The sequence below is a fragment of the Ahaetulla prasina genome, chromosome 2 (genome assembly GCF_028640845.1).
Source record: "Ahaetulla prasina isolate Xishuangbanna chromosome 2, ASM2864084v1, whole genome shotgun sequence".
Classification (NCBI taxonomy): Eukaryota; Metazoa; Chordata; class Lepidosauria; order Squamata; family Colubridae; genus Ahaetulla; species Ahaetulla prasina.
Genome location: NC_080540.1, coordinates 21,861,069 through 21,978,717, shown reverse-complemented (window position 1 = coordinate 21,978,717; position 117,649 = coordinate 21,861,069). Strand labels below are relative to the sequence as shown.

The following is a 117,649-nucleotide window of genomic DNA, read 5'->3' as shown; positions in this document are numbered from 1 at the left end:
TGGGACGGGTTGGATCAAGATTGGGTAGATCCAGGGGAGAGGTCGGAGACTCGTCTTGTTGAGACTGTTTGGGATGAATTTGACCCTGTGACTCCTGAGGACATGGACTGGTTGTTGGGGAGGTTGAATGCCACCACGTGTTTGCTGGACCCGTGCCCCTCCTGGCTGGTGCTGGCCACGCAGGAGGTGACACGAGGCTGGCTCCGGGGGATTATCAATGCTTCTTTGTTGGAAGGGGTTTTCCCTGCTGCCTTGAAAGAGGCGGTGGTGAGACCCCTCCTCAAGAAGCCTTCCCTGGACCCAGCTGTTTTAGGAAACTATCGTCCGGTCTCCAACCTTCGTTTTGTGGCAAAGATTGTAGAGAGCGTGGTGGCACGTCAACTACCCCAATACCTGGATGAAACTGTCTATCTAGACCCGTTCCAGTCCAGCTTTCGGCCCGGATACAGTACGGAGACGGCTTTGGTCATGTTGGTTGATGATCTCTGGAGGGCCAGGGACAGGAGTTATTCCTCAGCCCTGGTCCTATTAGACATCTCAGCGGCTTTTGATACCATCGACCATGGTATCCTGCTGCACCGGCTGGGGAATTTGGGAGTGGGAGGCACCGTTTATTGGTGGTTCTCCTCCTATCTCTCTGACCGGTTGCAGACGGTGTTGGCAGGGGGCAGAGATCGACAGCGAGGCGCCTCATGTGTGGGGTGCCGCAGGGGTCGATTATCTCGCCTTCTCCTGTTCAACATCTATATGAAGCCGCTGGGTGAGATCATCAGTGGTTTTGGGGTGAGGTACCAACTGTACGCTGACGACACGCAGTTGTACTTTTCCACCCCAGGCCACCCCAACGAAGCAGTTGAAGTACTGTCCCGGTGTCTGGAAGCCGTACGGGTCTGGATGGGGAGAAACAGGCTCAAGCTTAATCCCTCCAAGACGGAGTGGCTGTGGATGCTGGCACCCCGGTACAGTCAGCTGCAGCCGCGGCTGACTGTTGGGAGCGAGTCATTGGCCCCGGTGGAAAGGGTGCACAACTTGGACGTTCTCCTGGATGGGCGGTTGTCTTTTGAAGATCACTTGACGACCGTCTCCAGGAGGGCATTTTATCAGGTTCGCCTGATTCGCCAGTTGCGCCCCTTCCTAGACCGGGATGCCCTATGCACGGTCACTCATGCTCTGGTTACCTCTCGCTTGGATTACTGCAATGTTCTCTACATGGGGCTCCCCTTGAAGAGCACCCGGAGGCTTCAGTTGGTTCAGAATGCAGCTGCGCGGGTGATAGAGGGAGCTGCTCGTAGCTCCCATGTAACACCGCTCCTGTGCAGACTGCACTGGCTACCTGTGGTCTTTCGGATGCACTTCAAGGTTTTGGTTACTACCTTTAAAGCGCTCCATGGCTTAGGACCGGGTTACTTACGGACCGCCTACTGCTACCGATTACCTCCCACCGACCCGTGTGCTCTCACAGAGAGGGACTCCTCAGGGTGCCGTCCGCCAAACAATGTCGGCTGGCGGCCCCCAGGGGAAGGGCCTTCTCTGTGGGGGCTCCCACCCTCTGGAACGAACTTCCCCCAGGACTACGACAACTACCTGACCTTCGGACCTTTCGCCGCGAGTTGAAGACCTACCTATTTATTTGCGCAGGACTGGCATAGAAATTTTAGAAATAAATTTTTAGTAGTTTTAATATTTTGATTTAATTTGGGGTTTTTATGTTTTTAATAGTTTTAATCTGGCCTGATGTTTAATAAGATTTTTATAATTGTTTTTACTGTGTATATTGTATTGTTTTTACTTAGGCTGTGAACCGCCCTGAGTCCTTCGGGAGAAGGGCGGTATAAAAATCTAAATAAACTAAACTAAACTAAACTAAATAAATATGCTGGGCATTGAAGCAGAAGCTGGAATTCATTCCATGGTATAACATTTGAATTCTGGATTCTTCTAAGTAATGCATTTTCTTTCAATTGCCCAAATTGATAAAATTAGTGGGAATATAATACACATTTAATTTTAAATAATTATTTTCATTATTAATCATCCAAATATACATTTTATTAAAAAATTACCCTATTTAAGATATTCATTTGATCTTTCAGTACAATAATTAACCATTTCCAAGGCCAGCTTTATACTATTTTATACTGTTGGAAGAAATATCCAACTAGGTTCAGTTCCAAATGGGGAGAAAGACACTTGAAACATGGAAGTTGCTTGGAAAGAAGGTTTATTGATGAACAGGATCACATGGCTTGAAATCCTTGGCAGAGATGCTGAGAGTGCCTGGGTTTTATGCCTTCTGTTGGGCTTTGAATTTGAGCTTGTGTTCTGATTGGTTGTCAGACTCTCATGGGGCCATGAAGGGTAACTTTGTAGGTTGTCTATGTCCCAGGCTTGGTTGAGCCTTGCTGGGTGATGATGTAATGAAGGAGCTTTGGGCAATTCCTACTATGGCTCTGCCTGAAGGAGATAGATCTTTGTTATGTAGAATAGACTGGCCCAGGCCTTAATGGCCCATTGACAAAGGGGGGTGGGGACTGAGTTTCTGCCTTTTTAGGGGAAATATTCTGCCTTTTAATATTTCCTAAAATATCTCATTTTCCTAGGAGAGGGATGGGTGCTAACTTCCTACAATACTAAAATAGTATGCAAATTGTGTGAAATCAGAGCTCTTGCTTAAGTTTTTTTTTAACCCTTTTTATGCTTGTGAGGATTCTTTGTTTTTCAAAGACTGGACACATCATAGAAGATAACTGTACAAACTGCTTTATTGTGGTACATGCTTTTCCTAATACTTGCCCTGGGTTAACTCCATCCTAGATTTTGTAAATTGTAGTCCTGTAAATAATGAGTTATTCCTTATAGCAAGTAGGTCTTAAAATTTGTATAGCAGCATACTGCTTTTGCCTGCTTCCAAAAGTTCTTGTGTGTCTTGGGATTAGGTGCTGCCTCAATTTGGTTTGTCCTTTTCTGGCTGCTACCAAATTCCAGCCCAAAGTCTAATATGCCAAGTGCCAAGCAGGAATCACCCCACAATGGGTTAAATGTCTATGGAGATTTTCAATCATCCAGGTCATGGTTATCCCAAAGGGGCTTTTGGGACAACTGGACCACTGTGGGTTGCTTACAAACACTTGTAATCCTGGCAGTTGATTGATTGTCCTTTCCCTTACCTCCTATAGCAATTGTACATTTCCAAACATCACTTCTTGCTTCATTGCCTGCTTGTTGTCTTCTTATCCTCCACCATTTCTCCACCCACACTTACTCTTTTGTAGGCTAAGAGCCTGGGTGGGGTGAAGCTGCCTATGGATGTTGGCAGGGTGCTAAAAATGCCAAGATATGGTTCAGTTCACCTGGAGTATCAGTGTGTATGCTTATGAGTAAACTTCGTAGGGAAATGAATAAGCTAATTCCCTCTGAAGTTTCTGGGGCTGTAAACTTTTGCTGCCTTTGGGAGAAAAAGCATGAGTTTAGCCCTGGTGAATTGGGGGTGGGGGTGGGGGGTGGGAAGTGTTTCTGCTGCTGTTGCTTTTTTTCAAATGCAGGCAACAATCCCAGTTTCATTCTCGCACAACGTTAGGACATATTTTTTATTTAAAATTAGATGAAATGATTCTCACGCAGTTTAGATCATCTTCTAAAAACTCTTCGGGAAAAAAAAATGGAAATTAAAACTTTTTTCTGAAATACAACTAATGAAGTGACTGCAGTAGAAGGAAGGGTAGGTGCAATATCTAAATATTGAATGAAATGAATAGATTTGACAACAATCCCTCCAAAATAATTAATTAGAAACTATTATTTTTTTTAAAATAAAAAAAAACCATATACATATTTAGCACTATTGGTCTAAAATGTGACAAGTTCTTCTGCTAAAATTTGCAAGGTCTAACTTTGTCATCTGTCTAGATCAGGGGTCTCCAACCTTGTCAGCAAAGCTGGCTGAGGAATTCTGAGAGTTGAAGTCCACAAGTCTTAAAGTTGACAAGATTGGAGACCCCTGGTCTAGATCTGAAAAGCTTTGAGAATAATTTGCTGATGCTCTGAGCCCTTTGAAGGAAAAATGAAGCTTCAGTGTTGTAAACTAAAATACAAGGAACGATGAAAACAATTCCTTATGCCATTTTTTTCCTATAAAGTCAATCGTTATCATTTCTAGATATGAAATCTTATGTTTACTGCTAGTGCTCAATAAACAACAGTAGTGGGGAATGCTAATCCTGATAACGGGATAGTAAAAATAGCTTGATGTTTACTTGAAGCCAAGAGTCAGCACATCTTCTCATGGAGACCAGAACAAGACCATAGATTCCCTTATCCTTTCTGCAAACAGAATTTTAAAAAAGGCAATGAGCCCACTTGGTTCCAAAAGAGCCATTTTATTTTCTAAGAATCAATAGAGATCTTCTTTCTCCAAAATAAATACAAGTACAAATGCCCACCCGGCTGCAGCAGAAAGAGCCAGGTTTCTACAAGGTGGGGGAGGGAGGGAGAGAGAGCTGAAGGGGGGGGGGTCAGGCAGATTCCAAAAAGCTATAGTATCAAAATGTGCAAGTGAGAAGACGGCGGCCCTGCTCTGCAGAGTGTCGGTAGGGCTGGGCCGAGGAAAGGCTGATGGATCTGGACAGGTGCTCTGATGCAGGGAAACGGGGCCAGACTCTGTATGTTGGGAGGGGTAGGTGTACGGAGCAGCCCAAATAATTTACATTCTCCCACTATTATACAGTATCTTACAAAAGTCTAGAGCCTTAAGACCCAGAGAGTTAGGGTACTGCCCATAGGAGCTATGCAGGCAGCTGGGTATTGCTCGTGCAGCTGGTCAGGGCAATTCCAGGCATGGAACAAGGAAGGGCAGGCTGGCACAAGAGGTAGGCTTTGCCCACGTGAAGGGCACAGTGCTCTGTGGGTGTGCCCAGCACACTGGAGGAGCTGTTGGGTGCTCTGTGCGTGTCCCTGCAGCAGCCAGGCTTCCCAAGGCTGGAGCTCCCTGCTCCCTTCTCCCGTACAGTCCAGCTGCACTGAGTGAGCACCCAGGGCGGGAGCCCCTCGGAGGGTCAGTCGCTCTCGCTGGAGTCACTGGTCTGCTCTCCTTGCACCTTGTTCCGGTGCTGCATGGCCCGGTGGTAGGCAATCTGGACAGACTTGCGGATGTTGGACTTGCGGCCTTCCAGCATCTTCTCCTTATCCAGGTCCTGGTTTACGCCGAGGGGTACGAGTTTGGTACGGGGCAGCCATTGCCTGCAGGGATGGAACGTATGAAAAGTCACCAGAGCTTGGTTCACTCCCAAAACAAGTGGGCTATTCCGTCCCCCTGTTCCCACAATTCTCTTCCTCTCAATTAATTCCCCCAGCCTTGAGCGAGCTCTCTCCCTTCCTTCCTTCCCTCCTTCCTTGTAGCTTTTGGTACCTGGGAAAGGGTGAGCTTCAGCCCTTACCAGGTGCGCTTGTTGTCAAAGAAGAGAACCAGGTAGAGATGCTCCCGTGCTTCCTGAGTCATTTGCTCTCCCAGCTTCAATACCTCCAAGGGAGGCACAGGAATGGGGACACCATGGTGGAACATCCCTTCCCGGGGCATCTTCGGATCAATGATCTGGCAAGAGCAGGAGGGAAACGATCAGGCATTGGGGGGAGCCATCTATACCAGGGGTCTCCAACCTTGGCAACTTTTAAGACTTGTCAGCTGAGGAACTCTGGGAGTTGGAAGTCCACAAGTCTTAAAGTTGCCAAGGTTGGAGACTCCTGATCTATACGATGTGTGGTAAGGAGGGGTTTGCAGAAAAGCAGATAAAAAGGAAACATCCAGGTTATATGTACCTGCAGCAAAGTGTTGAGAATGAATGTGGCATTGTAGATACAAAGTCATCGTGGAAACACTCAACTGTAAACTCCAATTTGACCAGAATTCACCAAATAGTCTTTTGCTGTTAGTTATAGAAAACATTATCCTAAAAGCTTAATTTTCAGATATTTCTTATTCCACACAAGCAAGTTTCTCATTTCTTATCACCTTTCCCCAGTCTAATCTCTTCAAATACACTAGTTCTCGTCTCCAGCTGTCATATCCAACTGTCAAGTCAGTAATGATGGGAACTGTAATTGTAGAAGAAGAGGAAAATCAAATCTTTAGACTCTCTGCTGTGTGTGGAAATGTGCCAAGAATTCTGCAGTACTGCAATGACAAACCTCAGATTTTGTGCGTAGGAAAAAATAATTGCCACCCTGCTATTTCCATTAGGATTGTCCTTAGGCTAGGAGGTTCTGACTATGCAAGTTTATATCGTTTAGAACACTGCAAAAACACTGTTCCGTAAGGATGGTATGGAATGGTAAATCAATAGAATAATGTTTCTCAACCTCGGCAACTTGAAGATATGTGGACTTCAACTCCAGAATTCCCAGCCAGTTGCCAAGTTTAAGTAAACCCTGCCATAAATGTCTGTAGAGATTCTCAGTCATCCAGGTCATGGTTATCCCAAAGGTGCTTTTTCAGGAGGCGACTGGACTTCCTTGGGTTTTTTTCTTTTGAAAAGCGAAACGCCTTGAAAAGATGAGAAGCAAAATGTCTTCAAAAGAAGAAAAAAAACAAGAAAGTCCAGTCGTCTCCTGAAAAAGCACCTTTGGGACCTGCCATAAATGGTACATTTGAGGTCTCAAATCTCTTTACCGTCTAGCCCTAACCTGCTCCCTTGAGATAGTGGTAGGGTACTTTCTATTGCTTCTGCCTATCTTCTAAGGAGGCAGCTCACTGGGGTCTTTCCCTCTAAACCTCTGGTACCTGAGTTCTCAGTCTACTGATTTTCTGGTGAAAGGTAAAAGCGACACAGTTGTTGTAATGCCATCTCCTGGCCATATTATTTGCCATCAAGTAATTTTCGACTCCTAAGCAACCGTATAGATCTAGCCATAAGGTGCCATATAATTTAGAATAATCAGCCTTGCTCTACCACCCTCTTAAGGAGACAGACCAATTTTAGAAGGGGTAAAGAAGAACCAAATTTTAGAAAGAAAAATACAGAAATCGTGTTGTTTTTTTCTACTTTTAACATTGTAAAAATGCAGTGATTCAGGATCCAGCCTACAGGGACAGACAATTTACAATATAAAACAGCAGCAGAAAAATGTATTAAACTGACCCCCCCCGCTCCCCCCCCCAAATGGCAGCGATCTGATGTAATTCCACAAGGCCCTGAGTATTACTGAGCTCAAAGAAAAACCCCTATGGTCTCAACATGTTTGAAAGATGCACAGTCACTGAGTATGTGCAAAAATAAAAAGACTACTGGATTTAAGCATACACAGTCAAAATAAATTCAACTTTAATGCAGATTCTGCCTCAAATATTTATCTACTTCTTAAAGATAACCAGTTTCTCACAGCAAAAGTGCTTCTTTTGCCTGGATCGTCTGTGGAAATAATTATTAGAGCTTTTCAGGAGACGGTGCACCCCAGTTCAGGTGCAGCAATTCCATTCCCCTCCCATTTCTGCCTCTGAATTTCAACAAAACTGCTCTTTTTCTCCATCTAGAAAGGAGGATATCCTTGGAGGGTACCCATGCCTAGCAGACGTTTATACTCAAACCCAGATGTTGACTAGCACTTAGAATGGCAGGAAGGCTGCAGGATTGTGAATACTAGCTGGCTTTTCACAACCAGACAAGTTCACTCTTTGGATCTATGCATCAAGTTGTAATGTATTTCTTTCTACTTTCTAGTCAAATGAAAACTCAGTGATGGGTGCTCCCATCACTGGAGGTTTTCAAGAAGTGATTGGACAGCCATTTGTCTGAAATAGGGTCTCCTGCTTGAACAGGGGGTAGGACTAGGAGATCTCCGAGGTCCCTTCCAATCCTGTTATTCTATTATTCTGATAATTCCCACTCTCTTTCTCTCTCACACACAGAGACATACAAATGTATACACCGGGTACATATTATAACCTACCAAAGCTGGATAAGATGGGTAACCCCGGCATTTGGCCCACACTAAGTCCAAGGCATCCAAAGGGGAATCTTCATCTTCAGAGAGCCAGCCAGCCGATCGACTGATACTCTTCCGGACCACTGCACAAAGAGGAAGGGGAAAAGGAGGGGGTCTGTGTCAACCTTTTGTCAACCCAGCCCTGATGGGGGAAATCAGAAGAAATCGGCTATCCTGTACTCACTGCCATGGCCCACACCTCGGCCGGTCCCCACCGAATAGGATTCGTTTTCTGTCCCTGACGTGTCTTCGCTGCTGTCCTCTGGGAAGTTTACCCGGGAGAAAGAAGGCTTCCCTCTACCTTGCTTGGAAGGAGTAGTGCTATAAGGGAGGAAGCGTTGTCTCAGAGGTGGGGCCCAGAGAAGCATTAAATCACAACAAAAGGAAGAACGGCTCTAGGAGGAGCGACAGCGGAGGATAAAGGAGCCCAGAAAGCCCTCCGCGAACTTGGCACAGGAACAACAACAAGGCCTCCCAAGCAACTGGCAGGAGGAAGCTGAATGAACAGGGTGAGTCCAAAAACCCTTTAACCCAGTACCTTGTTTCCCAGGTTGGTTGTGCAAGGAATCTAGGAAGTTTATATGCGAAGGGCAGAAGCTAAAGGCCACGGCCCGCTGCGTGCTTTCGCTCAACAATTTATATTTTGAGATGTCTTGCCTGTAGATACTAGAAATCATACACAGCTATCAAGACTCAAAGCCATTGAGTCTTGTCTAATTTTCCTCCGAAGGCGCATCTCATTGGAAAGATGCAACCATTACAGAGTGCCAGCAATCTGCCCCCTACCATTCCTTTGGCTTCCCTTGCTAGTAAGTGCCACTTGGTCTGTTCTGTGCCCTAACTAAGCCATGATATTCAAAGAGGATTCCCTATCAGAATAGACAGAATACCTTAAGAGTCACGGTGGCGCAGTGCTTAGAGTGCAGTACTGCAGGCTACTTCTGCTGACTGCCGGCTGCCTGCAATTTGACAGTTCAAATCTCACCAAACTCAAGGTTGACTCAGCCTTCCATCCTTCCAAGGTCGCTAACTGGGGGCAATACGCTGGCTCTGTAAACTGCTTGGGGGGCAATACGCTGGCTCTGTAAACCGCTTAGAGAGGGCTTTAGAGAACTGTGAAGCAGTATATAAGTGCTAGTGCTATTGCTCAGGGCTGCCGAGTGACACAAAGCAGGGTTTCCGCGGCAGGCTGGGTCTTCTGGTACCTGGTGCGATCTGAGGCTGCGCTGCTGGTGCTGGTGCTGCTTGACTCGGAATCGGAGCTGCTGCGTGGGAGGTTGTATCCGCTGCGGTAGACAAGGAAGCTCTTCTTGACCGGCTGGCTGCTGCTGCTGAAACCATTCGCTGGTAGGTCTGGAGGGAGAGACGGAGCCATCAGAGAAAAGCCCCGGTCTAATTGCTACAGTAAAGCTCCCGTCACGTCTACTGTCAGGCAACAATGGATGAAAGTTTAGGTCACGGTTCAGGAAGCAAAGGCAGTAGGTATTAAGGCATCTGTCTGTGCCTGGATTCTACCAGTCCTCAACTTACAACCGCAACCGAGACCAAAATTTCTGGGGCTAAACAAGGCAGTTGCTAAGTGGGTTTTTTCCCCATTTTACCTTTCTTGCCAGAATGGTTAAGTGAGCCACGCAGTGGTTAAAGTCAGTAGCACAGTTGTGAAATGAATCTGGTTTCCCCATTGAGTTTGCTTGTCAGAAAAATCACAAAAGGGAATCACATGATCCCGGGACACTGCCACCTTCGTAAATAGGGAGTCACTTGCCTACAATGGTCGTGTGAAAAACTGTCGTAAGTCCCTTTTTTCAGGGCTGTTGTTAACGTCAAATGATCACTACACGAACTGTTGTTAAGAAGAGGACTATCTGCACCGCCAAAGTGGAAAGCTTGGGGAGAAAGAGGCTAAGCTTCTGCTTTAAGAGGCTAACACTCTTGTCTGTCAATTATCCCCAACTCTCTTTAATAATTTATGTTTGAAATGTTTTATTTCCTCATTAAATATGTACCTTGCTTCCTGCTTATATAGGCACTCCCTTTCAACTCTGTTGAGCGCATATATAAGCTGAAAGGCGAGGTATATAATTAATAAGGATTTTTTTTCCTCCCCAAACCATCATCACTCCCATAAGTGATAATGTGTGCAAGCTGCTTCCAGATGGTCGGCTCCTAGTGGTACCAAGCTCTGGACTTCCATTGTGGGCTCAATATGGAACCCCCACAGACTGCCTCCAACTCAGGGAGGGAAGACTTGGCATTTTTAAGTGTGTTCCAACACTGCATGTACCTTTAAAAAAAAAAAGCATGAGTGCAATCAAGGCAAGTGGGCTGCAGCCTTACATCAGAATAACATGTTTGTCTACAGATGTATGTCCTATTATTGGGAAATATCATCACGTAACTAAGGAAGGTATTCATTAGTTTGTTAAATTCATCTCTAATTTATCGCTCGAATTATCTGGTTAATTTTAATAATGAGAGGCAAGAAAAAAGGTGGTATTTAATTACTCCCATTGAGAGTTCTGGCTGAGACTAAGAGAGCTGTAGTCCATCATGCCTGGAGGGGTGTCAGATTAGGGGAAGGTTTAGATTGTATAAGAATGTAGAAGTTATCCATAGAAGATGCTTCTCCTTGGTTCCCAATATGGATTTTTTAAAGGAAGAAACGAAGTTGAACTGTGGCAGGGTTCCCAAATCATGATCATTACTGTGATTTGGACCTAACAAGTTGTATAAGCACAGACATTTGGAGTTATTCAGTAAAACACGTAAAACACGATTCAATAAACTTTTGATCATTCAATCAAGATGATACACAAAGTAAGCATTTATCTAGTGGCCGTACACTGAGCTCTTTTATATGATGGCCCTTTTCCTTCACAGTGGCGTTATGAATTAAAACAATAAATATTTATCCAAGTGCCTGTATCAGTACTGCACCTTTAAAGTCAGATCCTCTGCAGATTTACTCTCATTAAAAGCCACTACATTCCCAGGGAAGATTTTACAGGAAACCAAACTCCTCTTCCATCGTAAGAGCCGTGATGGCACAGTGGTGAGAGTGCAGTACTGCAGGCTACTTCTGCTGTCTGCCGACTGCCTGCAATTTGACAGTTCGAATCTCACCAGACTCAAGGTTGACTCAGCCTTCCATCCTTCCCAGGTGGGTAAAATGAGGACCCAGATTGTTGGGGGCAATAGGATGATTCCGTAAACCACTTAGAGAAGGCTGTAAAGCCCTGTGAAGTGGTATATAAGTCTATTGCTATTGCTACAATGCACATACGGTAAAACCAAGGTCAGGCGCTCAAGGTTTCCCTGCAGCTTCACTCACCAATGGGAGCATCCTCAGCCGATTTGTCGCTGTCGCTGTCGGAGCTGGAGCTGGGGCGTGGGCTCCTCACCCGCTTGCGCTGCCGCTGGGATCCCATGATCGGGAGCTGAGGAGGCCCCACGGGGCTGTTCCCATGACCTGGAGCCAGCTGACTGTCCCGATTCTTGGGGGGGCGCCCAGGACGCTTTGGGGGTACAGCGGTTTTGGGATTCTTCTTGGAGAAGAGCACCGATGTTCTCCTGCCGACTTCGTGTGCTGGGGTGGAGGAGGAATTGGGGCCAAGGCCTGGAATGAGGCGGAGGCTTTGGTTTAGAGGAACAACTTGGGCACTTTGGGGCCAGGATCCTGTCTCCCAGAGACAAGGGCAGGCGGTCCTTGGTTAACCGTAGCAATTGGGACCAGAATGGTTGCTTTTAAGTAAATCAACAAGGGTCATTAAGCAGGAACATCACATGGTCACCATTTGCAACCTCCTTCCGGCTTTCCCACTGACCTGGCTTGTTGGAAGCGAGGAAAGAAAGTTGCAAATGGTAACCACATGACTGTGAGATGCTGCCATAACCAGAACTCTCAGGACTGGTCATAAGTACCACTCATTCAGTGCCGCCACAAGTGCAAATGGTCGCTGAATGAGTAGTCATTAACCAAGGACACCTGTAAGTTGAACAGCTGATTTTTAAGAGGGTGTTCAACCTTTCTGCTAAGGCCGGTCTCTTCCTCTCCCTACTGCAATCTCAAACAAGGCAACCCTTACTATTTTCTTTCAACGTGCCTTCTAACGCATCCACAGAATGTGCACGCACAAAAAAATCTATCTGTGAACAAGGGAATCCTGAGCCAAACTTAATGCAATATGCAAGGCAGGCTTCAGAACTGCTTTACACAACTTCCTAACTCCAAGTCAAGGATCTAAACTTCAGCACTTTTTCAAAACAAAACAAAAAAACAACAACCCAGATCCACCCACTGTAGTTCTCTAGATCAGGGGTGTGCAAACTTAAGATTTGTGGACTAAGCTGAGCTTTGCTGGCTGAGGAACTCTGGGAGTTGAAGTCCACAAGTCTTAAAAGAGCCAAGTTTGCAGACCCCTGCTATAGATCCATCAAATGCCCTTCTTAACAACACTGTGCTATAATGAATAGACTTGGTCTAGAGCAGGGGTGTTAAACTTGTGGCCCGAGGCCTGGATGTGTCACGTTCTGGCCACGCCCACCCCCAGTTTAATGAAGGGGAGGGAAGTTCCAATACATCACACAATGACAATGTGATGCTGCGAGTTTGATACCCCTGGTCTAAGGAAATCTCCACTCTGCTGTGATGCACCTGGCATAATATTAAGCTAAGCGTCATCTTTCAGATGATAGGACCGGGCTAAGTACAAATAACTTCCAGCTGCTCTGAACAAGCCAAGAGCTGAGAGGCAAAACTGAAAGACATCTTGAAGATGCCATTCTAACATCAGAGAAGCACTGGTGAGCAGCTTCTGCTGAAGTTGTTGTTTGCAGAAGGAAAACTTTCTGCAATTGCTGAGGCGGCCTTTTCCCAAGCATTGGTTCAGTGGCCCGGCCCTAACCTAAGAATATTGTCCCATCTTCTGGAAGGGGCACAAAGTCTTCTCTGCATCCAGGAAACACGTTAGGCTTTTTTTTTTTAAAAAAAATAACTTTCATAAATCAGTTGCATTTGTGAAAATAAGGTTACTGATTCCAAAAGGTATCTTTCAAAAATGGTGCAAGCTTTAGGGACGGCTGTCTTCCCATGTGTAACTCAGCAGAGTAATAAGGGCTGGAGGAGAGGAACTTCTGTGTAAGTTTAGGAATATGGGCCCGAGTACAGGGAAAAGCCAGGCAAAAGGCAGGAGCAATACTGAGTCCTCTTAAGAAAAAGGATCTCAGGATCGTCTAACGCATGGGTGTCGAACTCGCGACGTCACATTGTCGTCACGTGACGAATCGTGACATTCCCCCCTCCCCTTTGGTAGGGTGAGGTGGGTGTGGCCTTCACATGACGCATCCGGCCTGTGGGCCGCCAGTTTGACACCCCTGTTCTAACCCTTTCATTTTCTTTGTTATCTGGGGAATGACGGGAAATGTAGTTCCACGCGTTTAAGAAGAGAGTATCTGTAGCTCAGGGCTGAACTGTGAAGTTCTTGGAGCTCTCTCATTTTGATGGTTTGTTCACAGACATTTCACTGCTCGGCTAGCTAACCGTGTCAATACGCTGATGATGTGACACAGTGGGGTAATGAAGTGTCTGGAGGCTCAGAGAGCTCCAAGGACTTCACATGTGAAAGATGCCAAGTTGGAGGAAACCCAGCTAGGCTAATTGCCTATGGAGATTCTCAGTTATCCAGGGTCACGGTTGCTCCGAAGGCACTTTTTCAAAAGGCAACTTGGACTTCCTTTGTTTTTTTTCCCCTTGAAGACATTTCGCTTCTCATCCCAAGAAGTTTCTTCAGCACAGGGGTGTCAAACTCAATTTCATCGAGGGCCGCATCAGGGTTGTGGTTTGACCTCAGGGGGGCAGGGTGGGCGTGGCCAGCTTGATATCACTCATGTCGGGGCGCCTGTGGTGGCCTGAGCCCTCTGCCAGCTAAAACAGCCTCCTGCAGTTATGAGGGGAAACGGAGCCCGGGGGGGAAGGGCATGCACAGCCACCTGGGCCCTGTTTTCGGCCGCAATGGCCTCCTGCAGCCCTCTGCCAGTCAAAACGGAGCCCAGGGGAATCACGTGTGAGCCCCAAGCTCTGTTTTCACTGGCAGAGGGCTGCAGGAGGCCATCGTGGCCGAAAACAGAGCGTGGGAGGGCCACACGCAGCCCTCATGAGCTCCATTTTTGCTAGCGGAGGCAATGTGGGCCGTTCTTTCGCTGTTTCAGGACGGTCCCGCAGGCCACGTCTAAGCACCCCACGGGCCTTGAGTTTGACACCCCTGCTTCAGAAGAACTGAAGAAGCTTCTTGGGATGAGAAGCGAAACGCCTTCAAGGAAAAACAAAACAAAGGAAGTCCAGTTGCCTTTTGCAAAAGCACCTCCGGGAGAAGCTAGGCTAATGTGGCATGACTCTGGCATTCCCAAGAGATGCCCCTGCAAGCTTCTAGAGAGAAGGAGTGCCCCAATTCCGCACAGGGACAAGCAGTTCCAGGCTTTCTAGCCTCACCACCAACCTTTGCTGGTTTCTTGGCTGCTGCTCTCCTCAGCGGCGCTGTCAGTTTGAGGGTCCTTCTCGCAGGGGTTATGGGTCGGCAGAATGATGCGGGCCAAGGGGCCGTGCCCATCCCTCCCTGTCTCCCGCTGGTGTGCCAGCTTGCGCCGTAAGGCGGTGATCTCCTTCTTGATCATCTTGGTTTGCCGGCAGCGGCTCACGCTTTGCTTCCCGGCGCTCACCTCGGCCAGACGCTCGAGCAGGAGGTTCAGCTGGTCTTCCAGAGGCAGGTGCTTTTGGTTTTCCGACAGCAGCAGCCGCTCCTCATCTGGGAAAAAGGAAACATCTGCTTTTACGAAATCTTTGTGTCGTTTTGTCTTAAAGCCGCCCATAGTCACTTGACCGTGAGATGGGCAGCATATAAATTTGATGTGACTTCAATTAATGTTTTTTCTTTAAATGTATTAAATGTATAGATCAACCAAGTCACACATGGTGGCTTTCAGATTTTTAATACAGGTAATCCTTGACCTAACGACCGTTCTTTTAGTGACCGTTCAAAGTTATAAGGGCATTGAAAAAAATAACTTATGACCGTTTCTCACACTTACAAACATTGCAGCATCCCCATGGTCACGATTCACATTCGGACACTGGCTCGAATTTATGATGACTGCAGTGCCCCAGGATGACATGATCCCCTTTGGCAATCTTCTGACCAGCAAAGTCAATGAGGAAACCAGATTCATTTAACAACCCTGTTACTAACTTAACAACTGCAGTGATTCACTTAACAACTGGGGCAAGAAAGGTCGTAAAATGGGGCAACATTCATGTAACAAGACAGACACGGACTGCAGAGGATAATTAGAACTTCAGAAAAAACAACTGCTGCCATTCTGCCTTTCATTGAGGACCTGTGTACTGCACGAGTCAAAAAGAGGGCTGTGAAAATATTTACAGATCCCTCACATCCTGGACATAAACTGTTTCAACTCCTACCCTCAAAATGACGCTATAGAGCACTTCACACCTGAACAACTAGACACCAGAATAGTTTTTTCCCTGAAGGCCATCACTCTGCTAAACAAATAATTCCCTCAACATTGACAAACTATTTACTAAATCTGCACTACTATTAATCTTCTCATAGTTCCCAGCACCAATCTCCTTCCACTTATGACTGTAACTTTGTTGCTTGTATCCTCAGAATTTATATTGATATTGTTTCCTGATTGCTTATTTATCCCCTGTGACTATCACTAAGTGCTGTACCTTGATGAAGGTATTTTTTCTTTTATGTACACTGAGACCTTATGTACCAAGACAAACTCCTTGTGTGTCCAATCACACTTGGCCAATAAAAAAATTTATTCTATTCTATTCTATTCTATTCTGACAACTGTCTCGCTTAACAGCAGAAATTTTGATCTCAATTGTGGTCATAAATAGAGGACTATCTGTACGCTTAAAAGATCCTGAGCTCAGCTAAAGGACAAATCACTCCTTCTCCTGGTCCTTCTTATGACGAAACGGCATCTTGGAATCTCCACTCTGGAGGCACAGCTGAGGTGCAGAGCAACTGTGGCTGTCCAGAGACTGCTAAATCACAATTACCAGCCATCTCAGCCAACAAGTCTAGTGTTGAAGAATCCTGGAATTACAATTCAACCACATGTGGAAGAGGGTCGTATCACCCATTCTGACCTAAAGGTTTGAGGAAAAAAGGTTTTCTCTTTTTCTCTATTTCTTAGATTTTTATATAAACATGCAGAGGGGAGGAAAAGAGCTATGATAATCTATACTAAACTAAAATAGTTTGGCCATTTCTGGATTCAGAATTCAAAACAAGCCTGGGTTTACTCTACTGAGTTTGGATCGAGATTATTTGAACGATCATCATCCTAGCAAGAAAGCAAGCAAATGAACAAGCCCAGAAAATATCAGTTCAGAAGAACATTATTAGGTTCTCCATCTTTTGCGCTGGTTGGCCCAGGCAGATAAGGAAGCATTGGTTTAAGCTCACTTATAATGTATGCATCCCACAAGATGATAAACTGCCACACTAATTTTTTGCCTTGGCTAATTCTCTCTCCCAATGTTTTCTGCTCTTTCATCCCTAAATGTTTTTTTTCTCCCCTGCCATTTTGCTGGACCTGAATTTCAGGCAGAAGAGTTCTAAGCTTCCTTTTCATATATCCCCTTACACCAATACATGGGAGTATTACATGCTCTTCTGCTCAAATACGCCGGAGCAGGATTTTTGGCCCTACCGTTGCTCCAGGATGGCCCTGCCCATCTCTGAGAATGAATACTAACCATTCTCGGTGCTTCGCAGAGGGGCCTCCTCCCCAGCCATGGGGAAGTGCATGCCGGTCTCAAAGTCAATGCCCATCTTCTCAGCTTGCCGGCGTGCTTGTCGCAGCACGGCGCCCCCTTGTTCCCGCAACCGAACGGCTGCCCGATAGAAGATGGTGTCTTTGGCATTGTACTTCAAGCAGTTGCTGACTATCAGATTGAAGTCCTCCTCAAACTCATCCAGGTTCAGGTAGCGATAGGCCTCCAGCTTCTGCTTCATTGTGTAGAAGTCCATCGGTTTCTTGATGTGGTCCAGGTAGTCTGGGACCTGCGGTGGACAAAGAGCAGGGAGGCTAAGAGGCTGGGATCCCACTTCTGGGGCAGTCCTGCTCCAAGAAAAGAAGAGGTTAGAGCAGCCTTGAAAATGGCTTTAAAGCTCTTGCCCAATCTGGAGCAATGTCCCCATGTAGAAGGGGTACTGCCATTCCCTGTGGGCACATAAGACTCTACGCAACAGGCAGTCAAGAAATACAACCAAGAGCTAAGGCATCCCTAGTCTTTTAAAGAACTATCTGCAAAAAATCATTTAAAAAAAAAACACCCTGACAGGACTGCTTGCTTTTCATGGAATAATGCAGTAAGTCAGAGAGAAATTGTTGGGGGCAATAAGTTGACTTTGTATATAAATATACAAATAGAATGAAGACTATTGCTAACATAGTGTAAGCCGCCTGAGTCTTCGGAGAAGGGCGGGATATAAATGCAAATAAATAAATAAGGAGGCTCGTTTTGGATGTGTCTAAAGTTAGGATTTGCCATCCTTAATCCACTCGGAAACAGAAATTCTCAATTTTTTCCCCATTCTTCACACTATCTAGAGGCCCACCTATTCTCCTGGCTCTGATTCCTCAGCCTCAACCCCACAGCTCATTCAATTATTGGGTGCTCTCCAAATCTTATGCACCATACTGACTTTTTCCCAGCGAAAGGACAGAGAGGTAAACTGGACATTTAAAAATCAATGGTGGCTACAGCAAGGGGACCATCCTCTTAAAAAAAAAAAGACGTTACAGTGTGAGTTTCCTCACTCCAACCAACAGAAGGAATGATCTAACTGAACCAGTGGTTCATTTCGATGGATTCTGTAAAGAGATGGTGTCTTTTGAAATTTTATTGTAGTTTGATTTGCGGTTTTTTAATACATTGAAATAGGGGGATCGCTTTTTTTACTGTATTTTTAGACGAAAGAAAAAAGAGTCTTCTTAGTTCTTTACTGTAAATAGCAAAATGGTCCTTAAAATAAAAATTCTCTTAAATAAAGCAGGTGAAGGAGGTTATTACCAAATCCATGGGCTGTAACTAGATTCTCAGATATGACAAGGAAAAACACTGGTGTCAGCTAAAAGTTAATACTGTACAGACTTATTGCAACAAGTTGCTCAGAGATTCCCAGCCATGGGGAAAGCAATCCCCTTGACTTAATCATCTATAAATATGACCCAGCAATTAAAAGAGAGATAACTGATCCACCTAAAGCAATTTGATGATTAGCCTACCATCACCAACTACACAGGAGGAGCTTGCTTAGCTGGGCCTGGAGAATAGCTGTGGAAAGCCTGCTGCTCGAACTAAACAGCCACCTCCAACTCCCATTAAACAATGGTCGCAATGGTTAGGAATGGCAGGGGCTGAAGACACTTGAACTGGGGAAGGCTGGAGAACAGCCTCAGGATGACAAGAATGTAATATTTTTGTAATAGAGTAATACAGATCCCTCATATCCTGGACATAAACTGTTTCAACTCCTACTCTCAAAACGACGCTATAGAGCACTGCACACCAGAACAACTAGACACAAGAACAGTTTCTTCCCAAAGGCCATCACTCTGCTAAACAAATAATTCCCTCAACACTGTCAAAGTATTTACTAAATCTGCACTACTATTCTTATGGTTCCCATCACCCATCTCCTTCCACTTATGACTGTATGACTATAACCTTGTTGCTGGTATCCTTAAGATTTATATTGATATTGATTGTTTCCTGGTTGCTTATTTGTACCCTATGACTATCATTAAGTGTTGTAAGTGTTGTACCTTGATGAAGATATCTTTTTTTTTATGTACACTGAGAACATATGCACCAAGACAAATTCCTTGTGTGTCCAATCACACTTGGCCAATAAAAATTCTATTCTATTCTAATTGGGGAAGTTCTGAGAACTGATGGCATTCTGGGGTGTGTGTGTGTGTGTGTGTGTGTGTGTGTGTGTGTGTGTGTGTGTTCATTAGAGTATTAGGCAGCCATTCATTGGTTACTGCCTATGGTAGGCTGGAGACTATTGGCTGATCCCCAAAACCTAAACAGGAACAGACCTGGCTATCACTTGGATGGGAGACTAGTAGAAAATTTCCAGGCTCCAGGCTAGACTGGGAAGTCACATTTTGAAAGAAATCAAAGGTAAAACACATTGTGGTAGACAGATGTTTCCTGAGGATGGGCTCCAGCACAAGTCCAAAAGATCAGAAGACTAAACTTCTGGTCCCAGTGACTGACCCCGATTGGATCCTGCAACATTATCCTGGGACACAAATATTTGCTTTCATTTGTAAGCCACTTTTAAGCTGTTGTCAAGAAACCTGTCTGGATGGGACCATACAATCAGCAGGAGCTGAAGTTAACTTGGGGAAGCTTTTGCTTTGAACAGGGTCAGAACAGGAAGCAGAAGAGAAAGAATAATCTTACTAGGTCATATATAAATTCCACCTGAGGGAAACAGGAAAGTAGAACTAAACAGAAGAAAAGTTCTGGCTGGACTATACAGCACAGATTAGCAGATCTACCCTGCTCACAAGGAAGACTGGTTTCTAGAGCAACTTGAAGGTCAACAAAGCTTGGGACAACCAATGGCAGTCTACCCGAGTCACCCAATCTAGGGAGGCATGAATATCGGGACACTCAAGGAGGAGCCACAGCACTTATGCTTCTTCACAGAGCCTCACTTCTCCATTCTGAGCCTTCCACTGCGATTACTGATGACCCCAGAAACATCACCTCACACCTAAGCTCCAATTGAAATACCAGCTTCAGCTACCACCAGAACTGAAGCGATATCCAAACCAGTGTCTATGTGGCATGGTGATGGAAGTGCGGGAAATGGACCAAAAAGAACCTGGTTGAAAAAGCCCATCTTTAGTCCAGTTAGTTCTGGACTCCTGGCCCAGGCTACCTAACGGGGATGTTCTTGAAGGGCAAAACAGGGATGAGGGAACATTGCCTCCGCTGCCTTGAGCTCCTGGAGAAAAGTTAAAAAATATGAAACCAAGACAGGGAGTCCTGAATGGTGCTTTCGTTTTGAAAACGGGCCCCAAAATAGAATCAACGGTCATCCACTGGTACCAGGCTTGAGAACACGGGCCAAGAGTCGCAGGAAGAGCATTTGCAGGGACCCCCTGCTCATGCAAAATGCCATGTATAGATTCTGGGGCTCAATATACAACTTGGAATAGAAATGCATACTTAAAATAAACACTTGAACCCAAGCATTCTCTTCCAAGACCATGAGAAAATCCACATTAATTATTGCACACCGAACAAGGAGCAGCAACGTATGTTTATGCCAACGGGCCTGATTTTTCTAAGGTTTCTCACATTCCGGATTATGACCTGGACGCTACTAGTTGGCGTGGCACACGCAACTGCTTGGGCCTAGTTGTGAGGGTGTAAGCAGTTATCTCGGACAGAGGATAGGACCAGCAAGCCACCAGACCAGCCCCTCGGCCGGATGGGAACAGAGCAAAAGATAAATTGGGGGTGGAGGGGTTCTTACTTCGTAGAGTTCTGTTACCTCAGACAGCGGGACCGGCTGGCTGAAGATGTTGCCCGTGTCCTTTTCCTGGAGCTGCTCGAGGGTCCGGCGCAGGAGGATGAGGAAGGGAGTCAGCTGCACCTCCAGGGCCACTTGCTGGATTTTAATCTGGAAGAGAAGGGAAGGTGCTACTGAGCAAGTGGTGGCCAAACACCCTGCGGTTGTTACCCGGGGGCCTCTGAATCACCGTGGGGGTTAGAAAGCAAGGAGGGCCCAAAATGGAAGCTGAGCTCAAAGGGCAAAAAAAGCATCTTGTCTTATGTTAGCAAGCCTGCATCGGTTTCACTCTCAACTTCCATCCCTGAGATCTGTGCCCACAAACCTGATAAATGCCCGTGTTTCCCCGAAAATAAGACCGGGCCTTATATTAATTTTTGCTCCAAAAGACGCATTATGGGACTCGTTTTCAGATGATGTCTTATTTTCAGGGAAGTACAGTACTAAACGCATCTGTCTGGCTGATGATCTGAACTGGGACTTATTTTGGGGGTAGGGCTTGTATTACAAGCATCCTGAAAAATCATGCTGGGATTTGTTTTCCGGTTGGGTCTTATTTCGGGGAAACACGGTACAAGAGTGCAATCTCTAATATAAAACCAGGTTCAAACTTTCTAACCGCAGGGAGTGGGGTTTTTTTTCCATATCAACTGGCTGCTCTCTATTTATATAGGGAGGAAACATGCCCCTAAGCCTTTTTGTCATCCCTCATCACCTGAGTGCTTACAAGCCCCTCAAAGGTGCTCACGAGCACCTGAAATGATGAGCTGCAATGATATTATCAGTCTAATAAACAAGCTGTCTTTTGGGCAGCTTGCCTGATAGGACTGAACTTGTGTTTGTGAAACCCCAAGTGAACCTGCGCTGAGCCACAGGGACACTGGCTGAAAGCCACTCCCCAAGGAGAGGCAAAGTTGTCGTATGCACAGCCCAGAGCAGGCTTTGTTTGCATCATGGAAAACAGCCTGGGAGCAGGTAGAGGCTGATCTACGAAAACAAACACCTTACCTTCTAAATAGCAATAGCGCTCAGACTTATAGGCCACCCCATGGTGCCTTTCAGCCCTCTCTAAGCCGTTTACAGGGTCAGCATATTGTCCCCAACAGTCTGGGTCCTATTTTACTGACCTTGGAAGGTGGGAAGGCTGAGTCAACCTTGAGCCGGTCAGGACTGAACTCCTAGCTGTGGGGCAGAGTTTGCCTGCAATACTGCATTCTAACCACTGCACCACCACGGCTCTAAATGCAAATCAAATGGCCCCCTTTCACCCCCCTCCAAAAGCAAACCCTTCTTTGTGTTGGAATTCATTGGCTTCTGCTGTTTCCTGTGTTCTACCAGGGAAACATCCTGCCTTCCTCTTTCAGTGTCATTCTCCAATTAAAAAAGGCCTAGAGTGCAAAAATCCATCATCTCCTTTCCTTAAAAGCCCCCAAATCGCAGGTATTCTGGGAGCATCCTACTCGCCCTTCCCCACCACCACGCCATCCCCAAAGTTATTCAGAGGAAAACTCCCATGCCTTCCCCCCCCACCCCAACTCCCTTCCCTGGCACAGTTACCGTCTCTCTCTTGAGCTTCTCCCGCTTGCGAATTAACTCCACCAGCAAGCGCGCTCGTTCCAGGTCGTGGCGGAGGCGCTGCCAGGACTTCAGCTGCTCTTTCAGGGCCCAGTTCTTATCCTCTGTGTTATCTCGCTGCAGGAACATCAGAGTCTATGAGAGGAAGGGGCATCCCTGCCAAATGCCAGGCTGCCGTTGCTTATAGAACAGCAGCAAATCAGCTCCTGCCAGAATTGCTGCCAGGAGCCAAAAAGGAAGTGGAGCGTGGCAAATGTGGCAGACCCACTTTCGGGAAACTGTTCGCTTTCTCCCTCCCTCCCTTGTCACAGAGGAAGGAAGGAAAGTGCAAGGCACTAACAACTTGGTATCAAGTTACCCTGCCGGTTCACTAACTACCATTGAGCAGCAACTACCGTACGGTATTCAGGATCTCAGAGGAAGTGGGCCTCCCGTTCCATGATTCTCTAGGAGGAGATGCCAAGACTGAACATGGGGCTTCCTACCTGCAAAATACAAGTCCTTGGCAGCTAATCCCCCAGCTCAGCTTGCTTTGAAAGCTGAAAGTTTCCTCCCTCCATATGAACTGGGAAGCCTTGTCAAACAAGACAGCCTCGTGACTCATAACAGTTCCCAAGCCAGCCCACGTGGCTGCAACCCATCCAGCAAGGAGAAACCGATGGATAAACGGAGCCCTCGGGCAGGGCTGCTGGATGCGCCTCTTGGGAATGGCTGAAGGAAAACTGAAGGCGAGTCGGGCCTCGGTCACGCTATGCTCTTCCTTTGTTACTGTTTATCTCGTGGATACGTTTTAGCTGCAGTTGTGAGTTGGGGAGCCATACGAGTTGTTTAAGTAAATAAACAAAGGCCTTGCTCTTGGCTATGTGCACCCAGTGGTAGCAAGGGCTCTTTCACAGCAGGGACATACACCCATGCCCTTCGCATCCACCCGTGCCCAAAAACTCAAGGGAAAGCCGTACCTGCTCAGTCTTGGCCACTGGAGGAGGAGGAGCTGGCCTTCCTTGTTCACAGTTCCTATGTGACTGTAAGTGCGTTTGGAGCCGCCGCAACAAGGGGACTCCATTGCGGGATTGCCTCTTCAGAGTCCAATAACTGTGCAACCTCTGCATGAACTGACTCTTTCGCTGAAGGGTCAAGCGGTTGGTGATCTTACTAAGCCTGCAGGGGAAGAAGAGTGGGGTCAGGTAGGAGATACCATAAATGCCAGAGCGGTCAGAACCCCCCAGACTGCTGAGAAAGGATGCTGCAGCGCTGCTGGTCAGGGACAGTAGATAAAACAGAAGGATTCAAATTCTGCATTCAACCAGAATAATCTTAGTGTCAGGTCTGCCATCTTCAGCATTCTTCGCTTCGCTGGCATCCTGCCATAAAACGCAGGAAGGGGCAGAGGTAGGAGGGGGGAATGACTGGGTGACAGGAAGAAGAGCTGCCAATCCATAACAGACTGGCCGATCAAGGATGAAGCTGTGAGAACTCCCCCGAAGAGGTGCCAAACCTCAAAGCTATTCCCAAAACACCCGATTCACATTTCCTTGGACTCTGATGGGATTGGTAAAGGGGGGAGGACCAGGGCTAAGAGGGGAAAATGCAGGCTTTGTGTGGGAACATTCAGATCCAGCTTTGCTTATGCTGTAACCCAGGGGTGTCAAACTCGTGGCCCGTGGGCCAGATTTGTCATGCGCTGGCAATGCCCACCCCCGGTTTAGCAAAGGGAGGAAGTTGCGATATGTCACGTGACGACGTGACAATGCCCCTGCTGTAACCACTTGATTTTTAATAAAAGTAAACCTTTCACTTCCAATAAATGGATTTGAGCAGTGGTGGGTTGCTACCTTTTTGTACCGGAACAGGCGAACCGGTAACAGCAGCAGCGGGAGGCTCCGCCCACCCGGCCAGATGCTTCTGCACATGTACAGAAGCATAGCGTGTGCTCGTGAGCACACGTGCACGAGCAAACCGGTAGTGACGGAATTTGGAACTCGCCCCTGGACTCGAGGGTCTTTCTTTGCTAAATGTTCAAGTTGGGACAAGCCTGACACTTAAAGTTGCTACAAAGGCAACTTTCAGCACTCAGCTTGATGGACCAAACAAGAGCAAAAAAACTAACGTGTAATTCCAGAATCTGTTGGGTGAAAACTGAAGGAATTGTCAACTATATCATACCCTGGATCGCAACAGGTTGGAAAAGTTTGCACAGTAACACATCTAAGCAAGAGCTTAAAATATAATTTCTGCTAAACTTTCACATGTCCTGCTTCATAATGACCCTCTTTAGGTACTATCAGAGTCAAAAATCTACTGACGATTTCAGTGAAACCAAATTTTTAATTGTTCTATATTTATATTTTTTTAAGATAAGACTCCCAGAGTCATTTAATAGTGAGATAGGCAGCATACAAATACAATAATTAATTAATTAATTAATCAATCAATCTATGTTCTTAAGTAAGGGTTCGTCTGGAATTAGAAGGCAGGACAAAACCTGTCCAACAAGTTTATCTCACATGTAATTTCCTAAGTAAGGTATAACTAATCGCATCCAAGATTCCAACATTAAAATTCGGTTGCAGAGACTAAGAAGGATGAGAGGAAAATAAAATAATTGGGTGCTGATGGTGGCAGCTACAAAGAGTCAACTGACACTCAATTTGACATAGTTTCAAATATCACCTCGGTTTCGTTTCAGCAAGTTACCAACCCTCAGATTAATTCCACTTGCAGCAGCTGCTGCTTCCTTCCTCTCCTGGAACAAGCCACAAATCCCTTCCAGTGAACAATGACAACAGCTGCTAGTCACAGCAACACAACCATTTGCCCAAGAAAAAGCATTATTATAGCAGTATGAAATGCTGTATGTGCTGATTGCCTAACCTTTGTAAGCTACAGAGGAAAAAGCACTTAGTGAAAACCTGGTTTTATTAACCCTGGAGGGATTAATTTAAACAGAGCGACAGTACATGGGTTATGAGGAATACAGTGGGAAAAAGAATTCATCCGCAAAGGTATTCGATCAACAAATCAGAACAAAAAGGAGCAGAAATTGTAACCAACTGTTGCCACCTAGTGCTTGTTTGGGTTTTTACAACTTAGCTACAGAAAGCCCTATTTTAAAGCACTTTTAAAGCAGAGCCACAAACCTAAAACAGCCAGGAGTTTAAAGTATAGTTAGTCCTCAACTTACGACCCCAAAAATGTGCAGCTCACAGCATTCTCAATCTATGCAAAACAGCTCTACAAAGAAGAGGAAGCCTGAGTGGCGCAGTGGTTAGAGTGCAGTACTGAAGGCCACTTCTGCTGGCTATCGTCCTCCTGAAATTTGGCACTTCAAATCCCACCAGGTTCAAGGTTGACTCAGCCTTCCATTCTTCCGAGAAGGGTAAAATGAGGACCCAGATTGTTGGGGGCCATAGGCTGACTCTGTAAACCGCTTAGAGAGGGCTGTAGAGCACTGTGAAGCAGTATATAAGTCTAAGTGCTGCAGTCTAACTCTGCCTACTGCTAGGAGTTCGATCTTGACTGACTCAAGGTTGACTCAGCCTTCCATTCTTCCGAGAAGGGTAAAATGAGGACCCAGATTGTTGGAGGCCATAGGCTGACTGTAAACTGCTTAGAGAGGGCTGTAAAGCACTATAAAGTGGTATATAATTCTAAGTAGTATTGCTATTCTTCTGGAAAATGAGGCGCCACTGGTACAGGCAATATCCATTCACCTCACTTTCAGTCCTTCTGCCCAACACCAGCCAGGATGATAAGAGTGGAAGGAAAACATGTAGACAGGAGAAGAGGCCAAACCAAATACATCTAAGCTGCTTTCTTCTAAGAATTTCATGGGGAGAGAGGAGCCAAATTAAAGAATAAGGTCAAGAGATTCCAGAAAGCAACTCTGCTTAGCACTGCTGCCAAACCGATTATGCAAGCAGAGGCTTCGGGTTCTCAGTCCATTAATACGTTTCTCAAGAGATCTGAAAGCAACTCCAATGCTGCTTTAAAGGGGACGGCGGATCCTCAAGTTACAACCGTTCGCTTAATGACTATTTAAAGTCGCAACAGTGCTGAAAAACAGTGACTTATAATTGGTCCTCACACTTATGACCATTGCTGCGTCCCTATAGTCACATGATCAAAATTCAGGTGCTTGGCAACCAGCGTATATTCTACAAACTTTGCAGCATCCCACAGACACATAATTGCCATTTCCGACCTTCCAGACCATCTTCTGACAACCACAGTCAATGGAGAAGCCAGAATCACTTAACAAGTGCAGGTTTACAATTTACAACGGTTCATTTAGTGACCGTTCAAAGTGACAACAGCACTGAAAAAAGTGACTTATGACTGTTTCTCACACTTACGACCACTGCAGCACCCCAATGGTTAGCTGAACAAAATTCAGGCAGTTTGGCAACTGACTCACATTTATGACGGTTGCAGTGTCCCAAGGTCATGTGATCCTCTTTTGCGACCTTCCGATGAGCAAAGTCAAAGTCACTTAACAACTGCATAACTAACTTCACAGCTACACTCATTCACTTAACAACTGTGGCAAGGAAGGTCGTAAAATGGTGCAAAACTCACTTAACAATTGTCTTGCTTGACAACAGACATTTGGATCTCAATTGTGGTCGTAAGTCAAGGACTACCTGTATATGATTCACTTAAGAAGAGGAGCAAAAAAGCTTGCAAAATCAGGTTGCAGAACTCAGCCACCGCCTCACTTAATGATGGCAATTGCAATCCCAATTGTGGTTGTAAGTCAAGGACTATCTGTATATTTCTTCCATCGGAAACGATTGCTCAGGAGAAGAATGAACAAATCCTTCCAAATGCTATTCCACACTAACAAAACAAAAAATATGTTATCTTACTGGAAAGCCAAAGCAGGGAAGAAATCCGAAATATTCTACCGAACGGATTTTACCAAACACAGCCCCTAAGGAGCGTAGCTGCTGTACCTTCACACAGATATACGGGTGTATTCATAGATTATAAGGGAAGAAAGGAACAGTTCAAATTCATGCTTAGCTGCAACAGTTTCTGAGCAATGCTGGACAATCTCTTTTATTGTAACTAAATATGTACAAATGTTATTGCTATTTAAAATGCTACCAAATGTATCTGTACTTGGAAGGGGCTATTTTATCTGTTTATAAAATGTGCATCTTACTTTATTTTAAGGAACACTGCTGGTGTAAAGCAACCGCAGCCAAAGACAGTTCCTACATACGTTTCTCATTAACTGACCAAAAAGTAAGATCCATCTGAATCTAGTTCTTCTCAGTTTAGGCTAACCATTCAGAAAATTCCCGATGGTAACCTCATTGTTACAAACAAAGCAGCACTCCAACGTCTCTATTTACATTGTGACATACATCAGATAAAGAAGCTGGGAATGAAGGCTGCCATACCTGTGGGGAGGTATGCATGGCACTGACACCACTGGGGCAGCTGCTCTCTTTTCAGCCAGAATTTTCCTTGCCTTCTTCATTTTGATCCGGGATTTAGCCTTGGCTCTTTTCACTTTCTCCGAGCTCCAGCTTTTCCCATCCTCTTCTTCCTCCTCTTCTTCTTCCTCCCCTTCGCTATGGGATAGGGCAGGCAAGCGTCGCATTGAGCCGGGTGGCGTGTGGATATCACAGTAAGCTGTTTTCCGGACACTAAACGAAGTGCCATTGGCCCCCGTTTCTCGGACAGGCTCCATTTTCATGTAGAGCCCAGCCTGCTGAGCACAGGTAACGTGGAAGGCTGTGTAGCAGTTAGCTTTGTGACACTGTATGCAGGCCCCAGAACCTCGCTGCTTGCAGATGTAACAGGTCAGCTTCCAGCGGGCTGGTGGGATGTGTTCTATGCTGTCTATGGGCTCCAGGAACACCGTGTTTGCAAAACAGACCTCGGGGATCCAGAGAGCACACACCACGTGGGCCCAACGACCATCGTCTGTCTGTTTGAAGGCGCCGCCTTTGTTTGGACACAGGGCGCAGTCCACGGCCCTGGAAGGTGACTGCAAGCAGCGGCGGCACAGCCACTGGCCTTCTGGGATATAAGGGACCCCATAGCATTCCTGGTGCACAGCCAAATTACACATGTCACAAAAAAGGATGACGTTACTATTCTGACATTCCCCGTCATTGCAAATGCAACAGACGGCATCCTCATCTACCAAGGCATTTGGGTCACCTTTGTTGTGACTCTCAAAATAGGATTCCTTCTCTAGCCGGTCCATTAGATATTCAAAAATCTCCTGAGGAATAGGGCTGACCCCTTCTGTCTTCCGACGTTCGTTCATAATGTCCAACCAGATGTAATCTTCCTCATCCATGTCATACTCAACCTCCTCATCCAGCTCTTCTGCTGACTTCTCAATGTATCTAAAAGAAGAGAGAGAGAGAGAAAGGCTGAGGAAAAAGGGAGTCTAGAAGGCCTATAGAGCTGCTATCTATTATTGAGCATCCTTAAAGGTAAAGATAAAGGTTCTCCTCACACATATGTGCTAGTCGTTCTCCGAAGAGCCAGCGCTGTCTGAAGACGTCTCCGTGGTCATGTGGCCGGCATGATTAAACGCCAAAGGCGCACGGAACGCTGTTACCTTCCCACCAAAGGTGGTCCCTATTTTTCTACTAGCATTTTTCATGTGCTTTCGAACTGCTAGGTTGGCAGAAGTTAGGACAAGTAATGGGAGCTCACTCCGTTACGCGGTACTAGGGATTCGAACCGCTTAACTGCCGACTTTTCGATCGACAAGCTCAGCATCTTAGCCACTGAGCCACCGCATCCCTGAGCATCCTTACACCTACTTTAAACTGTCTGAAAGTATCATCATCACTTCACTGCCCTTCTACAGTAAGTTCTAATTCAGCCTGGTTCCTTTCAGAATTCCTAGATTTCATTTCCCGGAATCCTGATAGTTAAAAGTCCAATAACGGTACCAGAGAGTCTCTAGCCAGGTGGCCAAGTGTCATTCACTGCTTCCTCTGATTCCAGAACCATAATAATGTAGCTCTCATCTAGTTGTACTTTATTTCTGCCCTACACACATTTACCTGGAGAAGGTTCTAATGCTGGGAAAGGTGGAAGGAGACAGAAGGAGAAGAAAACCAACAGCAGTGTGGAGGGACTCAGTGGCAATGGGTGGAAGGACCAAGTTAGGTTCAGATTATCATGGAGAAAAATCTATCGATGTGGCCACCAAGAGTCAACACCAACTTGATGACAATCAATCAATCTATACATAGCCATTAGAAGTCACAGTGATTGAGCAAAGCACAAATGATACAAATCATGTAATTTGTGTCAGGTATGTCATGGTGCAAATGCCAAACAAACAATGTGTCTTTTGCCTCATTTATGCCATGAAGTCATGACGTGTGTGATGTATATGTGTATATACCTAAGTCCCACTTTTTTTCTTGCTTAGAAAGAAAACGCCATGTCTTAACAGGAAATCTTTAAACCTAACAACTCCTGCTACTGAATCTGAGTGGAACTGGCTGAGCATTGTTGTTACAATTGGGATGAAAAACACAATGTACCAATTTCAATCAGTAAAAGATACTTTTCTAAGTCAAAACAAGAGGGGGAAGGGAATGAGAGAATCTTGCCTTCTGCGACCTTCTGACAAAAAAGTCAGCTTTGGGGAAGTCAAATCCATTTAACAACCGTGTTACTAACTTAACAACCGCAGTGATTCACTCAACAACTGTGGTATAAGAAAGATCGTAGGACGGGGCAAAACTCACTTAACAACTCTCACTCAGAAGCAGAAATTTTGAGCTCAACTGTGGTCTTAAGTCGAGGACTACTTGTATCCCAATGGAGTCACTTCCTAAACAGAAAGACCTTTCTTTCTGTCCCCCCCTCACTTTCTGTCTTCCTACTGCCCCCCCCTCTGAAAACAGATTACCTTGGTCTCCAAACTGGAACAAGGTGCAGTCAGAAGCCACCCTACGAGAGGGAAACAGATTCTTAAGGAGCCCTCCTCTCTCTACCTGAGGCTCCAGATTAAAGGATCCTCCGCCCCTCCCACTTCAGCTCTCTATGAGCCACACGGTCCTACTCAGGACTCTGCTTGCGGTCCACGACTTATTACCTGTAATAAGAGGTGGGGCGAGGTGGTGCATCGGGGGTATCCTGGTCCAGCTCTCGGTACACAGCCTCGGGAAGCTTGGGTGTGTTGCCAGCTGAGGCACTGTGGTGGTGGTGGTGATGGTTGGAATCCTTGCGTTTCTCCTTGTTCTTGTGCTTTCCGGCTTTGGGAGCGACCGAGGGCGTTTCTGTGTTCTCCTTGTTGCTGTTGTTCTCTGGGGCCTCTTCGGGAGTCTCATCGTCCTCGGACACCACATCCAAGTTATCAAAAATGCTGATGCGGTGCACGCGGCCGTGCAGGTCCACCTCTACCATGCGCTGGGCCTGCGCGTAAGTCATAACGTCCCGTCCTGGGGATTGCGAAGTCTCGGAGGGGCTGGGCGACTGCTTGTTGGTTGCGCGGCCGTGCCGGCCTTTCTTTTTGTGCTTGCGCAGAGGGGTGTTCTGGGGGGGCGGTGGATTGTCATGGTCGTAGTGGTAGAGATGATACTCGATGCCACTGTAGCTCTTGTAGATTTTGCGGCAGGTGTCCACAGGGCATTCATAGGGTGGCTTGGTGGCCCGCAGATTGTGGCAGAAAGTCTTCACGTCGAAGTCCACCCCCATGGTGTTCCTTGGCTCTGTAGGGAAGGAGAACGAAGAGCAGGAATGGTTAGGTTTACCGCATTAGCCATCAACCCACACCCAAGTCCAAAGTGCACAGGCTTTAGCAATGCTCCTGGATTCCTAGGACGGAATCTATTTAAACCTAATCGATTAAGCACAGTTGAAACCAGAAAGGCAAATGGAGACCTGGTTGATCCAGAAGATCAACTGGGCAAAACAATTGCATCAGAACAACTATTACAGCCATGTTGTAAATATAACTGGTATAACTTTGCATGTCTTTTAAAACAAGTATTACTTTTCATCCGATTTCTTGCTAAATTATGCAGACTGATAGTAGCACTATCAAGAGACATCTTTAATTACAATCAATCCTTGTCACCTGTAGGATGTTCGTCAACAAAATTCATTGTCCTGAGTGTGCAGGGACCAGAAGAGCCTACCTGCCAACCTGCTTCCTTTCTCTTTCTAAAAAAATCTACGTTTTCAACAAAGCTCTCCTTGTATCTTCTTGCCTTATCTGAATACTTGCAGATCCTACTGTGCATAGAGTCATTTGACACAGCACAGTGAAGATATATTAATAATTGTGGTCAACACACAACTGTGACCTAAGAAACGCAAAAGAATTGCAACGATCCCTCACATCCAAACAGGAATATCCTGCTACAGTCTGTCAAATTTCCAAGTTGAGAGTTGCTTTAGTTCATTAAGAAAATTTATACAACCACCCAACTCCCAGTGACTCTAAATTGGTCATATTGTTTTGAGTGGCTATCATACTTATCAGTGCACTTGTGACACTTGGAAGGATTGTTTGAAAAACAAATTCCTGTGTTCTCTTTCTTCTTCAGATAACAATGCTAATTTCTAAGCCTGGAATGTTGTTGTCACCACAATACAGATTACACTGGGAATAAATTCTAGGAACCGTAGAATTCAGCACGTCTTGAAAACACCACTGCATAGAAATCTGGAAATAAATTCTGGACAGCACTTTGACAGCACTTTGTTAAACTTGGCTGATTGTAAAAAACCTAAGCAGGTTTGGACCTGGTCAGTATTTGTCTGGGAGACCACAGGAGATCCTAGAATTGTAGATTGGGGTGGGAAGTCAAGAAACATTTAAGAAGGCAACGCTAAATCAGTTCTGTTTTGTTCGCCCCACCCCCCACCCCCGCAAAAAACCAGCCCCTCCTATTTGGTCAACAGGAGTTCAACTCTACTCAAAGGAGATTTTATTTTTAACCATCAATCAGAGGTTTGAAAATAATTCAAGTTTGAAAATAATCCCATCTTCAGTTGCATAAGGAAAAGGGTAGCCATGGTTATCCAAATGCTATCCAAATGATGCATGCCATCATGCTATTTGTACTGAATTATGAGAAATGATTCCAGGAAAGATTTCCCCAGTGCCGACATGTTTCAGAGGAAGCATTTCATTTGCCTTTCTTTTCAAAAGTAAATTCTTTGATTTGTTTTTATGCTGGAGCTTTACTGGCTTGATTGAGACGGCTGAAGCTAACACTCTTATATTATTAACGATGTTCTGTCTTTTTAATTCCAAGACTCTGGGAGACTCTGGGACACTCCGATCATGTTCACAAGTGAGGAGGAAGGAAAGAGGCTCCCGGCCCAGTCCCAAGCATACCTTGCTCTCACACTGCTTTCTTCATCCCTCAGGGAGCTATTTGGCTAGGCGGGGAACAGGAATTAAGGAGGATGCATGGAAGGATGGCGGGAGGATGAATCAATCATTTCATAATTCTGTTATATATATCAATACCCAGCCTGGAGCAAACCCAATGGACACTTAAAAGAGGACAGATACTACTAGTGGGCATTTAAAAGGAGAGGGGTAGTACTAGTGTTATTCTGATGGTAATTTAGCACCATTGCCATGCCACCCTGTTACCTTGAGGAGAAATCCCACTAATCTCATCATGCCGATTCCTGTCCTTCTGTCACTGTACCACGGAAACGCCAATTGACTGAAGGCAATCTGTCAGCATGCTAAGGAGGATTCCCCTTTACTGACACTTCTTGCTAATCCCATGTTTTCCCTCCTGCCTCTAACAATGACAAACTCACTGTAGTGGAAATGGCTCACCCATTGCATGGTTAACCACAGCTATGCACAAGGTAGAAAGAGACCTACGCACAAGTTGGAAGGGGGAGGGGGAATGGGAAGGTGAAGTGAAGGAATGCCAACAGTTGGTACTTCTTCTGACAGTTCACGCTTTCTCCGCAATCTCGCTACAGCAGGGGAAAAAATGACAGTTAAGGCAGAGGATGTCAGGCAACCCTCCTGGCAACTGGGATACGCAGGAGAAAATATTAAAGAGGGTGCAAAGAACGAGGAGGGATCACCCACTGCCTACACCAGTTCACGCACCACCTTCCTAACACCCTGCAGCACCTCTCTTTCAGCGCCCCAGTTGCGGTTCAAGGAAAAACCTTTCCACTGTCTTCCCATCCCATACCGCACCTGCACCTTTAAGGGGGGAGAAAAGTTCAACTTAACAGCAAAGTGAGCTGTCAAAACTCAGGCTCAGGCTTTTTATACTTTGGTTTTTCCATTTCAAGAGAAATCATGCAGAGCGGGTGGTGGTAAAAAAAGCACAAGACAGAAAAAGAGAAGAGGTTGCATAAGAGAAAGAGACCATCTCTCCTTTAAAAGCGGGTTTGCAGCCGCCCCACGTTGCGCGGCCTGTAACTAAAAAGTGGGGGCGGGAGTTGTCTACACTCTACAGCAGCCTTTCCCCCCCCCCCAACAGGCACGTGCCGGCACGCGCAACTCCCCCAGAAGCGGGGAGAAGAACCGTACAAAAGTTTTTCGAGGTCCGGTCCGTCTAAAGAGGCAGGAGAGAGTTTTGCCCGACGGCGTCGCGCCACCCTCACCCCCCTCCCCGGATTCCTTCCCACAAGCGGGCGGGCTGATCCCACCGGCCCCGGAGATGCTACCTTCCCATCCACCCACCCGCCTCTCACCTGCCACCCCCCTCTCCTCCACCCCGCCTGCACTGGAGGGGGCTGCGGGCTTCCCTACCAACCTCGCTCGCCTCACATTGTGAGAAGCGGCGGAGGCTCCAGATTTGGGGGTGGCGGGGTGGGAAAGGCGAGAGAAGGGGGAAGGCTGTCACGCTAACCCCGAAGCGGCCCCACCGCCTTCCCGCCCCCCGCGGCAACCGCCTCGCCCGCCCCTGCACGTGAGGCGGCCAAGCGGCGGTGGGGGAAGAAGAAGAAGACGAAGAAGAGCCGTGCCAGCTTCCCGGCCACCTGCCGGGGCCACCCCGACCTCTCTTTAACGGGCAAGCCGCGGCTCATTTCTTCCCCACCGCGGCCTTGCCCTTCCCCGCTCGCGCGGGCTCCGGGCGGTGGGGCTCCGGGCTGCCTGCTTGTCCTTTCCCAGGAAGGGAAGAAGCGGCTTTCGGGGAGGGGGGGGGCTCCCTCCCTCCTTCCCTCCCCAGGGCCGTTGTCGCTGCCGCTGCTGCTGCCGCCCGGACGCCGCCTCGCCCAGCCCTCCCAGCCCTCCGCGCGCGCGGGTCTCTCACCGAGCTCGCCTCAAGCCCCGGGCCGGTTGAGGCGCGGCGGCTGCAGGGCGACTCCCGCGGCGGAGGGGCCCATGGGCCCAACCCGGCCCCGGACAATGGAGGTTTGAAAGCTCCGGCGGCGGCGGCGGCAGCAGAAGCGGCGGCGGCGGCGGCGGCGGCTCCTGCGCGGGGAGGCCGCTGGGTAAAGCGGCGCCCCGGCAACCGCACTTTCGCCACGACCCACGGGCTGGGGGTGCCCGCCCGACGCCCGGCTCTTCCAACGCCTCCTCTACCACTACGCCGCCACCCTAATCCGGGCCTCGATTCGGCGGGCTCCCTTGGACAAAAGCCGCGCCCGGGCTCCAGGGCGAGAGCAAAGCGGCCGGGCCGTCAAGGCGCGAATCTGCCGCCGCGGATCTCCAGGCTTTGCGCGCTGGCTCGAGAGCCGGGAAAGGAGCGCTTGCGGCGCGTCCTCGCGGGCTGGAGCTCTGTCCGGTGCCGGGAGTCAAGTTGCTGGAGTGGAAAGCTTGAAGAGGAGGGGGGGGGTAATTGGGTTCCAGCGTGGCGGGGGACCTTCTCCCTCGAGAAGCCGTGTGTGTGTCTGTGTTTGTGTGTAGGTCGGTTGCCTGTGTGTGTGTGTGTGGAGGTCGATTGCCAGTCCTCTCCCCCCCCCCAGAGGAAACTGGGCTCCGACACAGAAAAGGAGTCAGGTAGAAAAAAAAAAATCTCGACGTGCGATGGGAAACTTAACTTCCCTTTATTTTTGGATCACGCTGATAAAAGTTGGGATTTGACTTCCAGAGAAAGTAGAGGAAAAAGGAAAAAAAAAAAACCTGCTTTGATGCCTGCCTTTGGAGTGCGATCAAAGCATTTTGTATCCATCCGGCCGTCAATTTATTAGCCTGTAGTTCATATGCACAGAAATATCGGATTTCCCGAGTCGGAAGGTTTACGGAATTGCGAGAAGTCTGGGGAGGGTTTTACCCAAGTTCAGTGGTGAGATTCAGCCAGTTCGCAGGACTTCGGGAGAACCGGTTGTTAACTTTCTGAGCAGTTTGGTGAACTGGTTGTTGGAAGAAATCATTAGGGCAGAGAACTGGTTGTTAAATGACTTGAATCCCACCACTGCCCAAGTTGGTTCTGTTGAGTGCAGTAAAATATAATCATAATTATTATTTTTTTGGCAGAATGATACATTAATTAAACAAACTAGAGTTACATGTGTCCCTGTTCTCCAAACAGTTTAGACATTGCTACTTGAATTGGTATTTACCTGGCAGAAAACAGAGATGACCTTTAACCACAACGGCCAACTTTAATGAAGGCCCCTCTTAAAAGCCTAATTAATACCTGTCAATAGTAAGTTGCAAAATATTGTGAACTTCACAAGAAATCAAAAGAGAGAATAATGAGAAGCAGACGGATAGTCTACATTGGTTTCTAATTTGGTTTCTAATTTAATACAGGTAGGCATGTTTTGCCAAGTGATCAGGTGCCCAGGCAGTTACTTCTTTTGGATCCAGAGATAATGAATACTCCAGTAAACAAAGGGATTTTAAGCTTTATTTTTAGCTCAAGCAAACAGATTTAAAAGGATAACAAAAAGCATACATACTAAGCAAGTTGTCAGTGACTCCATCCAGCCACCTCGTTCTCTGCCGTCCTGTTCTTCCGTTGCCCTCAATCATTCCCAGCATTAGGCTCTTCTCCAGTGTGTCTATTACTGTTACAGGAGCTCCTTAGTAATAAAAGCAGAGATACCCCAAGGGCAGTTGGGGTAAAGTTCCCCATTAATAAGAACAAGTCTACAGTTTTTATCAAAACCTGGCACAATGACTTCATGGTCCTGCTATGGTAAGGAAACTGCAAGACCTGAATTTGACTGGATGGCACCTGACTCTGGGATGGGAATTGAAAGTCAGATTTGGTGGGGTGGGGAGGGAGAGCTTTGAAGCTATATGGAAATTCCCTCTCCCCCTTCTCCTTTTTTCAGCAAGCTAGTGAGAAGCAAGCAGGCTAGCTAGCTCAGAATGAACTGGAAACTTCCAGACTTCTTAATATGAAGGTGAAATCAAAATACGTCACTAAACTCGTTGAAATAACCGTGGTCTTCCATATTGTCACTACAATGTAATGGCCCAACGGATAGCAGTTTGAAAGCAGTTGTGGAGTCCCCTGATCCATGGGTGAAATGCTACCAGTTCGGCCCAGTTTGGTCAAACCGGTAGTGATGGCGGCGGGTGGTTCAGAGAACCAGTAGTGATGGCAGCGTGAGGCTCTGCCCATCCACACGGTTTTTTTTTTTGTTTTTGTTTTTTTGTTTACATTTATACCCCGCCCTTCTCCGAAGACTCAGGGCGGCTTACAGTGTATAAGGCAATAGTCTCATTCTATTTGTATATTTTTACAAAGTCAACTTATTGCCCCCCCAACAATCTGGGTCCTCATTTTACCTACCTTATAAAGGATGGAAGGCTGAGTCAACCTTGGGCCGGGCTCGAACCTGCAGTAATTGCAGGTTACTGTGTTCTTAATAACAGGCTTTTACCAGCGTGAGCTAAACCGGCCCTTGCGGTCATTGTTAAAACCAGGAAGTAACCTGTCTTTTACCCTCTGCACATGCGCAGAAGGATTTGCGCATGTACTGAGGGTCCATGTGCGCATGTGACGCGTGCACTCATCTTCCAGTAGGGAAGATAAGTAGATTTCACCCCTGCCCTGATCTATAAGGCACAGTTAGCACATGAAATCTGGTCCACAGCTTGTAGATTTGCAGGAAGTTATGGAAAAGAATGGAGGGAAAGTTATCTTGCTCATGCTTCAAAGACTGCCGTATATTTACTGCCGAGATTAAATCTCCTTGCGTTAGTCTTCCCAAAGCAGTGCCTCTCAACCTTGGCAACTTGAAGATGTGTGGACTTCAATTTGCGGACTTCCCTGGCCAGCATGTCCGTGTGAAGTTCATATGTCTTCAAACTGCCAAGGTTGAGAAAAACTCCAAAGTATTGCAAGTTGGGTGGGTTTTTAGTTTTATTCACTTCATGCAGTAAGGTGGTACCTTCTCAATGATAGCTGTTTTTAGAGTAGCAGTCCTATGAAAGCCTTATTAAAAGTTGAAAGACAAAAAAGGTAAGATCAAACGGCATTTTAGTTCCAATTATTCTGTAAGAATGGAAATGAAATATCTAGGTGTTATAATGATACACTTGAAATTGTAACACTATCTAACTGGTTTTTAATTTGCATATTTTATTTTATTAAATCAGTCATTAATGCATATCATTTAATTTTTGTATTGTTCTTTTTCAATTATAAATTAATTAGAAGAACCAAGTGCCAAGAAAAATAAAAGTCACACATTAATCCTGTTATTTGAAGAAAACTGGGATATTTCAGGTTCTCCAGTGTTTTTTATTATTGTTATTAAATTTTGGCTTATAATATGTTGGATATTTAAAACAAATACAGCATGAATGATAACTTGACCTTCTACTGTAAGAATTTTGTCACATGGCTATAAGGATGCTGAGATGGTCGGAACCACGAAAATTGATCATAAATAACTTTTTTCAGGACCATTATAACTTCAAATGGTCACTAAATGAATGATTGTAAGAGTATGAAGTCTTCTGTGCATCCAGACCTTGTCAAATAGATATATAGTTATCCCTTTGTTCCTTTGTTAGACTTACAAGATTAATTCTGGGTTTGGAGGAATCGATGGGTTTTGATACTGTTACAATTTGGCATGAACCAAATAGTTTCGGTGATTCTGAAATGGATAGTAACAGTCCATATTATTTGTTGGGAAGTTTTGGTCTCTCACTATGAAGTTTAAGAGCATGGTGGCTCACCTGGTTACAACTCAGGGTTGACAATCAACAAGCCTACGTTCGAGACCCAAGTGATGCTGTGTGATGGGGCGAGCTCCCATTGTTTGCTCTACTTCTGACATTGAATGTGAATGCAATGGTGAAGCTGAGTCTGTCTCACATGGAGCATCACATTTGTAGCTTATAGTTATTCTGTACCAATTGTCACAGTTTAATTCCATGTTATATACCCAGTGTACCCATGGGTGATTACCTTAACAAGAATATGGTATGGCATTGAAGATCTTTCAGGGGTAAGTATAATTCATTACATTACCCAATTGTAGTCCCATTAAAAAAGGCAGTAACTATAATCTCTTTAAAATCCAGTTTTAAATGTATTGGAAACAAAGCTTCCAAAAGATGGCACTGTGACTTTGGCCATCCCTATCAACATTTGCAGCTACAGCTGGGAATTGGAGAAGGCTCCCCAAAGCAAGAACAGGGCAATTGCACCTTGATTTTCTGTTGCTGGCTTTTAATTAACACGACATCTTTGGAGACTTTTCAAGCAAAAGTCATTATACACCGGAGATTTAGTGGAACAGCTACTAAGGAAACATCTCTTTGCCGTAAGCAGTGCAAGGAATGAAAATTGGTAGGATTACAGATTATCATTTCCGCTGTGAAGTTGTGAATGGAATCCAGGGTATAAATAAAGAAGGTATCAAGAAAGGAGAATGTTTGTAGCTCAGGCTTGAAATGAGGGATCCTTGGTGCTCTCTGAACTTGGCTGTTTTCTTGCAGACGTTTCATTACCCAAACTAGGTAACAACATCAGTGCTAACATCTGAGCCATGCTGGCTCAGGAATTCTGGGAATTGAAGTCCACAGTTCATAAAGTTACCATAGTTGCCCACCCCTGCTCTAGGTTGATTGCAAGCAGGCAATGGAGTCGTGCTGTGAAATTAGGCTGAAGCTGCCGTAACTAAAGATGAAGCAAATTCAAATACACGGAAGACAAAAACCCAGGAATCTTGTCTAAAAGATCCCTTCAGGGAAGTAAATAAGAAGAAAACAAAGGGGGAAAACCCCCAGAACTGATGAAGCTTCTTGAATCAGAAGCAAAACATTTTCAAGGAAAAAGACACAATCCAGATGATGGTAGCCACCACCACCCTCGGCCCCACCACCACCACATGCATCCATTTATTCTTGCTTGAACTGAACCACATTTGCCATTTGGTTGACCATTCACTCCAAAGAGGTCTTTCCTTAGCTCTTCGCAATCACATTGTTTTTACTTATTGCAAATAACATGATATTGGCCAGTCCAAGACAAGATCATTTTTGAACCAGTTAAAAGGCACCAATCCCAGCACAGATCCTTAATGATCATATCTTCCTACCTTTTGCCAAGAATGTTGCCCATTTGCCCATGTAGATGCCTGACAAGGTAAGCTAAGGCAAGCTCCGTGTCATTGGCTAAGACACGGAGCTTGTCAATCAGAAATTTAGGTGGTTCGAATCAGGGGTGAAATCCAGCAGGTTCTAACAGGTTCTGGAGAACTAATAGTAGAAATTTTGAGTAGTTTGGAGAACCGGCAAGTGCCACCTCTGGCTGGCCCCGGAATGGGATGGGAATGGAGTTTTTGCAATATCCTTCCCCTGCCACACCCATCAAGCCACGCCCACAGAACTGGTAGGGAAAAATTTTGGATTTTACCCCTGGTTCCAATCCCTAGTACAGGTCTCCTGCGTGAGTAGGGGGTTGGACTAGATGACCGCTAAGGTCCCTTCCAACTCTGTTACTGTTACTATTTGTTCTACTCTCTGCATTCTGATTTTTAATCGATTGGTCTTCTGCCTTTGGAGAGCCTATTTGGTGTAGTGATTAGGGCATCAGGCCAGGAGATCGGGAGCCCTAGTCCCACTTTAGACATGAAGTTAGCTGGGTGAGCTTGGCCTAGTCTCTCTCAGCCCTAAGAGGCAGGACAAAGCACTGCCAAAAACCATGCCAATAAAACTGCAGGGGCTTGTCCAACGCTGACTCGAAGGCAGGGGAAAAAAATATATCTTTTCAAGGAACTCTTGTATTGTCAAGGTGTAACACTTTGCCTTACAAATGATGTTTTTCTCCTTCCTCTGCATCCGAGATTGAAAAGTAAATTAGATCTTTATAGTACTGAGCAGTTACCTCTCGCCTGGACTATTGCAATGCTCTCTACATGGGGCTCCCCTTGAAGAGCACCAGGAGACTCCAGTTAGTCCAGAATGCGGCTGCGCGGGTAATAGAGGGAGCACCACGTTGCTCCCATATAACACCCATCCTGCGTGGCCTGCACTGGCTGCCGGTAGCCTTCCGGGTGCAATTCAAGGTGTTAGTGACCACCTTCAAAGCGCTCCATGGCTTAGGACCGGGGTATCTACGAGACCGCCTTCTGCCACCGATAGCCTCCCAACGACCTGTGCGCTCCCACAGAGTGGGCCTGCTCAAGGTGCCGTCGACCAAACAATGTTGGTTGGCGGCCCCCAGAGGGAGAGCCTTCTCTGTGGCAGCACCGGCCCTTTGGAACGAGTTACCTCCAGGGATACGCCAACTCCCCGACCTCCAAACCTTCAAGCAGGAATTAAAAACTTTATTATTTAATCGTGCGGGACTAGCCTAAATGTATTTTAAATGTATTTTAATTATAGTTTTTAAATTTTAAAGGGTTTTATGTCGGTTTTGACCGTTTTAGTAAATTGGCCAATTAATATATTCGTTTTAAATGTTTTTAAATTTGTTATTTATATTATGTGTACTTTTGTGTTTTTAATATGGCTGTAAACCGCCCTGAGTCCTTCGGGAGAAGGGCAATATAGAAATTGAATTATAAATAAATTAAATAAATAAATAAAAGGTGGCTTCCGAATTGAGATTATGGCATCATTTTTAGGGTTTCATCCAAGCCCTGATTTTGGCATTTGTGTTTTTACAATTGCTACTCCATTTCTCCTATAATGTTGTCTTCAGTAGAGGATCTAATGCTTCTCAGATGTGAAATGACCCATTTCAGTCCATTTCAGTTTGCTGATGGACAATCTTGATGCCTCTGCTCCAATAATAGCAATTTTTCTTTAGTTTGGGTTCTGACATGTCAAGTATGCATGGTGTACATATATTTGCAGTACTGAACTTCCTAGTTGTCTCTGGACAGATCAGCAACAAGACATGATTTCAGTTTTAATCCTGCCATGTCATAAATATCAGTGGTACTCAAACTTCTCTTCCACTGTCCCTTCTTGGATACCTCTTGACCTGGAAGGCTCATCATCTACTACATGGTAGTCCTTGAGATACAACAGTTCGTTTAGTGACTGTTCGAAGTTACAACAGCACTGAAAAGAGGGACGTGGTTGTTTTTCACACTTGCAACTGTTACCCCATGGTCAGTGATCAAAATTCAGATGCTTGGCAACTGACTCATATTTATGACAGTTTTAGTGTTCCAGGGTCATGGAATCATGTTTTGCAACCTTCTGACAAGCAAAGTCAATGGGGAAGCCAGGTTCATTTAACAGCCATGTCACTAATTTAACAAGTGCAGCGATTCATGTAAGAACACTGGCAAGGACGGTCATAAAACGGGGCAAAGCTCATTTAACAATTGACTCACTTAGCAAGAGAAATTTGGGGCTCAGTTGTGGTCATAACTACCTGCATCATATTGTCCTGGTTCTCAACGGGCAGAATATTTGGACTGAGTTACCATTCCAAAAATCAGCACAAGTAGTCCTCAACGTACGCCCACAATTGAACCCAAAAGTTCTCTAGCTAAGCAAGATAGATATCAAGTGATGCGCCCCATTTTTTTGCTTCAGTTGTTAAGCGAACCACTGTATTAAGGAAACCATGTAGTTGTTAAGGGAATCTAGTTACCCCGATCGACTTGGCTTGTTGGAATCCGGCTGGGAAGGTTGCAAATGGTGATGACATGACCCTGGGACACTGCAACCATCATAAATACATGCCAGTTGCCAAGCACCCAAATTTTGATCACATGGCCATGGGGATGCTGCAATGGTCATAAGCCACTTTGTTCAGTGCTGTTGTAAATTTGAATGGTGATAAGTCGAGGACTATCTGTTTAGACATGTTTTTATCAACTAAATATTTAGTTTGTGGATTTGTGAATTCTTATTCTCCGTCTCGCAGGACTGGCTTGAATTTTAATTTTTTAGTTGATTTTATGGGTTTTAATTTTTATTAATTTTGTAGGGTTTGATTGTATTTTAAAAATTGGGCCAAATTTAATAAGTTTTTTAATGTCTGTTTTTAGTATTGTATGTGTTTTCACTGTATTTTATCTTGGCTGTAAACCGCCCTGAGTCCTTCGGGAGAAGGGCGGTATACAAATTAAAATATTATTATTATTATTATTATTATTATTATTATTATTATTATTATTATTATTATTATTATTATTATTATTATTATACAGCAATCTCTCTCAGTATTTCTCAATCTTAGTGCCTTGCAGATGTGTGGACTTCAGCTCCCAGAATTCCTTCTCCAGCTGGCTAGAGAATTCTGGGAATTGAAGTCCGCACATCTCCAAGTTGAGAAGCACTGCTCTATCTCAAAGTTGGGATGTATTATTTGACAAAAGAGCGGAGATAACAAGAGCTCCTCTGAGTTTAGATAGATAATTAAATATATCTTGCAGGAAAGGAAAGCATGAACGCTGAATTATGCTGAGTTGAAGACGATCCCTTCTTTGTTAATTAGATCGCATAACGCTTCCTGATTTTGGTAGCTGTGTAATACATATCACTATCCTATGAGCGTATGGCACAGATGGCAGAGATTTTATTCTGCTATTGCAAAGACCTGTTTGTTCCTTATAAACTAGCTTGGGACTCTCTGTTAAGCAGCCTTGGCTTACAATCACTGCAATATACACTTGGCTTAAAGTTATTTATCCACTTTCTTTCATAGTGACCTCATTCTCCAGCTATTATCGGCTTCTTTTTTTCCCTGCGTTCTCCATTGTTATATAAAGGTATTAGCTGTTCCTCCACTGATTATGATTCAGGAATGTGATCATAGAGCAAACGTTGAGCACATTTGGGTAAGAAAACAGAGAAGAAATATAAAAGACATTATGGTGGACATGTTAAAAATTGGCACACTAGGCCAGAGGTCTGCAAACTTGGCTCTTTTAAGACTTGTGGACTTCAACTCTCAGCTAGCTTTGCTGGGAGTTGAAGTCCACAAGTCTTAAAAGAGCCAAGTTTGCAGACCCCTGCACTAGGCAGAAGATCTGGATAATAGCACAAGGGACAGGATCTGGGGAAAGGATCTGGGAATACTTGTGGATCACAAGGTAAACCATAAGCCAATAGGATGAGGCTGCCCCCCAAAAAACTTCTGTTGCTAAGTGAGATTAAGTGAATTTTGCCCCATTTTATGATCTTCCTTGCCACCGTTGTTAAGTGGATCATTTCATTTGCTAAGTTAGTACTATGGTTAAGCGAATCTGGCTTCCCCATTGACTTCGCTTGTCAGAAGGTCGCAAAAAATGTTTAGATGGCCTCCCGCAGACACTACAACTGTCATAAATAGGAGTCAGTTGCCAAGGATCCGAATTTTGATCACATGAACATGGGGATGCAGCAGTGGTCATAAGCGTGAAAAATAGTCATAAATCACTTTTTTTTGTGCCATTGTAATTTTCAACAGTCACTAAGTGAACTTTTGTAATTTGAGGACTATCTGTATTGATTTTGATTCTCATTTCACTAAATATGAATTAACTGCTACAACTTTAATTCCACCTCCCACCTCCAACTTACTGTCACGTTAAATATTAGAACAGCAAATTATTAATCTTGCGGTAGATGGATTGGAAGGTCAGGGAAGTATGCCGGGGAAGATTTGAGAAAAAGGGACAAGAGAAGGAGGAGAATAAATGAGAAGGCAAATAAAGAGACTTAATCCCCAGATCTCCTGCCTGGCCATCAGCTGTGTGCCCCTATTACTGCCCCCAAACCAGCAATTGCTTACTTGCTTTAAGGTAACCCAGGAACGGAGGCCCTTCCTCTACATTCACTGGAGCTCTTTGGACAAAAATTACAATGTCCTTCCTGTCAAAGACTACTTCAGCTTCAATTGCAACAATACACGAGCACACAATAGATTTAAGCTTAATGTTAACCACTCGAATCTTGATTACAGAAAATATGACTTCAGTAACAGAGTTGTTAACCTGACTCTGTGGTCTCTTCCCAAAATCCCCAAAGCTTCAACCAAAAACTGTCTACTATTGACCTCACCCCATTCCTAAGAGGTCTGTAAGGGGTGTGCATAAGAGCACAAGCATGCCTACCGTTCCCTCTCCTATTGTTCCTCTTCATTATATCCAATTAATATAGTTATTACATACTCATACTCATATATATGCTTATATATTGTATAATTATTTCATGCTTATGCTTATATATACACTGTGTGACAAAATAAATAATAAAATAAATAATAAATAATAATAATAAATAATAAATAATAAAAAAAATGACAAAGTCATTTCACTTTAAGGTTGAGACAGCAGCCCAACTTAGTTAGTCCTCCTGCCTCTAGCGAATGAGCTGAGGCAAACATCCTGCCAGCTGCTTCTGTGACAGGGCCAGGAAAACTCTGATCTCCTTTCAGAAAAAGGAGAACTAAAGTAGGCCACCCATCCCGCAGAAGCTGGAATTCTCTTTCCCCATCTGCTTGCTGGTTTCAAGCAGTTGAACCTCACAGGTCATGTGCTAAATAGCTATCCCTAGTGCAATGTCCTAAGGACTGGAAAAAATGTATCGTAGGTTAAAAGAAACAGCTTGTATGTCCAAAACATTACGGTTTCCCCAAAGCATTTGACCAGCTGAAATGGCCGTTTCTGGACCTGAGCTGGAAAAGAAGATATATGCATAAAGTACACACACACACATAGCCAGGCCATTTTTGGTTCTTTAAGAACAATGAGTCCCTCCTGGAGCAGAGGTGGGGAACCATGGCCCTTTTATGATTTATGGACTTTAACTCCCAGAATTCATAAGTCATAAAAGGACCATGGAATTCTGGAGTTGAAGGACTCAGGAATTCTGGGAGTTGAAGTCCACAAGTCATAAAAGGACCATGGAATTCTGGGAGCTGAAGGATTTAGGAATTCTGGGAGTTAAAGTCCACAAGTCATAAAAGGGCCCTGGTTCCCCACCCCTGATCCTAGAACAACCTCTGGACAGACAAAAAGAAAGTATGTAGGAGGAATAGGGGTGACAGAATAGAGAAAAAAACAGTAGTCCTCTTGATTAACGTTGCAATAGACCTTTTCCAGGATGCTTACAAACCAGTTATGATGGATAAATCCCTTCCTCTCGTCATGTGTCCGTATGTTGGGCTTCAGCATTTATGGCCGTTTACAGTCTCCTGCTGTTTTACATCAGTTTTGGCAAAAACTTGGCCTTTAAATTGGCCCAGAGGGAACCACTGGTTCATTTTGCAACTGTGGAATTAACTTAATGACTGGTGCTCATTTTACAACCGTGGTTTTTCACTTAATGATCGCTGCAGCAAAGGCTGTAAAATCCAGTCAGTCATTTGGGGGGCCTGTTTTACAATTGTTGATATAACAGATCATCGTGATGGGCATTACAGTCGTAAGTTGAGGACTCCTTTTATTCCTTGCCCGCAACTCTGATCCCAGTCTTGCTAAGCTGGCCACTTCATATTAGGGTAAAAGTAGAAACCAAATGAGAACACTGGACTGAATTATAATCACTAGAGACAAGGCGGTCAGAACGTGAAGTCTGTATAACTCCTTTTACAGATTTTGATGAGCACTTTCAAATATTCCTCTCCTGAGCCTTTTGCTAACTTACAAATTTATTACTTGGACCTCATTCACCAATTCCTGGCAACTGTGCTTGTTGGAAAATCCCAAATGTTTCCTCTCCCTCCAACCTTTCAAAGAATTTCTCCTCCACATTCTCCCTTCCATTCTATCCAAACATATTTCAGGTCATAGCCTTTTTCTAAGATGTTGACGTTGGATTGCTCCCTGAGGAAATGCACCCACTGATGGAAAAAGTCCCCACCTTCTGCTAAAAAAACAAAAAGGAAGCCTCAACCTGAGTTAGAACTGGTCAGGCAAAAAAGCAAGAACATTTCTGTGCCAGGTACCTAGCGTCAATTTATCTTAGCTATCTCCTGTTTTAATTCCATGTTGTAACTTCTTGCCCAGAAGTGTCCACATCCCATTATTTTCTCAGATTAGCAATGCATGTGGCTGCCAGCAGATTGGCAATTTGCAATGAATAAAAGATGTCTGAAAACTACCGCTGTGTTAAATGTAAGTAGGGGTGAACAGAGAAATTGTCTCTCTTGAACACATCCTCCCCCTCCCTTGTCTGGGAAGCCTAAAGATAGTGACAGGAACTCAACACTGACCAAACAGAACAGAATAACAGAATTGGAAGGGACCTTGGAGGTCTTCTAGTCCAACCCCCTGTTCAAGCAGGAGACTCTATGCCATTCCAGACAAATGGCTGTCCAGTCTCTTCTTAAAAGCCTCCACCCAGTGGTTCAAGGTTCCACTGATTAATTGTTCTCACTGTTAGGAAATTTCTTCTTAGTTCTAGATTGCTTCTCTCCTTGATTAGTTTCCATACATTTTTTCTTGTCCTGCCTCCCCTTTGGAGGATAGGTTGACACCCCCCTACTTCCTTGTGGCAAAACATGGGAACACTGCTAACGTGTCACCCCTTATCCTTTTTTTCACTAGACTAAAGGTAAAGGTAAAGATTCCGCTCGCACATATGTGCTAGTCGTTCCCGACTCTAGGGGGCGGTGCTCATCTCCATTTCAAAGCCGAAGAGCCAGCGTTGTCCGAAGACATCTCCGTGGTCATGTGGCCGGCATGACTAAATGCCAAAGGCACATGGAACGCTGTTACCTTCCCACCAAAGGTAGTCCCTATTTTTCTACTTGCATTTTTTGTGTGCTTTCGAACTCCAAGGTTGGCAGAAGCTGGGACAAGTAACGGGAGCTCACCCCGTTACGTGTTGTGCCTCGTCCTCCCTCCTCTCCTCAGCCGGGCCCTGCCTGCCCTGAGAAATCTGAAAGGAATTTGGCAAAGCTGCAGAGGCTTCGTGGCCATGCTTGATACGGGCTTCCTAGACCCGGTCGTCGGAGGGGGAGGGGGACACGACATTACGTGGCACTAGGGATTCGAACCGCTGAACTGCCGACCTTTCGATCGACAAGCTCAGCATCCTAGCCACTGAGCCACCACGTCCCTTTCACTACACTAGACGTACCCAATTCATGCAACCGTTCTTTATATGTTTTAGCCTCCAGCCCCCTAGTAATTTTTGTTGCTCTTTTCGGCACTCTTTCCAGAATAAAATAGCCATATGAAATTATAATATACTACAAATAAAATAAGAATAAAATTGCCATATGAGAACCTGGGACCAAGGATACTTTATTGTCAATAACCAGGCAGAAAGAGGGCTCCATGGCACCTTACTATACAAACTGGTCTTGAAGTCAACACAGCTCCAGGATCCCCAGCATGCTGCTGCCTCTCCTGAACTTCCTCTTTTGAGCTTCTTGCCGGGGCTGTTTTATGAAACTGGAATCATCTCCTTGAGATCCTGGGTGGAGCCACGTTTTTTGTGCTGGTGTTTCATCTGGCGTTCATATCTTGCCCACTTCCTAGTAGTGAACTTCCTGTGTCCCCCCCCACCCCCGAACTAGCCAGTTCTGAATGAAAGAGAGGAAAGAGCCCCTCTTGCCTAGGCGGAAAGCATCTTCCCAGTCCCAGCTGGAGCAGAATTATCTGAATGGCTTCAGGCTGTGGAGAAGAAAAGAGCTACTGTGGTCTAGCAGAAAGAGGCTTGATGTCTCGCGTCTTCATATATGAAAGCAGCTGCTCTGGGATTTCGGCTAGGACATCTTTCGCCAGGCGTGCCATGCTTAAAATGTGGTTGCCGGAATGGTCTACGTAGTCTCGGAAGGGCACAAACTACAACACCAGGAAAGACACAAAAAAAGGCAACGGGTACCGAATTAGATTCCCAAGTCTGGTGCAATCTTCTTGGCCATCAATAGCAACAGAAGAAGGAAAATTTCGTATTTCCCAACTCAGTTTACCTGAGCAAAGATATGAGGGCGGGATACCCACCCACACACTACATAGCAATAGCATTTCTATCTGATGATCATCAGATAGAAATCCTAACACCTCACTCCTTGCATAGATTGACGCTGTTAAAGAGAAACAAGTCGGGAAGAGGACAATTCATCACAGAAACCTTCCTTCGGCCCATTCTAACCAGCCAGATTCTCAAAGAAGAGTTACCTGTACAATGTCTCTCTCAGCATAACGGCCCCTGGAAGAGACCCGTACTTCATCTCCATCCAGCTCTTCCATAGCTGAAGATACAAGCAAACAAAGATCTGAACATCTGTTGCCATCTTTCAGGAGAACTGTTACTGTATCCTGACACCCAGCTGGAGAATAAATCTTAGGGTCCTTATTTCTGCATTTTGCCCTAGTTTTGCAAAGGGTCAGGAATAGTATAGTACAGTACTATAGTATAGTACAGTACAGTACAGTACAGTATAGTATATACCAGGCTGAGGTACTCTGGGAATTGAAGTCCACAAATCTTAAAGTTGACAAGGTTGGAGACCCCTGGTATATAGGATAGGATAGGATAGGATAGGATAATAGAGTAGAGTAGAGTAGAGTAGAGTAGAGTAGAATAGAATAGAGTAGAATAGAGTAGAATAGAGTAGAATAGCAGAGTTGGAAGGGACCTTGGAGGTCTTCTAATCCAACCCCCAGCTCGGGCAGGAAACCCTCGGGCAGGAAACCCCCAGCTCGGGCAGGAAACCATTTCAGACAAACGATTGTCCAACCTCTTCTTAAAAACTTCCAGTGTTGGAGCATTCATAACTTCTGGAGGCAAGTTGTTCCACTGATTAACTCTTCTGCTATGAGGTTTTGCTTATGGGTGCAACCAATCAAGGACTGGGATGCCAGCCTTGATATCCTTCCAACCTGCACTCCCTCCGAAACGTCCAATCCGCTCCTTGGTTTTCTCAAGACTCAATTCTCTGATCGCTCAAAATTCATCTGAATGGGAAGGGCACTTACCCCCAAACTCAGCAGGGCCCACTCCCACGATGATGACAGACATGGGCAAGGAAGAAGCCTGCAGAATAGAAGATTTATTGTCTCCACTGTACTGTATTCAGTTTACAGCACAGGGAATAAACTACAGCCTTCCAAAGTTTTGGAACTTCTATTCCCCATTCTCATGTGCCAAATGCCACGATGGCTGGTAAAATCGAGGTAGGGGAAGACTCTACTGGTAGACCTCAACTTTTGACCACAGCTGAACCCAAATTTCTGTTGTTAAGTTAGACAGTTGTTAACCGGGTTTTGCCCCATTTTACAACTTTTCTTGCCACAGTTGTTAAGTGAATCCGGCTTCCCCATTGGCTTTGCTAATCAGAAAGTCACTAAAGGCGATCACACGACCCCGGGACACTGCAACCATCATAAATGTGAGTTGCCAAATATCCATATTTTGATCACAATTCATAGTAGGATTCAAAAATTTTTTACTACTGGTTCTGTGGGCATGGCTTGGTGGACATGGCAGGGGAAGGATACTGTAAAATCTCCATTCCCATCCCATATTTTGATCACAATTCATAGTAGGATTCAAAAAATTTTTACTACTGGTTCTGTGGGCATGGCTTGGTGGACATGGCAGGGGAAGGATACTGTAAAATCTCCATTCCCATCCCACTCCAGGGGAAGGATACTACAAAATCCCCATTCCCTCCTGATCCGCTGGGACTTGGGAGGCAGAGAATAGATCGGAGTGGCGCCAGTCAGAGGTTCTCCAAACTACTTAAAATTTCCGCTACCGGTTCTCCAGAACTGGCCAGAACTTGCTGAAACCCACCTCCCGATCACATGGCCATGGAGAGGCTGCAATGGTCATAAGTGTGAAAAGGGTTGCAAGTCGAGGACTACTTGTACTTTAAGTCATCTGTGGGCACCGTTCTTGATACCCATACTCACACACAAAGACACAATTGATGACAGTGCACCGTCCCTTAGATATTTTTCTGCATGTGTGGGTGCTCCACACAGACTATTTAATGAGGATTCAGGGGTTTGGAGCTGGTAATGGTGCCTTTACGCCCCAAAGCTTGACTTTATTCCTTTTCTTATTACCCGATGAGCTACACCAAGGCCGACTCACACTGACAATTGCTTCTTTAGTCTGCAGCATATCCGAAATCACTCCATCGGTGATGATGAGAAGAACATAATACTGGGAGCCATCAGTGACCTGGGCAGCCAAACTGGGAAACAGAGAGAGAGAGAAAGAGGAGAGTGATGGAGAACACTGATTTCAGCCCTTTGCTTCCTACTTCAAAAAAAATTACAACGGCTGCCTTGTTAGCAAGCTAAGAAAGCGAGAAGCTGACTTAAGCTTTATTCAGAATCAGATTTGATACCTGTCAGTCCGAACTGACAACAGCTCTCTGCATTTGAACGCCTTGCGCCTCTTCTTTTGCAGATTGGATCTGGGTTATTCTGCAGGCAAAGCATAAGCTCTTCCCGCTGGGCCACCCTCCCTCCCTCCCTCCCTCCCTCCCTCCCTCTCTTCCTTCCTTCCTTCCTCTTTCTTTCACCTTCTTTACCGCTGCACGAATCTTGCATGGGCCGCTGCCTTAACAGGTCAAGCAATGCAGATTGCAGTTGCCCGAGACACACTGGATTATTTTGGCTCCCAAAAGCCTTGGCTGAGAGTGGCCTCCTTGACGCTTTCATTTTAATTATTTATATCCCACCTTTATTATTTTTACAAATAACTCAAGGTGGCAAACACACCCAACATACCTTCTTCCTCCTTGTCAGCATTCCAGAAAAACCCCCAGCTTCAAAACAACAACCCCTATGGGGTGAGTTGGGCTGTGAGAGCGGGACGACCCCAAGGTTCACCTGGCTGCTTTCATGGTTAAGGCAGAATTTGAACTCACGGTCTTTCACTTCCAAGCCTGGTGCCTTAACCACTAGACCAGGGGTCTCCAACCTTGACAATTTTAAGCCTAAAGGACTTCAACTCAGCTCTGCTGGCTGGGGAATTTTGGGAGTTGAAGTCCTCCAGGCTTAAAGTTGCCAAGGTTAGAGACCCCTGGTCTAGTGGTTAAGGCACCAGGCTTGGAAGTGAAAGACCAAATCACTAGACCAAATCACTCTTCAAGGTTTCTGAGAGATAAGAAGACCAACAGGTGGCTTCCTGTTGTGGTCTGTCCGTCCCAGGTCCCTCCAGCAGCTGAATCAGAGGAGGAGGAGGAGGCGTGAAAATCAGGGTCAACATCAACGCAACCTGAGAGCTCCGAGGGGGAAGAGGGAGTGGAGTTGGGAGAGAGACAGAGGCAGAGTCAGGTCTGTCTGTCAGCCCTCAGATGGAGAGTCAACAGCTCCCAGGTCTGGAGGTGGATGATGAGGAAGAAGAGGAACAGCTGGGTCCAGTGCCTGACACTTGGATGCGCAGAAGGCAGAGGAGAGGAGAGCAGTGGAAATCCGTGGGCTGATCCTTGGAAAGAAAGAGCCACTATCCTAGCTCTGGGGATAAAAGGCAGGGGGCGGAGATGAATAGCAGACAATTATCCGGCCAAACTTGTTAACCTGCAGTGAGAGAGAAACTTTTTGCCCTGGCTGATGGCACTCCTAATTAAAGGAATCTTTGAGTTAACTTCAGAAGGTTTGTCATGTTTGGGGAACTGGGTCAGAACATTTCATCGTCCCCTCTCCACTTACCAGGCCACCTGGTTGATGACAGGTGCAAAGTTGGTGGGTCCGTAGAGCTGCACGGTCCGTAGGCTTTGGAAATAGGCTTCCAATACTCCTTCAATGCCCTCGCAGTTGGGATTGTCCGGGTTATTGTTCTAGGGAAGACAATGACACAGCTCAGCAATCTGGACATTGCTAGCATGAGAGACTCTTCCCTGAACCCTCAAAGGGCTCTAGAGCTGGGAATTCTGGGAGGGATGAAGAGCACCGTGTTGGGGAAGTTAATCCTTAAGCACTGATGAGGTTACCTAGTTTGGTAACGAAACATCTGCAAGAAAACGACCAAGCTCAGAGAGCAGCAAGGATCCCACACCACGAGACTTCTCCGACGCGGGAGAATTAGAACTTTGGGTTTTCCTAGTGAAAGACTCAGAGAAGTCTACCTGAGAAATGCTTTTGATTGTTTTGGCTGGTCTACATAAACTGAAGCACCAACTAAATGTAAAAGTGGCTATGGATTTGAAGACCAGAATTGATGGTATAATTTAATCCATAAACATTAAAGGGCGAGTGGGATTGTCCATGGTGTGTGTGTGTGTGTGTGTGTGTGGGCCCTTGAGTAGAGCTGACCTTGACGTGTCCCTCACAATAACATTTTAGAAAAGAAATATTAAAAGATATAGTATTTAATTCAGTGGTGAAATCCGGTTTTTTTTACTACCGGTTCTGTGGGTGTGGCTTGGTGGGCGTGGCAGGAGAAGGATACTGCAAAATACCCATTCCCACCCCACTCCTGTGGGAAGGATATTGCAAAATCTCCATTCCCACCCCACTCTGAGGCCAGCCAGAGGTAGTGTTTGCCGGTTCTCTGAACTGCTCAAAATTTCCGCTACCAGTTCTCCAGAAACTATCAGAACCTGCTGGATTTCACCCCTGATTTAATTCTCTGAATTGGAAACCTTTCTTACTAATTTCTAATCAATGATGTATGGCTATGATAATTTATTCGGTGGTAAAGAAATGTTAAAAACCCTATCTATTTTCTATTTCTAATGTCACTGTTTTTTTGTTGTTTACATTTATATCCCGCCCTTCTCCGAAGACTCAGGGCGGCTTAGAGTGTATAAGGCAATAGTCTCATTCTATTTGTATATTTTTACAAAGTCAACTTATGCCCCCCCCCAACAATCTGGGTCCTCATTTTACCTACCTTATAAAGGATGGAAGGCTGAGTCAACCTTGGGCCAGGCTTGAACCTGCAGTAATTGCAGGCTGCTGTGTTTTAATAACAGGCTTCTTACAGCCTGAGCTATCACGGCCCCTACCATCACGAGGTAATACAATTTAATATTATAATAGAATTTTAAATAGTTTATTTCTGAGCACCACCAGCTCTGTTAATAGAATGATGATGACCTCAGAGATTCTCTACAATAACTTCTTAAAATTAGCATGATCTAACGCAGGGGTCTCCAACCTTGACAACTTTAAGACTTGTGGACTTCAACTCCCAGAATCCCTCAGCCAGCAAATCTTAAAGTTGTCAAGGTTGGAGACCCCTGATCTAACGAATTATAAAATCGGTAATCTCCCAAACAGCAGCATAGAATTATATATGCCATCGTACAGCTGTACAGCTTTTCTTTCTTTACAAATTATCCTTTGTAATCAATCAAAGGTGAATTCTGGCTGCACTGTAAATGACAGAAGCATTACCTACCAGGAACAGAGAAAATAATTTTAAAATAATTGGTTAAAAACATAACTGGAGGGATTGATAGCGAAATGACCTGAAAGCCTAGGCAGAATACAGGTAGTCTCTGTATTCTGACTGTTGGAGGCGAGTCATTGGCCCCAATGGAGAGGGTGCGCAACTTGGGCGTCCTCCTGGATGAACGGCTGTCTTTTGAAGATCATTTGACGGCTGTCTCCAGGAGAGCTTTTTACCAGGTTCGCCTGGTTCGCCAGTTGCGCCCCTTTCTAGACCGGGATGCCCTATGCACGGTCACTCACGCTCTCGTGATGTCTCGTCTGGATTACTGCAATGCTCTCTACATGGGGCTCCCCTTGAGGAGCACCTGGAGACTCCAGGTAGTTCAGAATGCGGCTGCACGGGTGATAGAGGGCTCCCACGTAACACCTCTCCTGCGCAGACTGCACTGGCTGCCTGTGGCCTTCCGGGTGCGCTTCAAGGTTTTGGTAATGATCTTCAAAGCGCTCCATGGCATAGGGCCGGGTTATCTACGGGACCGTCTGCTGCTACCGAATACCTCTCACCGACCCGTGCGCTCTCACAGAGAGGGACTCCTCAGGGTGCCGTCAGCTAGGCAGTGCCGTCTGGCGACACCCAGGGGAAGGGCCTTCTCTGTGGGGGCTCCCACCCTTTGGAACAAGCTTCCCCCAGGACTTCGTCAACTTCCGGACCTCCGAACCTTTCGCCGCGTGCTTAAAACTCATCTATTTATTTGCGCAGGACTGGACTAGATTTTAGATTTTAAATTTAAACTGGTTTTAATGGGTTTTATTATGTATACTGTGATTTTTAATTATTTGGCTATTTGGAATAAGTTTTTTAATGGATGTTTTATTTTGTATTTATATGTATTTTTATCTGCCTGTAAACCGCCCTGAGTCCCTAGGGAGATAGGGCGGTATATAAATACGAAAAAATAAATAAATAAATAAATAAATTCATTCAGTAACCATTGAAAGTTATGATGGCGCTGAAAAAAAAAAAGTACGACCGATCCTGGAAGTTTTGGCCGTTGCAGTGTCCCCACAATCATGTGATTAAAAATTGGGGACTTGGCAACTGGCCCACATTTACAATCATCATACTGTCATTACAGCTGCAATCTGGTTATAAAACAGGTCGGTCATGTGACCGACCCATTTTTTGTGGTAGTTGTTAAGCAAACACCGTGGTCCTTAAGTAACCCATGGTTTGCTAAGATGCAGTTTTGGCGAAGCCATCATAAAACGGTGACTATGGGATGCTGCAAATGTCCATAATCGCATATGCTTTGCTGAGCGCCTGACATTTGGTCATGTGGCTGCGGAGGGAGCTCAACCATCGGAACTTCAAATCCGAGTTATAACTCCCCTTATTTTGAGTCAGTTGTAACTTCGGACAGTCGCTAAGTGACTGGTCGTAAGTGGAGGACTACCTCAATCTAACTTTCAAGTGTCTCATTAGGCATGTGGAACTGTGACGGAGTGTATTACAGAACCGACCCCTGAGAAAGTCCTTTTTCTTTAAGAACATAAGTAGCTCTCTCACAATGTATTCCTTCAACCTATCTTGTATGTAATACTATTTCTAAAAGGTTCAAAGGTTTCCCCTGTCCAGGTGTGACCAACTCAAGGGGGGAGGTGCTCATCTCAGATTCTCAGCCGAGGGAGCCTGCGTGCTCTGAGGGATGCTTCTGTCCTCCTGTGGCCAGCATGAAAATACGGAATGCAGTAATTTTCCCACCAAAGTGGTATCTATTTATCTACTCGCATTTGCATGCTTTCGAACTGCTAGGTGAGCAGGAGCTGGAGCAAGGAACGGGAGCTCACCCTGTTGTGCACTACTTGGGCCTCAAACTCGGGTTGTCGGGGCTTTCCAGCTGACAAGCTCAGCATCTTAACCTTTGAGCCATCACGCCACTCACCCACCCCCACTCTTTCAGATCCATTCAGATGAAGATGCCAGGGATGGGACTTGAGAGTTGCATGTGTATTGGCAGGCATTCTCCTGTTATGGTCCCTCCTGTCTTTGCCCAGGAAGTTCTTTCTTACCAAAGGGAACTGATGAGACACTTTGCCGTCTGGTGGGACCTTGGCACCAAAGCCATACGCAGGGAAAAGTTTGTCGCTGTCATAATCCTGGATGATTTCACCAACTGCTTTCAGTGCCATGGCATAGGAACTGAGTTGATAAGGGCTCATGTAATGAAGAGAAGTGGGTTGTGAAGGGTTCCCTGTGAAAAGGCATTTTGTCAGTCTCAAAAATTCTGCATCCACCTTTTTCCCCCAGCCCAAGGGTGTCATGCCCCCATCGGAGCCTGAATCTGCGGAGGAGGACGAGTTGGAGCTGCAGCCAACAGAGATCGAGGGGGCGGGTTTATTGGCTTCGGAGAAATCTGGGGAGGAGCAGGCCAAAGCAGCCCAGGGCCTCTCAGGATTGGGACAGCTTGTTAGCAGGGAGGAACGGGGGCAGGATGACCAAGAGAGGGCAAGCGGTGGACAGGAGGAGCGGCAGAGCTCAGGCGATGAGCAAGGACCACCACCCCTCCTGATCCCCAAGCATGGAGAGTGGAGAGAAGGCGGGAACAGCGCAGGCTGATTCAACGACTTGGGAGGAGAGCACCCCACCCCTCTTCACAAGGCACACCTGGGGACTGAGATTTAAGGAGATGCTGTGGGGAGGGGCATTTGTTGGGAACAAACACTGAATTGGTAGAGTTTGGTGTGCCGGTACAGATAGTTGTACTTTGTAGGACCGCTTGCTTCTTTCTGACTTTGTGGACTTAGTACCTTGTCCCTGACTTTGTGGACTCGTTGTTTGTTTGCTTTGCTAAACTGGGTGCAACCAGAGGCTGCCATGTGTGTGTGTGTGTGCACACTTTGCTCTGGGACTTGCCAAGACCATGGGAGCGTTTGAGGGGAAATTTGGAGCATTAAAGGGGAGTTTGAACTCTCAGCTGGGCGTGTGACCTTTGTGCCTTGTTCTCGGTCATCACAAAACGTTTCTTGGAGTCACAGTACAGCTTCCTCCCTGGCCATCCCTATCCAGTGGGCCCACGTGAATTCTCATCCTATCTCCCCAAATAATCGGAGCAGAGACAGTGCCCAGGTGTGGCCACTCCAAAACGAATCTCAGCGAGCATCAGAGTCAACCTGGCCGCTTTGTGTTACCAGCAGCAGAGCCACGCTCGGTTCCCATAGTGACACGCAAGCTCACCGTTGGAGGCCGTGAAGTCAATGGCGACGGTGAAATTCAGCTGCGTCCTAAGGATGGTGCGGAAAAGAGAGAGAGAAATGGATGCTGCCATCCTTGGGGATCCCTTCCAATGTCCCAAGGGTGCTCCCTTTTGGGGTGCCAGGCAATTCATCTTCTCACCAGCACCAGCAAGTCTCCCTCTTCAAGAGACCAGAGCATCCCCGCCTTCCCCAATGTGCCACGCCTGAGGCACCTACTTCCTTATCACCTTAAAAAGTCATTGTGCTCTGCCCCTGATGCCCTCTTATAGCTCCCCCGCAATGCCTCAGAGGCAGTGGACAGGAAGAGGGCTGAGGGCTCATGAAACCCTCAGAAAACAGGGACCTGAGAGGCATCCAGGATTTTCAACCGACGCACCCGCCTCGAATGTAATCAACAAAGGTGAATTCTGACTGCACTGTGAATGACAGAAGGGTTACCTACCAGGAACAGAGAAAAAACAAACAAAAGAGAAGAAAAAAAGAAGAAGAAGCAGCATGAGATATTCGGGATGGTGAGCTCATCTGGGCAAGAAAGAAAAGATTTGGGGAAGGCAGTGTCTGTTCTGGATTGGCCTGAAGAGAAGGGAATCAGGAAGAGAAGGGAAATGTGAGTGGCTTTGATAACACAAGCGCTTCCTTTTCCTTTTTTTTTTAGAGCAGGTAAGACGTTTGACTGGAAAAATCTGGATTGTCTGCCCCAGTGATTCGACGCACAGATTTGTAAAAGGATGAGGGGCAGCAGGGACGTGGGCTAAGAGAGGGGAAAAAACTGTCCTACACTTACAGTCCCCGAGTTAATGTACTTCTTTTTCTTGCACTTCTTCCTCGGGTTCGAAACCTGGCGAGGGAAGAAAAGAATGCATGAGAGAGGAGCACTTTTTTCCTTTAGCTAATAAATTATTATTATTTTTTTATTTCATTTTGTCACAACGGTATATACAATCATCAACATAAACAATAACCCATCATGAGAGAAAAAAACGTTTTGTATGCTCTGGTTAGTAGTGTAGAGTTTTTGGAAAAGAAGCTACATAAAATTAGATTTACAACTCTTAGGGCCTTTTTTTGCTATGTAGTTGCAGTGGGCTTTGGCATTTAGGTCATTTGATATGAGAACTCCAAGATCTTTGACAGGGTGGGGGTCGTCAGTAAGGTAATGTCCATCAAGGTTGTACTTGATATTAAGGTTCTTTTTACCAATATGTAACACTGAGCATTTGCTGGTTGATATTTGAAGTTGCCAAGTTTTAGACCAGTCGGAAACAAAGTCAAGGTCATCTTGAAGGGTAGAAGTATTGTTAGTGGTATTGAATAGTTTGACGTCGTCAGCGAAGAGAACACAATAACTTGAGATAAGGGCACAGAGATCATTTATGTATAGTATGAAGAGCGTTGGTCCAAGAACACTACCTTGGGGAACGCCACTTTTGACAGGAACAGGATTTGATAGAGGGTTGCCAATTTTGACTACTTGTTGTCTGTTTGATAGGAAGATAGAGAGAGATAGAGAGAGGAAGATAGAGAGAGCCAGTTTGGTCAAGTAGTTAAGGCACTAAGCTAGAAACTGGGAGACCATGAGTTCTAGCCAGTGGTGGGATTCAAAATTTTTTACTACCGGATCTGTGGTGGGCGTGGCTTGGTGGGTGTGGCCAGGCAACCCTTGGCCTTCTGCACCCCGCTGGGAGCAAAAACGGGCACGGAGGGATGTGCCCCCCCTGCGCCCCATTTGGGGCCTAGGAGGCTTCCCGGAAGCCTCCTGGGAGCGAAAACAGGCCATGGGGGGACTGCCCCATTTTGGGCCTAGGAGTCCTCCTTGCACTTACCTGGGAGCCAAAATGTGGCATGTGGAGACTCCTGTAAGGGGCGGGGCAGAAAGGGGCGGGGCCAACCAGCAATTTAACTATCTGCTCGCCTGAACCAGCCTGAACCGGCTGAATCCGACCACTGGTTCTAGTCCCACCTTAGGCATGAAACCTGGCTGGGTGATTGTGGACCAATCGTTAGGAGACTGTGAGTTCTAGTTCCACTATAGACATGAAAGCAGGTTGGATGATTTATGGATGAGCCGCTTGCTTTCGTGGTGTCGAGACAATAATTTGGTCCTTAGCACCAATAAAACCAAGGAGCTTATAGTGGACTATAGATCAGACATCCAGCCGTTGCTTATCAATGGAGACTGAGGGGAGCAAGTGGCCAGTTTTAAGTTTCTGGATGTTATCATAAAAGAGGACCTGAAGTGCAGCACTCACATTGCAGCACTGGTCAAAAGGGCCCAGCAGAGATTATACTACCTGAGACTTTTCAGAAAACAACAACTGAATGAAAAACTACTGGTGGCCTTCTACTGCTGCACCATAAAGAGTATTTTAACTTACTGCACCTGTGTATGTTTTGCCAATTGCACAGTGGCAGATAGGACAGCACTCCAGAGGGTTAATATCATTGCCCAGAGGATCATTGGTTGCCCTCTCCCCACTTTGAAAGAGCTTTATAGCTCCTGCTGCTTTAAGAAAGTTCAAAACATTCTAAAGATCCATCTCATCCTGGGCACCCTTTTTTTTTAACTATTACCATCTGGCAGACGGTACAGAACAATAAAAACAAGGACAAATAGGCTGAAAAACAGCTTCTATCCCAGAGTTTTCTTAGTTTTGCATTACATGACATCATAATCTTCTGTAAGCAAAGAAACAACTCTCTGAAAATACGTGGCAGCAAGAGTTTTAGATGCCTTCTGAGGAAAACCTTTGGGGTGGGGGAAAATTTTCACTTATGGCTCTGTACAGCATATGCATATTGCAGAACTTAAAATGTAGTTTTAGCACATAGCACTGATGTACATGCTAAAATATATATGAAATTGCTCGTGGCCATAATAAAAATATAACTATTAATGCATGACTAGGCTTCATCTTCATAGCACTTAACTGATTTCTTTTAATCAGATTTTTTTTTTACACCTTCCCTGAACATTTCAATCAGAAACTATCAGAATAGAGTTGGAAGGGACCTTGGAGGTCTTCTAATCCAACCCTCTGCTCAAGCAGGAAACTCAATACCATTTCCAACAGGTGGCTGTCCAGTCCCTTCTTAAAAACTTCCAGTGATGAAGCCCCTACAACAGGGGTGTCAAACTCGTGTCGTCACAGTGGTGTCACGTGATGTATTCTCCCTTCGCTAAATTGGGCAGGGGAGGGACCAGCACATGACGCAACCAGCCTGCGGGCCGCAAGTTGGACACCCCTGCCCTACATCTTCTGACTGCAAGCTGTTCCACTGGTTAATTGTCCTCACTGTTAGGAAGTTTCTCCTTAATTCCAGGTTGCTTTTCTCCTTGATTAGTTTCTATCCATTCTTTCTTGTCCTGCCCTCTGGTGATTTGGAAAATAGGTTGACCCCCCCTCTTCTTTGGGGCAGCCCCTCAAATACTGGAATACTGCTATCATGTCCCCCCACCCCAGTCCTTTTCTCTAGACTAGGCATACCCAATTCCTACAATCTTTCCTCATAGGTTTTAGTCTCCAGGCCTTTAATCGTCTTAGTTGCTCTTCTCTGAACTTTTTCCAAACTCCCAACATCTTTTTTGTAATGTGGTGACCAAAACTGGATGCAGTATTCCAGGTGCGGTCTTACTAAGGCTTTATAAAGTGGTACTAATACTTCATGTGATCTTGATTCTATGCCTCTGTTTATATAACCAAGGATTGCATTAGCTTTTTTGGCTGCCACCGCAGTTCATATACAACATTTAGAGAATGTTGTATATCAACTTTCTTTGAAGAAAGACAATTATTGGTCATAGACCGTAAAATCAACAGGTGGACAGCCTGGAGCAGGTGGACAATCAGAGATAGCAAATACCCCCATCAGATACAATTACTACTGTCTTGCAAACCTCTGGTTTATGCGGACTAGCTCCTAGTATCCATCTGATAAGAAATATTTTCCTGTCAAAAGAGACCTCAGAAGTAATTGGAGGTTCATGTCAGCTTGTCTGCTCCCAGCCTTATATCATACCCAACAAGAAAAACACAGACTTCAGAGGATAATTAGAACTGCAGAAAAAATAATTGCTACCAACCTGCCTTCCATTGAGGACCTGTATACTGCACAAATCAAGAAGAGGGCCGTGAAAATATTTACAGACTCCTCGCATCCTGGACATAAACTGTTTCAACTCCTACCCTCAAAACGACGCTATAGAGCACTGCACACCAGAACAACTAGACACAAGAACAGTTTTTTCCCGAAGGCCATCACTCTGCTAAACAAATAATTCCCTCAACACTGTCAGACTATTTACTGAATCTGCACTACTATTAATCGTTTCATAGTTCCCATCACCAATCTCTTTCCACTTATGACAGTATGACTATAACTTGTTGCTGGCAATCCTTATGATTTATATTGATATATTATCATCAATTGTGTTGTAAATGTTGTACCTTGATGAACGTATCTTTTCTTTTATGTACACTGAGAGCATATGCACCAAGACAAATTCTTTGTGTGTCCAATCACACTTGGCCAATAAAATTCTATTTTATTCTATTCTATTCTAAAGTCAACATATTTCTTTTTAGTTTTGTCATTTGGTTTATCATTATTAGCTAAGGTACTGGACATACCCATACCTAATCCACCAGTTATGTCAGTTCTCCACATGGTTCCTATATATAAGTCCTGAATAATGAAGTAGGACATAAGTCTTCTAATTTGGAATGGCAAATTATTTATCATGTTTTCAGTGTCCCAGGGTCATGCGATCACCTTTTGTGACTTTCTGACAAGCAAAGTCAATAGGAAAGCCAGATTCACTTAACAACCATGTTACTAACTTAACAACTGCATTGATTCATTTAACAATCGTGGCAAGAAAGGTCATAAAACCTTTAGCAACAGAAATTTTGGGCTCCATCATGGTCGTAAGTCGAGGACCTGTATACATTTCCTCTGATACCAATAGCCCTTGTTCTTGCTTAAGAATCTTTTTCACCTTCTCTCCCATCCTTTTAATATGGCAATAGTGGACTCAACCTGGGTTCTTCTATACTGCGTTTCCCCGAAAATAAGACCGGGTCTTATATTAATTCTTGCTCCAAAAGACACATTAGGGCTTATTTTCTGGTTAGGTCTTATTTTGGGGGAAATAGGGGTGAAATGCTCCCGGTTCGGATCGAATCGCCCGATCCGGTAGCGATGGTGGCGGGTCGTTCGGAGAACCAGTAGCAAAAATCCCTGCCCCCCCCCATACACAGCTGAGCCATACGATCATCAGAGGTTTTTTTTTTTACTTTTAAAAGCATTTTTTCTTCGGCCGAAAAAATGCTTTTAAAAGTAAAAAAAAAAGCCTCTGATGATCCCGCGGCTCAGCTGGGATTATCAGAACCCTTTAAAAGCATTTTTTCTACAACCTCTTCAGCCGAAGAGGTTGTAAAAAATGCTTTTAAAAAGCTCCTCTGGCGATTCCAGCTGAGTTGCCTGATCGTCAGAGGCTTTTTTTTCTTTTAAAGGCAAAAAAATTGCTTTTAAAAGAAAAGAAAAGCCTCTGATGATCAGGCAACTCAACTGGGATTGCCAGAGGAGCCTTTTAAAATCATTTTTTACAACCTCTTCTGCCAAAGAGGTTGTAGAAAAAATGCTTTTAAAAGTAAAACAAAAAAGTTGGCCACGCCCACCCAGTCACATTACCCCCCACCAAGCCACACCCACAGAACGTAACAAATTTTACATTTCACCCTCGGGAAATATGGTACTAGATGTATCCATCTGGCTGACAATCTTAACTGGGGCTTATTTTGGAGGTAGTGCATATATTATGAACATCCTGAAAAATCACGCTAGGACTTATTTTCCGGTTGGGTCTTATTTTCGGGGAAATAATGTATTGGGGTAGATACATTTTGTTTAATCACTGACTTTGAATCTCCCTCATCACAGCAGAAGCTGGATCACAAATGAAGCTCATGACATGGAAATAACTGGATGGACAACCTACCTTCCTCTACACTACAGAACGCACAAGCCTCGGTCACCAAGCATCAAGAATTAAACATTGAACGAATTATACTTCATATGTCTGGGTTGCACTAGAAATGTGTAACCTGCATCAGAATATGCATCAGAATATTATCATCTCTTCAGTTGGACAACTGTTGTTGACAATGCTGGCTTGAACCTCTGAAGGAAATACAGGTAGTCCTCGACTTATGACCACAATTGAACCCAGAATTTATGTTGCTAAGTGAAAAATTTGTTAAGTGTTAAGTGTTAATTTTGCCCCATTTAACGAATGTTTCACTTAGCAACATAAACTTTTCTTGCCACATTTGTTAAGTGAATCACTGGTGCTGTTAAATTAGTAACCTGGTTGTTAAGTGAATCTGGTTTCCCCATTGATTTTGCTTGTCAAAAGGTCACAAAAGATGATCACATGATCCTGGGAGACTTAGCACCAACATAAATATGAGTCAATTGTCAAGCATTTGAATGTAAATCACCTAACCATGGGGATGCTGCAATGGTCAGGGGTGCAAAAAATGGACATAAGTCACTTTTTTCAGTGTCATTGTAACTTCGAAAGGTCACTAAATGAACAGTTGTAAGTCAAGGACTACCTGTATGGGATATAAGCTAACAAGCAAATGAAATCAAAATGTTGCTGAATTGCAAGGTTGAAGACTGGACTAATGCTAGCAAGCTTTATCAGAGCACGAGGACAAGAGGGCTAAGAAGCAGAAAACCAAAAACAAGCCCCTTCTGGATCCAGATCTTTCACCAATTGTTAACAAATGATACTGGGTTGCTCTATACCAATGAGGACTAGAAACATGTTTGTGTGCATTGTTTTTAAACCCACTGTGTCCAGATTTCTCAGCAGACATGTAATTTGTTGGGTCCAAGTAGTACAAGCGCTGCACAAAAACTAACATTTTTCAAGAGAAAAATGATTTTGCCAGGAGAAAGTCTTACCTCATAGACTGTGAACTGGTTCTGGGCGCGAGAGAGTTCCCGATAGCTTGTGGCAAACTCTCCAATAAAATCATGGCTGCCGAGACAACAACAAAGAAGTAATGTAACGCTTCACCGTTGGGGTAGCTTAAACCTGGATCGAGCGAGTGTATGAATAAACGGGTGTTCAGCGTATCCCACATCCTGCCGTAAAGAACTGAGGATTTTTAATTACTCCACCCACCCAATCCACTTAATCCTCTTTGCCCCACAGGGTGCATCTACAAAATACAGCAGATTTGAGATGTAGAAAGAATTGTACTGCTTCAAACTGCAGTTCGGGGGGTGGGTGGGAATGGATTCCGAGTGCTTTGCATTGGAATCCAAAAGCCCAAATTCAGTAAGAAGGAAATAACCAAAGCACAGAGTTTGCAGAGCAAAACCTCATTTTCTCTTTCGCTGTTATCTCTGGATTTCATCCACTATAGATTTTTCTTTGTACTTAAAAATGGCCTCTCCGGTCTGCTTCCCAAAGGACCATCACTCACGTTACCATTGATCCACCACCAAACAAAAAACAGGGGTTGCTCAGATCAGGGATTGTGAGGGAGAGGACAATAAATAAATATGTGTTGTCTGAAGCAGGAGCCTCCAACCTTGGCAACTTTAAGACTTGTGGACTTGCTGGCTGAGGAATTCTGGGAGTTGAAGTCCACAAGTTTTAAAGTTGCCAAGGTTGGAGACCCCTGGTCTGAAGGATAGGGCACAACCTCCAGGTGACTTCAGAGCCACGGGCTGTTCATTTTTTTGATAACAATACAGAATCATTTCCCATTATAGCTCCTGTAGCCTTCACCTGGCAACTACAATCTGGATCAATAACTCCATTGTTAAGTGCCTCAGTTGCTAAGTGGAAAAATCACATGATCAGGATGGGCTTCCAACAATATTTCCCACTTGGTCATTAAGCGAGTGATCACATGATTGCGACCATGACTTATTTTATTTATTTATTTATTTATTTATTTATTTATTTATTATTTATTTATATATATTTCTCCCGAAGGACTCAGGGCGGTTTACAGGCATATAAAAAACAATATTACAAACATTAAAATAATTTAAAATGTAATATTTAAATTTAGGCTAACTCCATTTAAAATCCATTTAAAATTCCCAATTAAAACTATCAGGCCAGTCCTGCGCGATGAAACAGCCATGTTTTCAGCTTGCGTCGAAAAGTCCGGAGATCAGGGAGTTGGCGAATACCAGATTGAGATTTGAGATTTGACTTCCACGTGTTCTACTAACTCTGTTTCTCAGGAGCCAATTGTGAAGCACATGAATGGTGATCAGATGACTGCACAATTGTAACTGTGTGCCAGTTGAAAAGCGCCAGAATGACAATCATGTGACCAAGGGATGCTGCCACAGTCATAAATGCAATGACTGGTTGCAAAGCTGTTTTATTTATATTTTTGCAACTTTGAACAGTCACTAAATGAGGCAGTTGGTAAGTGAAGATTACCCGTACCTTCTTTTGGTATGTTATTTTGTCTTTCTACAGCCATGCAGAGGTGGGTTTCAGCAGGTTCTGATCAGTTCAATTTTGAGTAGTTCGGAGAACCGGTAGTAAAAAATCTGATTGGCCCCATCCCCATCTATTCTCTGCCTCCCAAGTCCCAGCTGATCGGGAGGAAATGGGGATTTTACAGTATCCTTCCCCTGGATTGGGAAGGGAATGGAGATTTTGCAGTATCCTCCCCCTGCCATGCCCACCAAGCCATGCCATGCCATGCCACGCCCACCAAACCACACCCACAGAACCAGTAGAACAAAAATTTGAAACCCACCACTGCAGCCATGTCATATCCTACCCAAGTCCTTGTCCAAATCTGATCCACTTTTTTCTAATCACATGTAATTTTTTTGTCAACAGAAAGAAAACCCTTTTCTAATTGTCATCTTGGTTGTTTTAACTTCCTAATCTACATACAGGCTCTTGGTAATCTCCCATTCACAAAATTACCAGATCAGCCTTATAAAGTCAGCCAAAGTTTACCATGAGCTCTGTTCTAGTTAAGAAGGCTTCAAAAAGTCCTGGCAATTCTTTCTACCAATCTCAGCTTCAGATTAGGAGCGAATGGTTTTGAAAAGAAAGGAAACCATGCTTTAAATTTGTTCTGTTAAAGCCAAGAGCGTAATCCTATGCAAACACTTATATGGGATTTACATCTAAATAAGCACAAATGGGATTATCCTATTCAGTTAAGGTAAAACAGTCACATGAAAAGCATGACTTTTGGCTCCAATTCAAATAATATTGGCAAATAATCTCTAAAGGTAAAGGTTCTCCTCGCACATATGTGCTAGTCGTTCCCGACTCTAGGGGGCGGTGCTCATCTCCGTTTCAAAGCCGAAGAGCCAGTGCTGTCCGAAGACGTCTCGGTGGTCATGTGGCTGGCATGAGTAAACACCAAAGGCACACAGAATGCTGTTACCTTCCCACCAAAGGTGGTCCCTATTTTTCTACTTGCATTTTTTATGTGCTTTCGAACTGCTAGGTTGGCAGAAGCTGGGACAAGTAACGGGAGCTCACCCCGTTACACGGCAGCACTAGGGATTCGAACCACTGAACTGCTGACCTTTCGATCGAGAAGTTCAGTGTCTTAGCCACTGAGCCACCATGTCCCTACCTAAATAATCTCTAGGAAAACATTAATTGTCCTTTTGCCGGCAGCTCATTGTGTGCAGAGGGAAAAGGATAGAGAGAGAGAGAGATAGGGAGTATCAGAAAGTGAGAGACTCTCACTCATTGTTAGCTTTAATGCCATCTGTGATTAGCATATAATGCCCAGATAATTGTTTCTTGAATCTCTGGAATAAGAGAAAGTATCATACAAACTTTCCCCTATCAAGATGCCCTCAAAAGAATTGGGCTACAATACCAGAGTAGGTGAATTGTTAAGCATTGTAATTTCACACTAAAGGAGAATATTTGTAGCTCAGGGCTGAAATAAGGGGACCTTGGTGCTCTCTGAGCTTGGTTGTTTTCTTGCAGATGTTTCCTTACCCAACTAGGTAACATCATCAGGGCTAGACTAGACTAGCACAGATGATGTTACCTAGTTTGGGTAATGAAACATCTGCAAGAAAACAACTAACTCAAGAGAGCACGAAAGACCCCTAAATTAATTAATACTTCTGGGGAATCCAGGTTGGGGGAAGTGGTCTATAAAAACTAGTCTATATTCTCACCTGCCATCCCGGTCCCAGTCATAGACGTCGATTTTCACAGTCCTAGAACAGAGGTAACAAGTAACAAGAGAAGGTTAGTTCCCAAAGGAGGGTTTCAGCTTAGGAAAACAGGAGCCCAAAGGAGATAAGGAGATATGCTGTAGAGTCTATGTTCACATTCCTTTAAGTGCCAGTCCATAATACATAGTATAATGCATAATAATACACATAGAATTTTCTTTCACTCCTGAGAAACTTTCCAGAAAATATCAATCTTCCTTATAGCACTAACTAGCTGGATACCCGTGCTTTGCTAGGAAACTATGTGATGGGGCTTGATAAATTGACACTTAAAGCTTGAAAATTAATGAGTACTTACAATCGGCCTTTCCTCTCCCCTTCTCTCCCTCAGCCTTGCCCCAGAAGCCTCCCCTATCCTATCCTATCCTCTCCCTCAGGCTTGCCCCACAGAAGCCTCCCCTATCCTATCCCCTTCTCTCCCTCAGCCTTGCCCAACAGAAACATCTCCTATCCTTTCCCCTTCTCTCCCTCAGTCTTGCCCCACAGAAGCCTCCCCTATTCTATCCCCTTCTTGCCCTCAGGCTTGCCCAACAAAATCCTCCCTATCCTATCCCCTCCTCTCCCTCAGTCTTGCCCCACAGAAGCCTCCCCTATCCCATCCCCTTCTCTCCAGAGTTATTTTCAGGTTGGGAGAGGGAGTAGAAAGTCTAACTAATTAGCACCAGAGCATGTTATAATAATATAGGAAATACTAATGTTCTGATGGTCATTTCGAAAAATCCTTTCTTAGTGAGCACTTAGAAGCCAAGAGGAACATACATGACAATTTTCAAGTTTGTAGGCTTTACGGTTCTGGAGATTTCGTGATTAATGCATGAGTGGTTTTCATTTTTATATATAGAGATGTATGTATGTATGTTCCACCTATATAGATAATCCTCGACTTACAACAGTTTGTTTAGTGACAGTTCAAAGTTATAACGGCACTGAAAAAAGTGACTTGTGACCATTTTTCACACTTACAATTGTTGCAGCGTCCCCATGATCATGTGAACAAAACTCAGGCACTTGGCAACTGACTCCTATTTGTGACAGTTTTTTTTTTTTTTATTTAATTAAACTTTTATACCGCCCTTCTCCCAAAGGACTCAGGGCGGTGTACAGCCTGCATTAAAACAATTTATATACACACTAAAATAACAGTTAAAAAACTTATTCTAAAAAGGCCAAAATTAAAACCGTCCAATTGACCATATAAAATACCCAATAAAATACAATTAAAATTTAAAATTTAAGAATTTAAAAAATTTAGCATTTAAAAATCAGGCCAGTCCCGCTTGTATAAATAAATAAGTTTTCAGTTCCCGACGAAAGGTCCGAAGGTCAGGCAATTGGCGTAAACTGGGGGGAAGTTCGTTCCAGAAAGTAGGTGCTCCCACAGAGAAGGCCCTCCCCCGGGGGCCCGCCAGCCGACACTGCTTGGCGGACGGCACCCTGAGAAGACCCTCTCTGTGAGAGCGCACGGGTCGGTGGGAGGCATGTGGTAACAGCAGGCGGTCCCGTAAGTACCCGGGCCCTAAGCCATGGAGCGCTTTGAAGGTGGTAACCAAAACCTTGAAGCGCACCCGGAAGACCACAGGTAGCCAGTGCAGACTGCGCAGGAGTGGTGTTACCCGGGAGCAACGTGGTGCTCCCTCAATCATCCGCGCAGCTGCATTCTGGACTAGCTGAAGTCTCCAAGTGCACTTCAGGGGTAGCCCCATGTAGAGAGCATTGCAATAATCCAGGCGAGAAGTGACGAGAGCATGAGTGACTGTGCATAAGGCATCCCGGTCAAGAAAGGGGCGCAACTGGCGGACCAGGCGAACCTGGCAAAAAGCTCTCCTGGAGACGGCCGCCAAATGGTCTTCGAATGACAGCCGTCCATCCAGGAGAACGCCCAAGTTGCGCACCCTTTCCGTTGGGGCCAGTGACTCGCCCCCAACAGTCAGCTGCGGTTGCAGCTGACTGTACCGAGATGCCGGCATCCACAGCAACTCCGTCTTGGATGGATTGAGTCTGAGTCTGTTTCTCCCCATCCAGATCCGTACGGCCTCCAGACAACGGGACAGCACTTCGACAGCTTCGCTGGGGTGGCCTGGGGTGGAAAAGTACAGCTGAGTATCATCAGCGTACAGGTGATAACTCACCCCAAAGCCACTGATGACCTCGCCCAACGGCTTCATATAGATGTTGAACAGGAGAGGCGAGAGGATCGACCCCTGCGGCACCCCACAAGTGAGGTGCCTCGCGGCCGATCTCTGCCCCCCTGTCAACACCGTCTGCGACCGGTCGGAGAGGTAGGAGGAGAACCACTGATAAACGGTGCCTCCCACTCCCAACCCCTCCAACCGGCGCAGCAGGATACCATGGTCGATGGTATCAAAAGCCGAAGAGAGATCTAACAGGACCAAGGCAGAGGAGCAACCCCTATCCCTGGCCCTCCAGAGGTCATCCACCAACGCGACCAAAGCTGTCTCCGTGCTATGCCCGGGCCGGAAGCCGGACTGGAACGGGTCTAGATAGACAGCTTCCTCCAGGTACTGAGGAAACTGCCACGCCACCACACTCTCTACAACCTTCGCCACAAGGCGAAGGTTGGAGACTGGACGATAATTACCCAAAATAGCTGGGTCCAGGGAAGGCTTCTTGAGGAGGGGTCTCACCACCGCCTCTTTCAAGGCGGCGGGAAAGATCCCCTCCATCAAAGAAGCATTTATAATCCTCCGGAGCCAGCCTCGTGTCACCTCCTGAGTGGCCAGCACCAGCCAGGAGGGGCACTGATCCAGTAAAAATGTAGTGGCATGCAGCCTCCCCAGCAATCTGTCCACATCCTCGAGAGCCACAGAATCAAACTCATCCCAAACAACATCAACAAGACATGCCTCAGTCATCTCATCCGGATCATCGCAATCTTGGTCCAAGCTATCCCGAAGCTGAGCGATTTTATCGTATAGATAACCGCTAAACTCCTCGGCACGTCCCTGTAAGGGGTCATCCCGCTCCCCCTGGTGAAGGAGGGAATGGGTTACCCAGAACAGGGCGGCCGGGTGGTTATCTGCCGACGCAATGAGGGAGGAAGCGTAAGAACGCTTTGCCACCCTCAGTGCCACTAGGTAAGTCTTTGAAAAAGACCTAACTAGTGTCCGATCAGCTTCGGAACGGCTGGACCTCCAAACACTCTCTAGGCATCTTCTCCGGCGTTTCATCTCTCTCAGCTCCTCAGAGAACCAAGGAGCTAATTGAGATCTGCGCCGGGTCAGAAGCTGCAAAGGCACGACACGGTCCAAAGCCCCAGCCGCGGCCTGTTCCCAGGCCGCCACTAGTTCTTCGGTCGTGCCGTGGGCAAGATCCTCAGGACACAGCCCAAGCTCCGTCTGGAACCTCTCAGGGTCCATCAGGTGCCTGGGACGGAACCAACGCATTGGTTCCGTCTCCCTGCGGTGGTGAGTAGCGGTCTGAAAGTCTAGGCGGAGGAGAAAATGATCTGACCATGACACCGGTATCATCACTAAATCTCTTGTTACCAGATCATTGAAGTGTCCGGGGGTCATGTGATCACCTTTTGCGACCTTCAGACAAGCAAAGTCCATGGGGGCAAGCCAGATTCATTTAACAACCATGTTACTAACTTGACAACTGTAATGATTCATATAACAACTGTGGCAATAAAGGTCACAGAATAGGACAAAACTCATTTAACAGGTATTTTTTTTAGTAACAGAAATGTTGGCCTCCATTGTGGTCGTAAGTCGAGGACTACCTATATACCGCCGAGAGACCCTCTATGAGGGAGACGGAGGATTAAAAAGTTGGATATATCAATAAATGTACATAAATAAATAGTATCCTCTAGGTCAGGGGTCTCCAACCTTGGCAACTTTAAGTCTTGTGGTCTTCAATTGGCTGAGGAATTCTGGGAGTTGAAGTCCACAAGTCTTAAAGTTGCCATGGTTGGAGACCCCTGTTCTAGGTCATTCCTTCAGTCCTGGGAAACAGGCCAGGGAATATCAGTCTTCCTTATGCTACTAACAATGTATGTATGATTCACCTATGTAGTCCTTTGTAGTGGTTGCTTTTTATAGATACCTAAGGGAACCTGGATATGCTTTTCCCAGCTAAGGTACAGGTAGTTGTCGATTTGGAACAGTTCATTGAGTGATTGATGGTTCAAAGTTACGTCACTGAAAAAAGTGACTTATGACCATTTTTCACACTTACGACCTTTGTAGCATCCCCATGGTCACCTGATCAAAACTGAGATGCTTGGTAGCTGACTCATTGCTGTGTCCTGAGGTCACGTGATTCCCTTTTGCGACCTTCTGACAAGCCAAGCCAATGGGGAAGCCAGATTTGCTTAACAACGGTGTTACTAATTTAGCAACTGCAGTGTTTCACTTAACAAATGTGGCAAAAAAAAGGTGCAAAATGGGCCAAACTCACTTAACAAATTTCTCTCAACAACGTAAATTTCAGGCTCAACTGTCGTTGTACATTGAGGACTATCTGTACTTCAGTGGTTTTTAACAGCCTTGGGGCAATCTACACTCAGAGGACCTTTTGACTTGGAAACAGCGTAAGAAATTCAAATTAAATTTCTCTTCCTCTAATATTTTGGGTGTTCTGTCCTTTGCCAGCCTTTAGGCCCAAAGTATAAATATAAACTCTAACCTGTCATAGTCTCCATTGCACAAGGAGCGGACAGGAATGGAAAACGGCTGCCACACAGGATTCAGATTGTTCTTCACCACCTCTGTCTTGTGGCAGATGGTGAACCTGGAACCAGAGAGAAGTCATGGCAAAAGTGGGAAAGAACAAACACGAAAGGAGATCTAATGGGCTTGGAGGTGGTGTGGAGTAACATATTGCAGCCTCAAGAGATGTTGGATCACAATACAGTTGAGAATAGAGTTCATCATGCTAGCTCAAGAGGAATGAAAACTGTAGTCTAAAATGGGGTTTCCACACTTGGCAACTTTAAGACTTGTGGACTTCAACTTCCAGAATTCCACAAGACAACTGGCTGAGGAATTCTGGGAACTGAAGTCCACAAGTCTTGTGGAATTCTGGAAATTGAAGTTCACAAGTCTCAAAGTTGCCAAAGTTGGAGACTCCTGGTCTAGAACATCTGCAGGCCGCCAGATTAAAGAAAGCTGATCCATCCAGAAACCAGAAGAGCTGTCCAACTCCCAAAAAGACCCCACTGGCATAGGCTCCTTTGGGTTTCCGAAGCCACAAAAATTGGAGAGAGAGTTTCAGCGGGAGCTCTTGAGCCGCAGCATCTCAACTTCCCCCTTCCATCTGTGCATCCCAAACCCAGGCACTGCACACCGTGCCTGTTGGCCTTCTTCCCCAACATCCTTTGTTGGAACATCCACTAGTTGGGGAAGGATGGAGATCAGCTTGACGTGACGGAGAACAAATGTGGGAATGTGCTCTCCAACCACTTCTGAGCCAAGCTAGAAATGGACATTGAGTGCTACCGTTGCTAAGCAACCGGGATAGCCTTCTCTACCACTGAAGGACTGAAGCAAGGCCATAACCATATCTTATTTTCACCACATATGGAAAATCTGATTCTTCCACTGTAAGCATGGCTGAGGAAAAAAACTCATCAGCTGCAATCACTCGTGTAACCATCTTGCATAGCCCCAGAACACATGCACTGAAAAGCAAATCCCTTTCTCCCCTCAGCATCTCTTCCTCCATCCCAAATACTGGGTGGGGGGGGAGGTTAAAATGGGTTGGGGAGTAAAATAAACAAAACTCTACTTTTGGGGACTGTGAATATACAAGCTGAACTTTAGAAAGGTGACAAGAAAGAAAGCTGAGATGGCATCCTATAGAGTAGCAAGGAAGGAGTAAAGGGCAAAAAAGATACCTCGGCCGCTGATCAAGGAAGCCATGTTAGCTCAGTTTAAGCTACGTCCTACACCCCCTGCCATTATTTTCTGCTCATATCACAACAGGGAATAGTCGTTACATTCCTTCATGCTAGGGACATGTAAAATAAATAGTATTTTTTTCCTCAAACCTTATTCTTCAATCTCAGGATAAAAAAGGTGAGTGAAAATTGGTGCGGGAAAAAAATGGGGTTATTTATGTGGGTCGGGGTCACATTTGAGAATCAACGTTCACCTCTCCTTCTCATCTCTTTTTAACTAGCAAAAAAGAATGGCCGGCGAAGAGAGGAGTAGAAAGGCAAGCCTAGCGTCTCTTGGAAGCAGATTGTGTGTGTGTGTGTGTGTGTGTGTGTGTGTGTGTGTGTGTGTGTGTGTGTGTGATGAGACAATTCAGGGCCTAATGACACTATCAAGGCAGCTACATGCCATTAAAGTAACAGCCCAGAATCGGGCCTGGGAAGTTGGTTGCCTCGAAAGAGGGGTCTCTTGCGTACGTGCCGTCTTCATTGCTGCGGTAGAAAACAAGGAAGGGATCTGATTTGCCAAAGAAATCCTTCTTGTCCAGCTTGTTGGCACACAACTGCATGGTGACAATGTCCTAGAAGGAAAAGGCGACATCAGAAATGGAAGCGGAAGCAAAGAGGAGGAGGCCATCAAAAATAATTAACTATAGGAGTGGAAAACTACCCACAAGAAATAAGCCCACCGTTTCAAACTTTTTCTTTTCTTTTTTACTAACGGACACTCAAAATATATATATATGTGGAAACATGGGAGAAAATCTGGGTTAGAAATGTTAAGTTTACACAAGCACAGAATTTAAGGGAAAATTTTTATAAGATGTTTTATAGATGGCACTTAGATCCCAAAAAATTATCATGTATGTATCCTGATATCCAAGCGAAATGTTGGAGGTATGGTTGTGATGATGCTACATATTTTCATATTTGGTGGACTTGCAAGAAAATTAAGGCCTTTTGGATAAGAATTTGGTGGATTATTCAAAATGTACTGAAGAAGAAGATAAAGTTCCTGCCGCAATTTTTTCTTTTGGGAATTATAACGGATTATACAGGGATTGAGACTAAATTGATTCTGAATTTAATAACAGCAGCAAGACTGTTGATTGGACAATACTGGAAGAAAGAAGAGGTACCTACAATAGAAGAATGGATATTGAAAGTCATTAATTTGGCTGAGATGGCTAAAATCTCAGCTTTTTTAAAAGACAATACGCAGGAAAGATATTTAATTGAATGGAAAAAATGGATTGATTATTTACAAAATAGATATCAGATTAAGAAATATCAGACTGCCTTTGAATAATTAGGAAGTATTATTTTATGTAATGGGGAGGGGGTTGGGAGATGAAAAGATTTGGATGAGGTTAATTGGATTTGAAGGGAAAAATTTTACTCTATGTTTGATTTATGTATAACAATACCTTGTGATTGACCCGGGAAGCCGGGGGGGGGGGGGAAGGGATGGGGGAAGGGGGTTTTCTGGGAGGGAGGGGGAAAAAAAGGGGGGGGAAATGTTTTTGTTTTTTTAAAACTTTTTCAATTAAAAAAATAATAATATATATATATATGTAAACACAAAAGAGCCATTTCTGATTTGATTGCATTTACTAAAAAAATTTTTTACTATATGATTTGTTCATGTTCTTTCCCTGAGGAACATGAATAGCTTACAGATGGTTTCCAGCATCTCTGGTCTAGGCTGTTTTTAGAGTCAGTCCAGGGTTTTTTTGTGTGTGTATGTGTGTGTGCTATTATACCTCTGAGAATCAACTTCCATTCAAAACTGCTACTGACAAAATTTCACAATGGCCCTTTTAAGATTAAGTAGTTCAAGTGGCTGAGTTTCAGTGCTGAAATTTGTCAGGACTGGATGAATTGAAAACGTTCTCATCCACAGATGAGTTCTTCCATACTTTCCCATACTTGAAGAGCGCATTCTCCACTCATCCATCCCTATATTTCTCTCTTTTCTTCTCTCTTTCCTTCTCTCCCTCTCTCTCTTTCTCTTCCCTCCTTCTGTATCTCTCTCACACACAGCCATGTTGAGGCAGCAGGAAGCATAGCAGAACTGGGGGCAGGGAAGTGTATTCCCTGCCATAATGGCATAAAATTAACTGTCCCCATATTTGATTTCTATCTTGAATCTATACCTCTGTTTTGGCCTGCTGCCAAAAAATAGCAACGTAATCTGGGGTATACAGGGCATATTAAACAAAGCTTTTGCTGTTCTGGGGCTGCCACAAAGAAGAGTTGGTCAACCTATTCTCCAAAGCACTTTGAAGGCAGGACAAGAAACAATGGATGAAAATTAATCAAGGAGAGCACTAAGAAGAAGTTTCCTGATAGTGAGTACAATTAGTCAGTGGAACGACTTGCTTCTAGAACAGGGGTGGGTTTCAAATCCCGTTGTTACCGGTTTGCTTGTGGGTGTTTGCTCGTGTGCGCACAGCAACTTCTGCGCAGAAGCGTCTGGGCGGGTGAGAGAGCCTGCCACTGCCGCTACAGTTCACCCAAACCGAGGTGAACCAGTAGCAACCCACCACTGCTCCAGATGTTGTGAGTACTCTATCACTGGAGGTTTTTAAGAAGAGACTCTTCAGCCATTTGTTTGAATTGGTACAGGGTCTCCTGCTTGAGCAGGAGGCTTGGACTAGAAGACCTCCGCCAGTCCCTTCCATTATTTTGCATCATGGTACAAGTTCATTAATTCAACTTTAATTTAAATGCTTTAAAAATTGCTAAGCCTTATTAAGATTTGGGGTTCCTATATGAAATCCTGAAAGATTTTGGCTAAAAAGGTTGAAAAGTCACGAGGTTTGAAGAGAGAACACCAAAATCTGTGCCATTTTAAAAATAGGTAATTTTATTTTCGGTATCTACACTACGGATTATTGAATTACATGAATAGTGAGAGTTATGGTTGGGTATCTTCCTCCCCTGTTTTCTGGCAATTCACACCATGCCATTCAAAAGTCAAGTATGGTCCTAGATTCGGCAAAGGTTGTTTGTCCTTCTTCTTAATTGGACATCGGTGTAAAAGAGTTCACCTTGGTTGCTCTCTAAGCTTGGTTATATTTCCTGAGATATTTCATTACTCAAACTAGATCAGGGGTCTCCAACCTTGGGAACTGTACGACTTGTGGACTTCAACTCCCAGAATTCCTGCTGGCTGAGGAATTCTGGGAGTTGAAGTCCACAAGTCGTACAGTTCCCAAGGTTGGAGACCCGTAAACTAGATAACATCATCAGTGCTAGTAGTGATAAGTAGTGACCTCGTTTGGGAAATGAAACGTCTTCAAGGAAACAACCAAGCTCAGAGAGCACCAAGGACCCCTCAGTTCAAGCCTGAGCTACAAATATTCTCCTTTATTGGTGCCCCACTCATTTTACTCATGTTCCACTATGCACGAGGTGGTGGGAGGGAAGGTGTTCCCAACTTTCGCCCCCAAGATGAGAGAGAGAACAAGCCACTCACCCGACAATTGCTGAGCTCTTCAGCAGACAGCACTATGGCACCACATTTCTTTCCTGGAACTCCCCTAAATGTGATAAAAACTCAAGGTTAGGGTGGGAACAGTCCGTTCTTGGTGCTACAAAGGAGTTGCTCGTGCTGGCATTAATGGAACCAATATGGCAGCGTAGGATAGATGTGTGGACAGGAACGCAAATGAGAAAGATGAAATACTATCACCAATACACGCCCAGGAGGAAGTCAGCAGCCATGCACAGGGACCAGTTAGGGTTTCGTAGTAAAGCAACGTCCCCAAACCTGAACCTCTCATATGTGTTGAGCTTCAGCTCCCAATCATTTCATGTGCTGTGCAGGCAGAGGATTATGGGAGCTGAAACCCTCCTTTCTGGTGGCACCCAAGGCAGAGAACACAGTGAGATAGATAGCAAGATACCATAGCTAGCTAGCTACCTGGAATGATAGACAGACAGATAGTCAGAGATAGATAGATAGATGATAGATAGATAGATAGATAGATAGATAGATAGATAGATAGATAGATAGATAGATAGATAGATAGATAGATAAGCAGGGAAATATAGCTATAGCTAGACAGATAGATGATAGAGACAGAAATAGAGCTAGCTAGCTAGCTAAACAGACAGATAGACATAGACATAGACATAGATAGACAGACAGACAGACAGACAGATAGATAGATAGATAGATAGATAGATAGATAGATAGATAGATAGATAGATAGATAGATAGATAGGCAGGCAGGCAGGCAGGCAGATATAGATATAAATAGACAGAATGATAGATAGAGACAGAGCTAGAGCTAGATAGAGCTAGCTAGCTAAACAGACAGACATAAACAGACATAGACATATGATAGGTAAATAGATAGATAGACAGATGATAGATAGATAGATAGGCAGGCAGGCAGATAGCCAGGTATAGATATAGATAGACAGATAGATGATAGAGACAGAGATAGAAATAGATAGATCGAGCTAGCTAGCTTGCTAGCTAAACAGACAGGTAGGCATAGACATAAATGATAGATAGATAGATAGATAGATAGATAGATAGATAGATAGATAGATAGATAGACAGACAGACAGACAGACAGAGATAGACAGATGATAGAGATAGCTAGATAGACAAGATATAGATGAGAGATAGACAGAGATAGACAGGTGATAGATGATATATATAGATAGATGAAAGATAGACAGACAGATGGATGTTAGATACAGAAATAGATTAACAGTTAGTAATACACATAAACAAAGCTTGGAAATGGTTAAAAGCAAGATAAACAGTAATGACGGAGAAAACCCAATGTGTGGCTTCTGTATTGCAGGCATTGCTTTGTAAGAGGGATGGGTAACCTTCAGCCCCTTTTCTGCAGCCTCCACAGAACCCTAAAACTCTGCTGCCTAGATTGGGTGGCAAACAACAGACTTCCTATCACTTTTGATTGGAAGATGAAACAAAGCAGTTAAGTGAAGCCTCCAGTAGGCTTCCTTCTCTGTGTGAAGCTGAAGAGAAGGAAGACAAGCTTGTGGTTATCCATCATCAACACCACCATCGTCTTTTATATTCCCCATTTTTCTTGTTAGAATGATGTGCTAATAATCATAACAGCCATATAGCAGCTCCCTTGCTTTATAGCGTGCCTATTAGAAATTACTGGACCCTGAATCCAAAGTTAGCCGAGCGGAGAAGATGAGCAATAAACAAAAATTAAATACCTGAACTGCAAGAGGCCATCGGGTGGGATAATAATATTGAAGGGAATTGTACTCCCCTCCCCACCCATTATATTACAGTGATGTGATTCTTATTTTCCTGGCACGGATGGTTACCCTGAATAGCTTCCTTCAGTCAGAAAGCATAAATGCCAACTAAACAGCATAGGAATAGATTCCCCTCAGTTGGAGATCAGAGTGAAGGAGCAATCGGGGGTGGGTGGGTCTGTTTCCTAATTCCCACGGTAGCAAGATGTCAGGTCCCAAGAACGCCAGGTGGAGTTTATTTTATTTATTTTATTTATTTATTTTATTTGTCACAACGGTATATATAAGCATAAGCATGAAAATAACTATACGACATATAAGCATATATATAAGTATAAGCATAAAATAATTATACGGGTTGGATACGATCAAGGGGAACATTAGAACAGGAACGGTAGGCACGTTGGTGCTCTTATGCACACCCCTTACAGACCTTTTAGGAATGGGGTGAGGTCAATAGTAGATAGTTTTTGGTTAAAGCTTTGGGGATTTTGGGAAGAGACCACAGAGTTGCTTTGATTGTTCTTCACCGACAGACAGAAACTTGCCAGACTAAAGCAACTGTGTGCAGAGCTATAGCTACATTCTGGGATGTCAACTCTGAAGCCAGCCTGACCGAAGCCATCTTGGAGGCTTCAATGCTGCCACAATGGTGCTGAGGGATGGGTGGGTGGGGGGAGAGGAAATAGAGAAAGCTGTGGTTTTGTAGCCAAAACAAAATAGTTTCCCCTATCAACCAAGGACATTCCCATAGGTGGCTGAGCACAGGAGGAGTGAAGTTTCCAAGCGACCGGACAGCACCTTGATTGGACCATGTGACAGATTGCTTGGGAAAAGGGGGAAAACTTTTACTTTTAATTGGATGAAAACCGCCGGAATCTTTAGAGTCGGTTTTCACCAGCTTGTGCCAATATGATATATCCAATAAACTTCTTCTTTGAGGAAATTGTTTACCTCAGAGTTCTGCTTGCTATGGGTGTATTACTTGGAACCCTGACATAGGAACTGCTAGTTTCAACCCTCTCCCTGCCAACCAAATTTTTCAAGCTCTGCTGCCTCTTTGCCCTCCTGGGAATCCAGACTACATTCCACCACACAAGGCGACTGCGGTGTATCACAACCATTTTAAGGGGGCAGCAGCATACTTTGTCAGAAGGAATTAGTCTCTGATGGAGAAGCAGGTCCCCAGGGGTGGGCTTCAAAAATTTTAGCAAGGGGTTCTCTGCCCGGTTGCTGGGTGGCCGTAGTGGGGGTGGCCTAGTCGGCCTCCTGCACCACTGTGGGGGGAGGCGTTTTTGCCCTCCCCAGGCTCCGGAGGCTTTCCTCGAGCCTCAGGGGGGCAAAAACAGTCTCCCCAGCCCCTTTCCCGCCTTCCTGAACTTCTGGTAGCCCTGTTTTTCGCCCTCCCCAAGCCTCCTTGCGTGCCCTACACTTACCTGCATCCAAAACAGGCTGCTTGGGGACTCCTGGGAGGGGCGGGTGGGAAGGGCCAGCCAGGAATGGGATTTGGGGTGTTTTGAAGAAGAAGATTAAGTTTCAACTGCAATTTTTCCTTTTAGGGATTACGATGGATTATACAGTAACTGATACTAAATTGATACTGAACTTGATAACAGCAGCAAGATTACTGATTGGACAGTACTGGAAGAAAAAAGAACTACCTATGATAGAAGAATGGATATTGAAAGTTTCTAATTTGGCGGAGATGGCCAAAATCTCAGCCTTTTTGAAAGATAATACTCGAGAAAAATATTTAAACGAATGGAAGAAATGGATTGACTATATTCAAAATAGATATCAGACTAAGAGATATCAGACTGCCTTTGAATGAAGGACGTAATTTTTGATTTTAAAGGAGGAAGTCAGGATATGCGAAAGAGAAGGATTAAAATTGTGTTAGACTTTAAAAATTTAATGTATGAATGTTAGGTTTTTGAACTATACCTTGTGTTTGTTCCGGGAAGTCTGGGGGGGAGGGGTTTTTTTGAGGGAGTGGGGAGGGAGGGGGGAGGGGGGGAGAATTTTTTTTTTTGGTAAAACTTTTCAAATAATAATAATAAAAAAAGGAATGGGATTTGGGGGTCCTCTGAACTGCACAGAATCTTAGGAAGCGGTTCTCCCGAACCCCTGCGAACCCCCAGCAGTCTACCCCTACCTCCAGCTTTGTCCTTGCTGCCAGGTGGAAAACCCCAGAAGTTCCTACAAGTCTTTCCCCCCCAAAGCTGAAGGACTGCTGATGTCACGTCTTGCTGATGTTATTTGGGATGAGTTTAATTCTGTGGCTCTCGAGGACGTGGACAGGTTGCTGGGGAGGTTGCATGCAACTACATGTTTACTGGACCCGTGTCCTTCCTGGTTAGTGCTGGCTGCTCAGGAAGTGACAAGAGGCTGGCTCCAGGGGATTATAAATGCTTCTTTGTTGGAAGGGGTTTTCCCCGCCGCCTTGAAAGAGGCGGTGGTGAGACCCCTCCTCAAGAAGCCTTCCCTGGACCCAGCTATTTTGGGAAATTATCGTCCAGTCTCCAACCTTCGCTTTGTGGCGAAGGTTGTAGAGAGTGTGGTTGCATGGCAGCTCCCCCAGCACCTGGAGGAAACTGTCTATCTAGACCTGTTCCAGTCCGGCTTCCGACCCGGTTATAGCACGGAGACGGCTTTGGTCGCGTTGGTGGATGACCTCTGGAGGGGCAGGGACAGGGGTTGCTCCTCTGCCTTGGTCCTATTAGACCTCTCAGCGGCTTTTGATACCATCGACCCTGGTATCCTGCTGCGCCGGTTGGAGGGATTGGGAGTGGGGGGCACCATTTATCGGTGGTTCTCCTCCTATCTCTCTGACCGGTCGCAGACGGTGTTGACAGGGGGGCAGAGGTCGTCCTCGAGGCGCCTCACTTGTGGGGTGCCTCAGGGGTCGATTCTCTCGCCTACCCTGTTCAACATCTATATGAAGCCGCTGGGTGAGGTCATCAGTGGTTTCGGGGTGAGTTATCATCTGTACGCTGACGATACTCAGCTGTACCTTTCCACCCTGGACCACCCCAACGAAGCGGTCGAAGTGCTGTCCCGGTGCCTGGAAGCTGTACGGGTCTGGATGGGGAGAAACAGACTCAAGCTCAATCCCTCCAAGACGGAGTGGCTGTGGATGCCGGCACCCCGGTACAGTCAGCTGCATCCGCAGCTGACTGTTGGGGGCGAGTTAGTGGCCCCAAAGGAGGTGGTTCGCAACTTGGGCGTCCTCCTGGATGGACGGCTGTCCTTTGATGAACATCTGGCAGCCGTCTCCAGGAGGGCCTTTTACCAAGTTCGCTTGGTCCGCCAGTTGCGTCCCTTCCTTGACCGGGATGCCTTATGCACGGTCACTCATGCTCTGGTTACATCTAGGTTGGATTACTGCAATGCTCTCTACATGGGGCTGCCCTTGAGGTGCACCCGGAGGCTACAGTTAGTCCAGAATGCGGCTGCGCGAGTGGTAATGGGAGCCGCTCGTGGCTCCCACGTAACACCACTGCTCCGTAGCCTGCACTGGCTTCCTTCTGAAGCACGAAGCTGAAGCCTGAAGATGACAAATGAGACTTCGTCGAAACGTCGCCAAGACACTTCCAATTTTACACGGGAGAAAACCCGAATAACCAAAGACCTACATACAAACACCCGCGAAAACCTCAGAAAACAAATATATATATATATATATATATATATATATATATATATATATATATATATATATATATATATATATTTCATGATATATTTTCTTTTTTTACTATGACAATGTTTATGTATACTGTTGTGACAAAATTAAATAAATAAAAAAAAGTCCCTCCTCCTCCCCCCCACTTGGCTGCCCTCCCACACCAGAGAGCTGAGTTCCTTTTTATTCAGGCTGCCAACTAATGAGATATTTTAATCAGAAGAGCTGAACTGATTAAGCAATTACATGGCTGTTGTTTTTAAAGTGTTTCTCTTCCTGAGGTCCTCAGATCTTTGCTGTAACCTGAATGGAACAAAGAAGAGTGAAGCCATTGACCTTTTTGGAACTTGAAATTGTCTGTTTCTGATTTCTACAACCTGGGGGGGTGGTTTCCAAATCCGTAGGGGCTCCAAGGAATCTTAGCCAAACCCCAGAATTTTCAGGCAGAATTTCAACATCCTGGAAGAATGAAGACACTGCTTCATCCATCTTTCTTCTTTCCTTCCTTCCTTCCTTCCTTCCTTCCTTCCTTCCTTCCTTCCTTCCTTCCTTCCTTCCTTCCTTCCTTCCTTTCTTTTTCCTTTCTTTTCTTCCCTCCCTCCCTCCTTCCTTCCTTTCTCTTTCTTTCTTTTTTTTCTCTCTCTCTCCCTCCTTCTGTTCTGTTGGAGAATAAAGGCTGCTTAACTGTATTAAAACATCTGAGACAAAAAGACATACAAACTGTTCAAATCCCACTTCAGGTCGTCCTCGATTTATGACCATAAACGAGCCTGGGATTATTGTTGTAAATCGTGCAATTCATTAAGCAGGTCAGCAGATGACGGACTTGATTTTACAACTTTTTCATGGAGGTCATTAAGTGAACCCATTGTCCCCAATGGATGTTTTTTTTTTTTTTGCTAGAAACTGGAAATAAACTCCAGTTCCCAGCAAAAAACAACAACAACATTGTAAGTCGCAGTCATGTGACCACGGGCCACTTCAAATGGCCACAATATGGGCCACATTGAGAGAAGGCCCAGCCATCAGAACTTTGAATCTGAATCTGTGTCATAAGTATCATTTTTGGAGTCCATCATAACTTCAACTGGTCCTAAGATGAGGATTACCTGTAGTACTCTGAATTATAGAATCACAATTGGGAAGGACAACAGCCATCTAGCTCAACCTCTTGCTCAGTGGAAGCGCCATGATTGAAAGCTGTTATGGTGACAATATCACCAGTTGCTGCTCTAGTTTCCAAGGTGAAATAGAAAATCAAAGTTGCTCCTACAAAGGGATTGCATAGAACAGGGGTCTCCAACCTTGGTCCCTTTAAGACTTGTGGACTTCAACTCCCAGAGTCCCTCAGCCAAGCTGGCTGAGGAACTCTGGGTGTTGAAGTCCACAAGTCATAAAGGGACCAAGGTTGGAGACCCCTGGCATAGAAGGAAACGGCTGTATGAAGGAGAGTGCCTTCACACACTGAGCCAGATGAATCAATAGAATCATAGAGTTGGAATGTCCTTGAGAGGCCATCCAGGCCAACCTCCCACTCAGTGCCAAATAGGGGTTCTGGGTGCTGCTCACTGAGATTGGTTGTTTTCCGTTGAAGACGTTTCATTATTCAAACAAGGGAACATCATCAGTGCTAGGAGGGAGTGGGGCTTGCTCTCAATTGATATACTAGAGTAGGGGGTGTCATGTCGTCATCACATGACATTTCGGGACTTTTTCCCCCTTCGCTAAACCAGGCGTGGGCGTGGCCAGCACATGAGGCATCCAGCCACGGGCTGGGAGTTTGATAGCCCTGTTCTAGAGCAGGGGTCTCCAACCTTGGCAACTTTAAGCCTGGCGGACTTCAACTCCCAGAACCCCCCAGCCAGCTTTGCTGGCTGGGGGGTTCTGGGAGTTGAAGTCCGCCAGGCTTAAAGTTGCCAAGGTTGGAGACCCCTGTTCTAGAGGCATACCCTATCAGTGTTAGTGAGAGAGGTCTTGTTGGTTTTTTGGTTGACCTGTTTAGTGTTGGCTTGTTTGGCAGGTCTTTGATTGGGGCATTGGTCGCTTCTTGATTATGATGTTAGTCTTGGTGTTAATCTATGCTCATCTGGGTATTGATTGCTGACGGGGAGATGTTTGGGTTTTTTTGCTGCCTTTTTGGCTTACTGGTTATCTCTTTTGCACAATATGTAGATGTTGTTTAAGGCTATGTGTCCGTTGATGGCTGATTTGTCAAAGTGTCAGAACAAAAATTTGGTGATAGTTTGTGAGACAGAGAAACAATGGCCTTGTGAGCTTGGTCCTCCAAAGCTCTTCTTCCCAAACTCATAATTTTGATTTTAACCTTCTGGCCATAATGCATTCACAGCATTAGAACAGAGATGCCTCCAGATCACCATCATCCAGGTTCCCCCAAAAACCTTGCCAGATACCCCCTGACCATGACTTACGTAAGGTTCCGTTCCAGGCGACCTCTTTGGGAGCCGATGATCTCCCCCAAGGCCACAAAGGCCTGGCCTAAGAAGTCCTGTGGATGAGACCAAGAGAAAGAAGGAAAGGTGAATCCTGAGACATGACCTAGCAGGAAGAGAGGGGAGGGGAAGGGAGGGGAGGGGAGAGGAGAGGAGAGGAAAGGAAAGGAAAGGAAGGGAAGGGAAGGGAAGGGAAGGGAGAGGAGAGGAGAGGAGAGGAGAGGAGAGGAAAGGGAAGGAAAAGGAAAAGGAAAAGGAAAAGGAAAAGGAAAAGGAAAAGGAAAAGGCAAGGCAAGGCAAGGCAAGGCAAGGGCAGCTTCCCAGCAAGTCAAAGATTTGATCATCCATTGTTCAGTTCGGGATGGTGATATCTCCAGTGTGCTGCATTGACTGCAATGTGATTGTCCTGGGCAGGGCCTAGGTTCTCCAAAAGCTTCAGGATGAGCAGAGACAGCATTAGCTGAAGATGTGGCCTTACCTCCCTAAACTGAGTAGACCTCCAAGACAGCAGGGAGGAGGTCATCCAATATTTAAGAAGCCAAATGCTCTGCATGGTTCAGTTTCAATGGGGCTTGCTTGGAATGTCTTCAGGTACTATTTGCCCGAACTCAGACTACATATGCAAGTCTCCCACGTTCCTGGGTTAGTGCAGCACATTAAGTCACATGAAGATCTGAACCATGGTTCAATATGGATCAATCCTATCATGTTTTAGAAATGCATCCACCAGGGTTTAACCTGGCTAAATGGGCTGTGAAAACCTAACCTTTGAACAGACATCTCTTCCCCCATTCCTTAGAGTGGTTTAGTCTTCTCCCCTTTGCTCTCCAGTCAGGTCTAGTCCAACCAGATAGTGCCACGGGATCCCTAGAGGGCTACACACCACTTACCTTCTATAGGTCAGGTTGGATAAAGCAGCATGTAAAAAAAAGGACAGTGGGGTTAGTGGCTTCTCAGCCCACCTCAGCTGAGAAAGCTCTCTTCTGGTTTATATACAGATCACAGTATAATGTCATGTCCTACAGCAGAGCAGAGATCCATCAGTGGTGTTTATTATTTATCTAGATATGTGAGAATGCACAAAGGAAGAGGTGCCTTCCCCAGGGACTTTGGTCTGCAGGGGTCTCCAACCTTGGCAACTTTAAGACTTGTGGACTTCAACTCCCAGAATTCCACAAGACAACTGGCTGAGGAAAGCTGGCTGAGGAATTCTGGGAGTTGAAGTCCAGAAGTCTTAAAGTTGTTAGGGTTGGAGACCCCTCGTCTAAAGGGAAACAACAGAGGAGATGGAGAGGCAAGGGGTCAAGAGGAGGAAAAATGTGTGATTCAGTCATTCATTCCATTCACTTTAGTTAGGTTATAGCTTGGAATGAATGAATGAATGAATGAATGAATTCAGTTTGCCTTAGTGAAACTATAGCTCAGGGGTGTTAAACTCAATTTCATTGAGGGCTGCATCAGGGTTGTGTCTGAGCTGGGGGGAGGCAGTGGCATGGCCAGGGTGGGTGTGGCCAGCTTGACATCACTCTTGTCGGGGGTGCCAGTGGTGGCCCAACCGCTCTGCCAGTGAAAACGGGCTCCCAATCTCCGTTTTGGGCTGGGACGGCCTCCTGCAACCCTCTGCCAGCGAAAACATAGCCTCAATTTTTGCTGGCAGAGGCCACACAAGGCCAGTCCTTCCAGGTTTCCAGGGCAGTCCCATGGGCCAAATTTAAGCATCAGGGCGGATTTGGCCAGCAGGCCTTGAGTTTGACACCCCTGACACTAAGGGGTACTAATTTTCTTAGCAAAAGGAGAACATCGCAAGATTTGAAGGTCATGACAAAAGTGGCTTTAAAAAACTGTCAGTGGAGATAATCATAAGAGGTAACCAGAAAAGGATGAAGTTTAGGAAGAGAAGCTGAAATATACTATGGACATCCGGGCCCTTTAATTTGCAACTCCCAAGCGTTGGGTTAATGTTCTCATGTTTGCTTAGTTATGAGATTAAAAATACAAATTCAAAAATGAATTTAACTGAAACCATTGGTCTGGTTCTTCTCCATGTATTCTTTGTATTTCTTTGTCCTGGCTCCTACCACTGCAGGTACTGAATCTTCTGGAGAAGTGTCAGAAGGGGTTCACCATTACCCGAAAGGGCATGGCCAAAAACTGATGGAACAGTTGTTCGTTTGGAAACATTAAGGGTGGCCATGGGAGCAGAAGGGATATGGATGAAGAACTGCTCCATGTGTATCCCATGGATGAAGAACTGCATGTTTATTCTTAAAACCACATCCAACTCGTTATATTTTTTTTTTAAAAAGGCAGATCAGAACTTACATTGTTGAAATTTGACATCAAAATGGCTGAACTTTGTTGGGGTTGGGAAACAGCCAGCTAGGTGAGAAGGTCAAGCAGGGAACTAGCCTTGAGTCTTCGCGCAGCCTCAAGAGATTTATGGCTGAGCACCCTTAAGTTACACAGAACCTTATTTGTTTCTTCCCAAGGGAAGGCAAGCAGTCTGGAGAGATTCTTGTACTATAGGTGGAGCCAGGGGTGAAATCCAGCAGGTTCTGACAGGTTCTGGAGAACCTGTCGTAGTGGAAACTTTGAGTAGTTTGGAGAACCAGCAAATACCACCTCTGGCTGGCCCCCGAGTGGGGTAGGAATGGAGATTTTACAATATCATTCCCCCAGGAGTGGGGTGGGAATGGGGATTTTGCAATATCCTTCCCCTGCCACGCCTACCAAGCCACGCCCACAGAACAGGTAGTAAAAAAATTTGGATTTCATCACTGGATGGAGCACAATAAAGTAAACTTGTACCTTTCATGTCCGGAACTGGTTGCTTGGTGCCTGACAACTGGCAAGTTAGAAAATGTGTGTGTGTGTGTGTGTGTGTGTGTGTGTGTGATAGATTTGCAATCACTGTTCTAGAAACACACGCCAGTTGTCTCTTTAAGGAATAAGTTTTAAAAAGATAATTCTTTTCTTCCTACTTTTGACTACTGTTGACTTTCTGCCCTAATTTCCGCTACGGTAATCAGTTAACATAGATCCCAACTGAAAAAAGAAAAACCCCACATGGATTTACAGTACTGGAAATTCCCCCATGAATGTCCAGTTTGAAGTGTAGGGCAAGCAACCATGATACTCACACTCTTGGGCAGGTTGCACGTCTTGGAATCCACATTGTAACTGGAAAAACATAAGGAAAATGCATTATCCTTTGGCCATTTGGTGCTTCCCAAAATTTAGCTGCTGCCAGAGACAGGAGCAACAAGGTCTAGTATCTGTACAGGAGATAAGCCAAGGAAATAAATAAATAAAAAAAAAACAAGGAAGGTGGGGTACGGGAAGAAGGAGAAAAGAGCAGAAGCAACTCACACATCGAAACGCAGGTTCTGCTTTTCCTCAAAATAATAGTCAAGTACAAACTTGCGAACAAAGTCAGGGTTCAGTGTGTTATCAATCACCTCTGTGCGGCCAAACTGGGGAGCAGAAAGGCAAAGGCAGGCGGTTAATAAGGAAACAGCTCCTTATTCATATCCCCCCATTTGCAGGCTAGGTAAACCCCATAGTTAGACAACCGGCTGCCACAGTCAGAAGAGGTTGGGAAAAAGGAGAGGGATGGCTAGATGCTGGCCTTCAACTTGCCCATCCTCTTCAGCTCCAGTGGAGCATCCTACCCCATCTCCTTTGCTCAAATAGGATTCGGTTGGCTTCCTTTGCCTCATGCAAGGGACCATTTCTCATTTCTGGTTGCATGAAAGTTGACCGGTTTCCTCCCCCATCCTCCTAATCCAAGGATTAAGGTCCCAAAACATTAATCACCAGAGAAGAGAGAGAGGGAAAGGACATATGTCCTGGAAGGCTCTGTATAACACAGACCGGGATGATAAGGCTTTGGATGAAACCGTGGCCACGTGGCCCACAGAGAGCAAGGCTATGATTTGCAGAAGTGATAGCTGCTCTTGTAGCAGGGAAGGTATTTATCTGTTAGGAGCCAAAGAAATTATCTGCTAGGCAAAAGCTGTAAAAAAAAAAAAAGAAAGGAATTATCTGCTCGGTGGCAAAGAAGGCACGTTGGTCTCATCTCCCACTTCAGTCGACAATTTAAAATCAGCACTTCCGTCGAAGGGCTTTGGGCTGTTGTGTTTATGAGCTATATTTTCCCACCCAGCTTCGGACAGTAGACACCTTACATTTCGTTCTTGACTTGCTCGTTTAGATTGCAGTGACTGATAGTATGGAAAATGTTCTGACACTGACTGTTTTTCTTTTATAATAATGAAACCAGATCTCCAGGTTTTAACCCTAGAACCCCCTAAATATTGTGGGCAATGGGCTAGAATTGCTAGGGGAGTGGGGGGGGGCAGTTGGAAGGCAGATTAGTAGACCATAGAGAGGCCCTGGACAAAGAGGTCCTGGCAAGGATCCACCCAATCAGAACTCAGGAAGTCTATCAATAAGATATGCCAGAAAGATTTGGCCGACCACAGCCGGATAAAACACATGCATCCGTGTTAGATGGGGAGGGGAATGTAACATCTCACCTCTCGCCATTCCTTGTCTGTAGTTTCTTGGATGTAAACGATCACCACTGTAAGAACAAGGAAAACATTCAGTGGAAGTTGCATATGCTTCAAGCCCTCCTTGACGTGGTCCCTGTTGCTACATGTTTTTAGTTTTACACATGCAAATGAACCCATTCCTTTCATATCACACTCACAATGCACTTTTTGGGTGTCTCAATATCCCCCCCTTCGCTGATACAGGCTGCTATTTCTAATAAAAATGCTGTTTTGGAGGAGAGAATTTGGAGTGGGGAAAGGAGGGAAAAAGGAAGTTTAAATTCTTTTTCTCGGAGCTGTCCTGCAGGAATAACAACAACAACAACAACAACAACAGAAATAGAACAACTATGGCAAAAAGAAGCAAATATAATAGACGCCTAGGCCAGGTTCTGACCAGTTCTGGAGAACGGGTAGTGGAAATTTTGAGTAGTTCGGAGAACTGGTAAATTCTTGCTGTGAACCACCATCCGGTCTGTGTTTTTTCTTTTTCTTTTGTCGTAGTCGAAACATGTGTTGTTTCTCTCCAGTGTTAAATGTTAATTAAGCTCACACATAATGTTTTCCTTTCTGAGTCAAGATCTCTGTAAAGTTTGCATCATATAGATGGGAAAAGGGTGCTATTCAGTAATAAACAGCATGAAAAGATTTGAGGCTGAATGTGAAACATTTCTAAGGCTGGAGAAACCTATTTTTAAAAGCAAATGAGCTGCTGCCAGTCAGCCTAGATAATATTGCGCCAAAAACCAATGATTTAATTCAGTAATAAGTAGTGTTAAATGTTCCCAAAGTACATGGCACTGATTGGCTAGCACGAGTGAGATTTATTTTACTTATTAGATATATCCACTGCCACAATCTTATGACTCTCAGCTATTTACAAGGGGAAACATCCATAATAAAAAAGTGCAATAGAAATAATTATCCTATAATTATAGAATTGGTTATAATCATCTAACAGATGTTTAAAATTATCTTAAAAACGAGAGCACATAAACCGTTCTACCGTGTTATCTTAAGCATTTAATAGAACTACTGGAATAGCTTGGGTTTAGCTCGCTTCTGAAGGACCAAAAAGGTTGGAGCAAGTCTGATTTCTGGTGATAAAAGTATTTTATAACAAGAGGTTGTAATGGAGAGGCATCCTCTAGCCTTAATTCTATAATCTCTTAGTAGTGGGGGACCACCAAAAGTTTTCTCCCCCAATTGCTGTTATCAGACAGATCCTATTATGCTGGTTGAAGGAGCTGTCCTGCAGGAATAACAACAACAACAACAACAACAACAGAAACAGAACAACTATGGCAAAAAGAAGCAAATATAATAGGCGCCTAGGCCAGGTTCTGACCAGTTCTGGAGAACGGGTAGTGGAAATTTTGAGTAGTTCGGAGAACTGGTAAATACCTCTGACTCCCATCTATTCTCTGCCTCCCGAGTCCCAGCTGATCGGGAGGAAATGGGGATTTTGCAGTAATCTTCCCCTGGAGTGGGAAGGGAATGGAGATTTTACAGCTTCCTTCCCCTGGAGTGGGGTGGGAATGGAGATTTTACAGTATCCTTCTCCTGCCACGCCCACCAAGCCACGCCACGCCCACAGAACCGGGAGTAAAAAAATTTGAATCCCACCACTGGGGCAATCCCAAAACAACTGGAGCACCACTTGAATTTGTCCATCGGCATTGACAAATTTATCATCAGTCAATTGCAAAAGGCAGCTTTATTTGGTACAGCTTACATCCTGTGACGATACCTTTAACGCTATCAAACATCCACATCTGCCTACCTCTGGTCTTCGGAAAGGACTCGATAGGTAGAGAAAAATGCCAAATCCAGTCTGAACATCTGGCTGACTGTGCAAAGAACTATAATAATACTAATAATCTGAGGAGCTTTTTCATCCCGATGAGACTGGCCTGTCCCATTTGTTCCAGCAGAAGAGGGCCTGCTTTGGATCTCGTCTGCCAAAATTTTTTAGCTAGCAGAGTCTGGGAGATGAGCTTTTTCTGATGTGGCCCCTTCCCTTTGCAGTACTCTCTGGCTGGAGGTGAGGTTGGCCCAGCGATGAAATTTGTTACTACCGGTTCTGTGAGCATGGCTTGGTGGGGTGGGCGTGGCCAACTTTTTTTTTTAACTTTTAAAAGCATTTTTGGCAGAAGAGGTTGTAGAAAAATGTTTTTAAAAGACACTGATGATCAGGCAACTCAGCTGGGATCACCAGAGAAGCCTTTTAAAAGCATTTTTTTATAGCCTCTTCAGCCGAAGAGGTTATAGAAAAAGATGCTTTGAAAGGGTTCTGACGATCCCAGATGAGTTGCCTGATCGCCAGAACCTTTTAAAAGCATTTTTTACAGCCTTTTCGGCCGAAGAGGTTATAGAAAAAATGCTTTTAAAAGGTTCTGACTATCCCAGCTGAGCCGCGTGATCATCAGAGGCTTTTTCTTAACTTTTAAAAGCATTTTTTCGGCCGAAGAAAAAATGCTTTTAAAAGTAAAACAAAAAACAAAAAACCTCTGATGATCGCTCGGCTCAGCTAGGCATGGGCTGGGGTGGGGCCAGGGATTTTTGCTACCGGTTCTCCGAACCACCCACCACCATCGCTACCAGATCGGGTGATCCGGTCTGAACTGGGAGCATTTCACCCCGGGTTGGCCCCCACAGTCCTGGCTTTCCAGAAGACCCTGAAAATGTGACTCTGCAGGCTGGCTTGGAGGCTGGATACAGACCTCTATGCTGATGGTGGCTGACAGGGTAAGAAAGACGATTTCCGCCCCCATGCCACCTGTCCTCTAGCTCAGGGGTCTCCAACCTTGGTCCCTTTAAGACTTGTGGACTTCAACTCCCAGAGTCCCTCAGCCAGCAAAGCTCTGGGAGCTTTGCTTCAGCTCTGGGAGTTGAAGTCCACAAGTCTTAAAGGGACCAAGGTTGGAGACCTCTGCTCTAGCTCTTAGTCTTTAATTTTTCTTAATTGTTTTGTATTCTTTTTCTACAGGTAGTCCTCGACTTACAACAGTTTGTTCAGTGACTGTTCAAAGTTACAACGGCACTGGAAAATGGAACTTATGACTGTTTTTCACAGTTACGACCTTTGAAGCCTCCCCATGATCACGTGATCAAAATTCAAATGCTCATCAACTGGTTCTTACTTATGATCATTGCTGTGCCCTAAGGTCATGGGATCACCTTTTGTGACTTCCCCCAAGCAAAGTCAATGGGGAAATCAGGCTCATTTAACAACCGGGTTACTAACTTATCAACTGCAGTGATTCACTTAACAACCGTGGCATGAAAGATCGAAAAATGGGGAAAACTCACTTAACAAATGTCTCACTTAACAACAGAAATGTTGGGCTCAATTGCGGTCGTAAGTTGAGGACTACCTGTATTGTGCTGTAAGCCACCCAGAGTTGCTGTAATGGTAAGATGCGTGACATATAAATATAAATAATATAATATATTAATTTTTATTTTCTACTCAACTTCCAGTAGCTCTGCATACTCCAGTATCATTGTGCCAAACCACTTGCAGCTTCATAATTTATAGATTACATCGCAAATTCACTTCCCCTCTAGAGGAGTTTTGCCATGGTTTAAAATGGTTTATCATTGTATCTGAGTATGAACTATAAATAAACATGCCAAAGTAATTTTTTAAAAAGGCCACAGCACAAGCATCCAGACTAAGACTTAAGGAGACTAAATACATAAGGAGAAGTCTGAAATTCTGCAATTATGTCTCTGTTGACATATATCAGGCAGGGGTGAAATGTAAAATTTGTTACTACTGGTTCTGTGGCGTGGCTTGGTGGGGGGGGTAATGGGACTGGGTGGGCATGGCCAACTTTTTTTTTTTTTACTTTTAAAAGCATTTTTTCTACAACCTCTTTGGCCGAGTTGCCTGATCGTCAGAGGCTTTTCTTTTCTTTTAAAAGCATTTTTTTTGCCTTTAAAAGAAAAAAAAAGCCTCTAATGATCAGGCAGCTCAGCTGGGATCATCAGAGGAGCCTTTTAAAATAATTTTTTCTACAACCTCTTTGGCCGAAGAGGTTGTAAAAAAATGCTTTTAAAAGCCTCTGACGATCCCAGCTGAGCCGCATGATCATCAGAGGCTGTTTTAAAAAAATTTAAAAGCATTTTTTTGGCAAAGAAAAAATGCTTTTAAAAGTTTAAAAAAAAACACTTCTGATGATCGCGCGGCTCAACTGGGCATGGGGGGAGGCAGGGATTTTTGCTACTGGTTCTCTGAACCACTCGCCGCCATCGCTACCGGATCAGGTGATCCGGTCCGAACCGGGAGCATTTCACCCCTGATATCAGGGGTCTCCAAACTTGGCAACTTTAAGACGTGTGGACTTCAACTTCCAGAATTCCTCTGCCAGCATCAAATTCTGGGAGTTGAAGTCCACAAGTTTTAAAGTTTCCAAGTTTGGAGAGCCCTGGGATATATCATAAAGAAGTTGGAAGGCAGTGTGGGAAGAAATATCCATCTGGTTCAGTTCCAAACTGGGACAAAGACACTGAAAACATGGAGGCTGATTGGAAAGATGGTTTATTGATGAAGCAGAACCACATGGGTTTGTAATTCTGATGCAGCTGACAAAATGGAGTTGAGAGTGGGGTGGGTGGGTTATACCTTCTTTGAGCTTTGTATTTGAGGTTCCTATTCCTGTGCAAGAACATGTGTTCTATTGGCTATTGTCAGATTCCTATGGGGTAGTGTAGGGGTTATGTAGGGGTCATAGCTGGCTCTATAGGCAAAAGAGGAAATGCAAATCCTCGGTGTTTGTCTGAGCTAAGTTTGGTTGAAGTTTGGACTGCTCTGAAAGGCTGTTGGGCAAGTCATATTGTGGCATAATGGCTTTTGTCCTGTTTTGGCTCTTGTTTGAGGGTATTTGCTTATGAATAGAGCTATCTTCTTTCAAGAAGCTCTTTGGCTCTTAACATCTGCTATGGGCTATTAAGAAAAGGTGGGGGTTGCTTTCTGCCTCTAAAAATACATGTTTCCCCATTTCTAATTTAGGGAAATACAATATTCTGCCTTTTTAATATTTCCCCAAATATTTCATTCTTCTGGGAGAGGGTGTAAGTTCTAATTTTCTACAGCAGTTTTGTATCCAATATAAAATTGATCCTGCTGGATTTGTACATCGATTGTGATTCATATCAAAGCAAAACTAAATATTTCATCCAATGCTTTCTTATGCAGTGTCAAGCAATTTGTAACTTAACTCAGTATTTCAGCAGATCAAACCAATTATTCTTGGAAAAAATAACATTTCTACTTGAAAGGGATTTCTCAGACCTATTTCCCCTAAAGCAATAGTTTTGCCTTTTCCAAAAAAAAATATATGTACCCAGGCATCATTTCATTTCACAACTCATTTATGATATCTCAGATTCTCCCCCCTCTGGCATTACTATTCAGGATTCTAACAGAGAGCAAATGCATTAAACTTCCCTGACCTAAATTCACCTTTTAAAACTTGTCTGTCATAGATTCCGGCAGAACGACAACTACACTGATAGCTTTAATCAGCATTCCTGGGCATCAGGATCTAGGAAGCTGCATCTCTGGGCATTCCCTCTCTATAAATACCAGGTCTTAATAAAGACAATATTTGTAGTTCAGGGTTGAAATGTGGAGTCCTTGGGACTCTCAAAGCTTGGTGGGTTTTTTGCAGACATTTCATTACCAAACTAGGTAACATCATCAGTGCTAGAAAGGAGAGGGATTTGCTCTTGTTTTTATATTGTATTGACTTGCCCTGTCAGTGTTGGTGGGAGTGTTCTTGTTGGTTCCTTGAACAGCTTAATCAAGGAAGACCATCACCAACACTAACCGAGCAAGTCACTAGTATATAAAAATAAGAGCAAACCACATTCCTTTGCAGTATGGATGATATTACATAGTTTGGTAATGAAACATCTGCAAGACAATTGTCAAGCTCAGAGACTACCAAATATTCCCCCATATTGGTCAAATAACAACTACTGTAAAAGTTTCATTACAAAGATGTTTTCAAGCTTTCATGCCACCAATTGCCAGTATGCAAAAAAAATCTTAACACTGTTTTTCCTTGCCTGTAACTGTTTAAATCCTTATCTGATATGCAGAACTCAGAATAAGTCCCATGATTTCCAGGTAAGGAGGTACAAAGCTGCACTTAATATTTAACATCCTACACCATAACAAAAAAGAATAATAAATAGGTGTGTCTTTACACAAATAAAAAATGCAATCCAATAACCGAAAATTAAAATACTGATGAATATTTTATGTAACTCAATGTAAAAACTCAATGTAAAATGAGTTATATTGCTTCTTGCACACATTTTCTTGCTTTGGGGAGTTTTACAGCACAATTGAGCCCTTCTGTAAAATGTAAAAAGGCTGGGAGTTTGGGATAAGACAGGAGACAGCAAATGTACTATTCTTGGCAAAATGTCTGTGGAAATTCTCAGCCATCCAGATCATACTGGTAGTTGTCTCAAAGGTGCTTTTTCAAAAGGCAACTGGGAAGAAGAAGAAAGAGGAGGAGGAGGAAGAAGAAGGAGGAGGAGAGGGAGGAGGAGGAGGAGGAGAAGAAGGAGAAGGAGAAGTTGTTTTGCTTCTCATCCAAGAAGTTGGTTCTGGCAGGTTCTTGGCAGAATTATCCTGCTGAAACGCTCTGGGTGTAGCAGTAAATTTGTTTGGAACAGATTTGATTATAGTCTGGGGGGGAGATCAAGTCCCCATTTTTGCTGTGCTCCCTGGGACCTTCTATAATGCCCTGCAATTATGCTAACAGACCTCTTTGGACACCAATGGGCAATTGGAAGAAGCCCCAGATGTGCCCAAAAGCAACTTGTGTGGATGAGCCTAGGACATTCTCTTCACTTGAGGGTAAGAAAAAATACCTAAAGACAGATGAATTTGGACAGATAGCAGGAACTAGGTATGTGTAGTCTAACGAAGAGAAGGACTAGGGGGTGATAAGACAGCAGTCTTCCAGTCTGTGAGGACCTGTTACAGAGAAGAGGGGATCAACTTTATTCTCCAAAGCACTGAGGGCAGGTCAAGAAGGAATGGGTGGAAGATCATTAAAGAGAGACTGAACCTGGGACTAAACAAGAATTTCCTGACAGTGAGAACAATTAATCAGTGGAACTGGAAAGGCTTGTCTCTAGAAGTTGTAGGTGCTCCATCACTGGAGGTTTTCAAGACGAAATTGGACAGTCATTTGAAAGAAATGATACAGGATCTCCTGCTTGAGCAGGGGGTTGGACCAAGGGCCCTTCAACTTTGGAATTCTATGTTCTATGTTTTAACAGCATATAATATGGAAGAGATCCAGGGCTTCGCCACATTTTTTTATCCCAGAGTAAATCAGGAGTCAAAGCAATGCAGCAGAGACTCATGATCCTCAACTTAATGGAAAGAGAAGGGGCAAGAGGCGTGTGTAATCCAACTATGGTGCTAACGTTTGAACCAGTCTTTCATTTTAATGGGGTTTCACCCTGATGATGGCAACTTTCCTCCATGCGTGGAGCATGTTGTTGTTTTTTTAAAAAACCACATTGTTAAGGTAGCTACAAACAAGCAAACAAACAAATCTGAAAGAACAGCTTTTGGAAAGAAGGGAAGACTTCAAAACTAGAGTTAGATCCTCAACTCTAGAACAGCTGGGCATCCTCCAGATGGGATGGCTTGCAACCTGGTCCCTGTAGCTTCACACATTTGAAAGGCTCTTGGTGGGGAAAAAACTGCTTTGTGATCACTAAGGGCTCTTCTACGCCCTTTCGTGCTGCCCTGATCCGGAATCTATGCTGGAACTTTAGTATTCCATGACGCTGGTGATGTTCATCCAATTTGAGTTCCATCTCAATCGTTCTTCCCAGGAAATGCTGCAGGTACACGTTTTCAAGGTCATCATACAGCTCTTTGTGCTTTTGGAGCACAGCTGCCACCTGCAACATCTTAAACAGCAGCGGCTTTTACAATCCCACAGAAAGAGGAAGCCATTGAACTGTTGCAGATATTTGCCACCTGTTGTGGAAGCAGCTGCAGAATTTGATAGTTCTGCATTCACGGGAGTTCCTGTAAAGGTTTATGAGAAAGACCTTGAGAGACCGGGAGAAGAGATGCTGCCTAGGGAACGGTCAGATAAGAGAGGGCACAGCCTGCAGCTACATAAAGGATGGGAAAAGAAGCTCAAAAAGGGACACCACCTAGTTTCTCAGGCTGTAAAAAGAGGTGGTGAGAAATTTGTACTTGTTCTGTTAAGGTAGCAATAGCACTTAGACTTATATACCACTTCATAGTGCTTTTACAGCCCTCTCTAAGTGGTTTACAAAGTCAGCATATTGCCCCCACAACAATCTGGGTCCTCATTTTACTCACTTCGGAAGTGAGTTTGAATGCCGAACTGCAGCTAGCAGTCTGCTGAAGTATCCTGCAGTGCTGTACTGTAACCACTGCGCCACCTTGGCTCTTTAAGGTAGCCTTAAAATAGAGTTTATATTAGCTAGCCCGATCATTTTTTCCTGTCTGGTCTATCTGAGAAGATTGACAATTCCTGCCTCCTGATTTTCTCTTTCCCTTCCCGAAGCCAAGAAATTCTCCTTACTCCCATATAATTGGCATTTGTTTTTTTTTCTTACTGAAAAATCGAGCAGGAAAGTGAAAGCATGGAGATCGGAAGGGGATGGCCCACTGACTGGAATGCCCTTTTCCGCATCCCCCAAAATGCCATCTGGAAGCAGCGCTGATCCATTCAGAAGAAGGACAGTGTTGTGACCCAGTGTTGTGGCGGACCAGAACAGACAATTGACAAGTAGAGGTTTCGAAGAATTGGAAGAGAGCAAGCAAGATGTGAGAATAATTGCATCCTGATGAGACAAAGCTCACCCTTGTTGTGTGTAACATCTGCTCACACTAATACTGTTGGTAAATAAATAAAATATTATTATTATTATTATTATTATTATTATTATTATTATTATTATTAATAACAAAACAACAACAACAACAACAACAACAACAACAACTTGCTTCTAGAGTTGCCACCCCTAACATTTGATCCCAAAGTTTTTGAGGGACTGATTTTATTATTTTATTTTTGAGGGGATATTTGAGGGGCTGCCACAAAGATGAGGGGGGCAAACTATTATCCAAAGCACCAGGAGGCAAGACAAGAAATAACGGATGGAAACTAGGAGAGAAGCAACCTAGGACTAAGGACAAATTACCTAACGATGACAATAAACTACCAGTGGAATGTCTTGCCTTCAAATTTTGCGGGTGCTTCATCACTGGAGGCTTTCAAGAAGAGACTGGACAGCCATTTTGCTGAAATAGTATAGAGCAGGGGTATCAAACTCAAGGCCCGTGGGCCGAATCCGACTCACAGGGTGGTTAGATCTGGCCCACGGGGCCGCCCTGGAAACAGTGAAGGACCAGCCCGCAGTGCCTTTGCCAGCAAAAATGGAGCATGGGAGGGCCATTCCAGGCTTTGTTTTTGGGCACAATGCCCTCCTGCAGCCCTCTGCCAACAAAAACGGAGGTCAGAGGGGAGCATGTACCCCACCAAGCTCCATTTTCATTGGCAGAGCGCTGCAGGAGGCTGGCATGGCCAAAAACCGGGCCCAAAAGGCCGCTTTCGCTGCAGAGCGCTTGGGCCACCACAGGCACCCCCCCAACACGAGTGATGTCATGCTGGCCATGCCCCCTGGCCACACCCCCAAGGCCAAATACAACCCTGATGCGGCCCTCAATAGGGGTATAGAGTCTCAGCAGAAGACTGTATAGAGTCTCCTGTTCGAGCAGGAGGTTGGACTAGATGACCTCCAAATTCCCTTCCAACACTGTTATTCTATGTACTGTAAAATGGATGTGTCAAAGTACGGCAATGGAGTAGAGTCTCATATTCAGTCAAGCATAAAAATATGAACCAAGCTGCTGCCTTAATTCTGGATACAATTTCCACCACCATGCCACCAATGCAGTCATGAATTTCTTCAAACTTTCCCCCTTCAGGGGATTCATTCCAAAATCATCCTTCGGAGGCTCTAGGACCACAGGTAGCACTCAAAGTCATATCTTCGGGCACACGAGCTGTTGCCCTAGTTCAGCTCTAGCACGCATGCGTGCACCAGCCAGCTGATTTTAGGCTGGCCCCACCCACGCCTCTCTTCCCAGGAGTCTCCACGCGGCTCGTTTTGGATCCAGGTAAGTACAGAGCTCCCACGGAGGCTCTGAAAGGGCGTTTTTGGCCTCCGGGGGAGGTCATTTTTGCCCTCCCCAACCTCCAGGGAAGCTTTTGGAATCTGGGGGAGTTCAAAAAAATGGCCTACCGGGCCCAGTGGAAGTCGGGAAACAGGCCGTTTCTGGCCTCCAGAAGGCCTCCAGGGGGTGTGGGGGAGGCCATTTTCGCCCTCCATAGGCTTTGAGTAGGCCTGCTAGGCTCAAAATGGGGTGCAATGGGGTTGTGGGAGTGTGGGGGAGGGTTGCATGCACACATGCGAGCTGGCCGGGGGCATTGAATTATGCCCCCGGCCAGCAAAAGCGCTCCCCCGCTTTTGGCACGTGATGGCAAAAAGGTTAGCCATCACTGCTCTAGGATATAAATTCATTGCCCTGCCTGGGGCACGGTGATTGCCCTGTTCTGTTATCGTAACAATGATGGCACTGTTAGCTGCTTTGCCATTTGGAGGAAAGCATTTTCGACTAACTCCTCCATTCAGATCATTTGAATTACCTTCATTTTCTAAAAGTGATTGCCTTTGTCAAGCACCTGCCTGGCCATTTTTTCTGCTTCTCCTGCTAGCAATCACCTGCCATTGTGCAGCTCTTTTATTTCTTGCTTCCTGAACATATATTTTTAATGAAAAGAAAAAAGATGGGTAAAGACAGGAAGATTGCTGACAGAGAACTTAGCTGCCTGGGTAAAGGTGAGGAGTCCTTGGAGCGGAATTCAGCTTATAGCAACTTAAAGCTTTGCCAATTAGCTTCTGTAAAACTTCCAAATTAAATGAAACTTGGTGCTAAAATTTCCTGAGAGTGGTAACAATCTACAAGTGCTAAAAAGTGAAGGTCAGTTAGAGGGGCAGTGATGCTTGGACCCTTCAAACATCCATGAATAAAACAGGGGGAATCCCAAATAAAATATTTTCATAAGGTAATTGCTCAAGAGCCTTGCGTACTACAGGTGAGGCTGTAAGCTAATGCAGTCTGTTATTAACAGCAGCTGCCTGCAATTACTGCAGGTTCTAGTCCCACCAGGCCCAAGCTACCATTTTATAAGGTAGGTAAAATGAGGACCCAGATTATTGGGGGCAATAAGTTGACTTTGTATATAAATATACAAATAGAATGAAGACTATTGCTAACATAGTGTAAGCCACCCTGAGTCTTCGGAGAAGGGCAGGATATAAATGCAAATAAAAAAATTTTTTTTAAAAAAGGTCGAAATGCTTAGCGTCACCTTGGACTGTGAGATGCCCAGAAGAAAGTTTGATCAACTGAATTTTTAAAAGACTGGGAACGTTAAATAGGAAGTTGGCACACTTTTGTGAATATGCAGTGCTGTCTAATGTCGATGCATATTTACCCATGTAGTATGGCAGTAGTATTGTTATTTGCATTCTTATTATCTTCTTTACTACCCCCTCCTATTGGTATCATGATGATGATGATGACGATTAATATTCTGATGCTTGGCATGTACGCTCAGAGCTTTGACATCGGAGACAAATTCCTTGTGTTTCCAATCACACTTGGCCAATACAAAAATTCTATTCTATTCTATTCTATTCTATTCTATTCTATTCTATTCTATTCTATTCTATTCTATTCTATTCTATTCTACTCTACTCTACTCTACTCTACTCTACTCTACTCTACCTGCTCTGCTCTGCTCTGCTCTGCTCTACTCTAGACAGCCATGATGGGTACATCCACCACATCTTTCAAGACTCAAAATGTTGTCTATCCCAAACTGACTGGCAGCAGCTCTCCTGGTTTTCCATCAGCAATTCTGAATTTGGAACACTGAATTTGGGATCTTTTGTATGCAAAGCATATGCTCTGATATTGAGTCAGAGCAGCACTGTAATTCCCATTCATTCAGCCATTCAGCCATTCATTCCCTCTCAGACACACAATCTGCCCCTCTTAATATTCCCTATGATTTATTCCCTGCCAAAGACCTGCCAACAGCTTTGCTTTCTAACCGTGTGATTATAAATTTAATTTAGCTTGTAATTTTCTTCCTCCCTTGGCACAACATATATCATCATACTTGTGTAGGACTTGGGAAGAGATGATGACCAAGAGATGATCAGTTCTGTAACTGATGTTACAGCCAACTCTCCAAGTAAATAGCCAAAGTAAACAGCTAAAATTCAGTGAATGTGTCACCTTCAGCCGCCTGTGACAGGACTGAGATGCTCCCAATATTCTCCCAATTGAGTAGGCTAACTTGGTTAATGTCAAACAGAACACACACACCCCAAGAGCAGTTTTCCTCAACCAGAAGTCTTCTGAGTGCATTGGACTACAATTCCAATTACCCCAAATGATGGGAGTTGTAATCCCAACATATCTCAAGGGCATCAGGTTGGGAAGGCTTCCTTGGAAATGTAAGGAGCCACAAAAAGGATTTGGGGAAACTTTGCAGAGGTGGTTACAAGAAACATGTTTTAAAGTCAAGAAACAAAGAAAACATTAGGAAGACATTCACATTAGCTCCACCTAACTGCCAGGGGTACGTAGGTAGTCCTTGACTTGCAATCATTCATTTAGTGACTGCTCGAAATTACAACAGCACTGAAAAAAGCGACTTATGACCATTTTTCATACTCATGACCATTGAGCACCCTGATGGTCAGGTGATCAAAATTCAGACACTCGGCAACTGACTCATACTTACGACGGTTGCAGTGTCCCGGGTTCACGTGATCCCTTTTTGCGACCTTCTGGCAAGCAAAGTCAATGGGGAAAGCCAGATTCACTTAACAACCGGGTTAGTAACTTAACAACTGCAGTGATTCATTTAACAACTGTGGCAAGAAAAGTCGTAAAGCAGGGCAAACCTCTCTTAACAACTGCCTCGCTTAGCAGCAGAGATTTTGGGCTCAATTGTGGTCGTAAGTGGAGGACTACCTGTAATAGGGAGGGAAGGGGAAATGTGGTCAGGCTTTCACGATTCGGTTATTGTGGCTTAAATCAGGAAAATATAGTCCCAATCAAACTTGGGGAATTCATTTTCTGGCCTATCTCAAAGGGCCGATAGGAATTAACATGGCTGAATTCTATTCTTGTCTCTTCATGGTAGCTGGACCATGTCAAGACTCTGTCAAAGGATGCCAGTCTTTGATTCTTGGGTGGGTGGGGCTCCCACTATATATATATCTCCACCATTTTGTGCCAATGCCACTACTGTTCCTAGATGTAGCAGCTGAGCCTACTTACCAGGATCAGACTTGGAGAAAGTGTCCATATCCAAGAGATTCCTGCGAAGGCGAAGGAGCCAAAGAGTAGAAAGAAAAAGCAGAAATTACCAGTGTGCAAATACAGAGAGAGGATAGGTGGGCTGCTGGGGATTCGGGAGAACCTCTAGCTAAGATTCTGTGCAGTTTGGAGAACCCCCATATCCCACTCCTGGCTGGCCCCGCCCACCCTGCCCTGCCCCTCCCAGGAGTCCCCACGCAGACTGTTTTGGATGCAGGTAAGTGCAGGACACACACGGTGGCTCGGGGAGGGCGAAAAACGGGGCTACCAGAAGTTCGGGAAGGCCAGAAATGGGCCTCTGGCGCTTGGGGCGGCCATTTTCGCCCTCCCGGAGGCTCAAAGAAAGCCTCTGGAGCCCGGGGATGCAGTCAGCCGACTAGGTCACATCCACCATGGCCACGCCCACCCAGCAACCAGGCAGAGAACCCCTTGCAAAAATTTTTGAAGCCCACCCCTTGTAAGAAGCCTAGGATTTGTTTGCTTCCAATCGATTTCCCTATAATAAAACCGCCCTGACCCTTCTGGGTTACTTCTGTTCTCTGGCCAAACATTCCTTCTGTTAGGATTATAACATGTCTAGATTAAGAGGCCATCAAAGGAGGTAATCAAATCTACAGCCGGTGGCAGCTTTGTGCTGGAGAAAAGAGAACAGAGCCAAGCCACCATGTCGGAGCTTTTAAACTGCCAGCAATGTAAGTGCTGTGTGTAAAACGCTCACCTCTATTCCGGTTTGCCATTTAGTGGCAGCTTCCGTTTGATGTTTGTTTCCAGCACTGGGCTCCCTAAACGGAGCTTTATTTTGAAGATCACTTCTACCGTTCCCCCTGACTGTAAGACAGCAATGTTGCCCTAGCAGTTAAAGCACCAGGCTAAAACCAGGAGAGCAGCGTGAGTTCTAGCCCTGACTTAGGCATGAAAGCCAGCTGGGTGACTTTGGGCCAGTCATTCTCTCGCAGCCCAATTCACCTCACAGGGTTGTTGTTGTGTGGAAAACGGGAGGAGGAAGAAATATTAGATATTTTCGCCGCCTTGAGTTGTTTAATAAACATAATAAAGTTCGGATATAAATAAAGTAATACATAAACGAAATAATAACTAAGCACTTCTCTCTTTTTTCTACGCAAGAGGCAAAATACAAACGGGGAGGCCCAATAATTAGAAAAACCTTTATTTATTGCTGCTTAAAATCAGAGGCTCCACAAAGAGCAAGATATTATTTTCATGTACGAGTTGCTAGGCCTCATGATATCTAGGCCAAGAGTGTACGAACATTTGTTCTTTTTGAAACCATTAGCTGGAGCTCCCACAGTTGGAGCCTAATGCAAAAGTTGTGTGCGTGTGTGTAATTAAATTCAGCTCAGGAATTTATTTTGAGCATCAGCATTAAAATGTGGCTCACATTCCTTATGCACGCACGCGCACACACACACACACACAAATCCGTATCTGGTGACGCCCAAGCCTCTTTTTAAAAATTTAGTAGTGTAATCTAGATTCTAGAACAGGGGTCTCCAACCTTGGTCCCTTTAAGACTTGTGGACTTCAACTCCCAGAGTCCCTCAGCCAGCAAAGCCGGGTCCAAAGCAAAGGTGGCTGAGGGACAAAGCAAAGCCGGGTCCAAAGCAAAGCTGGCTGAGGTTCTTACCTATTGTCTCTCCATTTCTGATTTGGAAAAAAACCCCAGAAATTCTTGCTATACAAATAAGAAAAGTACAACAGCGCCAATGAAAATCGCAAAGTTGTGAGGTTCAAGGTCTTCCACACAACATCCCTCAACCCCTTTCCTCTCTGCCGTGCTCGGTTATCTTTTTGCTATGTCCCAGAGGTCTTGCCACTAAGTTTCCAGTCCTTTGAAAACTTTCATCTTAGAAGCCAAATAGAAGACCACAAATGAAATACGTCGAAACCAGAGGTGGCTTTCAGCAGGTTCTGACCAGTTCTGGAGAACCGGTAGCGGAAATTTTGAGTAGTTCGGAGAACCGGTAGTAAAAATTCTGACTGGCTCCGCTCCCATCTATTCTCTGTCTCCCAAGTCCCAGCTGATTGGGGAGGGAATGGAGATTTTACAGTATCCTTCCCCTGCCACACCCACCAAGCTTGGCCCACCAAGCCACACCCACAGAACCGGTAGTAAAATTTTTTGAAACCCACCACTGGTCGAAACACGTTCAGAAATGATGTGAGGATGACATGGCCCAGCCTCAAGTGGTCCCCAGAAGCTCAGCATGTTTATGGAGATTCTCAGTCATCCAGGACATGGTTGTCTCAAAGGTGCTTTTTTTCTTTTTTTCCTTTCAAAAGGCAACTGGATTTTCTTGGTGTTTTCTTTGAAGGCGTTTTGGTCCATCATCCCGTCAGAACTGATGAAGCTTCTTAGATGAGAAGCGAAAGGTCTTCAAAGAAAACCCCAAGAAAGTCCAGTTGCCTTTTGAAAGTGTGTGCTGGGGGGGAGGGGAAGCATCTCTGAGATTGGCTCAGCATCTCCTGGAATCACCGAAGTTTGAGACGAAAAGGCTGAATTGATAGTATTGAGGAAGTCAGGCAAGCTGTTTATTCAACTGCTTCCTGGAAAGCTCACTTCTGCTGGATTAGTGTTAGTGGGGAACGGGCCCTGCGGGGCAGGATCAGACATAGTTTCAGGGCTTACTTAGGGCAGTGATGGCAAACCTTTGGGGCTGGTTGTGTCAAAAATTCGGAAACCTGACTCTGCTGGTATGTCATCTCCCCCCTCTGCCCCAACAAAAGAAAAAGAATTCTTTACATATTCATTTGTTCTTTAAACAGACCAATGGTGCAATGATTTTTTTTTCTTTTTCAGAAATTTATATTGCCGCCTATTTCCACATGGCGACTCAAGACGGCTTACAGGAATATAAAAACCTCTTATAAGTACAATAAAACTAATCTTGATGCAATTAACATAGATTTCGGTAAGGCTTTTGATACAGTAGTACATGATAAACTGCTGTTGAAATTAAACTCTTATGGCATTTCTGAACCTTTGTAGAAGTGGATTGCTGCTTTCCTGTCTAACAGACTGCAGAAAGTCACAACAGGGAATTTGCTGCCTAATCCTGCATCAGTTAACAGTGGTGTTCCGCAAGGCAGCATTTAGGTCCCAAGGTTTTTTTGCTCTATATCAACGATTTATGCGATCAACTTAAAAGCAATTGCATTCTTTTTGCCGATGTTATTCAATTCTACAGATAATTCTGTTGTTTTGCAAATTGATCTCAGCTATGTGTCTGAATGTTCATCTGTTTGGCAACTTCAAATTTCGATTAATAAATGCTCCGTCTTACATATTGGTAAATGTAATCAGAATGTATAAGCGTATAAGCTAGGTGGCACTGATCTAGCAGATGACCTTCACTTTGTTAAGGACTTAGGTGTACTTATCGCTCACGATCTATGCTCTAAAGTTCACTGTAACAATGTTGCTTAAAAAAACATTAAGAATTGTAAACTTAATTTTGCGTGGCTTTTTTTCTGGAAACATTGTATTGCTGATTAGAGCTTATAAAACGTATGCTAGACCAATTTTAGAGTTTTGTTCAACTGTTTGGAATCCCCACCATATATCTGATATCAGTACAATCGAGCGGGTTCAGAAGTAGTTCACAAGAAAAGTTTAGCACCATGGGTGGGATCCTTCCGGTTTAGCAACCGGTTCGCTAAGCACGCACTTCGCATACACACGCACGTGCACAGTTTGTAGAAACTTCTGCACTGCTGCCAGCAAGGAAAACAGCTGTGGCGTGGCAATCCACTCTGCCCCGCTGATCAGCTGGGCTTTGGAAATGGAAATATAGGTGAGTATAATGCAGGGGCGGGTGGGCGGGCCAACTTCAAAATCGGAGTAAACCGGTTCACTCACAGCTGAAAGTCGGAGCTAATGGTTCACCCGAACCAGTCTGAACCTGTAGAATCCCACCACTAGCTTGCACTCTTCTTTACACAATAGAATTCCTTATGCTACTAGGCTCGAAATTCTTGGTTTGGATAACTTAGAACTGCGTCGTTTGCAGTCAGACCTAGGTATTGCATACAAAATTATACGTAGTAATGTTTTACCTGTAGATGACATTTTCTGTTTTAATCACAATACTACGCATGCGCTTTAAACTCAGTGTAAATCGTTCTAAACTTGACCGTAAAAAATATGATTTCTGTAATAGAGTCTGGAAGGCTCTACCTGATTCAGTTGTTTCAGCTACAAATTTTCGCAGTTTCGGTCACAAATTGACTTCCATGGACCTTACATCATACTTAAGTGGTCAGTAGAGGGGGCGTGCATAAGTGCACTAACGTGTCTATCGTCCCTGTCATTGTATTTTTATTCTTATTCTTGTTCTCATTTTTGTTTGACATATTCCAATAAGTAAATAAATAAAATTAATAAAAGAGAATAATCATACAATAAATTAATAAAATAAAATAATCCCTAGGATCTGCTGCATGCTTCTTACCTTCCGGCGGTGTCCTCTTTCTATTGACAGGCACCTGGGATCTACCTGAAGCATGTCTGAATTGCACAAAACCTTTGTTCTCGAAGAAGCTTTGGAGAATGCTTTTCCATGGTCTCTGAAGCCTCCAAAAAGCACACAAAAACCCACCTTTCCTGATTTTCAGAGGATTTGGAGGCTGTGTGTGAGCATAGTCCTCTCACCTGACTTCCAAAGGCTGTGCGAAAACTACTCTTCTTCTTCTTCTTCCTCTTCCTCTCCTCCTCCTCCTCTTCTTCTTCTTCCTTCTCCTCTCCTCCTTCTCTTCTTCTTCCTCTTCCTCTTCCTCTCCTCTTCCTCCTCCTCTTCTCTTCTTCTCTTTCTCCTCCTCTTCTCCTCCTTGTCCTCCTCCTCCTCCTCCTCTTCTACTACTACTTCCTCTTCTTCTACTACTTCTTCCTCTCCTCCTCCTTCTCTTCTTCTTCTTCTTCTCCTCCTCCTCCTCTTCTCCTCCACCTCCTCCTTTTCTTTTCCTTCTTCTCCTTCTCCTTCTCCTTCTCCTTCTCCTTCTCCTCCTCATATTCCCGCAAATGCAGGGTCCACTTTTCGGATCATTGAATGAATCATTGAACACCTGACTTTCATACAGTTCCCAGAAATCCTGCAAAAATTGCCCAATTGCCCAATTTTTGCAGGCTCTGGAGAGAGAGACCACAAAAACATGGCCCTCTCACACAACTGTCAAAGAGTCCAGAAGCCATACCAGAGGACACCCCGTTCTCACGCTGCCTCTGCAGTCTCTGAAAATTGTACAAAAAATGGGTGTGATTTTGGGAACAGTTGGGTGTTGGTGAATGCTGGTTGGTCACCCAAAACATTGTGGCATGATACCTTTGTCATAGGTTCGCCATCACTGGCCTACAGTTTGTAATCCAGGCTTAGTGAAGCATCATCCAAAACCACTGGATTGCAATACTGGCCCCGTGCTCTGCGGTTGGTTTCCTGCTATATGAGCAAAATCCCTTGAGCTCTTCACCTCTGCCATGATTATTTCCTCCTATTTCAGAAAGCCTGGCTCTTACAGGTAATCCTTGACTTACAACTGTTCGTTTAGTGACCATTCAAAGTTGCAACGGCACTGAGAAAAGCGACTGATGCCCATTTTTCACACTTATGACCATTCTGCTCACATGATTCACTTAACAGCTGCCATGATTCACTTAGCAACCATGGCAGAAAAGGCTGTAAAATTAGGCACTGCTCACTTTACCTCATTAATTAACTTTAATTCTGCTCCCAGTTGCGGTCCTGTGTCAAAGACTACGTGTAATGAAGAAAAAGCAGAGAAAAAAGAAAAGAAAAAGAAAGAAGTGCAGCAAGGAAGAATAAAAAGAAATACAAAGAAGACGCTTCCGATTTTCTTTGCAGCAAATATAAGTACAATTGCAAAGTTTATCTGTTACTATGATTACAAAAAAAAAAAATGTTCACTCTTTTCTATTACCCATTTTTTTCTCCAATCATCAAAACCGCAAATCATTCATGCATTTTGTTCCATCTTGTGCAAAAAATGTAAAAAGATTTTCCAGTCGACCATAAATGTACTTCCACCCCCCCTTATCAAAGAAATTAATGTTAGACATCTCCTTAAGTTCCATCGTCTTCACCAACCGTTCCTCTGAGGTGAATAGTGTGGAACGTTCCCATTTTTGAGCAAAGAATCGTCTCGCTGCAGTTGTCATACACAAAGGCATTGTCCTATCCTGGAGCCATAGTTTCGGTGGATTAATTCCTTCAAGATATACCAAAGAAAGACAAGGCTTAAAGCAGAGCAGCTGAGAAAGCTCTGGAGATGTACGATTTGCCTTGCCAATTCTACCCTCCTGCTTTTGGGCCTCAGCCGCAAGGAAGCCACAAGGTGCTTCCACCGATAGCTTCCCTCAGCTTCCCTCTGAAGCACAAGGACGGCCCAAAGACTTTTCTCTCTGTTTTGCAAAGTGGACCTAAAAATCTTTTTTTTTTTAAAAAATAATAATTTATTTTTTATTTTTCAAAATACAAACATTCCATCCAACAGTGAAATCCACTTACCTTCGCTACCGGTTTGGGAACAGGAGCGAGCGTGCACTACACGTGTGTGTGTGTGCCTCTTCTGCACATGTGCAGAACCTTCTGTGCATGTACATATGGTAAAAAAATGGGATGTAATGATATTTATCTATCCAATGATACTGGATAGAACCAGGGGGATTTCACCGTTTCCTTAAACAGCGTGTCGTCTGGGTTCAAATATCTCTGTGTGCCAACCTTCAACATTTACAACATCATTCACTTAATATAATTCTCTAATCTTAAAATTATAATATATTAAACAGTTAAACATTATAAGCCTATTTGTTTTTCCTCTTAATGTGTCTTCTAGTAAAAATACAATAATAATAACATTACACATAATTATCTTCCTCATCCTATTGCTAACAATTATTTATACCTCTATCTTAACATATTTTCTTTTCTTCTTTAATCTTCTTCTTTTATTTCCAGTTTCCCTTTTTACTCTCTAACCATTGATAAAGTACTTCCCATATCATGTAATATTGGACCTACAAATCTGATCTCCATCAAATTTTTTCAGCCCAGGGGATTAAGCAAAAATGACTGACAGGAAAACAGGCTCCATTTAGAAACACTGCTACTGTTATTTATCACTGGAGTGATACGTCCATGGTATGTACAGTGACACCATCCCACTCCCAGCTCTGTAGGTTGCGAGTGGGTGGTATTGTTTTCAGTCGTTCTCCTCCTTCCTCCAGGGCTGGTATTAGTCAGTTTTGGGGGGTGGGGAGCAGAGATTCATCCCTGGGCCTCTGTTATGAGGGTGCCTGAAGCCTCATATTTCTCACGTCTCCCTATTTAACATCTGTATTAAGCCTCTAGGAGAGGTCATCCACCGGAGGCTTGGAGTTTGATATCATCAGTATGCTAATGGTACTCAATTAAATATCTCTACCCCATGTAGAGCAAGTAGTACCGTTCAGATGTTGGCTCAGGGCCTGGAGGCTGGAAGGGCCTGGATGGGGATTTCAAGCCTAGCAAGATGGAGTGGTTATGGTCTTGGCCTTTCCAGAGTCAGGAGAAAGGACACCTCGGACTCGGGACGAAGTAACATTTCTTCAAACAGACCTTGAGCATCATCAGATTGTAGCTGACAGGGTGGAACCACCGGCTGAAGGAGCAGAAGCCCCAACGAAGATGAGGAGGGTTAAAACTATATTCCAGCTTGTAAATGAAGGTTCAATCATCCAGGCCAAAAGTATCTAAAAAAAGGTTACATCATGGCAACTGGATTCAAGTTTATTAAAACTGAGAGCTTTCATTACTCTGAAGAAATTGCTTGTTTCATTCAAGTAACTTCTTCCGTCAAAATGAAAATGTGGGTAGGCAGAGAGTCCTTGGAAAGAACCAACCTGTTGTGGCCTGCCAGCTGCCAATGGATCTGCTGGCAGATTTGGCCAATGAGAAGATTGGGGAGGAACTTGGACCAGCTCTGGAGTCCGAAGAAGACTCTACATTGGATGCAAAGATAGAGCCACGGCTGTCCAACATTTCCCAGCCACCGGAGAGGCAGCTGCCTTTGGAGGCTGAGATAAGTGGGGAGGAAGAACAACTGGGGCCTTTGTCTGATGCCTGTATGCACAGAGCTGTTAGGAGAGGAGAACAACGGAGGACAAGGAGTTGACTCGGGAAACAAAGCACACATGGACGCAGAATGGCCCCTCCCTGGGGAGTGGTGGTCGTAGGAGACAACAGTTCAGATTTCTCAAGATTTGGCTCATCGTGTTTTGGACCTCAGAGACTGCTTGCCAGAACTTAATTTGCAGCTTTGCGGCTGGGGGCTCACAGCCTGGCAATTATCGCAAGAAACTGATAAAGTCTGTTACTGCAGTTAACTCTTTGAAGGACTATTGCCTGGACTTTTCGGTGTGCAAATGCCATTAATTCACAGGAGATAAATAAAGTGGGGGTTTTCGTGACAAGGAATCTGTTTCTTGCTTCTGCTAAGGCTGGGTCAGAACACAACTCTTGCCATACGGATTTCAGGGGGTTTCTCCCCAAAATGAAAAGCCAACATGTAAATGAAGGTTCAGTCATCCAGGCCAAAAGTATCTAAGAAAGTTAAATAATGGCAACAATGGACCAAAAAGTTTATCAAACCTGAGACATTTTGTTATTCTGAAGAAGTTACTTAGATGAGTAATGAAACGTCTCGGTTTTAATAAACTTTGGTTAATGGTTGCCATCATTTAATCTTTTTAGATATATTCCAGCTTTTAAATATTCCAGCTTTAACCTTTTTAGATATATTCCAGTTTAGTCTGTTATGGGGAAGAAACATTTCAGGTCAAACCCTTATTTCTAAACTTGCCATTTCCTAAAGGAAGGCAGGCAGTCTGGTAAGATTCTTGTAAATTGGTGATTGACAATAAAGAAACCTATATGACCCATTTTCAGAGCTGTTCTGCTAGCGTGCGCCTCATCCTCCTGCTAGAAGAGCAAGTGGCAGCTGTGGCCAGGAAGGTCTTCACACAGTTCCATCTGGTGCACCACATGTGCCCATTCCTGAATCAAGAGGGCTTGCTTGCAGTCACGCACGCCTTAGTTACTTTCTGATTGGACTACTGTGATGTGCTGCCCCAGAATGGAATGGCATGCACAACTTTGGCTGCTCTGTGGTTTACCTGGGTTACAATACTGTTGCATGAATTGCGCTGGCTGTGTTGTGGTCCGCCAGCAACCTGCGGAGCTGGCAACGGAGTTGGACAGCGATGAGGCTGAGGTGGGGCCTGGGCCATCGGGGAGTGAGGTGCGGACTCCAGAGCCTCCAGAGACTGACAGTGTTGTGTCTTGCCCGCCCTCAGAGCAGCCGGGGCCTTCTTATCTGCTCCCAAACACGGAGGAATGTATGCCTCCCGGCCCCAGTCCTGGCTCCATGCCCAGACAAACTGCAGAAGAAGGAGCACCTCCCGGCCCCAGCCCTGACTCCATGCCCAGGCAAACGGAGCAGTAGACCCCTCCCCCTCCTCCACAGCATGTGAGCCTGAGGAGGGTTTATTACCAACAGCTGATTGGAGTGACCCTCGCATCAGAAGATTGGATAGGCGGAGGCAACAGAAGGAAGGGAGGGGCAGGCCTTAATGAGTGCTGAGTCATGGAGCCACACCCCATGGCCTATATAAAGGATCTGCTTTCTGGCAGTCTCTGAGTCAGGCAAAGTCGAACTTATCTTGCTGAAGTCACTTACTGGTATATTTCTCCCTGTATAACTGTCATGGCAGTACTAAGACAATTCCATAGGCAAACATCCTCCTTTGTTTTAAGAGGGGTAAGAGAGAAAACTAGAGCCAAAAGCAGAGTAGCCATTCCAAAAGCAAAAATCTTAGATGGTATGAAGCTACAATCATAATCTCAGATCAATCCAGGGATGAAATGTAAAATTTGTTATTACCGGTTCTGTGGGCGTGGCTTGGTGCTGGTGGGGTAATGTGACTGGGTGGGCGGGGCCAACTTTTTTTTTAACTTTTAAAAGAATTTTTTCTACAACCTCTATGGCTGAGGTTGATACAAGGCTTCATAGTTAAGGAGAATTTCTGAATTTTCCCTCCCTGCTAGCCTAATTTCACTCTCTTCTGCTGTTAGGGTTTGAGGGTCACTGGCTCTGTTGCTGCAACAGCAATTGTGGATTAACCCAGGGGTCTCCAACTTTGGCAACTTTAAGGCTTGTGGACTTCAACTCCCAGAATTCTTCAACCAGCAAAGCTGAGGAATTCTGGGAATTGATGTCCATAAGCCTTAAAGTTGTCAAGGCTGGAGACCCCTGGATTAACCTGTCTAAAAAACACCAGGTTACTTTATAACAGGTTACTTTTACCACTCTATAATGCCTTGGTAAGGCCACACTTGGAATATTGCATCCCGTTTTGGTCGCCACGATGTAAAAAAGATGTTGAGACTCTAGAAAGAGTGCAGAGAAGAGCAACAAAGATGATTAGGGGACTGGAGGCTAAAACATATGAAGAACGGTTGCAGGAACTCGGTATGTCTAGTTTAATAAAAAGAAGGACTAGGGGAGACATGATAGCTGTGTTCCAATATCTCAGGGGTTGCCACAAAGAAGAGGGAGTCGGGCTGTTCTCCAAAGCACCTGAGGGTAGAACAAGAAGCAATGGGTGGAAACTGATCAAAGAAAGAAGCAACTTAGAACTAAGGAGAAATTTCCTAACAGTTAGAACAATTAATAAGTGGAACGACTTGCCTGCAGAAGTTGTGAATACTCCAACACTGGAAAATTTTAAGAAAATGTTGGATAACCATCTGACTGAGATGGTGTAGGGTTTCCTGCCTGGGCAGGGGGTTGGACTAGAAGGCCTCCAAGGTCCCTTCCAACTCTGTTGTTATGTTATGTTATGTTAGGTTAGGTTAGAGAAGACTAACCTAAGCTTAGCTGAATCTAAACATGAACTTGAATACGACTTCACGGGTGGGTCTATCGTACAGAACAGGTGTGGTCCTCAAGTTACAACCACAATTGGGACCAGAATTTCCAATGTTAAGCAAGGCAGTTGTTAAATGAGGTGTGCCCAATTTTACGATATTTGTTTTTGCCATTGTTGTTGAGGAAATCACTACAGTTGTTGTTCAGTGAATCCGGCTTCCCACATTAACTTTGCATGTCAGAAGCTGGCTAGGAAGGACATGAGCCCTGGATGCTGCACCATCATACAATAAATACATGCCAATTGCCAAGCACCAGAATTCTGATGATGAGACGATGGGGATGTGCAACTGTTTTAGGTTGGAGAGCTGGTTGTAAGTCACTTTTTCAGTGCCATCGTAATCTCAAACAGTTGCTAAACGGGGCTTTTGTCCCAAAGGTGCTTTTTTTCCAAGAGGCAACTGTTTTTCTTGGAAGGCGTTTTGCTTCTCATCCAAGAAGCTTCTTCAGCTCTGACTGGATGGTGGGGAATGGAAGGGTTCAGAATCCATTCAGAGCTGAAGAAGTTTCTTGGATGAGAAGCGAAACGCCTTCCAAGAAAAACCAGGAAGTCCAGTTGCCTCTTGGAAAAAAGCACCTTTGGGACAACCATGACCTGGATGACTGAGAATCCCCATAGACATTAAACGAATGGTTGTAAATTGATTACCTGTACTATTGTACCTGACCTTTGGAATCAGGTTCATTTGACTCCTTGGTAAGTTTGCTTCTCTGTTTGCCATCCTTATATCTCTCTTTGCCACCTGTTTGGTCCAAATAGCACTTATATACCGCTTCACAGTGTTTCTACAGCCCCCTCTAAGCAGTTCACAGAATCAGCTTATTGCCCCCAATAATCTGGGTCCTCATTTTACCCAACTCGGAAGGATGGAAGGCTGAGTCAACCTTGAGCCTGGTGAGATTCGAACTGTCAAATTGTAGTCAGCTGGCAGTCAGCAGAAGTAGCCTGCCGTGGTGCATTCTAACCATTGCTCCACCATGATGCATATTCCAGGCAGTCCTTGACTTATGACCACAATTGACCCCAAAATGTATGTTGTTCAGTGAGATATTTGTTAAGTGAATTTTGCCCCATTTTGCTTGCCGCAGTTGTTAAGTGAATCACTGCAGTTGTTAAGTTAGTAACCCGGCTGTTAAGTGAATCTGGCTTCTCCGTTGACTTTTGCTTGTCAGAGGCTCATAAAAAGGGATCCCATGACCTCAGGACACTGCAACCATCATAAATACGAACCAGTGGCCCAGCGTCTGAAGTTTGATCGCATGACCATGGGACGCCGCAACGGTCATAAGTGTGAAAAGCGGTCATAAGTCACTTTTTTTCAGTGCCATTGTGACTTTGAATGGTCCCTTGAACGAACTGTTGTAAGTCGAGGACTAGCTGCATTTTCCTGAAAACACCCTTTTTGTCGTGTCCCCCCCCCCGAGAAACCCAGGAACCCCAAAATATGGCAGCTGAAACATAAAAAATATAGTTGCACCTGAACTAATCCCTTTGAATTCAGCCTACAATGACAGGGGCCAAAAAAAAAAAAATGCCTTGGGATAGTCAAGAGCAGAAGGGCAGGTGCCCGTCACTCATCCCCAGAACAGAGCTGCTAAAGACGAAGCCAACTTTTACCTCCCTGTGCACTTACCTTCCTTGGCACCGTATTCTCCGCTTTATGCTTCCTCTCTGGCAGACCTGCCATAGGTGGCAATGATACCCCTTGGCCTTGTGGTGCCGAGAGCCACACATGCTTTCTATTCCTCATGGGACAGAGGTTCCTGCTCTTTGCCTACCAAAACGGACGATGCTTATCGTTGGTGGGAACTACTCTCCGCTCCCTGACGGAAGGCTTCTGTTCTCTATCCATTCAGATCTATTTTTAAACCCAGCCTCCAGGGGCCAGGAACGATTCGCTTACAGCACTGCTGCGGTACAGGCCTTCTCTCCCTGCAGCTAGGCTCCCCCATCGGCCTTCCCAATCTACTTATACCCGGCTTCCTAAACATTCGGGGCCCACAAGGGCCAAAAAGGCACAACTCTCACCCCTCTTCTCCTCGAATATGTGTCACAGCACCCCATGGGAGAAACTACCCAACCTTTTTGCGTGCATCCAAACTGGTGAGACTTTGGGATAGTACGGAGATTTTTGCCACCCAAATAAAACCCTCTATTAAGCTATTGGAATAACCGGTCCGAGTTGGGTAGGTTGGCAAAATGAACAAACCATAAATGCCAGAGATCATGTCCATGCTTAATTTCTGACAAATGTGCCGGCTGACATTCTATTAGATTCTATTCATGGGTACTGAAACACGGATTCAAAGGCATCAGCATTTAAACATGAATATTGGGAGGCATGAAGCGCAAAAAAAAAAGTGAAGGGGAACACTGTATTGGTGTTTTGAAGTTTTGACTACTGGAAATTCTATTTGTCTCCAATTTCTGGGCTTCTCACAAAAGCTAACATATGTTTTAAAACTTTTAATCATGACGGGTAGAAATGTGTTTTTTTCCTATGAAGGGATTTCAGGATTTTGCCAAATTTATTGGACATGCCTTCAAGAATCAAGTTTAGAACTTTACATGGAACTCTGTATAGGAAAAAACCCTGTATATATTAACATATCAGATTGAACTTAAACAAAATAGGCTTGAAATTTGTAAGAAAGCAAAGAAGCCCTGATTGTAGTTAGATCTTCATTAGTTAAGAACAATTCTTCTGGTTAGGGACAAGATGGAAACTGTGATATTTGATTTATCCCAGCCTTATAATTCAAATGCATGACATTTTGCCTGTATAAAACAGCCGTACAAAATGGAAAATATGAGTGCCTGCAATGATATTCATGAAAGGCAACTAGTGGGGGAAAAACATCTAAATCCCAAATACTGAGAGAACATAAATATGCACAAACTGGCCACTGCCAACACAAGACAAAATGGGTAGCTGCTTGTTCACTTTACCGTATAAATGAAAGATGAACACTAGGTTGAAAAAGTATATGGAACCAGACAAATGCAGAATAAGTGAAGAAGAGAGTGACAGCACATGCACACGGAAATGCCAAGAGTAAAAGACGCCAAGCATTATACATATAGAGAAAAGAAACTCTAATTGATGCGCAAGCACTCACAACCCTGGTTATACCCCACCGGACAGAAAGCAGCCTATATAATAGCGTCACACCCCAACTGGACGCATTCCCCAATCACGAAATGCATCGAGTGTTTTAACGACCTACTTGCACACTATGTTCCACATCCCACACACCCAGCGGGATATTCACCATGCACTTTTGTACGAAAAACACCCCGGGTTGCTCCCGATCGCAGTTTGCACAGTCTTCATGCAGGTTTCCCACCTAAGAAGCATAGCTCTCCATTCCCATTGCCCTGCCCTGCCCTCCCCCCCCCCGCACCCCAAGGAAGGTGAGTTGCGATCCAGCCAAGCCTCCCGCGGTGGGGCTAGCAAGATCAGGGGTCGTCGGGGGTGGCGGGGGGCTCTCTTTCCTTCCTCCCTTCCCGCGGCCACTTCCGCACTCACCTGCAGGATACGGTGAGCTCCACCTTGGTGGCTGGCACTCGGGAGGGAGCGGACTCCAGGGCTCCCGGAGACGCCATCTCCGCCGCCAGCCTCCAGAAGCGCTAGGGGGAACGCGGGGCGCTCTCCATGGAGTGGGAAGGCGCAGGAGGCTCCTTCGATCGCCGGCTCCGGCTTCTTGCTCCGTCTAGCCGCGTCCGCTCCCGCGCCAGGTGGCAGCACGTGTTGCGTATTGGGGGAGGAGGAGAAGAAGGAGGAACGAGACCCGGGCAGGGCCACGACTCTCCCGCCCTTTCTTTCCGCCTCGCCCCCGCCCACCGCCGCGCCTAGGAACTGTCCGAGGTGCTGAACCCATCGGCGGGTGGCGCTTGCCGGAGAGTCCTCCTTGCCTGGAGAAAGGGCGGCCCCGCCCCAAAGCCCTTGCAGCTCCGCCTCCATGAGAATGAAGAGTGGGGTGGGGTGGGGTGGGGGGCAGGGGCAGG

The 117,649-nt window shown here is 44.9% G+C and overlaps 2 protein-coding genes across 7 annotated transcripts; both read right to left on the bottom strand.

The window, feature by feature from the left end:
• Positions 1-4,366: 4,366 nt before the first annotated feature.
• Positions 4,367-33,762, bottom strand: BRPF1 (bromodomain and PHD finger containing 1). 6 transcript variants are annotated; one of them, XM_058169697.1, is made up of 14 exons: positions 32,980-33,757; positions 30,268-30,883; positions 27,590-28,549; positions 23,144-23,342; positions 22,167-22,319; positions 20,574-20,720; positions 16,766-17,072; positions 14,469-14,774; positions 11,306-11,590; positions 9,180-9,327; positions 8,174-8,295; positions 7,939-8,057; positions 5,433-5,587; positions 4,367-5,235 (listed from the first exon to the last, which is right to left on the bottom strand). In XM_058169697.1, exons 1-14 carry the CDS (start codon positions 32,981-32,983, stop codon positions 5,052-5,054), a joined length of 3,705 nt encoding a protein of 1,234 aa, XP_058025680.1. In that variant the 5' UTR covers positions 32,984-33,757; the 3' UTR covers positions 4,367-5,051. The 6 variants fall into 6 exon arrangements, 5 of the variants coding, with proteins under 5 accessions (XP_058025680.1, XP_058025682.1, XP_058025679.1 ...); XM_058169699.1 differs by having other exon boundaries at positions 4,368-5,235; positions 8,159-8,295; positions 20,592-20,720; positions 32,980-33,755; XM_058169696.1 differs by having other exon boundaries at positions 4,368-5,235; positions 8,159-8,295; positions 32,980-33,754.
• A 14,041-nt stretch (positions 33,763-47,803) lies between these two features.
• CPNE9 (copine family member 9) lies at positions 47,804-117,421 on the bottom strand. Its single transcript, XM_058169300.1, has 21 exons — positions 117,171-117,421; positions 102,604-102,644; positions 89,139-89,185; positions 87,970-88,073; positions 87,741-87,780; positions 87,599-87,601; positions 84,580-84,656; positions 76,685-76,748; positions 73,681-73,784; positions 71,955-72,059; positions 67,245-67,286; positions 64,008-64,083; positions 57,820-57,873; positions 57,412-57,473; positions 57,016-57,062; positions 55,851-56,032; positions 52,095-52,222; positions 50,527-50,629; positions 49,404-49,461; positions 48,603-48,676; positions 47,804-48,266 (listed from the first exon to the last, which is right to left on the bottom strand). The coding sequence occupies exons 1-21, from the start codon at positions 117,245-117,247 to the stop codon at positions 48,114-48,116; spliced, it is 1,641 nt and encodes a 546-aa protein (XP_058025283.1). The 5' UTR covers positions 117,248-117,421; the 3' UTR covers positions 47,804-48,113.
• Between the last annotated feature and the right edge of the window lie 228 nt (positions 117,422-117,649).

Bases quoted from the DNA above. Each gene is read 5' to 3' on its own strand.
- BRPF1 (XM_058169696.1), bottom strand. The intron at 8,058-8,158 runs GTGAGTACAGGA...CTCTTTGTGCAG, and splicing joins CCGAGGTGTGGGCCATGGCA to TGGTCCGGAAGAGTATCAGT. The intron at 5,236-5,432 runs GTAAGGGCTGAA...CCATCCCTGCAG, and splicing joins TTTGACAACAAGCGCACCTG to GCAATGGCTGCCCCGTACCA.
- CPNE9 (XM_058169300.1), bottom strand. From the start codon at position 117,247: ATGGCGTCTCCGGGAGCCCTGGAGTCCGCTCCCTCCCGAGTGCCAGCC. The intron at 87,781-87,969 runs GTGAGTTGCTTC...ATGTTTTTCCAG, and splicing joins CAGAACCTGCGTTTCGATGT to TTACAATGTGGATTCCAAGA. The intron at 73,785-76,684 runs GTGAGTGGCTTG...TTTTCCTTCTAG, and splicing joins AAGAGCTCAGCAATTGTCGG to GACATTGTCACCATGCAGTT.